The 144,179-nt window shown below is 36.9% G+C and overlaps 8 protein-coding genes and 1 non-coding gene across 9 annotated transcripts in view; 5 read left to right on the forward strand and 4 right to left on the reverse strand.

The window, feature by feature from the left end:
- Smp_150420 (hypothetical protein) overlaps nucleotides 1-5,911 on the reverse strand; it is a gene marked incomplete at both ends in the record, with an annotated part of 6,184 nt that extends 273 nt beyond the window's left edge. Inside the window, 2 exons of the mRNA XM_018793911.1 lie at nucleotides 1-517; nucleotides 5,601-5,911. The exon at nucleotides 1-517 is cut by the window's left edge and continues 273 nt beyond it. Of these exons, the coding sequence (XP_018648376.1) occupies nucleotides 1-517; nucleotides 5,601-5,911 (828 nt within the window). The remainder of the gene's footprint in view (nucleotides 518-5,600) is intronic.
- Nucleotides 5,912-24,069: 18,158 nt separating this feature from the next.
- Smp_052810 (glucose-6-phosphate 1-dehydrogenase) lies at nucleotides 24,070-45,306 on the forward strand (the record flags this gene model as incomplete). Its single annotated transcript, XM_018793912.1, has 9 exons — nucleotides 24,070-24,230; nucleotides 26,733-26,897; nucleotides 28,627-28,752; nucleotides 31,234-31,327; nucleotides 38,589-38,718; nucleotides 41,400-41,489; nucleotides 43,114-43,325; nucleotides 43,374-43,543; nucleotides 44,908-45,306. The coding sequence occupies 9 exons, from the start codon at nucleotides 24,070-24,072 to the stop codon at nucleotides 44,990-44,992; spliced, it is 1,233 nt and encodes a 410-aa protein (XP_018648377.1). The 3' UTR covers nucleotides 44,993-45,306.
- On the forward strand, nucleotides 31,554-31,625 carry Smp_tRNA_01631_Pseudo_CGA.1.1. The gene has a single exon. It is a non-coding gene (tRNA).
- Nucleotides 45,307-51,256: 5,950 nt separating the features above from the next.
- Nucleotides 51,257-62,734, forward strand: Smp_052800.1 (putative poly(p)/ATP NAD kinase; the record flags this gene model as incomplete). Its single annotated transcript, XM_018793913.1, has 9 exons — nucleotides 51,257-51,460; nucleotides 53,516-53,600; nucleotides 53,640-53,741; nucleotides 53,774-53,827; nucleotides 53,862-53,952; nucleotides 53,995-54,116; nucleotides 54,152-54,596; nucleotides 58,182-58,236; nucleotides 62,238-62,734. The coding sequence occupies exons 2-9, from the start codon at nucleotides 53,548-53,550 to the stop codon at nucleotides 62,732-62,734; spliced, it is 1,419 nt and encodes a 472-aa protein (XP_018648378.1). The 5' UTR covers nucleotides 51,257-51,460; nucleotides 53,516-53,547.
- Nucleotides 62,735-84,751: 22,017 nt separating this feature from the next.
- Nucleotides 84,752-86,243, forward strand: Smp_150410 (hypothetical protein; the record flags this gene model as incomplete). The annotated part of the gene is made up of 5 exons (XM_018793914.1): nucleotides 84,752-84,974; nucleotides 85,006-85,076; nucleotides 85,125-85,278; nucleotides 85,986-86,021; nucleotides 86,071-86,243. The coding sequence occupies 5 exons, from the start codon at nucleotides 84,752-84,754 to the stop codon at nucleotides 86,154-86,156; spliced, it is 570 nt and encodes a 189-aa protein (XP_018648379.1). The 3' UTR covers nucleotides 86,157-86,243.
- An 814-nt stretch (nucleotides 86,244-87,057) lies between these two features.
- On the reverse strand, nucleotides 87,058-112,753 carry Smp_052790 (hypothetical protein; the record flags this gene model as incomplete). Its single annotated transcript, XM_018793915.1, has 20 exons — nucleotides 87,058-87,215; nucleotides 88,237-88,666; nucleotides 89,901-90,177; nucleotides 91,236-91,411; nucleotides 92,406-92,605; nucleotides 92,799-93,001; nucleotides 96,828-96,916; nucleotides 98,093-98,156; nucleotides 98,972-99,088; nucleotides 99,172-99,332; nucleotides 99,936-99,983; nucleotides 100,903-100,980; nucleotides 102,216-102,278; nucleotides 102,699-102,774; nucleotides 105,399-105,645; nucleotides 105,682-105,961; nucleotides 112,210-112,335; nucleotides 112,445-112,553; nucleotides 112,590-112,658; nucleotides 112,695-112,753. The coding sequence occupies 20 exons, from the start codon at nucleotides 112,751-112,753 to the stop codon at nucleotides 87,058-87,060; spliced, it is 3,030 nt and encodes a 1,009-aa protein (XP_018648380.1).
- Nucleotides 112,754-117,775: 5,022 nt separating this feature from the next.
- Nucleotides 117,776-118,072, reverse strand: Smp_117880 (hypothetical protein; the record flags this gene model as incomplete). The annotated part of the gene is made up of 1 exon (XM_018793916.1): nucleotides 117,776-118,072. A coding segment is annotated over one exon (297 nt), but the record flags the coding sequence as incomplete, so codon positions are not given.
- A 12,937-nt stretch (nucleotides 118,073-131,009) lies between these two features.
- Smp_052780 (hypothetical protein) lies at nucleotides 131,010-132,581 on the forward strand (the record flags this gene model as incomplete). The annotated part of the gene is made up of 2 exons (XM_018793917.1): nucleotides 131,010-131,165; nucleotides 132,324-132,581. 2 exons carry the CDS (start codon nucleotides 131,010-131,012, stop codon nucleotides 132,579-132,581), a joined length of 414 nt encoding a protein of 137 aa, XP_018648382.1.
- A 9,572-nt stretch (nucleotides 132,582-142,153) lies between these two features.
- Smp_172340 (hypothetical protein) lies at nucleotides 142,154-144,010 on the reverse strand (the record flags this gene model as incomplete). Its single annotated transcript, XM_018793918.1, has 1 exon — nucleotides 142,154-144,010. The coding sequence occupies one exon, from the start codon at nucleotides 144,008-144,010 to the stop codon at nucleotides 142,154-142,156; it is 1,857 nt and encodes a 618-aa protein (XP_018648383.1).
- Between the last annotated feature and the right edge of the window lie 169 nt (nucleotides 144,011-144,179).

A 144,179-nucleotide genomic window follows, 5' to 3' on the forward strand; every position in this document is an offset into this window, starting at 1 on the left:
ATCGGAATCCATTTCATTGTAAACTTGATGACGCTCAGATAAGGAAGGACTTTTTACAACTGATCGTGAACTTGGAGATCTAGAGGTGCGAATATCATTCAGTGGAGCAAGCAATCTCGAATTATTGAGCTTTTTCGAACTGGAATTCTGATTTACCTTTATACTCCCTGGTTCTGGAGAACTAGATGAATAATAACCATTGGCAGGGGAACGGGAAGACCGTAAGACTGAAGAATGAGGTGAACAAGTATTTGAACGATTAAATCCATAAGTACAACTTGATGAATGACGAATTCTGTTATATTTAGTATCGATTTTAGGATATGGTTTTCTAGTAGTACACTCCAAACCAGATTCACATGAAGAAAAAGCAGGTGAGGTAGCTCCAGAAGTACGAGTAACTTGAATAGAGCTGATGTTTTTCGCATTGGAATTATATCGATGATCTGCACACGATGAGGATCTAGTTCGTTGATATAAAATTGCACCATCTAATGATTGCCGTTGGGCTAACTTGCTATATACAGAGCACAGAAATGAAAAATAAAGTAAGAGTAAAACAATGAAGTTTCAGGCTCTTAAAATCAAACTGTGAAATAAATATATCCTTTAAAGATTCACAACAAATGATTCAACATCAAGACACCTATGTTCATCAACTATTACTAATGAACGAAACAATACAGATGTGTGTAATTTCTTACAGTTATACTAGTCTCAGCATTTCAACATTCAAACATATTAATATATCTCAAGTTACATAGAAATGCAAACCTCAGAATTCGGTTACGATTAATAAATTTTGGCAATATTTAAAAATATAAGTGTAGTTGGAGCATGGATATTTATAGCCTCATTTCTACGTTTGGTGCAACGTAATTAGTCACAGATATCGTAAGACGTGTATCAGCTCAAGGCACTATAAATTAAATCAACACACACACACAGAGTAGAGAGGAAGAGATAATATTGAACTCAACGACAACCAAACGTAAGAGATCTTATTCAGAATAAACGAATAAGACAGAAATATACAAAGCGTGGAATGACACTAAGCTTAAAATTTACATGAAAATAAAGAAAAAACGATAATATTTAGATTGAAGCCGATGTCGGACTGTCATTCAACGTCTATAACCGCATATCATGATTTGTTTACTGATTTCATTATGAAAGCATGCATCTATTGACGCGACTTAAACCAATAGTCGATGACTTCGTGATCTGTTTTCAAGTTTTCGTTTAGCTGTTGCCGGCTTTCTTGCAACCTGCATATACAACACAACGTTGCTCGTCAGAGTGGGACTATGGGACTCACCACTAAAAGTCTCTTAATATGATTAATTTGAAAATATTTTAAATACTGCTACCAATGTTACGAGATAAATAATACGGTTATTCTTGACAGTGTCAATGCAATTTGTTGAACAAGCGTAAACAATATAATGAAACAGAATATTAGAAAGTATAAATAAAATTATTTTACCGTTTCAGCGCATTCTCTTCCCGTTTCTTCTCTCTCTCTTGAATGTAAGCCGTTGGGTTAAATCGTCGATTACCTTTTAAGCATGGAAAATGCAAGAAAAAGTAAGAACAGGACCAATCACGGTTATATATATATATATATATATATTCTGCTCGTTTCTCCAGTCGATTGTAATGTATAGTCAGTCGGACAAACGCAACGTAGAACCTGGTACGCGTATACATTGGTTCAAGTTGTCGCGCCTTATTAGCACAAAGAGATGAAATTTTCAAGACAAATCCCAGAGTAGTAGAGATAGTAACATTATCAGTGATCATAGAAAAGATTAGGCATCGAAGCTACGATTAAAAAATAATAAATTAGTGAAATAAAAAAATCATGAGGAATTCAGAAGCTTAGAGTTTGGAATAAAACAGTTAATAAGTGTGCCTGCGCCATTGCAAACAATTTTGAGCCATGTCACTCAGTCTCTAACCACTAGTTCAGATAATCACGCACACCACAACCAAGTGTTCTACACCTGTTAACATGGCTCAGTCCAATTGTCAATGACTCCATGGACTAATGCCATATTTTGGTTTGCTTGCCCCCAGCTCCCTTTCAGTATGTTCAACATCGCCAACCGAGGCAGGCGGTGGTCGGGCATACATAACGTGTCAACCACCTCAGTTGATGAAAATTTAATACCCCAACAACCGATTTACCGTCCTTACCTAGTACCCTATTCCTAACCCAAGCATTGCTTACTCCGTGATTCTAAAATGCACGGGCAATGCTTCAAAGTTATCTATCATCGAAAAATAGCCACCTGCAAACATCCTCTATTTTGATCGCTATGTTTCATATCCATAAAGTAGAATAATGCAAACTGTTGCACAGTAAACTCGTCCTTTGGTTGGCAGACGCATATTTTGCCTGTACCAGAAGTGACGCAAGTTGGCAAAAGACAGTCGAGCTTTCTGAATCTGTGCCGAGATTTCGTCAGCCAACAGACTATTAGGACTGACGAAACTCCTAAGATAAGTAAAGCGGTTGATACATTCAACTACTTCACTATCTACTGTAAATTCAGGCGCTGATGCACGCCAATCCTGAAGCAACATTTCGCATTCAGAGGGAGAGGATTGTATCACAAGCATGCTTGCATCGATGCTTAAGGCGTTCGGGAGACTCTGCATTTTATCAGTGCTTCCATTAAACAGAACAATATCATCTTCGTACTTTAGCCCAACAAGTGAATGTCATGGTAGAAGATTAACCTGTGAAAGGTCAGAAGAGTGCTATCTTTGGAAAACCTAAATAAACGTGAGAAAAGCGGACAACTGCAATGATGGGTTGCTGTCTAGCAATAAAAAATTATGATAAGAGTATCGGCAAGTGCTACCACTGCAATCAATTAAGTCGAAAATTTTGGTACTTTATGATTTCAAGTAATTAATGACAATTTATTTGTATTTTCTAAAATAAAGGCTCCTTAGAAAAATAAATGTAAGAGTGTGTCCCATAGCAGATAGTTAAAGAATAACAGTAAGCTGCTCTAAGTCAAAATATAAGTTTTTTTAGAAACACGTTTCCCGTTCTATATTGTATCCACATCCTTGTGGTCATTATGATTTGCATATCATTATTGACTTAGTTGGATCCACACGTTAAAGTTCTCCATATGAGTTTCAGGAATTTAATTTCTGAGGTGAGCCAAAAACTATCAGTAGAATTGTCCTTCTATTTTTGATGGTTTCCAGATGATGGCTTCCCACTATAATTGTTGTGACTTCAGTATCGCTTATTGACTTATGTAAACACCAAAGCGTTCATTTAGAAACCTAAGGGTCCCATAGCTGACGTCTGTACAAATCAAGAGGCTATATTTTGAGAAGTTTCTTGGTATCAATATATGAAAAAGAAGTATATTTTGGCTCCAGTATTTCTCGAAAGAACATAAATTAACACCAAATATTATCTTAAACTTAAACCCAAAAGCTATTGCCAAAAATTATTCCACCACACTTTAGAAATTAAGCAAACATTCAGGAAATATGTAGGCTGGTAAAAATAACGTACCAAAATGAAGATATGAGTCCTGATAACTTTAACCATAACAAGGTAGTAGTTAGGAAAAAAGTACCTGATAACGCTCGATCTAGAGAGTTTGTTCGCTGTCTATAAGAATTAAGACGTTTATTCAATGAAATAGGGCAGATGTTGCTAATATTACTAGATTCACGTGAAAGTGATCGATTAATTGTTGGACTTGCACTACCCACTCTACGCGCGCCTATGTTCGTCTTGGAATTCAAAAGTGTGAAGACTGGTTCTTGGCTTTTCCGACGTGATAAGACATTCGATCGGTTGGCACGACTCACTTGGTCCGATTCGTTTACTTTATGAATGATTGACACTGAACTGTCAGGCTTTCTGTGTAATGAGCTTTGAAATAAAGAGGTAAAATAAAAATAAAAAACAAATAATGATTACACAAGAAAAACTGGAGGTCTGGTGTGACAATGTAAGAAATCTGTAAGTCCTTTGTTGTAACTAGATTATAATGCCTAATTTATGAAACAACAAGTCCTACACTCAGTGCAGTTATATTCACGTTGTGATCAGGTTTATGACCGAAATAAGGGAGAACAAAAACTATATACAAATAAGTAATCTATTTACTGTAGATAAATCGTGTTGTGATATATCCAAGATGTGTTTTTAAGTACCTCAAATGAATTAACAATTAGTTTCACACAGGGCAAACAAATTTTTTTTGATTTGTTAACTCCAAAGGCCTCTATTAGTCTTTTGAAGAATTAAAAATGCAGAAATTCCAGGGAACTAAACCAACTCAATACTACTAAAAAGATAAAATAGTGCTCCAAACTGGAAAAGGCTACAACATTGATAGAAAAACACAAGTCATATAGAGCCAAGTTACTTTATTCCCAACTTGGTAGAACTTATCCTTGACATATTTCTCAAAGCTAGAAGTCTTGAAAAATGCAAATTGTGCTCTTTACGCAATGTGAGTCTAGTTAATTAAAATAGTATTCCCCCAACTGTTCCCATTGATAGCCAAGACTAAATGAGTGAGTTTTGTAACTTTTTGGTTGATTGTTTGACAATTAACGTTGAATAAACTGAACACAAGTTGGAAATCCACCCTAATGTTTTGTCATAAATAATAACGACGAAGGAATTTGTTTGCGTTAATTTAAGACATATAGCACAAATAGTAACATATTTTACCAAAAAATAACTTGATGACTATTTACTTCTATTGTCCAACTCTACATCATACATGCCTCATGGAACTCCTTTTAGTTTAAATGAATTTATAGATCAATTTTTATTCACCTCTTGATATATATTTGGTCATACTCCCTTCGCTGGTATTGAAGTAACCCGAGGGATCTTGGACGAAATATTTGTACCAGCACCGAGAAAATACTACCTGCCAATTCATCAATATTGATGAAACTCCCAAAGTAAATAAAATAGCCAAGCCATACATCAATTTCAATTCCTAATGATATACCAGATGTTAATAGAGATCAGTTCTCTATACACGCAAAGATTGGAAATTATTTTAAACACTCATTTGTTTAATTAAACTCTGATTTTACATTAACTGGGTTACTTTACAAATCACTGAGATTACAGTCATCATCATCATCATTTATACTCGTTAAGAGTATCACTAGCCATAATCCTCTTAAAATCAGTTCAGACGAAACACTCAGACGAATATTGACCACTAACTACCATCAGCACGTTTTAGTTCGTTGTTGAAACACAGAGCGTAAGTTGGATGCAATTCCCCGATCATGTCATTTCATTTCAAATTTGCTGACGATGGTGATGGTATACATAATACATGGAGGAAGGATTTTTGAGCAGTGTGTAAATTATATTATCTTACTGTACAATGTTGTGTAACGCAACTAAATCAGTTAGCAGTGTCCAAAGGTGCAACATTTGTTCGGTCGGAGTTTCTGTTCCATTAATTTCGCTTTCGTGAGAAGTCCTTAATCGGTCACATTTATTATTAGTAGAAACTAGACACCTAATGACATTCAAATTTACAATATATTTTTCTTATATAAGAGGAGAAATTTCAACTCACCCACCCTTCAGAAAGTATAGTTCTTCAGACAACTGGTCGATTTTACGACGCATTCCCCTTTGATTTATTGCTGCAACTTCTAAGTCTGAGTGCAGTCGAGCTATTTTGCGGGTGTATTCAACCATCTGGCGCGAAGCTTTAGATCTCACTTCATAGAGCTCTGTTTCTAAATTGTGTACGAATTTCTTAAGTCCTATATGTTTTGCCTTGTCAAAAAACCCACATGAATTATTGCCAAGGTGGGTTTGATGACAGGATTTCACTTCACTTAAAGACTCTTTGACCCGAAGAAGCTCCTGTCTTAAAGCCATATTTTCTGATTGTAGCCTGGATATTCTGAAACCAGTAATCAGAAAACTAGTGTTTGAGAAACTTGTTGGTTGAAAATAACCTCAAATAATAAATGCTCAATTTAAATCTCGGGGTATAAAAGACTTTTGAAAACAAACCTTAAACACACTTTGGAAGGAATTAACCAGATTTTATAGAGCCATTAAAAGAATAAAGGTTTTTATTCTAGAGACATGCTGAATGATAGAAAATAAACAAAAGTCAACAAGTCGACTGGATTTTAGAAAATTTACGAATTAGCTTCTGGAAAACAGAATGTACTATAAAAAATATCGAGGTAGAATACCGTTAAACCTTGTGAAAGGATGAAGCATAAAGCTGAAGACTAACACAACGTCGAAAAACAAGTGGATATATGACCAGGCAAAGGGAAACTAAAGAACAATAAATCAAGTCAGTTGTAGTACTGAATAAGATCACAGAAAAAGCAATATGCTCAACTCATAAGAAAGCCTCATTATTGGGATCTAACCGCAATAACTTAGTGAGGTGAAAAACAAGTTGGAAGACATTAGCAGTTACTTTCAGAGGTTTAAAATAAAATAAATCTGCAAAGGGCAATTATTATTGACAACTGAAAATTAACACTACTGTTTACAATAATTATCCATCAGTAATCTTAAAATCTCAATCGAACACTTAAAAAACTAAAGGATATTTGAAAAACATTTTTCGACAAATATTTCCTGGACATCTACCGCTGTAAGCCTGTAAATATTGTGCTACATTAGACGATATAATAGGATATTCATATAAACGATAGAGTTAAAGGGTACAAACAATTATTCTGCACTCGCTCAAAATGCCAACTTTTTCTTTATAATCCTTATATTCGAATGAAGACTACAGAAACGGTAACTTTCAGAACTAATTTATGGACTAATACTATACATATTCCTTTAGCATTTGCTTATGATTGACCCACTAACTAATATTATACGATTCACTATTCTTAATTTATTCTCAACCCATTATTCAGTCCCCATACTCTCAGCCACTTTTTGTCTTAATCATGTATAATTTTTACTCTTTATTTCATGGTGCACTGCCTCATTATTAAGTCCAGTTTCCCTGGGAGCAATTATCTCCTCTTCCACAGCAAGAGAGCTTGAAGACGAAGACGACTAAAGCCAGAGTGTAAGCTTGCTTTTTCCATAGATTGAGTCTCTACAGGCACCCCTTACTAAGACAAGTGGCATCAGCTTTATTGATGAACACATTCAATTGGAAACTATATATTCCCATAGATAATTAGTGCAAGCAAAAGTCACCTGGATTACCATTTCATCACTATTAACTCAACACAAAATTTCTTACTTTGAAATTGCTTCGCAAGATTCGCTCGTATCAAGCTGCTGCTCAGAAAAGCTCTTTAACTGTAAGATTTAATACTTTAAGTTACCATAGTTGATTGGACACTAAATAACTTGGCTCGTAATTTATGTATCGTGTTTCTATAGACATCAGGGGTTGGACAACCAACAAATAACATCGGTATAGGGTAATGAATTTTGTCGAATTCAGTGGTATAAGATAGGATTAAATACCGCCTATTACCACTCACTGTGACAGGACACCGTGGAGAAAGACAATCATTTAGTATCTTCATCTTTCTAATTTCATTCAGATCCTCATAATTTAGGAGATCTAGTTTGAGGAAACTCGAACGCTAAAGCTAGGTTATGGGAAGATACACGAACCTTAGATAAAGCTGATTGCATCATGGAGCAGAATATGTTAAACCTCTTGAAATTTCCAGTTTTCCTGGTTAGTTCTTCGACAACTAAAGGGTAGAATGTCAGAAATTCACATGTAAATACATGATTCAGTAAGAGTACTGTGCCACTCCTCGTTTGTTATGCGGTCCGCCAACTCTAGTTTTAATTGGGTGGAATTTTCCAAATAAAAAGATGCATCATATATTTTGCCACCAAATTCGCATTCACAATACAGATAAGAAGGGAATTCATAAACCATTCTACGTATTATACCAAATGTGCACCAGCCAACTTAATTTGTAATCCCGCGACTAGTCTTAGCAACCAATCATATTATCACGGAGGATTATCCCAGTCCAAACAGAAATAAATGTTGTTTGACTTTATCCATTCACTATGGTCTGTCATTGTCTTGAACAAATCAGTAATAGGTTTAACCTCTTCATTCTTTGTGGAAACCATCTGCTTGGGTTACTTAATTTTGACGCTTAAATTTCGAACGCTACTTACCTAAATTAGGTTATCATTTGTCCCTAAGGGTCTGCATCTGGATGCTAGATGAACACTTTTACCTATGTAAGTGCATGTCCTTTGTGATATACCTTGTGGAACTGAAGGGTAAGACAAGCTAGTTAGTGAAAATAGGAGTGGAAAGATGCCACGGGTATTCTGTGTTTAACAACGCCTTTTCAGGTAACACCTTTATACTGAGGATACGACTGCTATTCTAGTTTTACAACTAGCGGCCAGTAGTACCTTCTATATTCGAAACCTTCTTACGCCCGATAGAAATCAGAAGTCAGACGAGAAGAGGTGGGAAAGATATATTTGATTCGTTACCAATATATCGAGAGGCATTCGTTCTTAGCTAACTATTGAAACGTAGGAGCTGTGTCCCACGCCGAGTTGAAACGTGATCTGGTACGAATGCATGACCGAAAGCCTTCAGCTAAACAAGTCCACTTAAACAACGTGGTCAGCATCCAATGTCGAACACTTAGAAAGCTATTGATTTTGGGGAATTATTTACAGCTACAATATCAACCCAGTCAAATCAGAAGTCATAAATAAAGAGGTTGGAAAATAGATTTGGAAAGCTACTGATATATCAAGAAGCGTTTGGCTTAAGCGGGCTAGCAGTTGCAAAGTATGAGTAGCGCAGTGTACCCACCCGGGATCTAGTGCGGATGCGTGGACGAGCGCCTTCAGCTGGGGTGTGTCTAGTAAAACTTATGATGCCAGCAACAATGTCAGAGGCTTACAGAACTATTTATCTTGAGGATTTATCTACCTCTACAACTCACTCTCACTCATTGTGAGGTAGTGATGACAGTAAGTCGTGGTCAGTCAGAAGTTTGAACTTAACGAGCTTGTCGTTGATAAACATTTTCTGATAAATTGCCATTTTCAGCAACATTTGGTCGCCTTTTCATAGTATAAGAGGCAATGTGACACAATATAGCAGTGGTAAAAATGTACGATGAAAATCTCTATTCATCTTATTCTTCGTCAGTTTATCATCTTTTCCAGCCGTCCTGAAAAAGAAAAAATGAGATTGTAATTGCAAATCGGAGTACACGCCTACCTGCGTAAAGACACAAGATGGGCAAAAAACGAAAAAGTGGTATACATGAGTATCGATAACATGCGCTAGCGTAAATGTTTTACACAATGAATTTTTTCGGACATTTTTTTAGGAAAACGAAGAAACTACATATATATATACCAGATACAAGTCCTTTGTTTTTTTTGATACAGCAATACAAACAAACAAGACAAAACGAAACTTTATGGAGTGTCCTACTCACAGTAGTGGTTTCAGTGTTCTGATAACCCTACTCTTCTTATAGAGCGCGTCGTTTTGGTACACATGTCAGATAACAGCGATGTTTCGTCGTGATTGTTGGTTATCGGATGGGGTATCGTGGTTTTAAGGCTATGTCGTCCGAGTTTTCAGTAGGTAAATCAACATTGTTTGGTTTTATTTCTAAATGCGCGGCTTTACGACGATAAATACTGACGTTATCCGTTCTTATCGATGATATAGTATTTCGGTTCATGCGTAAGGGCTTTGAAGGGTTCTTCGTGTGCCATTTCGTCTGGTCGTCGAAATGAGTCCTGACGTACAAGAACGTGTGTACTATATCGTAAGTCAGGTTAAATGAAAACATTAGTTGATTGCGGTAGAGCGGAAACAGGTTTAACTGAACGTATTGCGTTTGTATACCAGCTCGTGTGTGAATTAGCATTCATATTCATTGTGGAAGTGAAAGGTCTACAAGTGTGTTGCTCCGCAAGCAAGTCGTGCTGAAGTGTATTCAGTGTTAGCTTTTATTGCATTGCGAACACCGGGTGAAACGAGTAGAAGAGCGTTGGTTCACTATGAAATAATTGCATCTGAGAGTGAAGCTTTAAGTTGTCCGTGAAAACATTCTACCTACCCGTTTGCTTGTGGAAGGTAGGTGGTCGTTCGGAATCGCATTATTTCAAAGAGTATAATTAGGCAACGAAAAAATCCAAAAACTAACTGGCGTCCACTGTCTGTAGTAATAGTTGAGAGGAAGAAAAAGTTCACTACCCACTGTTAGACAAAGGCGTAGGCCACTGCTTCAGCAATAATGTCCTTGATGGGTGCTGCTTCTGACCATCGAGTGAAACGGTCTACACAGGTTAAGAAATTGGGGTACCCATTTCAATCTGGTAACGATAATGCCTAATCCAAATGAACATGATCGAAACGAGCATCGGGAGTTGTGAAAGAGCTTAGGCGACATCTGTTGTGTCGAATCACCTTAGATTCCTGACATCTTACACAGAAGCGTGCTCATTCCTTCACTTTTTTATTCATACCATGCCAGCAACACCGTTCTGCTATGAGCTTAATAGTCGCACAAACACATGGATGAGAAAGCTTGTGAGAAATGTTGAAGATATTGCTCCAATAATATTTCGGCAAAATTAGACGATCCATACCTGTGGATGTATCGCACAGCAAAGTTGCCTTACACGCTCGCAACTGTTCAAATCTTAGTTTAAGCGTGGTCGTTGATAAACCATGATAAAGAAAAGTGTCTTTGTTTTGAAGCTGAGCGAGTTTAAGAAAGTCGATATATTGTTAACTGTCCGAGAAAGTTGTACGAAACGAGGCGTCTGTGACTATTTTGTTAATTTGAGAAATATATTCTATAACAGAAGTAAACTGAGAGATGTAGTTAAGTTTTCGAGACTATCAAAAACAATTCTTGTCCAAAGACGAGGTTCATGGTTTGTGAACTGAGTAAGTTCTCAACCTTCCATGGAGTTTTGGAAGTGTCGTACAAAACAACGCATGGCTAGGAGTTCCCTGTCTAGAATGCTTAAACTCTGCTCAGAGACTTACAACCACCTGGGGAAGAATTTCAGAGGTAACCAAGACTCGTTTGCCGATTGCTGTGGGACTCTTCCGACTAATAAGTCGGATGAGCTCGCAGCTCCTGAAATAGTTGCCTTGATGTCGATGTGTGTAAGAATAACTGACTTGATAATAATGTTTTTCACCGTTGTAAATATCATTTTTTCTGGTAATTGTATCGAAAAGCCCAACTATGCGTGAAGCTGAAGCTCGGAAGCGACGGTTTTTCTAAAGGGTGGTTCTATTATTAAGAAATATACTTTGATTGATTACACACCCCAACTCTTGAGGCATCTGCCGCGATTAACCCGTATGTATGTCTGGAAAGAGGAAGGTTTTCTATGATAATAATATAAAGTATTCCCGGTAGCTGTGTCCAATGTCAGCAAATGTCTATGTTAGTTATGTCCATAACTAACCAATCAAATCGTTGCTTAAGCTCTCGCCACGTCAATCTGATCTGATGTGTCTGCAAACTATCCCTGTTGCATGTGACATATCAATTGAAAGACATTGTTATCCTATTATATTGATGTGACTCATAATTTTTATCCATTCGATAAGACACGCAATACCGGTCGATATGTTTGTGCGTTTCACTTAATGACTGTATTTTTTTAATTATTGTACTAATCTAATTGTTTTTATGTTTAGAAACAGATAAAGTTTAAATCAAAGTTGTCCTTGTTCTGACTATAGCTTTCACATAGACTCTGGGATCGCCAGTATCGCGTTTACAGTTTTAATAGTATATCTGTAAAACAAAATAAATCCTACAGTCTATCAGCAACCGAAATGAGAATAATGGACATATATGTATGGGAACTGTTGCGTATAAACAATAATTCATTGATAATACAAAACTGGGGATAGGTGTTTAGGGGTTGGGACAAAGTAATCATAGTAGTAAATACAGTAAATGCTTTCAATTTGTGTAAATACTTCAGGATATTACACATTCAATAAACTTGCATGCCACCATACGCATAGAAATCACAAAAAGTACAACTATGTACAGGATGTCAACAAGCCCTATACAACAAAACACAAAGGACGAGTTGGATGAGAATAAGAACAGCAGATGCAAACGAACCTGATGTTCTAACTGTAGAATCAAAGCCAAGGTCTGGAATAAGGAATATCTGTCTAGCTAGTTTAGATACGCGCTACTGCCCCAGTTGAAACCGAAACGAGGTGATTGGTTAAATGGCAGTTGTAAAGAAATATTACCACTCAGTTATTCAACCAAAAATTTTTCACTCAGTAATCGATGGATTGCACTTAAATAAATTTTATTCTATCCTTTCTGGATAGATCGCGTAAAAATTCGTTCAAAAGATAATATTTGGTTGCTTTATAACACAGAGTGTTTCCAATTCTGGAAAAGTGCTTCAATTCACATTCAAAAATACACAATCACAGTTAATGCAAGCAACAAAATCAGGGGAGGAACAAATCAATGTGGCTGCCGCCAAGACTATGTATCAACTAAAACAACATAGATGCAGATCAGGAAGGGACATGGAGACTCAGTAAACGTGTAAGGAAAATAAAAACTGTAAGAAGATACAAATACTATCATCTCAAATGGATTCAAAAAGACTAAAAAAATATACAACTGAAGGAATCAATAGGAATAAACTCCATGTGTAAATATGGAGGGATTTTTACGCACAAAACCTTCAAAATAGACTTTACACTAACTGTCCTTCAGTCTGACGATTTTCTCATTAGTACAAAGCTGGCAAGTCACGGGTCACACGACAGAGGAACAGTTTTTCATAAATCCTCCACAAAAGCTTGCCAGTTCATCGAATCTCATCAGTTACTTGGTTGCGGCTGATCCTGAGTAGTTCAAAATAACCACAACTTTATTTTCCAGAGAGCGAACATGCCAAATTTCGATGGTATGCCGAAAAAGTCCAAGTATATCGGTTTCAGTTTAACATTTTTGAATATTCACAACAATGGTGTGCTCCTAAATCCTTGGAAGGCATGATCCAGGAAGTGGAAATGAGATTATCTTCTTAGACATGCAGTCAGGCATTCGTAGACATATGTGTGCACAAAATCTCAAATTTTGAATATGTCAACGATAAATTGTTGAAAAATTTGGACATGATTTCGTAGACCAGAGAGATGCGCAAAAATTCGTGGAGTTCAAGGTCAGTAATGGCCGAAGTTTTAAAAATTTCATTTGCAGCGTTAAGTACTTATCATACGCTTTAACTGAGTCGATTTTTGGAGAGGTATCCGCATCTTATAAGGTAGTTGTCAGGTTATGGATATGTGGCAGTGGTTATCGTATTGAGTAGTCGATAATCACGATTCAGTCATCAGTCATAGATCCTTGTTACTGATCATATGCTTAGGAGATGACCATGGGCTGTTTGATAGTCGTATTATCCTAAAATATATCAAGTAATGGAATTCGCTTCTATCCAACCCAAGTTTCTTAGAAGCAAGTTGGCGCTTTTTCGAGAATACAGGTGATTATGTAGTAGTGATGTGGTGTGTAACTCTTCTGGTTACAAACGGTCATTGAGGCCGTGTTTTGCAAAGTTCAGAATGTTTACGGAGGATTGATTAGAAGTATAGGCTGATCATACTATTAATTCCGATCGATGATAACCTATATCCAGAAAATGCAGTTCCATAAACATATGATTTAGTATTTCCGTCCTCCAACTTTCATCTGCCTGGATCAACGAATAGGTTGTGGAAGGGCTATGTTAATGGTTGAGTTTGAAACGTCTGCAACAACAGGAATCCAGTGAATGGGTTGATGTATGCTCACGTTCGTGCAGATGCCTTTTTTATCTTAGGTGGAGGCTAGTTTTCAGTTCGCCATCTGCAAACTGAAAACTGTACCTTGTAGATAATAATATTTGCGTGATAGATGCTAAATTCCGCTTTAGTGATGACGTTGTAGCGAGCATTCATTATCACTTCAGTGATACATAATAGATGTCTGTATACGCTAGCTACAGCTATCGGTAATGCATGTCAGTGGGAAGTCTTCCTGAAGATTTGTTACGGTACAAAGTTTCAGGTTAGGTGTGTAAGTAACTGACGTAGAAGATTTGTGTCGATTGACTGTGGGCCTAATTCAAGATAGACCGGAATGCTGTGATCATCAGTTAACTCCAAGGTCACACCTCGCAGTCAACACCTAACGTGGGCTACCCTTTCGTCACATCAAGGTACTACGGCTGCGTAAAGACCGTATAACACAAAGAACGTCATGGCGGAAATACATTAGTAAAAAGCTGCATGGGCTAGTTCATGGAGTGCAGTTAGTTGATGTGTGTTGGTCGTCACTAAACTTGATGAGGGCCGGTGAACGATTCAACGTTCAGTGATCTGACTGACGAATGATTTGGTTAGGGCCCAGAGACATTTCACTGGCTCTACAGGTGTACTGAGGCGTTTCCAACAACTCCTCGAAGACTCATCATGGATGCAGCGGAAAGAACAGGCTGAAAAACTCTCCAGAGCATTTCGGTGGACAGTATTACCATTTATTTGTTTCTTCTCCCCGTCTCGTGTTCTAATCTTTAACGAGGTCTCTTTTAGCCACATATTATGTTTCTCAGCCTTCCTTGTCTGAGCTTTCATTGCTTGACATTTGTCACTTGACTTTACTGTTGCATGTTTCCGGAACATTGTCATTAAAGTCGTGTTTGAACAAACCCAAGTGACAAACATCATCCCGCTGATTGTCATGATACGATGAGTTAGTGTAGACAATGATGTGACTTCTACGTAAGACCTTATATATGAGGTAGTCACACAATGGCAAGTCAAAAATTTTGGGAGTGGGTCTATTATTATAATAGCACAATAATAGTACCAATAACTGATTATAGATTTGCCGTTATGTGACCGCCTAATCTATAAGATCTTACGTGGAAGTCACATCGTTGTCTACACTAATTCTTTGCATCATGAAAATCAGCAATATTATGTTTGTCACTTGGGGAAAACACATTTTAGTCACGGATAGGATGATACATTTAATGTGGAAAGGTATGGGTTATACAAGAATGACCACGAATACAAGACTGAGCCACACCATGCTGATTGGGCGGATTGAATGTTTCCGCATACACCGTTGTTGAACTTCTGTTCGTGTTATTTGCCGGATAAAAATCTTTTCAGCAATTATATGCTCGGCTTCAAGGGTCGTGTGGTTGGGAAACAGTGTCACTACAGGCTAATAAACACGTGAAAGGGGCAGTAATTCGGAAGCACTGTATATCTGAGCATTCTTTTGGGACTATGCGTTGAGGTCCATCTAATTCAACTGGTTTATGTGAATTCAAGCGCCGCATGATCTTATCGATTTCAGAAGGCTCAAACTCTGCAATGATCGGGTCACAGTGGAAAAGGATAGAGAAACAATCAGTGCCCAGAGATGCAAAGGATTGGATGAAGTTGGAACAACACGTCTCAGATGAGAGCTCAGCAACATTCCAATGAGAGTTGTGTACTTTTAAGAAATCCTAGTCCAGGTTATCTTACATTATTAGTATTCTGTTCCTCACATGATCACCTTGCATATACTTTAGTTGATAAAGTTGATGAGTTATTCCGGCTGATTATCTGGGTCCAATTATTGAGTATCGTACGGTATCTATGATAATTCTCGCCCGACTATCTCCAAAGTGAGCAATCTAGGATTATTAACAACGATGAGCCTAGATACCAGCTCGAACCACTTTGAAGATGGGGCCAAAGGAAATTCAACTCTTCACTTTATACAAAGGCATCCTGGTGCTGCCACTATAAGATTGTTCCTCTTCTATACAGATACAAACCTCTTGGATCAAGTACAAAAACGGGTGAAAAATTAAACGATCGGGATGCAAAACAAAGCTTACTTGGTCAGACTTTGGAATAAGATATCCAGCGGGGACACAGAATAAACTGTTATCTTATAAAAGGGCTGAATAAACCAAGTACTCCAATTTGTGCAAAATAATACAACTAAACCCTGCGAGGTTACTCTGTAAAGTTGATATCGAAGTGTAAAAACGCAGACAGGATCCTACTTGTTTTTTTAAGAATGAGCTACATTTGGAATACGCTCCTAGCCGAAGTGACAACGACCTCCTCAGTAGTTTGTTATGGAGAAAGACTTGACCGCTGGTTTCAGAAGCCTCATTATCTAGTGAAAAACACGTTTGGTGACAACACACAGACCTACAAACAACTGCCAAATTAACCGGATCTAGTTTAGCCGAGTATTGAAACCACTTTCCACCAGAGATTCTCAGGGACGATGGGCCGTACCACAATAAAAAGAAGTGGGCGCAATTAAATTGGATGTCCAACACTCCGTAGTATGGCCAATTTCATGCGTCATCGGAGCTTCATCAATTGTTTCAAGTGACGCATTTATTTTTGATGAGATTGCAGATGCTAGAATTTAGTCAGGAGAACAAGTTCAAGAGGGGTTTGTCAATCAAATTACTAGGGCAGGATGAAATCTTGAGGACTTGTTCGCATCATCAGAGTCTTTTTCGTTCGGCCAGGATATTTATCTAAGATCTGCCCTCATAGACGTTAGCGATATCTGTTGATAAGCCTTACCATTCTCATACAGACAATTACTGAAACTATAAGAAAAATATTGATCACTTCTAGTTTCAGCCTGTAAAAGGAGATAGCTCACATTTGATATGCGCATAATGTGTACATGCTGAGATAATCATGTGTTCAAGGCAATGGATTTAGAATCCACTGAGGTGTTTACTCACACGAATTCGAACTCCAACCACAGTAACGAGATTTCAGGCAACTCGAACAAGCAAAGGACCAGAGCACGGGGGAGATAAAACGAGATCGACTCCAGTGACAGAGAGAGCTAATCGATAAATTCGTTTCCAGTCCGTAACGCTTATTTCACCATTTAGCCTCTCTTCGGCAAGCCAAAACCGGAATTTCCTAGTTTTTAGGTACTAATGTTGGAATCAACAACGAAGAGGATGCCGACGGGCATCTGGCTGAAGACTGTTTCCAAACACTTCAACAGTCGCATACAAACTCCATCGACGGGAGCTTCACCCACAACACAACAGGACCTTCAGTAGTGAAAACGAGTGCTTAGTGTATCGAAAGCTGCCACATCTAGATAAGGACACTTCTCCTTACTCGAACACGGTTCATTTTACTATTCAGAGAGAGGCGACTTAAATCGCAGCAAAACTACTCAGTGTGATGATTTAACACTCGCTAAGGAGAAACACAATTCCATAAAATTGGAAACTGGAGTACATTAAATCAATTTTCAAGGGAGGCCGACGTAGTTAGCCTTAAAACAACCCTCCAGTAGCACGAATAATTATCTTACAAATTCTATAGTCCTTGAAAAAGAACGGCCTACTTGACTAATTGTTATCCATAAACTTCTTTTCACTCCAACAGTATGGTTTCAGGAAGGGTCATTCTTGTATGGCCAACCTGCTGGTAAAGGTGGACAGATGGACAACCATGCTTGACCTCAAGAGAGAGGACAATGTCATATACGTTGACTTCTCAAAAGCTTTTATTGGTTCAGCCATATATATCTCACCAATAAGCTCAAATCGTTAGCTATCAAGTCACCGGTGATGGCTTGATTTACTTCGTATCTAATAACTTGGTTTCCTGAAGATGGGATAAGCTTCACTTTTTCTCAAGCTACGGAGGTCCCTCACGGTTCCACACTAAGAACTCTTCTCTACGTAATTTATAGGAACGACCTTTTCAGCGAGTAGAATCTGGCCAATTACTTTTCGTTGTTGATGTGAAACTTTGGAGAGACGTTTGCAATCAAGAACGATATCACTCGAATCAAAGTTGAGTGGCTAATAACTAACTTGCCTTCAACACTTCAAACCACGAAATATTCAATCTGAAGCGTGTTGCAGACCGTGAATAGAGTCGAGGTAATTTCATTCTTGAGATATCTCATGTTGAAAAAGATCTAGGAGTCTTGGTGCTCTATGATCTAAAGTTTTATTTTTTTACGCTAACTGCAACAAAAGTGACTTTCGAGAAAACCTTGTACTGCTAACGTCGAAGCATATCATTGACCATTTTGAAGGTGGAACCTTCCTCTCAGAATCTGGCAGTTTTGTCCGACCTGACTTAGCAAACGAAAAGTTGGTGTTTGCTCAATCACTCCAAAAGCATATGAATACACTGGAAAGTATTTAAAGATGACTTACGAAATCAACTTAAGGACTCAAATTCAAAACTTACAAAGAATGCCTCAAATCATTGAGTTTCGACCCACTTGAGTATAAGCGTTTCAGAGTTGAAATTCTAATGACTTAGTGCATCTTGAATGATCGTTGACATTCTTAAATACCTACTTAAGCTTTGTCCCAGCACCAGACATAGGGCTAACACATAGAAGTTGGAGACATGACAAAATGGGCTGTAGGTTCATCTTTTAATCAGACCAAGATCAGATGGAGATTCGCGTAGTAAGTACAGAAGGACTATGGCCGTTTTCTAGTGTGGTTCTTTGAGTGTTTAGTCTTTTGAATGAGTCGTCTGCGTCGGGTGAAAGGTTCAAATATTTATTGTCAAAACCTGTGTGCCAAGTAATTTTAGTGCGTTCATGGCTTTTGTGGTATTTATACGAACTAATGATTCGTCTGTACATGCTTACCCTCTGATTACGAATTACAGTACGATAAGTTCATTTGTGCTCATTTAGTTCTCTCTGGCTTAAACTGAACTGTTTCACTAATTCCTAGTTATTATATTTTTCTACTTGCTTAATATATCCTCCGAGTTCTTTCGATCCGATAAGAACAAAATGAGAGGATATATCGATTCCAAAATCATTTCTCAGTATTCTTTACATCAAAATCGGATCACCTCTTGATCTGAGATAGCACACGTGAAAGAGGTCTAGCTTTTCAAGCCACTCTGTGTATGGTAAACTCCAGAATTCAAAAATTGCACGGGTAGCCTCTCTATGTACTTCTTCCAGGATGTCCGAGTCACCTTTTAAACAGGGACGTGCAGCGTCAACGCAGTTTTCGGGTTTGGATCTCACTAAGATTGTGTATACTGTAATGGACATAGTAATATCTAACTTGGTAAGTGTCCGTCTTGAAGCGTATAGGGTTATGAGCGCCTCAGCTGCATCCTCCCGGCAGTGGGTCGTGGTCTTAAGATTATGACTCAATGTCACCTAGAGATCCTAGTGAGACTGGACCATGGGTACAGGTACTTCCCCAGTGCTGTACCTACTTATATTTGCATCCCCAAAGTGCATGTAGACTCAATTTACCACGTTGACAGGCGTCGACCATCTTTTGAACCGGCTAATCAGAATATTTAGGTCTGTCTGAATTGGGCACGCATATGCGTCTTCTGTTACTTCTCGCCAAAAGTTTTACATTATCAACGTATAATAACATTAGAAATTCAACTATGCTTGGGAGTTCATTTACATACAGCATAAAAAGTAAAGGACTCAAGACAGAGCGTTGCGATAATCAACTAAGTATTGGTCCGTAGGAAGAGCAACTGGAATCTGCATTTACTTTCTGTCCACGACTTACCAGGAAATCCTTAAGCCATTTTTGCAGAAACATGACAATGCTTACATTTTGCAGCTTCAAGAGTAGTTTATTTGTTGCCACCTTATAAATGCTTTCCTGAAGTCTACGTAGAAAACATCCACTGATTTCCCATTGTTTGGAGCCTCAATCCATCGCTCCCTTGCAATAAGGTTTGTTGTGCAAGACAAACCTTTCCTGAAACCATGTTGTTCACTGTTTAACCAGTTGTTGGTTTCCACGAATGTCATTATTGTCTTCTTAATTATTCTTCCCAGCATTTTAACTACGACATTGGAAAGGCTGGCAGGTCCGCAGATTGATGGAAGTTGTCTTGGTCCTGTTTTATGTATTGCAGTACCAGTTGCATCCTTTCAGTCCATAGGCTACTCATGTTAACCAAGTAACATATTGAATATTGCAATCAACTGGGCTGCGATCTATTGAACAGTTTGTCTCAAGATTTTCTGATGTGGTTCACCCGGTCCTGTTGAATTTTCCGTTACTGAAAGCTATGGACCTTAAGTACAACGTCTCGATCGAAGTCCATAGTGAGCAGACGGCTCATTGACACTGTTATTGAGTAAAGCTCATCATCTAAAAGAAGTTTCTGAGCGAAACTTGACCCAATATACTTTGCCACAGCCTCTGCTTTTTCTGGCCATCCTCCATCATTTCACATCCACTCATTTCCGTAACTAGGTTGAGAATCTGATGCTGATTCCTTGTTCTGTGATTTCTGTACGAGAATAGTCTCTTAGGGTAACGGATTATAAATTGAGCCAACTGCTCTTCATATTTTTCTTTGCTTCCTGGGTTGTAATTATAAATTAATTTCCTACCGACCTGTAGCGTTCCGTCGTATTTGCTGTGCCAAGACTGATGACAACGGTCCAACATTTCTTCTTACATCTTATTAAACTTCGAATATCCCGGACTATCAAGGGATGGCTGTCCTTCTTCTTTTTTGGGACTGTTCAGGGTATATATGGTTGAGTTAGCTAATAGCAAAACTGTCTGAAATGAGTATATACCCCTACTACTGATACCCCTTAGTCAGTTAATCAGTTCTCAGCTGGTGCTGAGTGATTGAAATCTGTAAGTCACTGCCAGTTCAATGCAAGAGGCTTTTCAGGAGTCATTCAAGAGGAAGTTTGACCTATCCTTACGGACACACTGGGATATTTTGCTACAGTTTACTAATATTCCTCTTTTTATCATTGAATGCACCTAGTTTCTCACTTGGAGACATCAGTTGCCCACTCCAACTAGATACGAAAGATGATTAGGTGAAAATGTGTTTTATTCGGTTCACAACCATTTGAATCATTTGAATTTTTGTTTGACCTACGAAATCGGAGCGCATTTCGTTCTACCTTTTCCCGTAGTAGGTTTGTAAGGTTGTGTTTCTGCGGTTACTTATTGACATGTTTTATCATTCTCCATATTCTACAGCTGAGGTTTATATTTATCAAAGCCAGTTTCACACTTATAGATTTAGAATGACCAATTTTACTGGGACATATTTTATTTTGTTACTGGTAAAACCAAGTAAATATTAGTTAAGTGTTATGTTAAATATGTTTTTGAAATATATGTAGCAATTTTTTATTTTGTGGTGTTCCGCACCTTTTATGGGGGCATATGTCATATGTAAACACTGTAAATAATGTAATATTTATAATCCAAGTAACAAATATTTGTTATTCTCTAGATATCTACAGAATAACAAATTACAGTAGTTTAAATACGGATAAATTTAATAATTTTAATTCACCAAAACTAGTCTCTAATCACCAATTACATGGATTTTGCACGATAAGGTCATTTGAGCCTGTCTAAACCAGAGCGTAGTGAATAGACTCCATTAATCTGAGTGCAAGAAATCTTAAGCTGCTTAAAATAACTTATCAAGTTTCATTATCTTAGCTCATGTTGTTTTATGAAATTCTCAGTTTTTTATTGTTTGTGTAGCTGCGAATTGTCATAATACACAGGGGATTCCTTCGTTATTCATTCTTAGTGATCCCAGATTAACCACTCCTTTTTGAAAGGTTCTGAATTCCTAATTGGAATGTCAGAATTATTATCTATATACTTAGGAAGTCAAAACATCAGAAGTTTGTTTTGGTAATGTTCATATGTGAATAACATTGCATATATTACCGTATACAAGTTACTGTAATCTCAGTGACTTGAGCTTGTATCACTGGATTTTTCATCAATGAAACTCAGCTTTCGACATTGCTCTTTAAGCACTGTTCTTTCATGTTCCAGATATTTCTGTTGTTGTCACTTTCGCTCAAGATTTTGTGCATATCGTAAAAAGAGGTCACAATTCTTTTACCATAGGTTGTTTTGGTGTTTGTTAACGAGATATCATTTGGAGTTGTTTAGGCAGATGATCGAAAATATTGTAGATTACTTGCATCAAAACCCAAGAAGCAACGTTATTTATCTGAATGCAACAGTATTTTTGAACATCCTAGAAGCAGATACACTAGTGTCAATCCACGAAAGGCTGGTTGTCCATGTGAGCAATGTCATTGTGTTCTGACATTTTGGTTGACCAATTTAGAATACTGAGATGTCCTTTTAGTTTGTCTGGTGACATAGATCGGTATTCCTTTTTAAGAGCCTTATATATGTGTATAAAATGTTTATTGGCAAAGTATACCATTCAGTCATAGTCAACGTAGAATCTAGTGTATATCTGGCAGAACATTTAAATTAACCAATATTTTATTGTCCTTGTTTGCAACCTCACATTAAATTCCACGGTCATTGACATATTAATACCCTCTCTTCCATACTCACTCTAAAATTCAAATATGTTGAACGGACTTTGTATTTTACACCGTTTATAAATAACTGAGATTTTCATAACAGAATTTTAATTATTGTAAATAATCCCCTATTGTACTTTGATAATAAATAAAGCATGTTCGAATTTTTACCAGGTTATTAAGAAATGTCAGAAGTAAACGAATGCGAATGTGAAGAATTCTTGAACATTGTTAAGTTGTCTTTGGAGGAAGATAAAAGTCATGTTCATGTTCTTGTGATCATCGGAGCTTCTGTAAGAAATACTAGAACGTCTATTTATAATATATTATAGGGTGAGGAAACCCTTCAATTCTCACTACGCGAACTGAGAACATCAATACTGGCATAAATAAGAATGTATTAACCCCGAAACACGACGACGACCCTAATAGGAAATACACTCATTATATATTGAATGTACACCCATTTTGATTGTTAACCAGAATTAAGTCACGTACATGAAAAATACCCAGAGTTGTACTTAAGTCACATGCTGCACATCATTCTGAGCGTATTTCACGTTAATTTAATACAAGAATATCATGACTTTTACTTCCACCCAAATTTTTGAAATAACTATCAAGCTCCAGGGTTTAATTCACCTAAATTTAGGTATGTAATTTTTTCTATCTATTAAGTGTTACTTATTGAGGTTGGTGTACCGAAGCTAGTATCTTCTGTTCTATGTTCTACTAAAACTCATTGCAACATCTTTCTGAAATATGAGGTCGCTCCGTAATTGCGACTTTGATTTATATTTTCCATATTTATATATCGGTTTTTTCCCCACTCTATACTTCTCATCTCATTGACGTGAGATGTGGCAACTTGGACCCACCCACATTCATGCTAGATTCTACATAGATTACTGAATGGTGTATTAGACTTTCCTGTTTAATCTTTAGCTTAAAAGTATATATACTGGCCATACTTTTCTAGTTCTTCCTAATGTTACGATACTTTCAACTCTGTTCATCACATAAATTATTGATAAATTCTCCGGAGCTTTTTTTAAATGGACAGTCTTTGTTATTTGGCTGTAAGCCATTCAGTTTTATTCCAAACTCGTCTCACTTCTTTTACAATAGTTAGGTAGTATGGTTAGTCAACACTAAGATGTATCCCTTGGTTTGTCGTTCACTTGTGTATTTAGCTATTGAGACTAATGGTTTCTTGTTGTTTGGGGGTAAATATTTTTTCACATTATACCTTACCTGGCACATCACTATGACATTTTCATATCCGCAAAATAAGAAAAGGTGGAAGTTTTCAATTCCTACCTAAAAATGAGTACGTCCTACGTGTTAGCTTGTAACATGTGAATCATTGATCAATATTAATGGATTCATTTGTAAAATATTTTTTGTGGGAATGGATCATTTTAAGTTCCTTTAAAAAATGTGAAAAAAAGGAACTAGATAGATCTTATTCTTTCTTAAATTCTCAGTGAATTAGAATATTTTTTCAATCCACAACATTTATTATACACATTGTCGTTTCAACTCAATTAATTAGTTTTTCATAGTACTCTACTTCATAAACAACTTTCATTTGGTTCCTATTAGCTCTCATCACATCCATGTCAAAAATATGAAGAATTTTGGAACTGTAATTTTTACATGAGAGGAGACTACACGAATCCCAAAACATTTGAATTATTAAATGAGTTTATAGAATCTAAGTGGGGACAAGCTGTTAATCGCATATTTTATTATGCTATACCACCATCAGTTTATAAACCTGTTTCGTCATCTATCAAAGAATATTGTACTAACAAAAAGTAAGCAATATTTCACTCAGTTATAATTCTCGAAGTAACTATTATCCGTTGAGTTGTTCTGCGGTCTTTTTTTCTTCTACAAACAGTGTATGTGTACAAGAATAATTATTAACTTTTAAAATAAATGAACAAACAGATTATTTTATGATCAAATTGTATTAATGACCCTTCAAATTACTATTTGAAGCTCTGTTGAATGATATTTTCATGTTAATGGTAGTTTGGCTTTCAATTTATTCCGTTCATCGATATGACTATGAAATAAGTTCACATTTGATTTTTATACTAAACTGTTATTAATCTGAATTTCGTATTTCCAACAATCGAAGTTACTGTATTCATATGATCGTCGAAAGCCCAATTCATTAATAATTAACATTATCTTTCTAATGTCATATTTAGTCAGAATGTTACCATTCCAAAACCAACTAGGCCTTAACACATTGTTTGCATTTTGTTTCATGAAAAAACTTATAAATTGAGGTTATTATTAAATTTTATTTATATATCTTGTGATTACATCCTGAATTGATCCCATTATGAATGATTCAGTTTCTAAACTTAGATTTTTGGCTAAGGGACAAGAGTCTGAAGATGTGTTTCCCAAATAACTTTTGATCCTAAAACACTTTAAATACATTGGTCTTTCAGAAAATAAAACGATACCTCCAAATAGGTCTGACAGTCAAGCCTTAATCGAATGACCTACAAGCTTATTTCCTCTAATCGGCTGAAATGTTTTGTCATGTTTATTTTGTACTCATATGTTGTACACAAACTTATTATCTGGTTATCTGATGAAACTATTCATGTAGCTAGTGGTATTGTTTCTGATTTCTAGTTACTCAGGGGCCTAAGTCAATTATACGGTCTCGTGAGTAGCCATCACTCGATCACATTATATTATTGCGTTCATCTATGGGCTGACACTGTATTCATCGATATTAATTGTTGAAATTTCGTCTAATCAGATCACGGAAAACTCTTCTATGACATCAAGTTTAGGAGAAATGTGTATTTAAGCATGTTGACATCAACTTTTTAATATTTCAGCTAGAAGTTCCGAGAGTTCGCAACATCGAAAATGATCATTAATAGATTATCGTGTAGCAAATTATCATTGGTTTTGCTAATAAAATGCTCAAGTATATATATTAATGTATAATACTCTGGCATTTTAGAAGTCATTATAGTCATATCCTATCAATAACAACAATGGATAATAAAAATGTTCAACTGATTTTTTCTGCTGACATCGGCGATTAATATCTGTGCTTCAGTTAACTGCATCACCCAGTCACTATGATGTGTGTCGATGGTGAAAAATTTGTCTGTTTCAGAAGAACAAGACTCTTTATTTTAAGCAACTGTAAAATATCTTACAATAAGTGGCACTTTAAACTGAATTTATTTATTTATTTAAACACATAAATATTGGTACAAGGGGGACACCAGATATATATGCTCCACTGAACTCCATTTCGATACCACACTCCGAATTTTATGCACTTTTAAGAGTCTAGATCGAATTTCTAACTTACGCGTGAAATCTTAAATTCCGTTCTTAATGTTCGTTCCAAGTAAATCATAATCCTGAAATGACACAATACTCATAGATTATCTGGATTACTGGTACGCTGTAGCACAAAGACACAACAGCACTTTGAATCTTGGCAATTACATTTTGAGGTTACTTGATAATTTTAATTTTTTTGTAGCCAACTAGTTTCATTGATTGATGTATTTTGTCTACTACAATAATACTTTTCCTAAGTGTACATATCTTACTCCGAATTAGTTGTGTAAGTTATGTAGGGTGAACCGTTGTGAGGGACCCGTTAGCTAATTTAATTATTGATAAATTTATATTTAATTCATTTAGTAAATTTCTTTTTTACACCTCTTTGTATTACGTTATACTCGTAAATGACAAAATGACGCTTGGTATTATACTTATTTTTATTGGTTAATTTAGTAGTTCAGGTTGCTTTGTTTTCTGTTTTGTAAAATAATTACCATAAAGAATCAGTGAATATGCCTCATTTTTTGTAGAGGTAGCATCGGTTTTCTCTTTAAACCTATCATCTGTTCTTTTTCTCAAAATATTTTTATGGTTCTCTCGGAGTATTTTTGTGTTGTTTGTCGTTCTCTTTGTCCTTATACCTAATCATTACGTAACAGTTTATAACAGACTGCACTTTTAAAACGTAGTTAACTGCTAAAAGACAGTGGTTCATATGTTTTCGTTTCTTTTAATAAACTTCACTCTCATCCTTTGATCGTTATGATCCCAGAATACAGTTTTTGTACAAAGGATATGACATTATGACTGTTCTCTGAGTCTTTTTAAAAAAAATACTATCTTCATCTTGATCAGGTTATCAAAGTATCCTGTGTCAATATTCACTTTTTATTTAGAAAGTAACCGACAACGAATATATTGAAACACTGAAACTTGTGATTTTCATGAATATTCATTTTATGTTGGTATAATTTTCGTAGCCCTGATACGTGGACTCGATTGATCATTGAAAAACCGTTTGGACGAGATTTAGAGTCATTCAATGAATTGAATTGTGAATTAACTAAACTGTTTACAGAAGAACAGATTTATCGAATCGATCATTATTTGGGCAAAGAAATGGTTCAAAATCTATTAATTTTACGGTAAAGTCCTTCCTATAGTACTTTATATTATCATTAACTCCCCTGTATGTTGATTATTTTTTGGGATCGTAAATGAATGAGCAATAATGGTAACACATTTTGCCAGTTGTACGGTTATCCAAAAGAAGAAAAATTAATCTGGAGTGTAAAATAATTCAAAAAATTCTGACATATACTTATTTGCACCCGTTTATTTTTAATCGGTAAAGAGATTTTATTGAAATATATCTTAAGAGCTAACATAACAATATGAAAATTATATACCTTATATCAACGTATCTTGTAAATCTGAAGCAAATTCGATCAACACAAATATGAAGTCAGAATTTGTTTTCAATCGAATTCTGTCGATGTCAATAAATCATCACTCTATATTATATGTATATAAATACTAAAATATACCACTAATTAATGCAATAGATACCTATATCGTGAAACTCAATCAATGAAGTAAACATTACAATATTGTTAGAATGCGTTTGATTTATGGGAATCATTTAATAGAGTGTCTAGCTAATAAACCAGGTAGTTGTTTATTCACATTCTATTATATTGTTGGATTTTTTTCAAGTCTCAATAATGATTAAAATTGATAAAAACTATCTAAACCAATGCTTTATTATCTGTATTCTGTATTCAGTTTAATTACACATGCATAGTTCATATCGTTGAAACTTAACAAATTTATTACATAAAACTTTTCTGTGCGGTCAAAACATTTAATGTTTAGAATATATGGACAAGTTTATTTATTAATGTCTCATGTTTAAACGGTTGCATATTTGTATTATAATCTATATGAATAACCTTCTCAAAACTCTTAATAAATATTTGTTCTACTGTTTATCATCGACAATTATTCGTTAAAAATATTTCCGTGACAAACTTGCCCAATTTAAAAACAAGTTTTACAAAATATACCTAGAATAAATGAAATCTAAACATAAGTCTCTTACTAGAAAATATGTTGTATAATCCGTAGGTTCGATCCAGTTACGACATACACACTCTTTCTAATCACTTAGTTCAATTGCTAAGAAGATGAAAAGATTGAAAATTGATCTAGGAGCTTTGATTTTCAAAGTCAAATGGTACTGTACACAATTCATGGGTATTTTTACATTTGTCCGACCTGATCAAGATAACGACTAGTAGGCTAAATGCATAACCCACTTCCTCCAACAGCATGCCTCTTTTGTAAACTCTCACCTGCCGTTGAGTTTTTAGACGTCTCGTAAATTGTTTGACTTTCATAGAAGAACGTGTCTCCTATTCCCTGGTCTAGCACTACCCCATCTTCCTAAAATGACTTTCATCCTGTCATTCACTTAAAGTGAAGACAAACCATTTTAGGAGATATGAGACAAGAGAGAAATAGTTAAATTCATATGAAGTAAATTTACAAGAAAGGCTGTTAAAGGTTGCTAAATAAAAAAACAATAAAACGAACGGACAATTGTAAGCAGCTATTGGGATGAATCAGAAAGTTGTGCGATTGGTTAAACAATGATTTTCGTCACAGAAGCCATCAGCATAACTACAAAAAGGGTGAAGTAATGTTTTCAGTGTTCAATAAGTTACTTGGGTTAACTTAGTTGTTAAGGTACTTCTCGATAATTTTCCAGTAAGATTTCGATTTAACCGGTTGCAATCACTATGTTTATTGTGCAAAACATTTTCCTTGCTTGATTCAATTTGCTTTTTTTGCAAAAAAATAATCACTTTTCAGATTCTGTAATCAGGTCTTCAGTCCACTGTGGAATCGTGAAAATATTGATAATATTACAATATCATTTAAAGAACCATTCGGAACCGAAGGACGTGGTGGATATTTTGATCAATTTGGAATTATTCGGTAGGTAGAAATTCCATCCTGCTTTAAAACAATGTATTTAAACGTGTCAAATTACGAGAGTACGAATGACAGCTCATTGTTATGCAGTAAAGATATTTGGTTGGTTCAGTGGAGATTTGTTCAATTTTTGGCTTTGGTTATATCGTGCACAATGTTACTTCTGTATTTCATGGGTTCGACTATATGTATAGGGTTGTGGATACGCACTGCTGACGAGTCCCAGGTTGAGACAAAACAATTAATCGGTTATCCTTGGTTTTCAATGATTCTGCAGCTGTTGTAAGTTTGTGAATAGAATTATCTCGGGATCATCGTTTGACATCATAATTTTCACATATCGGTTATTTTTACAACAATTGCGATCATAAATTGAAGTCAGTTGAATAACTAATAAAATCAATGCTGGTACGAACAGTAGTATTTTTGTGTTCATCATCGGTAGAGTACACCTTCAATGATAAACTCTATTCATCTTTAAGTTTATGATGTACTATGAAGTCGTTATTGAATAAGTTGTATTGAACTTAAGCTAATTCACATTCTCAGCAAATTCACGAAAATTATCGTCTGACTACTGACAGTAAACATGAACTAATATGTCGGTTACTCGGAGTAAAAGTGGAGCTTCAATGACAAAACTGTGAAGTGTATATGTTTATATGAACAAGCTGACTGTTTGGATGAATGGATGGGTAATATTATAATTCGAAACAATAACACATTCACAAGATTCAAGTGCTTGAAGTAATTAACTAAAAAGACAGTCATCTAAAGTGTCCCTATTTAAATGAAAAAGACCCGTTCCCATTCAATTTATGAAAGTTGCTTGATCGAACCAAAAAGATTTTGGTGGTAGATGCCAAGAAATTTTGGATTTGTTAGGAATGATTTACGTAATTATCTGTTAGTTGTATTCGCTGACAGACATGAGAAAATGCTAGATCTAGCTCAATTCAAACGGGGTGCACTTCAAATCAATGTTATTAGGATGAATTGATTCTAAGAGGATCAAAAGAATCGAAATAATGATACCAGTAATAGGTGACAGTCTAAACTGTAGAAAAAAACTTAAAAAATCAAACGAGTAACATCAAATAATGAGAAGTGTATTTTAATACCAATGTTCAATGAATTGAAGCAAAATAACCAATGAATAGTGTATCATATATCACATTAGTTTTAAGTCACTTCATGTCGTTTTCTCAATCATTAATTATTAATGATATTGTTAGATTTGAACTTGGTAAAATTTATATCCAGTAGTTCGGTATACTCTGTCATTATAAATTCACTTTCAATGTAAATAATTCATGTAAGTTGATAAAAGAATTCTCAAATAACACTTTGTTCATTTTTAAATGATATCGAAGTCTACCGATTAATTAGGACGTTACATAATATTATCAAATGCAATTCCATTCGTGACATCATATATTTAACATTGTTTCTATTTATTTACTTGAACACATAAACATTGGTACAAGGGGGTATCAAATACTGTAAGGACGGCTCGTCGGTAGACTCTAGGAAGCCTTAAGAAGTCCAGGAAGAGCCACAGACATTCCATCCAATCACGGCTAGGGGAATGTTCTAGAATGTCGACGTGTAGCTTCCCCATTGGATGGATTAGCATGACCCCTATGTGCCTATTGGTTGACCGAAATGATGATTTACATTCAGCCAAAAAACTATAAATACACGAGATTTCTGTACTATATTTTGACACTGATTTGGGGAATAAGCTTCCTACTTACCAGTCTTTGTCTTCTCTCTTTTTGCGACGTTGCGGGTTCTATCGTTCAAGTAGTCTAGTAGTTCGCGGCATATTAAGAATCAAGGCTCTAGATATAACAAATACATATACGCCACACAATAACAATGAGACCAGTAGCAGTTATCATTGATTTTTGTGAGGGCTGCGATATTGCCCATGTGCCCAAACCGAAACAGGTGGTTCTCTTAGGGGGTCATACCCGGAGCCTTTGACCTAGAGTTCTCATTCATAAGACAGTGGAATAACTTTAGGAGATGTGGTCCCATGTTGGCCGGTGACAAACAACTGGTCTGTACGCCTTTTGTTCCTTCAGGATACTGAAGACCATTTGCACCATTGGTTTTAAATCAGGGTTTTCCAACCCCCCTAGGTAAGTCCTCCGTATCTACTGACCCGGTTAAGGCCCTAGACATTCGCTTTTAGTTCTATCAATTTCGTGAACAACAGTAATGCCACGAGATGGCAGTGAATAGGACTTCCCTGGAAGTGGCTATATACTTGTGGCCATTTGAGAAAAGCGGACTCTCCCCACCCTCGGCCGTACTAGGGCATTTGGGGGTTTCTATGCATTAAGGGGAACATTTACATTTTCAAATGATTTGTTAATTTTAAAATATTGCATTTCATTGTATTTATTCATTTAAATAGACAACATATATCATCGTGAATACATCTTTCTACTTTTTTCTTACTATTTCCATCGCTAGCGATGTCGTTCAAAATCACCTTATTCAGATTCTTTCATTAGTAGCAATGGAAAAACCTGTTTCAGTTAATGCAGATGATATACGTGATGAGAAGGTATATTGTAATCATCTTTGTTTGAAATTTCATCTTGATGTTATTACTACCGATATTGATGCTTAATTTAATACTAAATTTGTAGGGTTGTATTTATTACCGATTAATCTCAGTTGGACTACAATTAAAAACTAAGAAGCGAAACCGTTGTCACCGGTGGCATTGAGCAATCATTGTACTATATTATCACTAATCGATTAAAGCTAGAATTGTACCACTGGATGCAGACCTAATGGTTCCAGTGGTTAGACGTTTATTGCGAGAACTGAAGGCCCTGGGTTCAATCCCTGGCAAGGTCATTGACATGAGCTGACGAGGAGTTCTATACAAAGATAAAACTGCTGTCCAGTGACCCATGAGATTTAGTCGTACCTAGACTGAGTTCAGTATAAGCAATACAACCTGCAAATTAGACCAATCTTTGCAAATTCCTTTCAACCAAACTAATGATGATCTATTTTACTTCACAAAATGTAGACTTAAAATGTTAATAATATTACAAGAATATGTGTGAGAAACTTAGTGAAAAGCACTATTTATTACATTATAGTTATGTATGCACATATCTATGATACACTAAGCTTATATTGACTGGATTGTGTATTTTTGAAGTAGTTCAGTACGTCTGACAGGATATTTAAGCAATGAAATATTCCTTTACGAAGTCTTATTGAGGGATGAGGCTATTTTATTTAATGAATACTGTCCTTCGTCCTATTTGACTCGTCTCTATCTAAATGACTTTACCTCGTTGTAAGAATTATTTGCTTTAATCATAAAATTTTTTTAAGTTGCTGTGCTAAATATACCAAGTCTCTTTGTCTTCTATCCTAATAGCCATGTAACGACGTAAGTTCCAGCAAGATAGTATAGTTCTGATGACAACAACTATATACAATCTAAAAGAAGGCAGCATAACTACTATTGATTGTCACATATAGTTTCCTAGTGAGATACAGATCCCAAGATAGCTCAAATCTTTGTACTCACTACGAGTATGAAAACGGTAATATTAAATGACCTGTTCGTTGGTCGAAATCTGCAGATCAAACCATGCAACAGCAAACTGCACACTGTTCAACGTTACATGTTTCAAGTCAAATAATTAGAAACCTTGATTCTGCTTTTAATATCGTTTAATATTTGTCTGCAAGAGGTGTATACATTTCACATAAAACTATTGGGTTGTCGAAAATTAAAACCTGTATCTTTTCCCCATGTAGTATAGGAAATATTTGGATCATCATTAGCTCAATGTTCAAGCGGACTATTAAAAAACATCAGTCCATAAACGTTGATCTTAATTGTTAGTCAAAGTTGGTCAATTATTAAATGCAGCGAACATTCTTACTGATACGGATCTGCTATAAACTTTGCCTCATATATGTATATTGATGCGAAAAGAATGGCACTGACATTGTTGCCATAATTTATTTTGAGAAGGATTGATCTATAACCCCTAACTATATTTCCTTTGAAAATAATATTGTCAATAGTTTCTGTCTTGAACTGCAAATCCAAATATTACCGATTAATCAGAAATCTCAACAGAATTTTATTAGTTAAGTTGTCTTTAGCAATTGACAGATAGTCCTGAATGTTGTAGTCTTCAAGCTATTTGGGACTCATTAGCTAGGCATATCTATAATCTATAAAATATTGAGTTTATCCGTGGTACTCGAACACGTGTCACAGTCAGAGATAATAATACCAAACTATTCAAGCAATGAGTAACCTCTTATTCCACCAAAATGTTTACGCTTATTAATCACTCAGTAGTAACTAACGTCATACTGTTCACTTCTCATTCGTAATCCATTCCTATTGATCTTATCTCAGAGTGACTACTAGTCTAAGCGGTTTAACATCAAGATGCACTCTGTTTGAATCGGATCAACACTAATAACTAGATAACGTTTAATTGGTTATTACGAATTGATCAATTGGTGCAAAAGTATTTTTCGTGCTTATTTCACTGTTCACAGTTGGTTTTTGTCGCACTTCAATAAAGCCTTTGATTTACTTGAAAGTAAAAATCAATAGTGAAATTTATTGAATAATTCCTCACGTGGTTTTTTTCATATAAGTTCACTTAAAATTTGAATATGAAACACGTATAAAGTTAATTATAGTGAAAATGCAATCAAACTCTAGCACAGTAACAATATTTTTAATTAAGTTAAAACAGATTGTTGTGAAACCGATAGGTTGCACAATGATTAGTAACAAAGTTCAAAGTCATATGTGGTCAGCAGTTAACAATAGCTACATAGAACTAGAAAGCAATCGAAAATGGCAACATTATGCTGAAATGAGATTTTGTGTATGATAAATCCTTCTGAGTAAGGTACTACACAATAGTTTAAAATGTAAGATGCCAGTTGAGTCGCCAAGAGCTCTTGTATACATTTCTCGTGAATACGAAGAGTTGATCTGATAAAATTGATGTCGATATTTTCAGCTGTTGCCAGTCAACTTATGTGTAAACATTGAAACGAACTGGATGATAAGCGATGAGTAAATTGAAAAGCTTTATTCAGTTTAAATTGATTTCTAGTGCATATCAAGTCAGCAGTCCCTGCATCAGTAGGCCTCAACATACACAAAGGAAAAAGCAAGATTCTCAAATACAACAGGGAGAACACCAACGCAATTACACTTGATGGCGAAACTCTGGAAGATGTGGAATCTTTCATGTACCTGGGAAGCATCATTGATGAACAAGGAGGATCTGATGCAGATATAGACGCGAGGATTGGAAAAGCAAGGACAGCATTTCTACAATCGAAGAACATATGGAACTCAAAACAACTGTCAACTGACTTCAAAGTGAGAATCTTCAATACGAACGTCAAGATAGTCCTACTGTACGGAGCTGAAACGTGGAGAACTACTACATCCATCGTCGAAAGGTGCAAGTATTTATAAACAGTTGTTTACGCAAAATACTCAACATTTACTGGCCGGATACTATCAGCAACAGCGTTTTATGGGAGAGGACAAACCATCTTCCAGCTGAAGAGGAAATTAGGAAAAAACGTTGGAAGTGGATAGGATATATATTGAGGAAATCACCAAACTGCATCACGAGGCAAGCCCTAACTTGGGATCCGGAAGGGAAGCGGAAAATAGAAATGCCAAAGAACAATAAGTGTTATTGGAATGGGTTTTTGCACGGTGTTACAATCTCGTTGACATTGTATCTATATTTATATATAACTAAAATCGATGCTTACAGATTGGTAGGTAGTTTGTATACTCTACAATAGACTATGTATCTGGTCTTTCTTATTCCTTGAGCAATATTTCTCAGAATATTTCTGTGAAATATAACTGAGAGAATTTGTAGGTTATTCGAATAACTTTTAATAACAGAAAGGTTTTTTGTCGATCCCCTTTACAAAGCACGTGGATTCATTCAATTAAAGAGACATTCAATGTCTCCTGTTTTTATATCAGTTTCATTGTCGTCAAAATACTTTCTACTTACCTCTAATCAATCTAACCGCTTGCTCATGAATTTTTGACAATAAATACTATACTCCGTCAGTCACAACGTAGAACTTCGTACGTACGTACATCAGTTCGAGTTGCCATACCACATTAACACAGAGATGCAGTTGTCAATTCAAATCCCATAGTGGTAGAAGTAGTAAGAGTATAAGTATTATGTGAAAGATAAGGGTTTGAAGATGTTATTCAAGGAGTATAATACGGTGAAGTAAATTTGGAAAGAGAAAAAGGATAGGGCCATGAGGAATTTAGAGAATTAGAATTTGGTAGAACACAAAGAGTGGATGCACCTGCACCATTGCAAACGATTTTGAGCCATGTCATTCAGGGTCTCTAACCATCGATTGCTATCATCTCGCGAATCCCAACCAGGTAATCTACACCTACCATCATGGCTCAGTCCACTTGTCAGTGACTTCATGGATTTGTGCCACGTTTTGGTCTGGCCTCCCCTAGCTTTCTTCCATAAAACATCACAGTTCGGGGCAGACGGTGGTTGGGCGTACGTAACACATGTCCTAGCCATCTCAACTGATGAAGTTTCACTACTTCATCAATCGATTTGCCATCCTTACCTAGTACCCGTTTCCTAACAAGTGCATTACGTACTCGGTGGTCCCAGGATATACGAGCAATTACTCGAAGACACCTATGATCGAATACTAGGGGCCATGTTTCACTGTCATAAAGTAGGATGGAACGAACTACTGCACATAACAATTTGTTTATTCTTTAGAACGTTTTGATTTATTCTTCAAATGGTATTAGTTTGTGATAGTAATAAAAATACTTGGAACTTTTAAATTAGCTAAACTTCTACAAAATCACTCTAACTTTAATAAACCAGTCTCTAACTCACTAGTTATGAACTCAAATTTTCGCATATTTTTCTAATAATTTAGTTTTATCAAAATAATTTGTCTTTTAAGTTTTTTCCTTTATTCAGATAATATTTCTACTTTATAATTTAGAATACAGTTGACCAATGTTAAAATGTCATTTGAGAATTCAGTGCCTGTTTCTAAAAGTGAAAAACACTTTTCATTTAGAATTTGCTTTATCTATATGAATCTAGTTTTTCTTTTTTCAAATATATTCTATAGCGTAATGTATAATCTAATCTTTATTTAAAATACCTTGATCACTAATTGTAAACTGTAATAAACCCTATAATTAGCTTTCTTTTTTCATTTTGGGGACTACTCTATTCATTTGTAGGATAATCTGTAATCAAAATTTGTTTACTTTTGGGTGGTACCAGTACATAGTAAAAAATAAAAGTAATGAAGGAAAATAATTTACTTTGACTAAACTATAATTTTCATTTCAATCTTACATTTCTAAATGGTCTGTTGAACAACAAATAAAAAGCTACAATTTTAATTCACTATATATATAACCTTCTTTGATGGTATCTTTCGATACTTCTATACATGTGCACATTTTGATAGAACCATATTATAGATAATTCGGTGAGACTATAATTTATGGACGACCTTTAAGCGACGCTAATATAGCTTTAAGAATGTCCACCTAATTATTAGGGCTAAATGAGTTATAAATCTGTGTGAAGAATAAGGATTATGATTCACAGTTGATGGTTAAAGTTAGGAATTAGATTTAGGGTTTTCATCACTAACTGATATCAGTTAACATGACAAAATACTCTTTAATCAAATGTATGAATGAATTCCGCGCCAAAATTCAAGACCTGTTATCCTAAACTTGATTGGTTGGTCCATAAATTATAGTATTGCCAATAATTCTTATTATAAGCTAAAAAAGTAAATATCAGTCTATGAAAAAACAGTGTGACATCCAGTAAGCCATTTTAACTGAATTACAAACTTTCTCTGAACCATAAAATAAAAACGATTGGTGAATCGCTACTATTCTTTAGAATTTTGTCTTGTTAATTCTACTCTGTGACATATCATTTCTTAGCACAATTTCAGTAACATGATAAATACTCAGTGATTCTAATTATGGTCTCTTATTTGTGAATATGTACATTCATTTAAGTAAATTAAATACTTTATTAGTATAGTTCTGTTTATATGATAATGTTATGTATTCAGAGACTCACTTAAATTTGCATTTTTGTTTGTCTTTACTTATATCGAAATGAAAAAAATTCAAATATGGTTACATTAATAGGCATAAAATGTAAACAAACGGTATAACATAATTTGATAATGAGCTGTTTTATTGTTCCGAAATTATTAGTACTTATCTTTTCACTTCTATCGTATACGAAGTATTTTTTTGTCGATAAGAAACGTGAGATGTGAAATATTAGGTATTATAATCATTATAAAAGTTTTATTGTATTCATCCTAGTTTATTTGCATCTGTAACATCAGAGATATCAAATATTTCATATTTGTATATTCCAGGTGTATGATGAAACAAACTAGTGAATTTCATCGTCATTTTTTATTTGTCAAATTTTTTTGTCGACTATTGCTTCATATCTATTTCAGTCAGTCAGTTACAACGTAAAACTTCGTACATACGTACATCAGTTTGAGTTGTCATATGACATTAGCACTGAGATGCAGTTGTCGATTCAAATCCCATAGTGGTAGGAAAAATCTGTTTGCGATAAAAAAAGTAGAATTTTTAGTCGCAATGATAAGATTTTAAACTTTATTCACAGTCACGATTTCTTGAACAGCAATATGTCATTCTAACATGAATCATAAAACATAGAGTAGATTTATCACCTTTGTTTGAAACTTGTCGACAGTGCTCTCTCATGAGATTGGACTTGTGACTTTCGGACCGCTTGACGAACACGTCATTCAGTTGATGGCACAAAATTTAACAGTCCATACATTAAAAATTAGTCAATCCACAATATAGCGCAACCCGCACTCAATATTATCAAAGGGTTACTGCCTGATTTCCTATTTCGTCAACTTCACATGGTACGACTTCCCAACAGAACTTCGATAAAGATCCATGTTGAGCATATTGTTGTTGTATATTGTGGAGTGACTGAAACGGGAAATTTGAATCATCTGGTTTCCACCCTGCTGTTTAACTGTAACTTACTTGTTCCAAGATGCAGTTGTAGTTATTTATTTCTCGTTATATAATGAGTGGCTTCCACTGAATACTCCTAAATCTAAAATAAAAGTGTTGTTTTTTGGTGTTCCTTTGTTTTTTGATAATTACTCAGTAAATAAACTGAAATTATACGGCTAGATAATCTCAACCGATGCAAACAATTAAATGTTAGATATTCTATCGCTAGGAAGCATTTTCATCGTGCTTCAAAGTAAAATGTCAAACTACTGACATAAAACCATACGGTGGTTATTTCGTAACGAGGACGTAATATACACAAACACCTGTCTCTCTCTCTCTGGTTAGCTGTTATTAGGTTGCAATGACCATTCACTCAATATATATTAAATATGTTTGATGATATCGACGTATGCTCGTAACTGCGCCTAAAATATCTGATCATTTTGTAAGTATATGATCATCACTATAGTTTTTACGTATGCTAACAATATTTCGTGATTTAATTATGTCAAATTCTAAACTAAAGCTTTATACCGTTTAATTTATAAACTGTAAATTATTTTTATAGTTCGTTCGTGTTTAGTTATTAACAAGATTATATTAAACATAAAAACATGTGAAATTATGTTATGATTGTAGTGTGTGTATGTGGATGTAGAAAACAGTGAAGTGTTTTAACAATACATACTTTTGACCTTTATCGTATTCTTTGCAGGTTCGTGTGCTTCGAAGCATTGAACCTTTAACAATAGACGACATTGTAATTGGACAATACGTTGCAGATCCAAATGCAACAAATCCACCTGCTTCGTTATCTTACACAGATGATCCGTCAGTTCCTAAAGGTAGTCCAACTTTTTCTCATTTTTCAATCTAAAACCTTTTTACAGTTTTCAATAACTGCGAGATTTGTTTATTAGTATTCGAATAATGTATGTGTTTTTGATTAACTTCATATAATTGGTGTGGTTTTCTGAAGGGTCTCATGACTCACAAATGTGATGCAATCAGCGTTCTTGTGAAATTTCAACAACTGACCTTGACAAGTCTACAAATACATTCAACGAGACAATCTACGGATAGAAGAATCAAATGACCATAAGATCTCATTTAGATCGTTACTAGGATGTTGGCTCATGGCTAGTCTTGTAAATGAATAATTAAAGCTGATAATCAACAATTTTTATTTGTATAAAGGATATGCAAGTAATAATTTTGCTATCTCCTATAAGTTGTATGGTAAATTTACCACACAACTATAAATACGAATGTACAGTCTAAGTAAATAATCTCGTCTAAAAGAAAAATTTCTTCATTTGATAATCGGAATCTCGAATCACTTTGTTACGCAACAACTTTTTATACACTTCATTTTGTTACTATGTTCAATTAACCATTAAAAACACACGTATATACTCGATTGTACAGCTTTGAGAAAGAAGTTTCTGAGAAGCAATCTTTTTGTTCAGTCATTTTCTTGTTTTCACAAAATTAGTCTGCATTTAGCAAGAACATGCATTTCTATTCAAATTTGGAGTATTTGGAGAGTGTACTCTTCTCATGATGAAACTTCTCAATACTTTACTACAATTTTAGGCAACTTAAAATGACGTTTGTTTTTTGGTCTTACTTTGACACAAATCTTGAACTTTACTTATCAAAAGTACTTTGTGTTGAGTATGTGAGTAATCACCTATTCTTATTAATGAATATTTATTAGTAGTTACCTTTTGATTACTAGCCCCCAAATGCCCTGGTACGGCCGAGAGTGGGGAGAGTCCGATCTCCCTCTCGAAATGCTCTTATATGGCCAGCGAATATATAGCCTCTGCCAGGGAAGTCCTACTCACTGCCTTCTCGTGGCGGGGGTGTTGTTCACAAAAGTGAGAGGACGAAAAGCGAATGTCCGGCGCTTTAGCCGGGTTGGTAGACAAGGCGAGTCCACCTAGGGGAGTTGGAAAACCCTGATTCCAAACCAATGGTGCACATGGGCTCCAGTATCCTGATGGAACGAATGGCGTATGAACCAACTGTTGGTCACCGGCTACCATGGGACTGCATCTCCTTACGATGCTCCACTGTCTTGTGGACTAGACCTTTAGGTCAAAAGCTCCCGGTATGGGCCCCTAAGAAAACCACCTGCTTCAGTCTGGGCACCTGGGCAGTATCACAGCCCTCACACAAATCGAATGAGATTTGTGAGGCGCATATGTATCTGGTGCTTTCTTGTACCAATATTTATGTGTTTAAATAATAAAAAACAAAATTTTGATTACTAACAATGAGATATTCAAACATTTTATGCTGTGTTTGTGTGTGTGTGCTGGAGTGTTGTCTTCATTTGATTACTTTTGATTCTAAGAGTTTCATGATCATTGTTTGGTTTGATAATGCATTCTGGTTATCTAAAGAACTTCAACTCAAACAATACATGCTTAGTGTGCTAAATCAATCATGCAGATTATATACTCAACTGTTATTCGCTCTGTTATTCACCAAAAGTATATAACATGATCACTTCTGTCACTAAATATGGTAATATTCACTTGTAATTAATTGCTCAAGAAATACCAGTTGTATATTGTAAAGCCATCAAACTAAAGACGTACACAACACAAGTTTTTTAAGCTGCGAATCATGATTCACTCATTAAGACTAAGAACTTCAGTAGGTCTGAATGAGTGTGGTCGTTGTTATGGTTACTTCATGAGTTACTTTATTAAAAATATGAACTTGATGTTAGTTAGTTGGAAGTAGTGATTAAAAAACTGTGGACCTGGTTTACTTACTACTTTACCTGTCAACAAGGCGTACCTTCAATCTTAGGGGGACTGATGCTCCCTATCAGGTTCGAACCTGCGTCACTCAGCTCTACAGTTTAAGTCGTTTTTGTTTGGAATTTAACAGATATGGTATAATGTAGATGGCCAGTATTATAAGATGGATTGTAATAACACAATGAATAGGTGAAATATCGGGGCAGTTAATGTAACCAAGTATTTAATTTGTTCATACAACCAACCCTCTAATCCTAATTGAAAAATTCTTTCAATAACTGAACTGCTAAGCAACTGGCCAATTATTTTAGGTAACTAAACATGTCATGCATAACGTACAAAATATTTAACGAATGTGGTCCGATCTTAAGTTACATATATGGCAAAATTATTTTTAAAAGAACACTAAGTAATTCGGGGTATTATGAAAAGCAATAAGATTACATTTCTAATATCTGCATGAATCTATTTGTATCAGTTGATGATCTTATTTATTTGCAATATTCTCATTTTCCGTTGTTTCAGTTCAGGAATTTCCGAAAATACTTCACTGTACTATATGTGGATATATTTTCACTGTGATTACTATAAAGTTTGTAAAATATTAATTATGTATATATATATATATATATATATATATATATATATTAATTATATATAACCGATAATCGTAAATTTGATATCAACTAAGCATTATTGTACAGCCAAATGATGAGTTTCTATTTTTTGAATTTTCTGAACAATTTCAGATTCCATAACACCTACTTATGTATGTGCTGTGTTATATGTGAAAAGTGATCGTTGGAAAGGTGTTCCATTTATTCTCCGGGCAGGGAAAGGTTTGTTAACATGTTGTTTGTGTATTCTCACCCTTTCATTTACTTATTCTTGATTGAGTTTGTTAGAAAAATGTGTACTATCAAAATTCTCCAGCAATTTTCCAATCAATTCGTTTAACTGGTGTAACATTTGGAAAATAAAACGACAAAATATGGAACTTATTCAACCTTTTAGTTATCTTTGATAGATTTGGAAATAACAATATAAGCCTTACTGATTGAGGTCGAACACGTTTTAAAAGTATATATACACACACACACATCTTTTACGCCAGCTTGTGATCTTATCTGCATTTATATGAAGTAAACATGTAATGTAAACTACTTGCTTAATGGTTTATACATGTTTCTTTATGTTTTTAATTTGTACCCTTTTTGCTTTAATGATGTAAATAATGATGCTAAATCTCAACTTTTTTTAATGATTACATACTTGTAATAAGTTTGCATTTAAACTATTATGGTAAATTATGTTCTCCAAAAAATATATCATACCATAACATTAATTGACGATTGAAGGAAATCTACTTCCTGTTATATTTAATGATTATTTAGTGTAATGTATATGGATAGAGTCCTGCAGACTTAAAATACCATTATCTATATGCTATACCAAAAACCTAAGGACATTTCACGTACATTTGTGTTTACGAGTTCTAAAGTAGCTTTGATTAATAGATCTTCACTAACAATATGTTTATCTGTAAAAAAAAAACAAAATCCACCATAGTGGATATGAAACATTCTTCTCACTATGTTATAGACATTTTAGATGTCATAGAACTTTTATTTAGAATACAAAATACTCTGTTAAAACTTCAATCTTTGATATTAATGCGACTTTTCGAGAAAACTTAAGACAAATATGGCTACCAAAACTGTCTATTCAGTAATGCTATTCTGGTTATGGGATATGATCACAAAATGAAAGACAAAAAACTTTCAGTGTTTTGCTTTTCGATATTAAGCTTAAGAATTTAATAAATATGGTGAACAGTTCAATGTTTGAGACTATCAGACAGTATGTGTCATCACCGTGAATTTCGATACGTTCTCATGTATTTGAACAGCTAGACAGTGATTTAATCTCAGCACAAGAGTCATACCGTACTTCAGTCGACCGTCTTCTTAACAGAAATTTAATAAATATTACTAAATATGGTGAATGGTATGGAAATTCATCTTCCGATCAGTGTTGTACCGAGTATACACCTTTCTTTAATTATCAAAATAGCGATTGTCTCATATTAGACGTTAGTTAGTTTACTTCGGTTAATCAGCAGAAAAAAGATGAGAGAATTATCACTTTTTATTCATGAGTCAGCATCCAGAACTCATAAATTTAATGGACAATACTGTTGGAGTTTCAGTGTCGTTCATGGATAGAATTTCGGGTTACTGCTATTCCATGGAAGTATCATGATGTTTCTTAAATGATTCTTATTTTTCAGATATATTCATTACTAGTGTCGTTATTTTCTGGGAAGCACATTATTTAATAAAATGATAAGTATACTAAATTACCTGACTATTATAAAAATACCTTTATATTTTTTAGATTATAATTTGTAAACGTTTTGTTTTGCCTTTACATCTGTTTTTTTTTCAAATTTTTGGTATGCAGCACTAAATGAACGTAAAGCAGAAGTCAGAGTTCAATTTAAAGAACCTCATATTCATCTTTTCGGTTCAAAAGAAGGTCTACCGCGTAATGAATTAGTTATACGTGTACAACCGGACGAAGCAGTTTATATTAAATTGAATGTGAAATCTCCTGGTATGAAATTTCAAACAGAAGAAACTGAATTAGACTTAACTTATGCTCATCGATATAAAGTATAGTTCCATTTTCTCTTCTATTAATGTATTTTTAAATATTTTCAGGCCATAAAACTACCTGACGCTTATGAACGATTGATTCTCGATGTATTCTGTGGAGTTCAGACAAATTTTGTGCGTTCGGATGAACTACACGAAGCTTGGCGTATTTTAACACCAGTATTAAAATACTTGGAAGACAATAAAGTCAAACCATATCCATACATTTATGGGAGGTAATTGAAATACATTTTTCTTTTCATTTAACAAATTATGGTTAGATTCACTTACTGTTTTGGAACTTTCATTAATAGTTCATAAGTTGAACTGGCTATCTCAATCAAGTACTTATTAATGGATTCAGTCTAGATTCATCAGAGCGTCATACGTTTGTGTTTGAAACTTTGCTTGTTGTAGAAGCATCGTGCTTAAAAACTAAAATACTTTTTCGCTTACCGAATCTAAAAGGATACTTCTATAAATGTGTTCACACTAGTATATAAACAGTTAATTATCTTTCCATAACGGATGGTAGATCCGTTTAGATGGATGGAATAGACTTATCCTATCAGCTGTCAAATATTTATTTAAAAGACACTAACCATAGCTATTACATGTATCCATGTTTAGCTAAAAAAAGATTTCTGGAATACTTTTGAAAATAAATGTTCTCTCCGGAAATTAAATTAGAATGTGTGCATGACAGTCAAAATAAGATATAAGCCTAAATCCATTGCCTACTAGTCTTGTTTATGTTAGAAAATGTCTATTAACTTAATTACCGCCCTTATCAACTCAACGGCTACGTACTCACAACAATTCTGAAAAATCTTCAGTTTACAGAATAAATGGTGTACACTACTGAAAAAACGAAATCAGGGTTAAATATTTATCTAATACCTCGAGTTTTTAGTTATTAGATTTAGATCAGTACTGAAATAAACCCAAGAACATCTTTAACAGAGTTGCTATTGATATAATGTTCAGTGACTAAATCGATTAGAGTGTTAATGACAAATGAAACCGATTCTGGTCAATCGTTTATACCATGTAATCACATCTTGAGAAGGAGTCCATTAGCTCTATATGTTGATTATAAAGGGTTAATTGTATGATACTGTAAATATGTCCTCACATAGTAAGTTACTGACTAATTGATATTGGATATTACTCAGTTTAAGTTATACAAATCTGACTATAAGTAAATCATATAAAAATTGATATATTCATGTATTAAATTATTTCCGGGGTCATATTAAATTCATATAAGCACTCTTTATGTTTTAACTACGCGTCATCGGATTTTCGGGTTTCGTAATAAGAATAAATCATTTAAGTACTCAATAGTCATAACACTTATGTACCGTCAGTTACGGAAGCCACGGAATATTGTTCGGCTTGTTTTATTGCATCATAAATCGGACTGAATCTGTAATTTCAACCACATCTATTAACATCTGAGTAGACTTGGCACTTAAAATCTGTAATGAATAGTGCCGGACGATTTATAATTAAAAGAAAAGCAAGTACACATATGAAAATTACTATTTATATCCGTAAACCGAATGTCCATTAATTCATTTCCATATTTCTATTTCAGTCGTAATGGACCGAAAGAAGCAGATATTTTGTGTAAAAAAGCAGGTTTTCAATACTCTGGTACATATGTTTGGAAATCAGGTTAAAGGATATTCATTCCATCAATTTCCGATAACTCAATCGATTATATAAAAGATCCACATGCTGTAACTTATTTGAATGCCTTGATAATTATGAACAGAACATTCGACTTATTTGTTTCTTTATAGCCAACTTGCTTTAAGATTTTATCGTAATAGCACTTTTGTAATAATACTGTCAAAACAAGCGATATACAAATATATAAATCTGTTTAAAAAAGATATATAACTCGAATACGATAGTAATTGGTGTTGTTCGGTGTCAGTTGGTTTTATAATGCACATGGTTTTGACCCAATAAATAGCACTTTCAGTCATTATTCTACTACCAGTGTTCTTGTTTGTCACCGCAACTTTTTCAACTTATAAACACCTTAATGAGGGTAATAAAGTACCCAAGTTAAAGTACTTTTATCAATAATCTTTGGGTCCTTATTGTGTAAGAATAATTCATATTTGTCTTGCACTACTGTTTATAAATTAGACATTTCCCACAGTACTTGGAATCATCAGAGTTTAGAAACTAGACAAAAGAACAAAAGAACGTTAATTCATGTTCACGGGGTCAGTGAGAACCATATCATAATGTTCCAAACTTGAATCGTTTAACTCCGAAACGAAATACGCGGCTGATAAGTTTTCGAAGCGTGTCAATTCATTCTTCAAAGAACACTGAAATAGATGAATAAGCTAGTACTGCAGTCACCTCAACTCTTAGTACCTGGTTAGTGTACAAACTAGAGACACATCATAGACAAATGCGTAACTTTAAGAATTGTGAGAGTATACTTGTTAGACTATAATCTATGGTTGACCTTTGAGCGACGCCAAAATGATCTTGATAGAATTCACTACCCTACTAGGGTTATAGATGGTGGTGAGAAATCAGGATGGAGGTTTAGAGTTTTTTATCATAAACTACCATGAGGTATAATGCCATTCAGCCGTACGAGTGAGTGATTTTTACTCCAAAATCCGGGACTCACCATCTTAAGTCTGAATGGTTCATTCACAAACTATGGTCTTTTCCAAAAATTTCAATCATCTAGCACAAAGAACACCCTGTCAGAATGTTTTTGTCTGATTGACGGAATACCATCTAAGTACGAAAGGGCTATTTTCTCCTCGTTCACTTCAGTGCAGAGAAAATCCAAGTAGCTCCTGATTTTATCTTCCCTTGATATACTAGATGTAACTGGTGATTCATGGATGTTTGTTTTAGCTTAGACATTCGTCTGTTGATAAGTTAGTCGTTTGAAAACAAATATGGTATGCCTGGGAAGTTGTACATTTTTCCTCTTATGAGCGCTCAACACACAGCTATCATGATAATACTTGTTATATTTGATTCTTGGTGTATGGATTTTATTACCTTTATATAGTTAACTTCCTGTGTTACAAGTGCATAAACTTGAGTGAATTCAACAGCACGAAGTTCATCGTCTTTATTTTTGTTTCTCTGTTACAGAAAAATCCCATTTTCATGCTTTCCCAATACAGTATGCATAAATCAAGAGGAGAGTTCGTGTACATACCCGTTATTAAAGTACCCATCGTTTAGAAGCTAGTAAACTACCATCTTCATACATAACCAAAACATGATGCTACTCTAACATTCTGTTTTCATTTAATCCAATTCACTTCAGCAGTGAGTATGGGCTGATTTTCACAGCTGTTTCATATCTATTATATGGTAAACGATAATATAAGCCGGTTGTTCATGTATGTCATCAGAGCGTAATTAACACCTAAGGCTTAAAGATGCCACATGTACTCTGAGTTTGACAACGCCTTTACACGTAACAACTTCATATTCGGAGTATGACAACCCAGTCAAATCAGAAGTCAGGAATGAAGAGGTTCAAGGATATATTCGGAAAGCTATCGATATATCAAGAATTGTTTGGTCTATGCGGGCTAGAAGTTGCAAGGGGGGCGTGACACGTCGTACCCACTCGTGATCTGGTGCAGATGTGTGAGCGAGTGCCTTTAGATAGGTTGTGTCCGTCAAAACTAATGATGTCAGAATCAGTGTCGAAGACTAAGCAAGAGTGAACAAGGCTATTCTCAGACCCAAATGGAGGCTTTAGCTGTGGTATGGATAGTAAAAGACTGAACAAATACTTGTTTCGTGTTAAACTCTATCTGATAATCAGACGTCAAAGTTTATTTACAATAAAACTAAGTCACTTCACCGGTCATCTGCTGTCATGGTCCAGAAATAGAAGTTACAGTTGAGTGCTTATTATTTCATCATTGAGCAACAAGTAGCTAAAAGCATACCATATGCAGATTTCTTATCACGCTTTTAATAGCTATCACGCACTGACCGCCTTAAAGCTGAGTATTTAGAAGGAATTCTTAGAAATGTTGATTTTTCTATTGTACACTCAAACTACCAGAGCCTCACATTTATGATACCGTACTGATATTCAAAACGTTTCAAGAAACAGATGGAGCTACTAACACCATTACAATCGTTCGCAACTACTTAACCTCATACGGAGATTTTGCGGAAAATATAACATAATTTGTGAAGTAAATCGTTCCCCAGTCCATTTGATCTCCTAATGGTTCAAATATTTCTGGGAGAAATGAAAGTTTTTTCCTACCGGGCTTCCATGGCTAGTTTTAGTGGATTAATGATGTCTTCAGGTAGGAAACTGTTTAATAACGATAACGGAAAAGATATTCGTGAATTATAATGAGATACTATTCTTAATCCTTTCCAAATGGTCAAGCTTCCTCCTGATTGACTACTGGAGAGTTGCTTTGACTACCTCAACCGGCAGTGATTTCCAGAATTTGACTACTTGTCAAGGGTCAAAGGAGTGCTTACAGTCCGTTGTGTTACCCTCGTGGTTTGTGTCAAGACTGAGCTTTAGTAGCTATTTAAGAGGGTGTTAACAAGTGTTTTGGATGCTATAATTCATCAAAAGGTCACCTCTGAAACGCCTATACTATAGTAAAGCTGCTTAACAGAATAAACTTACCGAAATGGAGAAAAATCTATCGATACTGAAACCTATCTTTCTTGATTGCTTTTGAGCATTAGTTCCTTGGTTGCTTCATTAGATCGTTTGTATTCAGACTAGTAGTACCTTTTGAGTATCAGTATTCAAACAGTGCGGCCTCCTATGACTGTATGTTACTTGTAATTCTCGGAAACCGTTCACGCGACAAGCTGGTTTACAGAATGTAAGATTGCATGTAGTGTGTGTTTAAGTAAAGTTATGAGTGGGCTTCCCTGTTCACCTACTATAGGTTTCTCTGTAAAGCTGACACATTCAAACTTTTGAAATTCCAACGTCTTTTGTGAGCAGGATGTCTCAGCTCAGTTTTCTGTGATGTTTAGAAGTATTATTATACGAACTAGGAATCCCAGAAATAACGCAGGTAATGTCAAATAGAACTAAGTGAGCACAAATAAATGTTTTGTTTTTGGAATTTGAAATCAGAAATACACCAAGTTCAAAGGATGCATTATTTCACAGAAGCATTACATTTTGCTGATAAAATTAGAGGCTAAGACGGCGTCATCTTGGGAGCCATTATTGAGAGTCTGCCAGTTAGGAATTCCTCACTTGTAAATGCGCAATCAAAGCACTATGGCGTCTTCTCATTCTCCATTGAGTCGCTATCTTCATATTTAAGAATTATCATAAATCTTCATTGAGGTTGAAGAACCGAGCTTCGGTAGAATTGTCACCTTCAATTTGCGTGTGTCCTGTGAAACCGATTCTGTGAAGATTAAAGTCTCCTAGAATCAGGATGTGAGTGCATTTAAGACGAACAGAGTGAAATGATTCCTCCAGCATATGATCGTCCTACTCACTGTTAGCTGTGGACTTACTGAAAGTGGTTCCAACCAGAAGTCCCAAGGTGTTGAACAACCTAACGGAGTCTAATACTGACTCATTAAGTTTGGTATACTCTTAAGTTTACACTTGGCGTGCCACCGAGAGAGATCGTAGGCACAAGTCTGCTTTGCCTCTTATTCCTGTTTCTTGTAGTCGCGGAACGAAAACATACCGGGTATCGCCTAGTCAGTAATCCTAGAGGAAGGATATGTTTATGGTGGTCCCCCCAGATTCGTATTATTATCGTTGACCGGTTCACGCAACTCATTCATATTTTTTGACAAACTCGCAGCGTTCGTTTGATGCTTTCTGTTTGAAACATGTGAGGCTGCTCATCCTGTTTGTCTGGATGAGCTTAATGTGAACAGACAGGTAACCTACCTAGACAAACTTTTCCGGGTGGTTGGTGTTTGTCCCTTCTACACTTTTCCCTGTTCTTGTCAGTCCACAAGTGGAATAGTCAATGCAGGTTTTCTTCAGTATACAATCCTTTTATATCCTAGTGGAGATTAAAGTACGGGTAACTTCTGAGATATATTAATGGACTAATATTCTATGAATATTCTTATTGTATAACTATTGTGTAATTAGATTGTGTATATCTATATTCATCCTAATATAAGCTTAATTTTACTTGTAAATTATTGTTATATGATTTACTGTTCCCAAATTATGTTCAGTTTATTCATTACTGCCTCCCACACTCAGCCACATTTTAGGTTGATCTCATACAGATGTTATTTTTATTATTTTATAGTGTGATGAGGTATGTTTTGTCTGGTATATAAATTAAGTATGCTTGAAATAAATGATTCACATAACAGAAGCTGTTATTAATGTTCCGGACTCAACTGAAAAGGCTAGGCGGACAAAGGACCAATTAGGACGCTAAGCTGCTCATACCGGTCGAACGTCATTGGTTTGGCACAGTGATAAAATTGGATAAGTCGTATTTCGATTAGTGAACAAATTAGTGAATAAAAAGCGGTCTTAAATTCACAACCAATCCTTGAATCATGCCGATTGTCCAGATGCATGTGGATTCCGGTATGTAATCGGCATTTGTTTGTATGAAATACTTCGAGAGTGGTTACCGCCACTTGGGAGGATGGAAAGGTTAGTTTTATAATCTGAGTTCTAAAATCTCCACGCTCTTTGGTTAATTTCACCCTTTTCTGGTCATTATATTCTTAAGGTTCAACGACCACCTTGTAAACTTCCAATCCGGAATGTCATAGTCTGCACAATCAAGGTGTGTGACTTCTGGAACTCCTTGTACAATGATGTTTATCGAGCCAAAGACTGTCTTGCGAGATTTCTTCGAGGTATTCCTGATGATATTGAGCTCAGGATATGGTCTATGAGGCACTATCCTCACATCCCTTTCTGATTTCAGCTAGTGACTGGTCAACTGAACATCCTATACGTCAGCAGTGTTAGTGAACTTTGCACGAAAGAGTCTGAGATGATTTTGGTGTTCGGTATCCCTGTTCTGAGTATGGAAGATTAATAAGCTGATTTTTATGCAAGACTTGGACTGTTCAACTTCTTCGATGGTGATATATGATCTCTTGTAATATTGTTGACAGGGATCCAGTCTTCTGTAGTAGACGTTTTAAGGACCACAGCTGCATTTGAGTAGTTTGCACTGAGGAAATCAAGTTAATTGAGAGACACTAACGCCGTCGATGTTATGAAGGTGATGAACTTCAGTAGATCCGCACTAGTTTTGATACATGTTTCATCAATATTAATGTTATATAAGACCCTCTTATTAACCTCGCTGGACGTCACTTTTTACCAGTTTCATGACTACTTTTTTCAGAGCTGGTGATGATTTTTTTATTTGCCCTGTCAGGAGAATAATGATATTGATCGGCAAATCCCCAGCACTTATGTTGCATGAGACATACGCCCATTGACGGTCAGAATTACTAAGACTATTGTAAGCAGCTGCAGCAAGGTTCGACGTACTCGAAGAAAACAACCATTTCACTTGTAACATGTCATACTACAGGTGACAGCAAAACGGCGTTGAGGTCTTTCACAAGTGATCTTAGTGATCATGGGGAAATATAAGTTCTTTTACAGATTCTTGCGAATGTTTACGACTGTGACTTGACAACAACATACTCGAAATGGACAGAACGAATAAAAACGGGTAGCGTAGAAAATCGGAAACGTTAGAACTAGCCTTGACGTTAAAGGCTGTGATGCTTCTATCGCGTTAAAACACAGGAAAAGTTTGAGGAACGAAAATTACGTTCGTAAAGCGCGCGTACATATTCGTTAGAAAAACTGTAGACACTACTACAGCGATTCTATTACAATTTATTTGCAACAAAGTAATCCTCGTTCTTAAGATGTAATATCACCGATAATTTCATTGAATATCATGATTTCGTCACGTACAACATGAATTCTTGCGTCACTCGTCTGGCCTTTGGTGTAGGCCGTCACCTTGGGAAGCTTAGTATATAATACCAAGAGGACGTAGTTCTACAACATTCATGTTTGAAAATCCAGAGCACAGTATCGTTTGTAAGTTCGTTCGAATGTCTGCTACTGGCCAATCTCAGTCGGAAAAACTTATCCTGAGTCAGTAACTCCTCAAGTAATCTAAGTAACTTTTATGGGCTACACAGTTTCGTATATACATCTGAATATGTATAACATGTATCTAGAGTCGCACAAATAAGACAAATATTCTGCTTTACTTCTTGCAATCAAATTAAGAGACCTTTGTTTTTCAAATTCCGTAGTCTCAACAGTCTCGCTATCCTGCTCCTTTCCTGTTCGAAAACACCCACTATCCAATACACATCTCAGTTTGCGTTTTGAGAATTAAGAACAGCGTTTTCACGTCTGACATCCAGATCCGGGTACAACGTTTCGAGTTTTGGTTCTTCGGTGAAATAGATTGTAATTTTTCGTGACTACTTTATTGTGGCGTTTTCCTGTTTGCTTTTTAGACTAAAAAATTCGCGTTTCGGCAAAATCTCTAATGGCAGCAACTTATTTTAACTTGACATCAACAAGCGTGGATCTTATGTACATGTATATATAGAATCTGTCTGATGTGTCCTTACACTGCGTAAACAGGCGTCCTAATTTTCTTACCACGTAAATACCGTCTAACATGGAAACAAAGTGATTTAGTGTCTGCGTACGTCTGAATGAATACAATTTAGTTTTTTGTTAGTTATGCTAATTAGGGTCTTCCTTCGAACAGCTACATAACACCACTGTCCTGTCATCCTGGAATAAAGTGGTTGTGGTTCCTATCTTAAGAAGTTTCACGTCTAAAAATTGTGTCTACATCTTTAATCAATCTAGTCTATGATTTTTTCCTTTCGAATGTTTCCCGAATTGTGCAAACTATTAAAACAGGTCGGATTGTGTTCAAGTAACAAATATGTTGAACACATCCTCCCAAATATTTGACCGAAATCACATTTCAGGTCAACTCCCTGGGTCTGAGATTTTTTGTTTAGAAGTCTTTACGTGAGGAAACTAAGTAAATCTGTGAAGCCTTACACGAACAGATCTCAAACTGGTTGAAGTCACCTCTCTGTTCTCCACCTTTTGCCTTTTTAGTCGAGATTTTAACCTCGTATGTGAATACTAGTGTACTTTATGTCGATGTACAGGCTGTCCAAATGTCATTTAATCAGCAAGTAACCAGCGTAAACGAAACGATATGTGGTTTATAATTTTTATTGTTTCACATTTTGTCAGATCATTTGCTGTCTGTGACGAACAATGTACTCTCCCCTGCAAAAGCTCCAAGTACTTCTGTAAAACTCCTGTTATCCCATACTGTCGAAAATTTTTAGTAGTGAGCGATTGAAAATGGACACAAAGTTTATTTACCAGGTGCCTATATAATACTTGTAATAGTTTTAAGAAAATTAACCTATGTTTGGTAAGAATTAGTGACTTATTTAGTGATACCACTGTTATTGTAGTCATTGAGGATCTGGTGTGAAATTCACCAATTCAAGTAGTTTCCTCTGATTGTAGCGACTGAGCGCTTTGGGTAACATATGTCATTTTTGAAGGATATGTCGCACCCAGTGGCAACACTACGTGCTCATATACGGTGATGATAGTCCTCTAAGAGCTGTTACTAGCTCTAATACTCTGAGATTCACTCTGACAACTTAAACTGGCATACTCACATGCTAGATTCAACATGGCACCTAATTATAGGGCTGTTGTATGAAAAAATCTGCATTTGTGGTTCAGTGGACCCTTTCGCTTTTCTGTTATCGACTCCCTCTTGCTATTATACTGTAAAGTGTTATATGTTGGGCTGATGCATATTCGATCAATTTCCCACTCTGTTAACAACTGCCTACCCTTTAATAGTCTCATAGTTAACTTCATTGTGGAATATCTATGTAAAACCTGTTTGTTCGAAAATTTCCGCACTATGTTTAAAAGACCTGCTTCCCCTAAAGTAAGGGTTCCCACTTGCATTTTTGTATTTGCCTAAGACCATCTCGTAAGACTTTTTGCCTTCAGTCATGGTAACTGAAATTTATTGTGTCTTTAAGCGAATTATTGATGCAAAAGTCACCTTTTTGCTCTTAAACCTTATTGCATTTATCCTTACAGTATTATACATCCTACTTATCAGTGTTTCTTTCTCTTAAACTATACCCAGCCTAAAAACCTGTCTTTTGTTGTGTCAAAATCATGCCGAAAGTATTCAGACCATCGATAAAACAAGTCAAGACACATATAAAAACGTACGTTTTCGTTTTTACTAAAGCAACGTTTTTTAATAGAAATGAAGTTGAAACTCAAGAAATCAGACCTAATCAGGTGTCCGACCCCCAGCCGTCTAAGGAGTCATCATCCTGCATCATTACTAGTGAACCTAAGCCAAGGTAGCAAAATCCGATAAGCCTTATTTTCTCAGTTCACCACTTCCTTCACAGAATCCGTGTGAAACTCCTAAAACAGCTACTCCGAGGTAACATTTTTTGTAAATTCACGTTTATTTTTAGATTGACCGACCCTGACCTAGATGTTCGTGTTGATTCTGAAAGGTCTCAACAGGTATCCGAAGAAATAGTAAACCTATTTGTCTCTAAGAAGGTAGTTGTCTAATATTTAATAATTGGTTTTCAAAATTTACAGCCTCGCAAGATTAAAGTGAAGACAACAGAAGTACTACCTCCTGTAGATCAACCTCTTGATCGAGCTTCTGTCACTCTTCGTTCCTTACTGCATTGGGTCCCTACAAATAAACCGCCTCCAACGTAAGTTCTGTTTATACAATTTACTACTAGACAAGTTATCGACAGGAGCGTCTTAACTCCACTACTTGTTCACTAAGTAGTGACGTGGAAGCAAGTGATCATGACCTCAAATCACATGACAATAACACTGAAACTCCTGATTTGAAGGAAAACTCCGCAAAGTGTTCATCGAGTGATGTTTATTCGGATCCATTAGCTCCTCAACTGCGAATTGATGCCAATGGAAATATTGTGTTGGATGAAACCAGTTTATTAGTTGAAAAACGGGATAATTTCGATGCGAAAACTTTACGCCATATTAGTGAAGAAACTGGCATACTCAGTGTTGACTATAGGAGTTTCCGACCTCCTCGGGATGGTCATGGAAGGAAATGGACGGAGCGTGAGACTACACGATTCTACAGAGCATTGAGTACCATTGGAACTGATTTTTACGTGATGGAAAAAATGTTTCCTCGCCGCAAGCGATCAGAACTTGTTGTAAGTTGTCCATCCCCGTTGGTTTTTATTCCATTCACCTTCATTCTCCTAGTTTTTTATTTATTTTCTAGTGTCCTATCTCCGTATTATTGTGTTTTTCTTAATTCCTTTCCGTTTTGTCATTATCGTGATAAATAATTGTTCACATATATATCAAACTTCTTTAACATTAATTAACTTTGATAAGTACACTTTTGTGTTCGTCAGTCATATACGACGTACAACTTAACTCGAACCAGTACAGAAAAAGGTTAGTCATTTAAACGCAACATAAAACCTACCACATGTGTATATCGGTTCAATTTACCGCAGTCCATTTGCATAGCTAAATGAAATAGTCAGCGAAAATTCAAAAGTAGTAGACTTTGCAACACTATTAGTGGTAATGTACAAGATTAGGCATCATAGATAAGATTCGAAAAAGTTTAAATTAACGAAACGAAAAAAACTACAAAGAACCTAGAAATTTGGGGTCCGATAAAAGACAAAGAGTAAATAAACCTAGGTAATTAATCAATAATGGTATCAGTGAAAGAGAATTTGAAGAATATAACTCGGAACACAAATGAAGTAAAATAACAAAAGCATAATAAAACACTGAAACCCAAGATTCATAAGCAGATAAAAAGCAGACACACTTGCCTCACTACAACTACGTTCGAACTATATCGCTTTAGGTTTCTAACCCTACATTACGCATATCCCACTGGTCCTAACCATGAGGTTTTCATCCCCTCCTGTTATCTCTCAGTCTAACGATCGGTAACTTCAAGAACTCGTAACGTGTCCTCACTTGGCCACCCATAACATTCCTCTAATGTGCTCCTACGACCACATATTCACATTGGTCAAGTTTTAGAGCACAGACATGCTTATCGGCGTCCGACAATGATAGTTTTTCTTGACTTGAAAGCAGCATTTGACTCTGTAGACCGAGAGGTTCTGTGGCAGTGTCTGTCATTGAAAGGTGTACCTGAGAAGTACATAAAGCTTCTGAAGGCTCTTTACTCGAACACTACCAGTGGAGTGAGAGCTTATGGCGAACTGTCATCTGATTTTACAACCTCAAGTGGTGTCCGTCAAGGTTGTCCACTATCCCCATTTTTGTTTAACTTCATTATAGACCTGTTGCTGGAAATAACACTCTCGTCGACTGAATTTTCAGGAGTTGATCTTCTACCAGGAGGTTCACTTATCGACTTAGAATACGCAGATGACATAGTCCTGTTTAGTGAAGACACTGACAAAATGCAGAGTCTTCTGTTGGAACTCAGTAATAATGCCAGGATGTTTGGGATGCGTTTCTCCCCATCCAAATGTAAATTGTTACTCCAGGACTGGCCTGCGTCAACACCCGAACTAAGGATAGGGAGTGAAGTAGTCGAACGCGTGGACAACTTCACTTATCTTGGAAGTCTGGTCAGTCCTAATGGGTTGGTGTCTGACGAAATCTCAACACGGATTCAAAAAGCTCGTTTGGCTTTTGCCAACTTACGTCACCTATGGCGAAGACGAGATATCCGTCTATCAATTAAGGGACGAGTATACTGCGCATCAGTTCTCTCTGTTCTACTTTACGGCTGTGAAACATGGCCATTAAGAGTAGAAGATACTCGTAGGTTACTAGTATTTGACCACAGATACCTTAGAAATATTTCTCGCATCTGCTGGGATAACCGGGTAAGTAATGGTGAGGTTAGACGCAGGGTATTAGGGAATGATGGTAAGTCAGTTGATGAGGTGATGAATCTTCATCGACTGAGATGGTTGGGCCACGTGTTACGTATGCCTGAACATCGATTACCACGACGCTCTATGATGACTAGTATTGGGGATGGTTGGAAGAAAGCTGGGGGGGGGGCCAAACCAAAACGTGGCATGAATGCTTGAAGTCACCAACTTCTAGTCTGAGTCATGTTGGTAGATGCAGACTACTTGGTTGGGATCCGCGTGACTATCGTAGGCAATGGTTAGAGACTGTGTGACATGGCTCAGAATCGATCACAATGGCGTAGGTGTATACACTCTTTGTCTTACCTTAAATCTTGAGATTAAAATTGCTTCATAACGTTCTTCCTTCCTATACTATATCCTTATATACAACCTTTCTTTATATACTACCACCATTAAATCAACTATTTCTATGAATCCGGTGTTCATCTTGTTGTGCTAACGAAGTATGGCAACTTGGACCGATGCATATATGTGCCTGGTCCTACGTTGTCGACTGACTGACTCCTACGTTAGCTGACATTACCTATCTAAGTAGGAAAAGACATGGTACACGTTACAAATATCCAAGTCACTTCAGGTAAGTAGAGTTCAGAACTTCATCAACCTGATTTACACTGTAGTTTGCGCTTTAGTTATGCATTGCTCACCTGCTAGCTTTTTCAAGTGGAACAATGCTTCGAAAATATTCTAGTCAAACACTATCAACCATCGTATAAATCCAGTAAAATAATACAAAGCGAATAACTGCGCAATGTAGTCACTCTTGGACAGGCATATAAACGTCTCACTTGTCCCATATAAGTTGTAAGTTTCCAAAGTCGTTTATGTATCTTGTATTTATGTCGGCGTTTCGTTAGCCACTAATCCACCAGCGGCAATCAGACTGAGGATAAATAAAGTGGTTAATGCGCTTAATTTATCCACCTTGTGTGATCAGAGTAGATGTTGGCCTAGATCAGTGCTTTACCTTATTCTAGGATTTCTTTCGTTGTCCCTCAAAGCACTGAAAAGGTTGTTCAGTCATCGTCTTCAGTTATTGTGTATCTCATTCGTATACTCTAAATCAGTTGCATAACCCAAAGGTTTTAAGTCATTTGTGTCGAGAAAACAATATATACTTATCGGTTCCCTAAATCCACGTGTAAGAAGCTAAGTTAAAACCATTGATTCCAAATCATATGACTCACCTCATTTTTAAAAATCTCTTGACTTAAATCCTAATGCGATAAGATTTTACTATGGTTTATAGATATAGTCTTCAGACAAATTACACTGTTTCTTCCGACCTTTAAAAGTAAACCAGGAGGATTTATAATCGCAATGATTCTTCCTAATGATCAGGACATTTTTGCGAAGTTCACTAACCTAGCACTGAACTGTAGCTGATCAATAGTGGATCAAAAAAGCGGATTGTTTTCCGTGTTTACTGAAGCAAATGAGGTCACTGAATATGCTGAGATAGCAAACCACATTTCTTGTAATTCAATATTGCCCTTTGTTCTTAAAGTCTTCAAAATATTATTTATTGTCGGCACTCGCAATGTAAATAATTTCTAAACTCCACAGCTTTCACTTCCCTCTTTTCCTTCGAAAAATATTGCTTATTATTACTGTTCACTGCTCCAATTCATTTTTGTTTTTTTCACACTGTTATTTCACGTAGTAGTGGTTTTTGTCACACCAAAAGTTGTGGTAACTTTCCGAAACTTCAAGAATAGTACGTTTAAACTATATTCTACAGTTTTTATAACATCACGTGGGACTATCTTACCAGTGTTATCGATTTCTAGAAGTCGATTTTATATCAAACATTTAAAAGTTCCTCTTTTTTGAACCTACCTTTTTCAAAAGAGTAAATTTAAACGAGAAGAAAAACGCAATCCTTATTTGGTCAACCAAGCATTACGTAAGTCGAATTCATATTAGAAGTCAATTTCCTGCTTACAGGTAACCGTCGAACCTACGATCTTATTAATCTGTTCCCGTCAAGTGATGAAGAAGAAAATGCGAAACCGGATAAATCCTCAAAAAGTAATAGGAAAAAAGGTGAGTCTACTGTTTGTCTCATTAGGACTGTTTATTCCACCCATTGTTACTGAGTTCTTGGAAAGTTCGGCTGTCATTTTGCCGTTTACTTCACGAAGTGTTAGTTGCACCACGTTATTAAGGTGTAGGGATTAAAGATTTAACCAAGATCTCTAATCACATCTAGGTTAGTTATTGACTATTTCAAAACTTTACCCATTAAATATATATATATATATATATATATTACTAATTTACTTATTTACTTACTTACTTACTCCTGTTCCTCCTCGTGGAGGTGCATATGCTGCCCACCGGCGCTCTCCATCCAACCCTGTCCTGGGCAATCTTTTTCAGTTGTTATTCATCCTTTTCATATCTGCTTCTATCTCCCCACGTAAAGTGTTCTTCGACCTTCCACTTTTCCGCTTCCCTACCAGATTCCAAGTTAAGGCTTGCCTCGTGATGCAGTTTAGTGATTTCCCTAATGTATTTCCTATCCACTTCCAACATCTTTTCCTAATTTCCACTTCAGCTGGAAGCTGGTTTGTCATCTCTCACAGAAGGCTATTTCTGATAGTATCCGGTCAGTGAATGTTGAGTATTTTGTGTAAACAACTGTATATAAATACTTGTATCTTCTTGCTGATGGTTGTAGTAGTTCTCCACGTTTCAGCTCCGTATAGTAGAACTGTCTTACGTACGTATTGAAGATTGTGACTTTGATGTTGGTTGATAGTTGTTTTGAGTTCCATATGTTCTTCAATTGTAGAAATGCGGTCCTTTCTTTGCCAATCCTCGTCTTTACGTCTGCATCCGGTCCTCCTTGTTCATCGATGATGTTTCCACATCTTCCAGAGTTTCGCCATCCAGTGTGATTGTGTTTGTGTTCTCCGTGTTGTATTTGAGGATCTCGCTTTTTTCGTGTATGTTGGGGCCTACTGATGCAGAGACTGCTTTCACATTTGCTGTCTTCGTCTGTATTTGTTCGTGTGTACGTGATAGGAGGGCTAGGTCATCTGCGAGGTCCAAATCGTCTAATTAATTCTGAGATGTTCATTGTATTCCGTGCTTCACCTCAGTTGTCGAGGTCTTCATAATCCAGTCAATCACCAGAAGAAAGAGGAAAGGGGAGAGTCCTTACTTGGAAGGCATCTGTCAACTGTCCTTCATGCACAAATTTGCACTGTAGCCCGTCATATTTGTTCCGGATAATGTTGTCAATCTTCTCAAGATTTCCATAGTGTCGAAGAAGTTTCCGTAATTTTCTCCCATCCAAACTGTCAACCGCCGTCTCATAGTCAATGAAGTTGATATATAGTGGCGAGTTCGATTCAATTAACTGTTCAACAATGATCCGCAGTGTCGCGATTTGGTCTGTGCACGACCGTATCTACTGCGTCTTTCAACCGGTTCAGCATTACTGTGTTGATGACTTTTCCTGGTACTGACAGTAGTGTGGTGCCTCTATAGTTGTCATATTTGTTCAGATCTTTCTTTGGTATCTTGATGAGGTGTCTTTTCCAGTCCGTCGGCACTTGTTCTTCCTCGCAAATCTCGAATGAAGGTGAAGCATGTTTGCAGTTAATTCAATGTCTGATCAGTGCTTCAGCTGGTATATTGTCAGGTTCTACTGCCTTCCCACTCTTGATTTGCCTGACTGACATCCTGATTTCTTCGATCGTTGGTGGATTGACAGATATAGGAATGTCTGTGTGTGGTTCTTCGATGTTGCTAGCTCTTCCACGTGTTTCTACTTGTCGGTTCTAATGCTCCTCCTCACCCACTTGTTTGCTTCATGTATTCAGCTTTTGCCTTGACTTTCTCTGTTCTTCTTCGGCTGTTATTCATTACTGTCTTCTTGTTCTTCCTTTCTTAAATATTGTCTAGGGTGTCGATAGAGATCCATTCCTTATGATGATGCTTCCTGAGACCCAGAACCTCCTGACACGTTGAAGTTAATGCTTCTTTGATACCGTTCTAGTTGTCCTCCAAGGTAGTTTCTTCTTTGAGTAGATCTTGTAAGGCCTGGAACCTGTTGTTGAGAGTTATCTTGAATTGGTTGAGTTTGTCAGTATCTTGAAGGAAGGCTGTATTGAACCTTTGTAATACTGTTTCCCCAGCTGTTCAGTGCTTCTTTAGCTTCGTTTTCATCTTGGCAACCACCAGCTAGTGGTGGTCTGAATCTATGTCATCTCTGCTGGTTCTCACATCCTCCATTGTTCTTCGGAGTTTTTTTTTATACAAATATGATCTACCTGGTTCTCTGTGGTGTGGTCCGGCGATATTCACGTAGCTTTGTGTATGCATTTATGTGGAAATATCGTGCCGCCTATAACCAATTTGTTGAATGCACATAAATCTGCGAAGCTCTCGCCATTCTCATTCCTTTCTCCTAGCCTATGTCGTCCCATATATATATTGACTGAGTCTTCTGTGTAACTTGGTTTGATTTCTTAATGTTTATTAGTTTTACCTCCATAGTCATGTACTGCGTGATTTGTTTTCGTAATCCGTCTAGATGTGTTCAGTCTCATTGAAACAAAGTGTCACTTCTCGAACCTGCTTTTCTTGTTATCCAACTTGTTTATCTTACGTATGATTAGTTAAGCAAGACAAATAAACGGTTTTGGTGACTTATAATACATATAGTTTGGAATTAAAAGTGCGACTCTTCATTCTCAATAACCAAACTCGGATTTCCAACCTTGTGTTTGTACGCTACAAAAATCTCATCTATTTTTTTCATAGCATATCACAAATCTACCCTTATTTTCTTTAAAACCAAGTTTTTTTCTGTTTGTATGTATGTAAAGTTGCTCGCTTTCAACATACCGAAAAGGACTACACTATTTTGTACATTTGTTCCGTATATGTAATAGATGAAATAAGTAGATGGTTTAAGTTCTAAGTTTCCAGTTCCTATATGTGAACTGAATTCGCTAACTCGGGTTAAAATAGAATAACAAATCATTATCCTATCTGATTTTTCAAAACAAATAAAACTGGCTACAAAATAATCAATCTCCATTCCTTTATTTTTATCAAAGATACTATGTTGTCCAGTTAATTTCACATGTTTAGAATAAGTATTGTGTCCATATTTCTGATTTCTATCAATCTATACATTTTTTATATTCTCTTTCATTGTTTACGAAGACTCTATAGGCATACAGTTACAGTCTATAAAAAGTTTGATGATAATATAAATTACAAACTAGTGATTTAATCACATCGTTTGATTCTTTTATTCTTACAACCTAGAGTCTCATTAGATTTGTTTAAGCGTTTTCAAAACTTTGATAAATATTTGTACATATTTCATAAAAATAGGTTACCGATCTTTGAACAGTCCTTTAAAAGTTAAATCATTTTGCTCGTAACCATTGATTTGCATTTAAAAACACACTTCACTTTCTTTGTTCTATCCATCTTGGCAATATCACCAACCTTCACACAATAGTTGTAGTTCGAAGCCGAATATAGGAGCCTGTATTCAGTTGCGTAGTTTGCAAAGTCTGTTTAAGTGATTGATTCGTAATTTAAAGCAGTTTTTGTTACTCTCAGCGGAATAGATGCAGAATTTTTTTCAATGCTGAATAATTACTACTTGTTAAACAAGAATAAACTTATTCCCAGTTTATGCCATCCAAAAGCATTGATGTCAGGTTCACCGAATATTTACATTGAAATCTAAAAAATCGATTCTCAGTAAATTATACCAATTCTATGTAGAAATAGACATTATCAATATTACTCGATTCCATAAAATATCTTTTGGAAAGTCTTTTCTAACAGGGATCTTGTAAAGTAGACAGCTCAACTACAAATAAAGTCATTGTTTCCCAGTTTCTATTGTTCACTCTTTTAAAAATTAAACAGCTAAATGTGACCAAGACTCAATCGAATGCAACGAACAGTCATGTAATCAAAATCCTGATGCAACAAGTAAACCGAAATCACGAAGAAAAAGCGTACTTCGTAGAGATCCGGATTTTGAGCTCCACCTTTCAGAAACAATCGACTGTGTTTTATCTCAATTTACGAATTCCGATGCCGGTGACCGTAAGTGCCAGTCGATTCAGGATACTGGGAGTGACCAACAGTTTAAACGAAATACTAATCACCGGTATGAGTTTAGGCATTCCTCGCGCAGTACTCCGTCTTTACAAGAAATGATTTCAATAAAGAAAGCAGAGCTTGATGCGTCTAAAAAAAATAACCTTGAAAGTGATATGGATTCTCCCCAACTTTCTACAACTTCAGAAAGCAACCCTGTAGATACTTCAAAAGAAAAAGCTTCTAAACGTCCCAAGTCGTACTATCGCCCGAAAATTGATCTTTTCAAACTCAGCGAAACTATTTTGGGTGAATATTAATAATTTTCTTTCTGTATATTTGTGTACATAAAATTTATTCTCAGTCGTTTACTTTTTATGGGTCAGTGATACTTAGCTTTTGCTAGGTGTCTTGTCTAGGCTAGCTAGTTAGATTAGATACCGACTTAAAAGCATGTAAATACATTGGTTTTCTTTTATTAAACTTAGACTTGAACATATGACCACGTACACCTTGACGTCTATGCTGTCATGAAATCACTGACACATATAATCATCAGTATTTTAAACATCTTTCCGCACTTTTTTAGTGAGATTGCTAGACTTTCGTCCGCAATATACTAACATTCTGACTGTTTAGTCTATTGTAAATAACTGGCGATTGTATACGAAAAGTATATATATATCCCGGTGTTTAATTCTAGTCATGTAGTGTTGTTGATTCCTCTGCATCTTTGATTCGAAGTCAGGTACATTAAGAGAATGAAGCTATTTACTGCATGTGATACTCTAGGTGTTATGAAGTTTAAAATTGATATTAGCTTCTTATCTTGTAAATGCAGGCATGTTTAGTCACTCATATTTTAGTTTAACGTTGATCTGACCCCGTATATGTATCGGTCAGAATTATCTTCAATTCTAGGTAACCCGAAGACTGCAGAACCAACACTTTCGTAGCGGAGAGAAAATTTGTACAAGTAACAAGTTAGAGATTATAGTTTTCTGTAAATTCTTGTGGTTATGCGGATGTACACTGTCTAATGGTACGGAAGTGTTCAACAAAAAATAATAGATTTAAAGCTTTTTTATTCAAGAACTTCAAGTGGTAAGTCCTCACTAGGATCAGTGCATTGCTCTGATATTCCTATCCAATCACAAGTTTTACTAACTTTGATTGTCGGTGGAATTCAGGACCCATATTTCGTGTTATTCGAAATATATTGAAAACGATATAATAAAATCTATTAAACAAGTCGGTGATTATCCAAACTTGGTAGCTCAGTGCATAATGCGTTGTGAGGCGATGGACGTGTGTTTTATACATCAGTTTGGAGACCCTCATTGAAATGTAGACACATCCAACTGACGAGCCCAAAACGTTTTAACTGCAAGCCACAATTCTACTTTACTGTGAATAGCATATATTAATGACCTTATAACATTTTGCAAAAACTCGGTAAATGAAAAATAGGTCGGATGTAACCACTTACATATCACGTTTCATATAATTTAAAATAATTGACTTAAAACTGTGATTCTGGTAGAAGTATACACTTGAACTTTCACACTAGATGCATCATAACTGAACAAAAGTGCCTCGTCAACATATGATCCTAATAAAATTGGAAGGGTTTCATCTCAAAATGTCGAAATGAAAATAGAATAGGTAGTTTGTTAGTAAGCAATGGTACAAGACCCTGGAAAATATTTTTTGGTTAAGCAAGTAATGTCTAAAATCTGTCGTATGTTTGCGTGTTTATCGATAAATTCACCACATTGTATTTGGCATCGCAAAATAAAGTCTTAGATCCTTCATTCAGGTTTAATTAGTTCTGTTTGACTCCCTCAATAAAAAGCTGTTAGAATAAAAGCACAGTTTTGGCCCAATCTGGAGTATGATTAGGAAAGATGTCAAGGATGATGAAATTACGGCTCATTTACTTACATTCGTCGCGAAGGATGCCTACGGTTTACTGAATGTTCGTCATTATTAGATAGGCTTTATTCACTTTCCTTACTCAACTCTCAAAGAACAACTAAATCATGCGAAATGTCCAAACTTCGAATGTCGTGATAGAGCGAAATCTCATAAAATGACTCGCTAGAAAATTGGAGAGTTTATCATCAGGTTTCAGAAACAAGCCACCGAGCGTAATTTTGGTGTTCAACGTCATGTGCTACTGCGCGATCGGTTAATTGAAGGCATTAACATATCAAATCTGGAGATAGAGCTTATACAATAGCTGAAGTGTTCTCTGAATCCGAAACAATAAAACGAAATAGAACTAATCCCAATAGCCCTAGAATGTCAACCAGACACAGTGGTGAATTTGAAGTACACAGTATGAAGTTGTATTATTATGATAGGTTTAGACATAGCGTAAAATATTCGACCACAGCAAGTGTATCGTCTACTTATCACGACTTGTTGGTTCTCCGTCTATAGTGTGGTCTAGGTTTATTTGAAATTCTGTTAGGTCTTAATTGGTCGGCAATCTGACTTTTACATTCCTCGTCTATCTAAAATTCTGAATTATCTACATAATTGGGGTTGGTCAGAGACAGATCAGAACCAAAATTGTAGTCACCTACTTCAATGGTATCCATTTGGTCTACACGTCTGCAGTGAACTGAATGGGTTCGAAGTATGCGAGATCTAAAGAGTTTGGCCGGACTATCATGAGATTTCGAGTGTTCTGCATTACTATAATGAAGCAAGAAATTATCGATGCATTTTCCTAGGTCTTTTAGATTACTTGGACTCACTGGTGTGATAGGACTCTTTACAGTTTGAACGAAATTTTCTGCTAGACTGAGGATGTCGTGAGGCTGTAGATGGGTGTGTAGCTGCAAATAACTCCCCAAAATCAATAGCTCATTAAGTGTTCGACATTGGATGCTGACCACATTGTTTTAAGTGGACTTGTTTAACTGAAGGCTTTCGGTCATGCATCCGCACCAGATCACGTTACGAACCAGCGTGGGACACAGCTCCTACGTTCACTGGCCAGATTAGACCAAACGCTTCTCGATATATTGATAACGTATCAAATATATCTTTCCGATCTCTTCGCATCTGATTTCGATTGGTTGGGGAAAGTTTCGAATATAGAAGGTGTTACTGGTTTATAGTTGCAAAACTAGAAGACCAGTCGTATCTTCAGGTGACAGCATCCAATATCAGCAAGTCTGTTGTCACCATTATCAGTTACTAACATATCATGTATGCCTTCACGACCAGATGTCTTTTTCAATACTCTTTGAGCTAAGTTTCGAGTAGGAGTGTTCTTTAGTATCACTTCTGGCCGTTTGCAATAATAACCAAACCATCACATGAGTTTAAAGAGTGGGCCACAGGAAATTGTGTGAGTACACTGCCGCGATTCATAAAATGCATAATAAGAATTTCAAGTAGGGTTTTTTATACGATAGCTTATGTAAACGAGCGGGACAGTTTTTCAACTAATATCGGCTCCAATCTCAGGCCACTGACGAGCTAGTGACTTCATTTTCTCTACTCTCAGACGAGCTGAATGAAGGTTTAACACTGTAAAGAGGATGATTATACTACTAAGGAAGCATTAAAAGCCTTCAGAACGCAATGATAAATCTGCCTTTGTAGAACTCAGGAAACTCACGCTTGCACTAAATATTGCAAAATCTTTTCATTGCACTTATGACGGTTAGAAGGTATTCATTTTCAAATTGGAAAGGGCAGGAGGCTAGTTGGCCTATGTTAGTCCAAACAATTATGGCCTCCCAGTTGATCCAGCACTTTTTTGAAAGAGTCGACAGATGGGGCTTCGAACACGTGTTGTGGTTATGAATTCCAGTAATTGAATCCATGAGGAAGTCGATATTCAGCTGATAGGAAATTTGTCCCGGGCTGGTGAACTTTTCTGAATTGTCCTCGTAAATTCTCAATGTACAATTATGGTCTACTTCGTTATTAGTACTATTATAATAGTAGGCCTAATCCTTAAATTGTAGATATGTCATGATGTGGAAACCTAATCTATAATATCTTACGTGGAAGTCACATTATTGTCTATTCTGACTCGTCATATCGCAACAGTCCCTGACATAACGTTTAACGTTTGTAAAGAACACATTTAGGCTAAAGACAGAATGAAATATTTGATGTGAGTAAAGACTTCATACAAAATGACCATGTCTGCAAAGCCGAGTCACCTGTGATTATCCTCCACAAGTTCTGCTACATCAACAGATAATGGCCGAACCAACATATAATCACCTACAGTACATGTGTAGTATGATAGGAAAGCTTCATGTGTTTTGCGCGATTACTACGATTCCCAAATATTATTAGCGTCAGCTTTATTCAACAATAATATTGTATCAAGAATATGACTTAATTTTTGCTTCAATATGGAATTCTCAGTATGTCAACATGATTCGGCGAGAATACAATTTATGGACGACCTTCGAACGAATCTTAAGTGACCTAGAGAAATGTTAGCCAATCAGCAAACAGTCAGCATAGAGTAAAAATATACAGTATAAAACCATATAATTAAAGTGGATACACTTCTTTTATATGGTCCAAAAACTTGTCAAGGTTAGAAAAAGGTTCACAGGTTTCAAAATCGTAATGCATAAGGTAGAGGAACTCATCCATATGGCTCCATAATAGTTGGTCTCTGGAGCCATGATAAGGCCATAAAAACCCTCTTAGCCTCGACCATATAGCTTCATTATTGTTTGTGTGTACTCCGGCTGTGTAAGTTTATTATTTTTATCATAGATATGTCCTCACAATACTCATACTACTGCACAGTCGAAGCTTCAGTAACATCTGCGATTATTGCAGCCAATGTTACTGGTGCTTTTATAATAAAGTTGGCGGCAAATATTATAATATGCCTTAGTCTCAATCTGGATAGAGCGATAAAGGTTCTTATTCTAGCAAACATCTTCCTTCAGCACATAATACATCGAAGGACAACATCACGGTAGTCCGCACAAGGTCTACAAGTCATTTAATACTCATAATTACAAATACAGCAACTTCTCAGTAGTTTCATTTGTTGTAGCCGCTTAATTGTCAAGTCTATTAAATTCGCTGTGAACCGATCGTACATGAGCATCAGGCACTGAAATAGGCGCCGTGACCTTGAAACTCCTCAAATGCTTCTAATTGGCTCGTCCATAAATTATAGTCTCGCCACTTGTACAGCGAAAGGTTCTAAACTTTTCATAGAAGCACCTGAATAGGATAACTGATAAGCAAACATATTGGCGTGTTAAAACAAAAACAACTTGTCGTAATATGTAGATGGTAGGGACAGGTAGCCCAGATACTCAAGCAAGCAGTCAATATTGGGCCTAAAGAATTTAGAAGTAGGATAAGATCATTTATTAGCAAATTGTTAGAAACCACAATCTCTATAGGTTTATTGAGGCACACTAGAGATCACACTAGGTATGAATTACAAAACTTATCATATTTTCGGACCTGATCTTCATACACGGTGATGCAGTCAGTCACTCCGAGCGGGGGTTCCAAAAAAGGCAATGATTTAGTACGGCTGGATTTAAACTCAACTTTGTCACGTCAACTTAATGCATCGTCAGCCGTAATAATGGTCATATTTATATTCATATAGTCATTTAATTTGTCATATTATGTTTTTTTTATCAACGAACTAGATTATGCTTCTTTGGTCTTTACTTTTGTACACCTGTTGCGTCAAGAATCATCTTTGGTCTACATCAACTCAAAGTATTTCGATTTAGCTTAGAAGTATTGCTAAACTTTGTCTTGTGGTACTTTCTTTCCTACTGACTCTGACACTTGTGTTCATATTGTGATCATATTGTGTTCCAAACTTCCTAAACCGATTACAATTGTTGGCAGTATTTACAAATGTGAACAGGCTAATTGCTTATGTAAGACCCATTTTGAACGTTTTGTGCGTGAAAATCTATCCATGCATGCATTTGTAATTTGTTCACATTTATTTCTTTAGTTGTACACTTTCTTAGTCTTTTTGATGCCGTTTGAGATGGTAATGTCTTAATTTATTATAGTTTTCTCATTTTTCTTTCACCTTCATTGAGTTTCTATGTTTCTCAATGAACTGTATTTATGTTGTTTTAGTTTATACTTAATCTTGGCGGCAGCCATATTGATGTTTCCCTCTTTGATTGTGTTGCTTGAGTTGACTGGGATCGTGCATTTTGATTGTGAATTGAGGCACTTTTCAAGAACTGTAAGCACTTTGTGTTATGAAGCAACCAAATAATATCTTTTGAACGGATGTTTACGTAACCTTTCCAGAAAGGACAGAATGACACGTATTTTTTGGTGCGCTCAATCGATTATTGAGGGAAAAGTTATTGGTTGAATAAGTGAGAGACAATATTTGTTTAGAACAGTTATTTTCCCAATCACCTTGTTTTGATTTCAACTGGTAAATAGCGCATGTCTAAACCACCAATACAGTTATTCTTCAGTCCGAACCTTTGTTTGGATATTACAGTTTATTCCCCGTAGAGGAAAGAATGCAAAGTGACGAGTGTAAAAGGTTTTGCCATAAGATGTGTACCCGTTCAAATCTCACCACATACAAATGACGCCCAAAGTCTAACTCACATTGGTTTTGTATGTTTTGCTGCCTCTCATACCCCTACTCGCCCTAGATAACCAGGACATATCTGATGGGGACTCTAATGTCATTCTTTCCAGTGTAATATCGGAAGCCCAAAATCAAACACCTGATTCTATTGTGAAGGCTCATAAAAACACTGCTAAACCTAAAAAGAATATACCAATTAAGAAGAAAGTAAATAAAAAACCTTCTAGTTCTAAACCGATTACCAAAAATATTTCAACTGCTTTACCAAACAAAAGTATAATTTCTGAAACTATGCTTAACCCTACTCATCGTAAGGGAGGTTATAAGGACACATTTCGTTCAAACGTTACACGAGACGGCCACTACAACCATCATGTAAGCAGGCCTACTATTAGACAGACGGCAATAAACCAACGTGCCCCATGGTTTCCCCCATATGTAATAAATAATAAACCTGCAAGATGTAACTCTTATCATCACTCTCGCAGTAGAGAAGATGGTATACTAGGTTATGCACCATCAACGCAACCCCAACATGCAGGCACCTGTCTTAATTGTCCACCAAAACAAGTACAACAAATTATTCAACCTTACCAAAATAAGGATTTTTTTCGGCCTCCAGAGATCCCTTGTTCCACTAGCACTACAGTTCGCTCATGCTATAGCCCATGCGATCCGGAAAACACATTAAACCATAGTCCAGGCATAGCTAGAACTCATACCATCGATAAGGATGCTCTCGGTTTTTTTACACTACACACTCCCTTTTTAAACTTATTACTCATTAACGCACGTTCACTTCTGAACAAAATCTCAGCCTTGAGAACCTTAGCCTTTCTAGCCAAGCCTTCTTTTATACTTATCACTGAAACGTGGTGTTATCCAGCAGTGGCCGATCCCGAATTAAATATCCAAAACTATCGACTATATCGCTGTGACAGAGAAACTAAGCGAGGAGGCGGTTGTCTTATATTTGCTTTGGATACCTTAACAACTAATAAAGTTGAAGATAGTATCTTGAATAGTTTACCAGAATCGATCTGGATATCAATCAACACCCTAAACCATAGTCTACTCCTAGGTTGTATATATAGAGCTCCTGATAGTACTGATAATTTGAATGATAGTATAATCAATGTATTTATACACGCATCTACTCTTAACTTCAGCGCTAAGATTATCACTGGTGATTTCAATTATCCTGGGATTAACTGGAGTACCGGTAGCTGCCAGTCTAGCAATGATGAATTTTTATCAATCCTTAATCTGTACTGCTGGTCACAGTGGGTTCGTACCCCAACAAGGGGTGATAATATACTTGATCTAATATTTAGTAGAGATATCATTCCCCTATCTGTACAAGTATACAACGAGTTTGAAAGCAGTGATCATAGGATAGTAGCTTGTGCTCTCCCCATCTATCCCTCCTACAACCGACCAATTCAAAGAACCTGCAATTATAGAGACTATAAGCATGCAGACTGGGACCTCTTGCGCTCACTGATCAAACTCTCAGACTGGGATGAATTCTTCTCATGTAATAGTCTGACAGATGCCATCAACATATTCTATTTGATTGTTAACTCTTGTCTAGACTCCTGTGCACCAATTAAGACTTACAGGATTAGTAAACATCACGAATTATATATACCAGCTAAATATCGTAATAAACTAAGACGCCTAAAGAAACGTTATTTTAAATCTAACGACTTCACGGCAGTCACACAAATAACAATAATTTTTAACCAAATTAAAGAGAAACATAGGTTAAAAGCCATCAATGAAGAGCTATTAGCACTACGTACTAGCTCAAAAGTGCAAAACCTAATCCACATTTACAATAAACGTGCTAAATCAACTCAAAATGTTGATATACCTTGCATCCTGCATAATAATAGTTTTATATATGACCCAAAAACTATAGCAGACCTTTTCAGTGGTAATTTTGCAAATGGCAAAGAATCCTTAAATGGCTCTGTTTCTAGAGTTATATGCTTGACTGGTAACTCAATTAAATCTATCTCCACATGTCTGAAAATTAGTAAGGTTATAAATAAGCTCAAGGTTTCGAAAGGTCACGGTGCAGACGGGATTTCATCATTTCTCTACAAATATGGTGGTCCAGATATCCAACTTCTCCTTAAGCTGTTTACTCTCTCTATGGAATCAGGCTCTTATCCTGACCGTTGGAAAACCGCGTACATCATACCACGTTACAAATCTGGAGATAAGACTGACATGAACAACTATCGGCCAATAAATATTACTCCAGTTATCTCTAGGATTATGGAAAAAATTATTAGTGACGAACTATCCAACTATTTATTGACTGAACAATTTATTGATGATTCGCAACATGGATTTCTTAAAAATCGATCCTGTATGACATGTCATTTTGACTTCTTTAATTTAGTCTATTCGCTTCGTAGCCAAGGATATCTAGTATTAGTGCTATACCTGGACATTTCTAAGGCCTTTGACATGGTCAACCACCAACTTCTCATAGGTAAACTCGCATCTTATGGGGTCCAAAACCCATTACTAGCCTGGTTTGATTCCTTCCTCAGCAATCGACATCAAATAGTTAAAATCAACTCTTCATTGTCGAACTCAGTCCCTGTTAGAAGTGGGGTAATTCAGGGTAGTGTCTTAGGTCCTTTGCTCTTTTTAGTTTTCATTAATGATATTTGTGAGTGTTTTAGTGTGGGTAAGTCCCTTTTGTTTGCAGACGATCTTAAGGTGGTGTACTCATTTTCTCCACATGAGCTGAGCAATATTCAAAATTGTATCAGCACGGAGCTTAACAAGGTAGCACAGTGGTGCTCGAAATGGCAACTGGAGCTCAATACAGCTAAATGTGGTTGGTTATGCTTCGATGATACATCACTCAAACTCAATCTTACCATAAATGGGGAAATGTTATCTAGGTTACACACAGTAGTAGATCTAGGACTTAGGTACTCCGACGACTTGTCGTTTACTGAACAGATAATGAAACAAACGTCCAAGTCTCAACGCCTTATAGGTTTCATAACTCGAAACCTTCATAACAGCGAATCTCGTATATTAATGTACAAAGTCTGTGTTCGACCACTTCTCGAATACTGCGCGTTTCTCCTTAGTAGCACGCGCATAAAGGATAAATTAAGACTGGAATCAGTACAGAGACGATTTACATTTCGTACTCTTGGAACTGATAGTGTCTTGACATATAATTCGAGGTGTAGTAAACTAGGGCTTGACCCTTTATGGATGAGGAGACTCAAACTTAACCTTATCTTCTTTTTCAAAATACTTAACAAATTCTCCTTCACATCCAGTCAGGCGATTCAATATGCTAAAGCCCCACACTACGACATTCGTAACTCCTTGTCTTTAGCGAAACAAACATATTCTAGATCTTCTCTCTATATTATTTACTTTACCTGTAAGTTTTCTAGGCTCTGGAATAATTTACCCCAAACTATCAGTATGTTAAACTCTCTCCCATTGTTTGTTCGCTCAATTAATGCCTTTTGCTCCTCTGAAAATGCATTAAATGCTCTAGCGCCTGCAAGTGTATCTTACTCCACAAGTGAGATTATAGGAACTTTAAATGTTTAACCTCTTACTTGCTATCATTGTTTTGTTGTTCCGTGCTCTTTGCTTTAATCTTACTTTCTCTAGTTGTAGATAATTAATAATAACTCGCTCTGGCACTGGAAATAACCTTACAGAACAATGTTGATCAATCATCAGGCTATCCACTTGATGAAAAAAGACAAGTTCCCTGGTGTTGCATTGGCTTGCCGTGACATATGCCATATTTAAACTATTTATCAATTACTAAACCAGCAAACATAAAACTTTCTTATATTTCATGTTTGTTCTCTACATTAAATGTTGATTTTTATAACAATCTGATCATGCCTGTAAACTGGTGTGAATTCTGTAAATATTATTTTCAGAATATATTATTATTATTATTATTAAAAATAAGACGAACCTTTTCGCTTTGTTCTGTAAGAAGAAAGATGGTTGTTGCTCTGGTGAAACGAGTACTGACAGTGAAGAATGTGTCATTGCAGTACGTTCTGTTACGAGGCGCATTAAACACCCTACTGTGATTGATGGAAAAGCGAAATCTCCGTCGAAACTAACGAGGAGTGAAGTTTCACTTGATATTGATATGAGTGGTCAAGAATTAGATAAAACCGTCACCGTTTCAAATAGTCCTGGTGTGGCTGTCCTGAGTGATAAAGATGGACGGCAGTTTGGAGAAAAGGAAGTAAAAGGAAAAAAGCTATAAGCGGTACTCACTTGGTTGGCTAGTCATTGGTGAACCCCCAGCCTGAGTCACAAATACACTACCGGTGTCTGGTAGCAAGACAGAATTTCACTCTGGCGTGGCTCAGAAAAATTTGATCTCATCGAATATTGAGTAATTTGCTGGAGTCGAACGATCCTGATCCCAAAATTAGACACGCGCATTATTTGGGAAAGCTCAGAGCGTTTATCTGTAGCATCTCACCAGATAACTCTAAAGGAGTTAAAGTCGAAAAATTGATTAGAATAAGTAAGAGGACCGACACTAGTGTTGAACCCCAGCCATACAGACTACTTAACGTAATCCTAAGGTTGGAGAAGCAACGTGGTCTGCTGCGTAGCGCTCGCAGTTACGACAGCACCGACATCCGAATGGAACCTGATATGCATATTGAAGATAAAATAAAAAAGAAGTCCGCACACTAGCTGAACTAGAAACCCGTCGACCAAATTGTGCGGAAAATCTCCATTTAGTAGGTTTTCGAATAGTCAGGTTGTCGAAGCTAATGCTCCCAAGGCCTGTGTGGATAGGCCGTTCTCCCTAAGAGTTTCATATACAAATGCTCGTAGTCTAAGAAATGCATTCCATAAACTAGGATGATTAGTGCACAAATTAAGGCCGCTCATTGTAGCTGCGACGAAAACTTGGTTAGTCCATGACTTCGACGTTACTTCAGGATTGTCGTAATACCACTAACTAAGAAGTGATAGACATAGATTAAGGACAGGGAGTAGCTTCCTTTCATGCACAGCCATTATTGTAAATATCAGCTCCTTTGTTTGCGAATCCCACGATAGTGCAACTTGTGAAGTCATTAGCTTTGAGCTGACAATCGGGTATTGTACATTTATACTCGGTTTCATCTACCTCAGCTCAATCTGCTTACCTGGTGACTATATTTTAGAGCACATTCAGCTATGGAATGCAAATAAGAGTTTCTTGATATCAGTAGACCCTAACGCATCTGATAATAGTTGGACTGAGATGGCCACGGTAGAATCTATAAACTCCCTTAATATTAGGTTCCTGGTAATAGTAGTGGAGCATGCATTAGTACAGCATGTATTCAAACCCACAAGTTTTTGTGAAAACCAAGGTTTTTCTTTGTTAGACTTGTTAATCATTCATGTGACTGAGGATATTGCCAACCTAAATATTCTATCACCATCAGTGAATAGAGATCACGCTGTTCTGTCATTCACGTTTAGAACTGCTGACATGATATACGATCAGGTTAATCGTCGCCCAACTGTATGAAGAGCAAACATATCAGCCATTCAGGAGTGCGCTGCCAAGACATATTGGTCAGTAGATATTATCTCACCAGTTGAAGAAGAATGGTGCATATTTAAAAACATGTTTAGTTCAGTTACGTCCCCGTCTATACAATACCTGGTACCGCGCAGACCGAATAACTGTCTACCATGGATAGCTAAACAAGACAAGAAACTTCTTAGGCATAGGAAAAAGCATTTGAATATATTCATCTCTGTAGGCTTAGAACAGTACATATCCGGTTATTTTAAGACTAGGAATGATAATAGAAAGCTAATAAGTGGGAATTGACAGTCGTATCAAAAACAAATGGTTAGGGATCGTAAAAATAGTCTGAAGCCTATTTTCTTGTACATCAAAGGGCGAATTAGAAGTGATGGAATTAGATCACATTTGATAGAAGAAAATTCGTTAATATTCGCAGGAGATAATGCCGAAAACGCTCAATATTTATCGAAATATTTCAGTAGATAGTTTCTTTTCAGCGATGAGGAACGATCAACGATTAATTGTGATTGTGGTGGCTTGTTGATGGACCCTGTAGTTGTCGAGAAAGATATTGTCTTAAGACTACTTCAGAATCTCAAACGTGACAAGTCCAGTGGTCCTGCTGATGTTCATCCTAGGATCATGAAAGCTCTTTTGGATGTAATTGCTGAACCTATAAACATACACTTTGATGTGTCTGTGCGGTAGTCCAGACTACCAAGAGACTGAAAAGACGCGAAAATTTGTCCGATACGTAAGGCAGAGGGTAGGGATTCAGTTAGTAACTACCGACCTGTTAGTGTAACCAGTGCAGTCGTAATAGTGATGGAAAAGTTCATACGTATATTTAACTTTGTAGGAAAGAATATTCTTTTAACCATGAAACAACATGGTTTCTGGAAAGGTCTGTCACGTTTGACAAATCTGCTCATTGCAAGAGAAGATTAGGGTGTGGCAAAAGATCGAAATATTCCTGTGAAGGTAATTTTAATATATCTAAGTGAAGTCCTTAATAAGATCTCCCATTCGGGTCTGAAATTAAAACTGGAGAGTTTTGGAATCGTTTGTAAGGTTATAGACTGGACAAGTGAATTTCTCCATGATAGGGCACGGGGGTAGGGGTAAATGTAGCTCTCTCATTGTGAGAACCTGTAAAACGTGGAGTTACTCAGGGAGAAACCCTCGGTCCTCTTCTATCTTTACTTTATGTAAGTGAATTGCCAACTGTAGCAAAGTCATCTGTTCTACACTTCGCCGATGACATAAACATTTGAGACCTGTACACAGTATGTGAAATTGAAAATTATTACAGGATGATCTCAACTCATTGATGTAAAGGGTGGGGTGATGCAATTAACTAACTATGATGATTCGTATCACTACATAATATATGGATTCGTGATAAACCAAAGGATTGAACTACAAAGATTCAAGAGTCATAATAAGCAGAGATCACATAAATACTAGTAAGACTGCTGCTGTAAAAGGTTATAGGGTATCATGGTCTATTCGTAAGTCTTTTCAGTATTTGGATGAAAAATGTCTAGATTATTATGCCCGACTTTAGTGAGACCGCATTTGGTATATGGGATTCATGCAGCGAGCCCCTGTTTCGAGTAGGAGGCCTATTTGCTGTAACGAATCTACGAACGACGGGCTAAAATGGTAAAAGTTCTACCTGGCCTATCTTAGGAAGACAGACTGAGACACTTCAAATTATTTTCGCTATTTCAAAGCAGAATACGAGGTGAAATAATAGTGGCTTATCGTATACTGAACGATAACCTTGGTATTCATATGTCATATCTCCTGCTTTTATCTAGGAATGACCATTTCAGAGGACATACGTAGGAAGTTCAACATCTGAGATCAAATCGTCTACGTCTGGAGTTTCGTCTCTCGAACCCAGTAGTGGATTACTAGAATTCTCTACCAGAGCACGTAATATCAGCACCTCCTGTTAATACATTCAAAACGAGGTTGGGTCTCCACGGCGTTACAAGCTGCAATGATTATTATAGGTCAACGGACCTCCTATCTTGAAAACTGAAGAGTGAAATAACTTTCCTCCCACTCTTAGGTAGAAGTGATCATGCAGTTATCTCACTTACTTAAAGCTCAGCAAAAATATGAAGACCAGTTGGCTCAATTTATAATCCGTTACCCTAAGAGACTATTCTCGTACAGAAATCACAGAACAAGGAATCAGCATCAGATCCTCAACCTAGTTACGGAAATGAGTGGATGTGAAATGATGGAGGATGGCCAGAAAAAGCAGAGGCTGTGGCAAAGTATTTCGGGACAGTTTTCACTCAGAAACCTATTCTGGATGATGAACTTTACTCAATAACAGTGTCAATGAGCCGTCTGCTCACTATGGACTTCGATCGAGACGTTGTACTTAAGGTCCATAGCTTTCAGTAACGGAAAATTCAACAGGAACGGGTGAAACCCATCAGAAAATCTTGAGACAAATTGTTCAATACATTGCAGCCCAGTTGATTACGATATTCAATATGTCCCTTGGCTGGGGTGAGTAGCCTATGGACTGAAAGGATGCAACTGATACTGCAATACATAAAACAGGACCAAGACAACTTTCATCAATCTGCGGGCCTGCCAGCCTTTCCAATGTCGTAGTTAAAATGCTGGGAAGAATAATTAAGAAGACAATAATGACATTCGTGGAAACCAACAACTGCTTAAACAGTGAACAACATGGTTTCAGGAAAGGTTTGTCTTGCACAACAAACCTTATTGCAAGGGAGCGATGGATTGAGGCTCCAAACAATGGGAAATCAGTGGATGTTTTCTACGTAGACTTCAGGAAAGCATTTATAAGGTGGCAACAAATAAACTACTCTTGAAGCAGCAAAATGTAAGCATTGTCATGTTTCTGCAAAAATGGCTTAAGGATTTCCTGGTAAGTCGTGGACAGAAAGTAACAATAGATTCCAGTTGCCCCTCTTACGAACCAATACTTAGTTGGTTATCGCAATGCTGTCTTAGGTAGCATTTGGGTGCCGACTTCAGACAGACCTGGATATTCTGATTAGCCGGCCCCAAAGGTGGCTGACGCCTATCAACGTGGTAAAGTGAGTCTACATGCACTTTGGGGATGCAAATATAAGTAGGTACAGCACTGGGGAAGTACCTGTACCCATGGTCCAGTCTCACTAGGATCTCTAGGTGACATTGAGTCATGATCTTAAGACCACGACCCACTGCCGGGAGGATGCAGCTGAGGCGCTCATAACCCTTTACGCTCCGAGATGGACATTCACCTAGTTAGATGTTACTATGTTCACTACAGTATACATAATCTTAGTGAGATTCAAACCTGAAAACTGCGTTTAAGCTGCACTTTCCAGTCTAAAAGGTGGCTTGGATATCCTGGAAGAAGTACATAGAGCAGCTATCCATTCAATTTCAGAATTCTAGAGTTTACCCTTCATAGAGTGGCTTGAAACCTAGACCTCTTTCACGTGTGCTATCTCAGATTAACAGGTGATCTGATTTCGATGTATAGAATACTGAGAAATGATTTTGGAATTGATATATCTTCTCATTTTGTTCTTATCGGATCGAAACAACTCGTAGGATACAGCAGGCGAGTAGAATGACATTAACTGGCCAGCGATTGCACGAGTAATTGAGCATGGCGTTCCCAATTTTGATCTGTTACGGATGTATGGCCGAGCGCTTTCAGCTAGGTGAGTCCATCAAAACTAACGTCATCAGCATCCAATGTCAAGAACGTACAAAATTCTATTGATTTTGAGCATTTATTTTCCGCTACAGATCACCTCCCCTAGTGAAGTGGTGATGACCCTCAGACGTGGCCAGCCAGAACTTTATACCCAACAAGTTTGTCGTTGGTAAATACCCTTCCGATAGCTTGCTACGTTTAACAGCGTCTGGTCAAGAATCCATGCTGTACAACCTAGTAATAAGAAAACAAAGTACAATCAAAATTTCGGTTCCTCGTAAACTGCATGGTTCTTTTTACCACATTTTCCAGCCGTCCTGGAAAATGAAAAAAGAAAATGTAAGTGCATATCCAAATACACTCGTACGTGCGTAAAGACACAAAGCGAGCAAAATATAAGTATAAGCATATTAAATTTTTTTATTATGTATAATACAAAGGAAAATCGAGATAAAACAAAATGTTAACTTGTGTCCTACGAGCTTTAGTCGTTTGAATGTTCTGGAAATCTAACTCTTCTCCCAGAATGCGTTGCTTTAAGTTTATTTTCAGATGCTGCCGAAGTATCAACGTGCGTGTTGGATGTCGGTTGGGGTACCATAAGTGTAGGAACTGAGTCGTTCGATTGTACGGAAGGAAAGTCGACGTGGATAGAATTTCCTTTGATTCGATCAATGCTGATGCTATTGTTAACTCTGTTCTTATCGATCATATAGTACTTGGGTTCACGTTAAGGAAGTTTGAAGGGTCCTTCGTATGCTGATTCGAGAGGTCGTCGGTGTGAGTCTCGACGAACGAAGACGTGTGTACTATGTCGTAAGTCAGGTTGAATGAAAACATCAGTTGATTTTGGTCGAACGGAAACAGGTTTAACTGAATGCATTTCGTTTGTAAGCCTGCTCACGTAGGAATTTAGATCCATGTTCAATGAAGAAGACGAAGGATCCACGAATTCTCCGGGAAGTTGAAACGTCATTCCACAAAACGAGTTGGGCTGCAGTATATTCAGCGTCAGCTTTCACTACATTGCGAATATCTAGTGAAACGAGTGGAAGAGCGTCTGTTCACTGTGAAACGTTTGCAGCTGATAGGCTCTTAGTTGTCTGTGAAAGCGTTCTACCAACTTGTTTGCTTGTGGGTGTTAGGCGGTCGTTCGGAGGCGAGTGATTCCTAGTAGTGTGGTCAGACAGCGAAAAAGTCCAGATTCGAACTGGCGTCCGCGGTCTGTAGTGCTGGTTGAAGGGCAGCCGAAATTCGCTACCCATCGTTCGACGATGGCGCGGTTCACTGCTTCGGAAGTAATGTCCTTAATGGGTACTGCTTCTGACCGTTGAGTGAAACAGTCTATACAGGTTAAGAAATAGGAGTATCCATTTGAATCCGGTCAATATCATAGGGGACATTTGTTGTGTCTATTCACTTCAGGTTTTTGGCAGCTTACACAGGAGCGTGCCCACTCCCTCACGTCTTTATTCATACCAGGCCAGCAAAACCGTTCTCCTATGAGCTTGATGGATGCACGAACACCTGTATGAGAAAGATTGTGCAACGTATCGAAGACGTTGCGCTGATAATGTTTCGGTACGATTGGACGATCCCTACCTGTAGATGTGTCGCATAGTAAGGTTCCTTTAAGTGTTCCCATCTGTTTACTACGCAGTTTTAAGGTTGTTGAGGATAACTCGTGCTGATGATCAGTGTCTTCTTTTCGAAGACGGGCGTGTTTGAGAAGGTTGATTGCTTAGTAACTGTTCAAGGAAGTTATACGAGACAAGGCATCTGCAACTACATTGTTTGCTCCAAAAATGTGTTGTTTGTATGAAGTGGACTGCGAAATATAGTCCAGTTGTCGAGACTCTCGAGGAGAGTACTTGTCTGAAGATGAGCTTAAAGAGAAAGTAATAGGTTTATGATCAGTAAAAAGGGTGAATTCTTGGCCTCCGATAGAGTGTTAAAAATGCCGTGCAGCATGACACATAGTTAGGATTTCCCTACCAAAATTGCTAAACCTCAATTCGGTGTCTAGTAACCGTCTTGGGAAGAATGCCAAGGTTTCCAGAAGTGGTCAACACATTGTTGTGTAACTCCTCCGATTGCTGAGTCGGACGAGTGCTTTTGTGTCCTGGTGTACAGGCATGGTCGCCTTTGCGATAATTTCCTTGACCGCAGAGAATGCTTTTTTCGCGGTATTGTTCAAATTGATGGGTTTCGAATTTCCGCGAAGTTGGTTGGTTAGCGGTTTGGTATGAACCGTCAATAGAAAGTTACAAGGCCGTCAAATGTGCACCATTGCTTGATGGTGGTCGGTTCTTGGTATTCTAGAATTGCCACCATCTTGATCCTAAGAGGTCTGATGCCTTGAGCATCATTAGTGCGTCCTAGGAAACCTAAGGAGTTTGGTCCGATTTGGCATTTCTGAATGTTTACAGTAATGCTTTGCTTTTGAAGTCCTTCGGAAACGAGGTCCAGATGATTGAGGTGAGATTCTCTATCCGAACTTGCTATCAATCATTGGTCACAATATACTGGTACGATGTTGAGACCTCGAAAAACGTCATCTATGAACCTATATAAGGTTTGAGAAGCATGTCTTAGGCCGAAAGGCATCCGTAAATTCATGGACAGTTATGGTAGCAGTTTTTAGAAAATCGTCAGTAGCCAAAGAGGTTCGGTTATAGGCTTTAATAAAGTCGATTTTCGATAGTTGTATCATTTAGGATAGCTGTCAAATCATGAATGTGAGGTAACAGGTAACGATCGAGAATGGTTTTTGCATTCAAACGCCCATAGTCACCAGTTGGACGCCAATCGTTGCTAACCTTTCAGGGACCATGCGCAAGGGAGATGTCCAAGGACTGTTAGACGGCCGAATGATTCCTAACTCTATCAAGTGGTCGGATGAACTTCTGGCCAACCTCGACTTTTTGGGAGCCAGTTGGCATGCTTTTAAGAATACAGGTGGTCCTGTAGTAGTGATGTGAAGTGTAACACAGAAATGTAACACACAAATTAGTGTTTCTGTCTACTAGCCCCCGTTTGCGCGTATCGATGAGTAAATTGCGGTGTTGTGGCAGCTCTATACCTATAATTGACATAGTAACTGTTATATCTATAACTTTGGATTGTTACTATGCTGCGTACTACTTAACTACTTGAACGATCGAACCCTCAACGTCGTAAAAGAGAAGACAGAAGACTGGTAAGTATGAATGTTATTCCCAAAACAGTGTCAAAATATAGTACGAAAATCTCATGTATTTATAGATTTTGACTGAAAGCAAATCATCATCTCGGACAGTCAATAGGAACATAGGGGATCCTTCTTATTCATCCAATAGGGAGGCTACATTCTAGAATGTCTCTCCAGCGGTGATTGGATGGTATGTCTTCGACTCTTTCTGGGCTTCTCGAGGCTTACTTGAGTTTGCCAACGAGTCATCCTTACAGAAACAGCTGCAACAACGAAGATCCACTAAATGGGTTTGCGTAAATACACGTTAGGGTAAACGCATCCTTTACTGTATGTGGCGACAGGCTTTCTGTTTGCTGTCTGAAGGTTGTCCCGTAGTCGTGATGTGACGTGTAACATTGCTGGTTACACATGGCAATTTCGGTTTCGGTTGATATATTCCAGAGTACTTATCGAGTAGTGGTTGATAGAATAAATCTGTCGTGTGCCTAACTGTTACTGGACATAATCTGCAGCTGGAAAAAGTCACATGAGCAGATAACTTAGTGTTTCCGTCTACTAACCTCCGTTTGTGCGTATCGATGGGTAGATGTGTAGTTGTAGGAGCTCCAAATCAATGTCTTCGACTTTTTCTGGGCTTCTTGAGGCTTGCTTGAGTTTACCAACGAGCCATCCTTACAGAAACATCTGCAACAACAAATATCCATTAAATGGGTTTGCGTAAATACACGTTAGGGTAAACATATCTTTTACTGTATGTGGCGACAGGCTTTCTGTTTGCTGTCCGTAAGTTTAAAACACATTGGTGAACCCGGTCGTTAGAATTTGCAGGAAGAACGCTAAATTCTGCACCAGTACCGATGAGGTGGCGAACTTTCATGATCACATCTGTGACGCATAACAGACGGCTGTGTTGGGCGGCTACAGTTGCCGACAACGCGCGGCTGGGAAGTTTCCCGAAATGTTTTTCCTCCCAGTCGATTTTGTTTTCGGATAACTGCAAGGTTTTCTGCAATTTCTAGAAGATTTTCCGTACTGGTTATGACACCAGCACAGTCGGAGTTATCCGTCTGCTTCTTCTCAGGGCATGTGACTGTTTATGGTCATTACGAAATCTAGGAATACGTATAAGTGCATGACACGGTTCTGTGATGTCATCCCGAGTCACTTGAGGTTTTTCTTTGATTGAAAATACCTCGACGTCAGAAGATTTGGTGATCTCTAAAATGTGACCTGCAGATGCAGCTAGCTAGTCTACGGCCTTGTTTTGAAACGAGACAAGAACTGTTTACAACTGTTGAAGAAGGTTAGATAAGAAAAGTTGTCTAAACAATCCACCATCGAAAGTTTTTTGGCCTATTACTTCTCTCATTCTTGGCAACATATCTGTCGCAAGTTTGTGTACCAGATCACGTCGGGTTCATCAATGAAGATGCCACATTTACTTGAAGTTTGACAACGTCTTAACCGGCAACACCTAATTTGAATCGTACCCACCAAGTGAAATTAAAATTCACAATCGAGGGTGGTCGAAGATATATATTATAGGCTCTCAATATATCTAGAATCGACTGATCCGGGCTGGCTAGTAATTGTAGGGGATGTCGAGCACGGCGTTCTTACTCGTGATCTGTTGCGGATGTATGACCGAGCGCCTTCAGCTAGGTGAGTCCATCAAAACTTATGTGGTCAGCATCCAATGTCAAGAACTTATAAATTGATTTATTTTACTGGATTTGTTTACCGATACAACTTGTATCGTCACGATGTAATTGTACTAGTTCTCCAAGTTTCATCTCCGTTCAGTAGAACTGTGTTGACGTTCGTACTGAAGATTGTGATTGAGCTCCATATGTTCTTAAATTGTAGGTATTCTGTACTTGTTTTATCAATCTCTGCATTTACATCTGCATCGGATCCTCCATATTCATTGATGATGCTACACAGATACGTGAAAGTAACCGACTCTTTGACGGCTTCTCCATCAAGTGAGATTGGGTTGGTTCTCTTCCACTTGTATTTCAGGATATTGGATCTTCTCTTGTGTATGTTTGTGTCTTCTGATGCAGAGGCTGCAGCTACACTGTTTCTCTTGACCTGCACTTGTGGTTATGTATGGGTTAGATGGGCTAGGTCATCTACGAAGTCCAAATCACCTAGTTTCATTGAAGACGTCAACCTAATTTCTTGAATCCCCTAGGATGTGGAGGTCTTCATAATCCAATCAACCATTAGAAGAAAAAACCATGCTAACGAAGTTTGTTAAAGTTTATTTCGATATATGCTGTTATTCGAACTCACAATCCCTGTGTACATTGTGTACTTCTTCTCGATATACCCCATGTGAGTAATTGCGAGCTTTCTGTGTAGAAAAACAGGCCAGCAATCTGCCTTTCACGCAAACCGAAGATTTCAATGTTGTTGTGTTCCCTACTCAAAAGAGACTCTAATCTCCTAGAACAAATTCAGAAACGAGAGACCAAGTGGGTGATGGGGTGAGAAAGAAATTTAACGGAAATGAGCTTCAATATTTCAGATTATTCCCGTGTGACTATCAGACAGTAAGAGGTGGCCTGATAATGGAGCACAACATACTAATCACGTCAAGTCACTCTCATATGAGCACCCCAACAGAACCCAGCCTTCGCGCTCCGCAATTCAGAGTCCAGAAAACCATACATTGAGACGCGAAAACTCAGATACTAACTCACTTTTTTATCGCAACTCCTTCTCATCTTCAGTGCTCTCCCAGACAAAGTGACCACCGGGCTCCATAGTTGATTGCTCCGAGTGGAGGCCTAACCCATGAATTACCATCTTTCACTTAAACTATTTGTGGCTGATCCATATCTCACAAATTATTTACCATCATTACTACCACATAACACTGGCCTATTCCAATCTTGAATATTGTCACATTCGTTTACCTGTTATTCGTACACTCCGATATTTTCATATTGTTTAGATGACTATTGAATTAACTTATTTACTCCCTGGAGCGGTTGCTTTATCTTGACGTTTGAATACAGATCCTTCAGTGATAAAGAAATTGACTATAATTTATACAATAGATTGCCTCATTCATTACTATGTCACTTCCGAAAACCTTGGATCTCACAGAAAGAGTTGGAAGTAGAAGAAGAGAAAAACTCAATTTTTCTATAATAGCTTGTGGCAAGAATATCAGTCTAATTAATGTATCATTCCAGGATAACATCAGATCAATATTGTTAGTAATGTTACCATGTCAACAGTATAGTCGTAAATTTAAATGTTGAGGTCAAGCGATAGCCTGACACCGGAAAATCCATTGAATGCTTTTGAAAGAGAAGAGATACTTCAAGCTTTAGCAATTGCCGGACTACTGAGTCAAGAGAAGGTTTATCTAGAGCTTACAAATGAAGCCGTAAATTTCGCGAGAAAAGAAAACTTTAGTTTTTCGCAATTATGCGCACTCGTTTCGGTAACTAATAGAGTGTTGAAAGAACTTTCAAGTAAGTTTGGTGATAACAAACAAAATTCTAGGTTCTCCATTCGATGACATACAGAATGTCCTTAATGTATCGGACAAAATTATGATGAGTTACTCTATCCAGGTAATGTGACGTAACTCTAAGTCTCACTGTAGAGGACTATCTCAACAGAGGCCACCTCACTGCACTGAGTTATTTTCAATCGCTGATTCTTTAAAATGCGTTGAATTTCTTGTGGACTCGTTGTTTAGACACTGGAGACTTTACAAGTTCGCTTTAGCTCCAACAGCACGCCTCGTACCTCAGCTCATTTACGATACGAAAGGTGAGTCAGGGCTTAATAACTGACAGTCAAAGTCTTAACATCCAATCCGCAAATAATTCAGATACTTTCTATAACCAAGGTTTAGTTGTTTGCCTGAAGATCTGTTAGTTGTGTCCCATGTATAGAAATCCTGGAAGGGATCGACGTGAACATTAAACGACCTCGAATACCTAAAGAACAGAATTTCAGCTAGCTATTAACTTATATTTCACTCATCAGGTAATTTGTATCACTGAGGATCGTCTAGTGCATGACAATAAAACATTTGTAGGCAGAAAAGGAAGAGCCCAATCCCAGTGAACATCCTGACATTCATCACTGAAACACAACAGTTAGAAAAACAAACCCTCTATTAAGGTTATAAACTTTATTAGTGTATATCATTACTGTACTTAACCTTTACACAGTTTACAATTCGAACTTCAGTCACCGATTTTGAAACGACTGTAGGCTTCCAAACTCGTTGGAAGTGAATTTCGCGATTGTAGAATTACCTCATGTGACATCAGGTTTATGGACTTATTTTGGTCAGAAATTGTAAATGTCCTCAGATTAGAGATATGGTGGACCAATGAGTTTTAATAGGCTGTCACTGAGATAATAGACTCGTAGTCAAAAATGACCCACTGAGTATAAAACATACTAAAATATATTGTTATTCTAGCTTTCACTTAAATTTTTTTCAATTGTTAAAAACTTTTTAACAGATTATGACTCGGAAATTGTCGACTTGAAACCATCAGGTAAAATAAAAAAAGTGGTGAACCAAGTTAACATCATTTTACTTTCTAGGAACTGATTTACTATACTCAATTTTAAAATATGCACTCGACGATCAAATTGAAGGCATTAAACAAGAAAATCAAATCAGTGATTGATTTGTAGCAAATTCTGTTCTAAAAGCTAACTTCTTAATTCTTACATCTGATACATTACAATTACTGTTAATAAATGACTACATATACATCGAGCCTACTTCTTTGGAATTGATTGGGTATACTGGTATAAGTCCCAAACGTACGTAGAAAATATGTAGAAAATGAAACCACGTTGTATGTCATGAAAAAATGTCTATTACTATTATGATTAAGAAGCTAAAACAACAAGTATACATTGCCCTAAACGAGAATGGTTTGCTTTGCTCCTAAAAGCCGGTCGAAATCATCTGGTAAAATAGTTCAGTATACTTGATGACATCAGTTACTACTAGTTGGTTAATACACGAAATACAGTTTAACAAAGCAACGACGACTATAACAGCTTAGCAACAATACCCCTACCAATAGCGTCTAGATGTATGTTTAAATATTCCTTGGAAAGTGAGTTTACTGATGCCTTGGAAAAAGCAAAAAATCAAGTTTAAAATTTTTATTTACAGCCTTTGAACATGAATTACGTCCATGTGAAGTTGTAAGAATACTAAGTTGAGGGGTTCAAGGACTTAAAAAGACGTCGTTATGTGTAATTCTAATCTTTGTATAATCGTGATTGTTTATCAGTTAGTTCGTGACAAAATTGCAGCTACCAAAAACGTTGAACAGATTAACAACTGTTTATTCTTGATTGAAGAAGACTTAACCACAAGTGCAAATATTCATACATTTTGGGAAAATAGGAAAGCTTTCTGGTAAGACTTTTCAAAAACACTTGGAAGTCAAGGAGGAAAGTAATGGTAGTCACAAGCAATATCTTGTTCAGTGTGGTTAAGAATATCAGGTAGTAAGTTGGGTTTAAGAAAAATCACAATTGGACTTTAAAAAAATGATGAGAAAGTAAGTCTTATTTTTTTCGTGAGGGCTTAACTTGAGATAACGTTAACTTTACACATCCTGGAAAATTACGCGATACTTCTTCATCTTTCATTGCACGTATTAATTCTCGTTCTCTGTTGGTTGTGGATTTGTCCGACGTAAACTGGAACAACGCCATCTTGGATGCTAATTTTAGGCAAACCGAATAAATAAAAAATTCTATACTAGTTATAAACTTGAAACCATAAAAATTGTCAGTCAGCTGCTCAACTAAATGAAATTTATCAAATCATTTTTCCTTGTAGTAGCTTAATTCCATGTTCCCTTAGATATTTAACTGAACTCGACGAATGTACATTTTTGTTTTGCTTGTCCGTGAATAGAGCGATTAGACACGTTGTTCCTGCTTTGAGTATACTGTGTGTGATGTAATTGCTGTCTCAAGTTTTGCTAATTATGTGAAATACGATGTCTTATAAACCGTTGTAGTTGGCTTCTGATTTTACACTTCCTGACAGAAGTTGGATCAGTAGTGTCTAGGACATACGATGTTATGGAGTAACTCCAAACAGTAACAATTAGTTAACAGATTCCTCAACCAAATCGATAAATTATAAGTCACCAAATAGGAATACCGTTAGTAAACTACCAACAGAGGCTATTCTGATTTTTTTCCTTACACGAAAATGATACTCAGTAAACAAGCATATGCACACGCCATCATGAAATTGTTGACAGTGCATGAAGCATTACGTTGTATCAACTGAGAAGCACACTAGTTAAAATGATAGTTAACACACAGTAGCGTTTACATATTGAGTAGCAAGTAGAAAATAATTTGCACGGTTTAAACAGTATATACTCTGATCATTGCATCAAACTAGCATCAACGTCCAAGAATATCATGGACTCTATGTTGGATATGCCAGGCTGTACAAAACAGAAATTAACTATGACTTTTGTAAACCAGTAACAGTAATCGAATACGAAATTAAATTACGCTAGAGAATTTGTACAGCATAATTTTGAAAATATTTTGGCGCACTAAGAGAAGACAAGCCGAAATTATTGGTCGAAATTTCAATTTCTTAATTATTTCCAAGCTGAGAAAATGATTAATTTAGTTGAGGATTGATAACCATTCTTCCTAACAGAAAATGATGACAAAATAATTTATAAAGCAATGAACAGATGTTGTTTATCATACCTTTTCCTCGTTTTGTAGTTCCTGGGTTCAGTTTTACTCTGAACTTATACTTTAATAGAACTGAATAAGGGGCACAGACTGGAATAGCATACAATAGTAAATCATCATCATTAGGCTGACCAGTCAGAGAATTTAATAATGAAGTTAAATCATCTTTCGACTCAACTGGCATATCTTCGTTATCATCATTATCATTACTTTTTACATGATTAACTTCTTCACTTTCATCTGATTTGACAGAATTATTCTCGATTTCACTGTTCGAATCATTGAATGACTCATTGTTATCACAGTCAGGTTGATTATTCTGTATACTATCTGAATTGTAAACAACTTGAGTATCCAGTACACATTGTGGGATTTTAATTAGATTTGACAAGTTGTCGCGTTCCAGAATTTGGTGATACTGACTTGGTTTAGCGTCGTCTCCCTGTGATAAATAAAATGGAATTTGATGAGATGGACACTGCTGACATAATCATTATTATAACCAATAACAAGAAGGTTGAATTGTTTAAAATTTCTACTGATTTACAAGAAAATTCTGTGATGAATTAGAGGACTAAACTGACAAGACGGTGTAGAACCTCGCACAAAAGTACTGAAGTTCAAGATGCTGGCAATGAGTAGGGTTAAAATGAGAGGGAAATAAGGCAAACGAATAAATAAATCATTCAAAATTAAAAAAGTGAATAACGAACACGCCCCTCCTGTAGTGATGAATTTTGTGAGCCACCACAGATCTTTCTTACTCTGAAGGATCTCAGGCGGAAAGTATACGTAATTGATTTGTTAGGTCCTATGTTGTTTTTGATTGGCTAACTGATGTGCACAGATACCATGAAATGATTTGACCACTATTTCTTTTTCAACCTACTAATATCAGTGGTTGTTGAACATGTGTAATACATATCATAGCCAGCACAGTTGGCACAATGGTGCATTAGTGACTGATTTGGCTTATGTACCTAGAATTCTGAATTTTGCCTCGACACTGAATATTCAGTTCAACTTGTAGCAGTAATGTTTGGAACATATTTATGACCGAATACCTATAACTCTGCCGTCACATGTCTTCAATAAGGTAAATATCATACAACATTAGGGAAGAACAGATTACGTTCCCATGTAATAAACTTATGTTTCTTGACGATCTCAAAGATTAAGATGTTAGCAGGCGCGAGTAATTTTTGTCTTATATGTGTCTGTTACAGTGTTTAAGTGTAACTGAACAATCTGTAACAAAGCTCGTTGGGTACTCAGAATAACAGGGGAAAATATATATTGGTGCAAGAAATTATACTTTAGTGTTTCGAATAATAATTTTCAAATTAATTTACAGATAGTAGGACGACGGTGAATCGACATGAAAACAGTAGCAAAGGGGTTAAAGAAAATTGATTTGAAGTGAATATTGTTAAGATATTAACGAAAAGATAAACAACAACGTAACGATTTGATAGTGTAATTAATGAAATGCCTTAAATGTTCTTATGACTTATAATTTAATGGAATGTACTTGATAACCATAAATATAAATAAAACAGTAGTTGTGAATAAAGCATTCACAAGAGGTGTTAAAAACGTATCAGTACTGTAATAAAAACACCGAATGATATTTAAGGGAGATTTTATGAAAATTCTATGTGATATGACCTTTTTACCTGAAGTATTTTCATACGAAGATTTCTTTCTTCGTCATCTTGTTCTTTGTACTTTTGTTTAATTTTTTTTATTTTAGCTTTCTGACCACGTTTTAAAATCGGTTGACCAGCTGATGGTAGTAATGGCTCATTGACTTTCTCCTTTGCTTCAATGGTTTCTCTATTTAAATTTGCTGTTTTCTTAGCTGGTTTCAATTTATCAACCTTTTGACTTTTTGTCTTAACTTTTTTAAAAGGATTTTCTGACAAAATTTCCGATACATCAGGATCTTTATGTCTAAGGTAAAATATAACAATCAAGGTTATTTTTAAATACGATTTAAAGAAAACAAAATTTTAAGAAGTAGTGGCATGAAAAAAGGAGATTTCAGTTCATATATTAAAAATGTTATGAGTATGAACTAATTTTCCAGTTACTAGAAACCTATCAGGAACCACATACATATTTGTGTACCATGTTATAAATGTTACTCATTGGATAGTAGTAAATCATGTTGCTAATGCGCCAGACTGCCCAGTTACCGAGAAAAGTGACTGTCTAATTTATCACCAGTTAATTTGGAAGAAATGCTAGTTTTAGTGAGTTTTATATATCGAGAACAATTTTTTACTTATTAAGTAGACAACTAAGAGAATCATGGACAGATTGATTATCAAAGAATACTACATGACAAAGTTGTAGCCGACGTTAAATAGACCACATACAAAAGGGAATGTACAGAGACAAATCGAACAATGAAAATAATAAGGACGTGAATATGAACGGCAAATAGTGAAATATTTTCGAGGTATAAAGAGAGCTTTTCGCGGTTAGCTACTAGGTAAGTGAAACACTCAGATTATACCAACACAAGACATCCAACCAGAAATTTCATACAGATCAAAAGGATACCACCATTGATCAATCTTCTACATCAATCCAAACTACCTTATTCCTTGGTGCAACACTAATCAACTGTGCAACTTAGTCCTTAAAGCGCTAGTACCCACTTAGTCAAATGAAAAACACATATCAAACATTTTTAGTTTTCTTTCTCCAAGTCATTTTGGAAAGTTATCCATAAGCGTTTTTGTCAATTAAGAGTAGATTACTCATGTACAGTAATTTGATATGAGAACCTATAATATATGTCTCAAGGAAAAAATGAAGTTGGGAACAAAATCGAGAAGTTTAAGATCGAAAGCAACAATTAATACAAAGTATAATAACCATAAATACGAAAAAAAGATAAACATTGAAGATATTATTAGTAACGAAATAAGTTTAGCTGGTAAGAATATAACACTTGGACACCATAAAAGATTAGCGAAAACAGCCACGCTCATTTTGAATACCTGGGAAGATCATTTGCTAAATCAAGTTGAAGAAGGGCATCGGGAAATTCTGCAGTTTCTTCATTATTTTGGATAGTTAATGGATCGATTTGATTAACGGGCACTTCATAAGATGGTGTGTCTATAATGATGATGCGACGCTCTCCTTTATGTTTAGCTATAGAATCCTCATGTAACTGAAGTCGTAAAACGAATGGAGAAAAGAATTACAATAAGTTTCAACAAAGCATAAATTATCTGGCCCATTTAGACTATTTTACAGTTAAAAAAGATAAAATTACGAAGACTACAAACTCTTGATATGGAATAGATGAAATGTGACTAACGATGGAATCTAGGATGCACGTTTTGTCCTATTTGGGACTCGTCAACTGTGTGTACTTACCTGGATTCTAAAGTTGATGTTCACTTCAAGACTAGAACCCAGTACCATTCACATCAATCACCATCACGTTATCCATTAAGCTACTGAGTTCAGATAGCCGAACACTTGTCTAGAAGATATGAGTTTTAATTCGAGTTACCAACATAACGCTACATTTCCCGTATATATATATATATATATATATAACACCAAAATTAGTAAAATCACAATTTTTTAAACTTGTAACAATATTAGACTATTTTGTGGGTTTAATTCAGTCACACATTGAGTTAGTCTTGATCTGTAAAGCTCAAGGAAATTAAAGAGTGTAGTGCTGAAACAGGAAGTAATAATTTTACGTGGGATTCCTGGGATTGGTAAGAATTATAAACAAAACGAGAACTTTCTTCAGAACTGTCAAAACGCCTCGAAAAATAAAGAGGTTAAATTTATTTCATGTATTGGATTAGTTTCACTCTAATTATGTTATTTTACGATGTAATAATTAGATTTATTATTATTCCTGACCCGAAACACCTTAACTTCATAAAGACAGACATTTCACAAAAGAAATAGACATATTCATGTTGAATTAAATAGTGTCACTTTTGTGTGTTTTGTTTTTTGACTATAGTTGTAACCTTAATGGTAACAGTGCATCAAACTTTCATGTTCAACCCTATTTATGGCTGTAAACTTAAAGTTGCCTTTAAATCTAGTAGGCACCCTTCAAATAAAATGAATTCCTACTGTTCTACAAGTTTTTTTATTCTCGCTATTTTAAGTACTGAAACGTAAACTTCTACCTTAAACATAATTCCAAATCCATAATCGAAGGGGCATGGCGGTAAATAGTTTTTCTTTCCACGTATCATAAATGCACCAGATGTAAGGTATTCACCACTTGGAGCTGTTTTTGAAACTTGGTCATGATGGACCCACCAAGCTCTTGTTAAAACATGACTTTGCCATGCAGAACTTAATACTACTGCCATATTTCCAGCTTCTGACAGGGTTTTTGGAGGAGGTAATGGTAAACTGTGTTGATGCAATAGGTCTACATAAAAAAAATGAGAAAAAGAGTTTGATTAACTGTTTTAGTTAGTAGAAAGAAATAAGTATACTGATGAAGTGTTATATGGTAAGGGTAAAATGAAATTATAGTAATAATATTTGTGTGTTTGAAATGAATAGCTTACCCTGATGGTTCGGAGAATCTACCTCTTCAGAAGTTAAATGTCGGGCCTTTATTATCACAGTGCTAGCACCATGTATATCTGCATGAACAAATAAATCGCCTGGTTTTAAGTAACGTTTTACCAATACTTCATTTTGTTGTGAATCATGACCAGCAACGACCAAATAATTTTCCGAACTGATAAACCAGAAGAATTTTTCAAACCTTGTAAAATAGACAAAACTTTGGTGAAATATATGAATGCATATCAAAAATATAACAATTTTCCCATAAATTGAAGTCAATAAAAAGTGAAAACACCTGATAAGTTGTACTAGACGTCAAGCTCTAAATTTCAGGATTGAATCAGCAGTCTGGACACTTGATTATTAACTTCCTCCATCTTAGCTTGAACAACCGTACTGGCTTACTATACTTTTTAATTGGTGTCAAGTGAATGAATACTCTTGAAATTTTTATGTGGGTCTCGAAGACACAGCATTCTGATAGAAAGCGATCAAAAGTGAGTACAATAGTCGTTCAGTTTAACATATGATTATATTTTGAGAAACTAAGTTGTTAATTACTTCAGTATGCTATTACACTATATTATTATTATTATTAATGGCTTTATTCAATATTATATTTTTGGTACAATATAAAATTCTCAGCACAAGGTATTTCAACAAGTTTCTTTTGCAAAAAAAAGAAAAAAAAGGCGAAAGAAACCGATAACTGTATACATATATACATAAGTTAAGTACACTAACTACCTAGAATTAAATGACATGTTTTTTAAGAAGATTTGAACCTATACAATTTTTTGAAAATTCGAAACATGTCTAGGAATACAAGTTATTGACTAGGTCGATTCTAACAACCTGTTCGTCATGATGAATGTCCACTTCCGATTTGACATAACATATATGCTAGATAAGGTATTGTAGAGCTTTTACACCTGTGCTTGAGTGCATGGATTTTAATGTATTGACGTCTCGTTATACCAGAAGATATACAAGGAGAAAGATATGAATGAAGTGGATGATTAGTACCTAATAAGATAACGCCTGCCAGGAGTTTGCAAAACTTAAGATGTCTATCCACAACCACAGTAATAATGACCTCAAAAGATTAACCACACACACTGCTAACTGCTTTCAGCACTCCGATTAATGCAGCAAAGTCTTTTCTCAAAAGCCCGGGAAAGAATAATGAAGAACAGTAAAGAATAATAGATAACATGCAAGAATTGACAAATCGTAAGAGTAAATGTTGAGTAGTCCCAAAAGCATGTAGTCTCTTCATGTAGTAAGTCAGACGGAAAGTTTTGTTCGATAACAATAAAACATAAGACCAAGAGAGATCAGAAGAGAAAATCACACGAAGATAAATGACTTTCGACACTTTTTATCAAAGAATCTCCAATAGTACAAAGTTTACGGGACTCTAACGGGGTGTTTAGGTGCTTTTATGTCTCAGGCTACAGCTAACAGTTTTATATTTAGGTGAATTAAGTGCGAGGCTATTAACAACAGACCATAGTTCAATACTAGACAAGAACTCATTCATTTTAATGGGACGTGAAGAGGTAGAAATCGGTATAAATACGGTGAGATCGTCCACATATCTCACAAAAGTGTTTTTTGTGGAAGATGGTAGATCACGCAGAAAAAAAGAAGAGGGGGAAAGAACAGCTTCTTGTGGCACATTTTGATGGGACAGTAAATACGTTGAACACTTTCCTCCAAGCACAATGTACTGTTCTCTTCAAGAGAGGCAGGATATAGCCAGTTGGTTATCCAGCTGTCAGTGTTGGCGTTATCTTTTCAAGTAAAAGTTTTCTTGGGATAGAATCAAAGGCAGTAGTCCAGAAAAGCGCATCGAACATACTTCTTACTCTTTTCCAAACTGAACACTATATTGTGATGCAAAACAACAACAGCATCTAAGGTGCTTCTTTTGCACATGTATGCAAACTGATACGGATCAATATGTTTTTTTAGTGCACGTTGAAGTGGAAGTAGCAATAATTTTTCCATTGTTTTGAGAAAAGGTGAAGTTATTGATATGGATCTGAATTTCATCTTCTTATCGCCAGATACGTTCTCAGGTATTGGGATTATCTTCTTCTTTTCTCCACATTTCGGAACGAGATTAGTTGAGAAGGATCTGTTAAAGATGCTTGCGAATCGATAACACAGAACATCAGCACACCTCTTAAAATAAGATTTGGAATTCATCCGGTCCTAAACATTGGGATGAGTTCTGTGATTGGAGAAATTTTCGGACATCCATTCCAGTGAAAACAGGAACATCACTATTTTTCGAACATGTGGGTATAGGGAGCATGACACCATATTAGCGACGTACAAAAAACTTCTTTAAGTAGCAAACATTCTACAAGTTGTCACTTCTAAGGTGTCCTTCACCTATAAGCTTTTTAGATAGTTTACACAGACTTGGAGAGTTTTTACAAGATAGGAATCTCCCAGTAAACATGGAGTTCAGAAGTATAATCTCTAGGTTTACTAGACTATTTGGCTTCCGAATTTCAACGGAGTTTTTCTTCGTGTGCATTTTTTCTTTTACCCACCGTTATCATTTTAGTTGTGATATGAGTTGATCAAAACTTTCAAAAACAGTTTCAGTGGAACAACAAATACCAAAACAGAATTTAAGATAACAAGCGATAACATCAGCGGTGTTTTTTAGTGAGTCATTTGTAAATAATCCCCAGTTAGTAGTACGAAACATTTTTTTCAGACTTTTGATATTTCCTTCTGAGTAGTCCCTGTATTTGACTTTCGTTGTAAGAGTTAGCTCTTTCCAAGTTTGCCATATACTTTAGGTAGAACACAAATTATACAATCAGAACTAGACGATGGAGCACGTTTACGAGTCACATATGTTCCCACATCAATAATGAAAACGTCATTTAAATGGGCATCCAAACAAGTGGGGAAATCTATTACATTTTGGCGACCTAGTGATGAAAGCTACAATCGCATAAATTAAAAACACCACATACGATTGAAAGTGAACCACTGAAAGTAGTAACAGCAAATTCAGTGAGTTCATCAACGAAAAACAGATAGTGAAGATGATGCGCAGTCCGGAGTCACGTAGATGTTGGTAACAATTGTATTTAATCAACTTTTAGATGACATCTTAAAGTTTAACCTACAAAAGTAGATCAACACCAGTTTACGATTACAAATGTAGCTGTTAATCACTCCCTCAGTATTGATATTTGTTCACTATGAAATCGACCCAAATTATAAATATATTAAAATGTAGTAACAAATCACTGAAAAAATCTGTGTATGAAGCACTATTTTTTTCATAAAATATATAATCTTCGCAGTTACAGGTTAGATTTCGTATTCCAATTAGTTGGGAGCAAGGTCAATAGTATTGAGGTTATAGTGTTGAAAATTAGCTGCGATTACCCTTGCATTTACTGTTATGTTGATATTTCGGATTGTGTAGCAAATAGAGGGTAATAACACATATTCAAAACAGAATTTCAGAGCTGTGACCGGAACAAGTATAATGTCGTAGGATAATTAAAAGCCTCAGTTAAAGAAGGAGTCATCTCTAGGTTTCCAGACAAACTGAAGTTTGGCATAAAAAAGGAGTCATCTGTCGTTCATCGTTCATGGTATTCAGAGTTATAGAAAGCTCCTAAATTTAATTATCGTGCCATATTGAAGGATGTAACAGATAAGGCACAACTTTGTCCCATAGTATCTTTGATTTCAAACATGTTATTATTAACTATAATTGACTGTCGTTATACAGAGACTCGTTATAAAATAATTCATGGTGTATGCGATCAATATTAACTTATAACCGAAAATGACTGTATTAAGAAGTGTTAGGTCCAAGGAGAATGGAACTAGTCGTGATAATTAACTACGAGCATCTTGAAAAAGATATTTCATTTGAGAAATATTAAGAACATCTTACAAAAATGAGTAAAACGAACATTTCTGTAGATATTAGGAGGGAAAGCACTAAACATATTGTCATTGCATACAGATAAACATACCACATTGGTTTACGAACTTCTGTAATTTGTGCAACAGTTTTAGCGGTTTTCATTTTTATTTCAGCGTTATGTATGGCTGATTTCAAAACCTGTTGAAGACAGTTTAGATAAAGGTACTTTATATCTGTTTAAATAATAATAAATAAATGGCTAATGGGTCGATCTGGGTACGGCGATCATACAGAGTAGTGCTCCGTAAACAAATTACAATTGAATTTTTAGTCTGTTGTGCATACGGTCAGACGAACATCTGATTTATAAAAATATATTGACATTAATAGCTATTTCACCGTATAATTAGAATGTATTTCTTTTTCTAGCTGCAGTCAAATCTGAAACAATTTAGATTCCATTTAGTCTAATTCTTATATTTACGCTAATACAAATGGATTGAGACGTTAAAGTATATTTGCCTAGAAATTCAAGGTAAAAATGAGGCCAAGCATAATAACTAATGACTAAAATGTCAAGGAATAATAAATATGGAAAAGATGATGAAATCAAAGTAAATTTAACTAATTAAATGAAGCCATTGTTTGGAACCAATATCAAAATTAGTTGTCTTGAACAGATTTATGTCAGGTTTTGAGCTACATTATATGCATGAAAGCTAATAACAATACCAAGCTGCTAAGAGCGGAGTGTTTTGAATCAACGACCTAATGACGGTAAGCAAAGCACTTTAAAGACAAAGCCACAATGGCTAGTACCTTTACTATGATTGTGAGTAATACCACTTATTTAATAACAAAATGATCGGAAACTTGGCACAAATATAAATCAATCTCAGTTGCTATATTTCAAAGGACCATAGGGAGAGAAAATTAATGGGTTGAAAAGCAAAAAATTAGAAGTAATAATATTGATAGTAACGGAAACTAAATACAGGGGATACAGTTCACAAGTCTATAGAGGAAGTCGGGAAATAAAAACAGAAAAGTACTAGTTTAAAGATGTATAAGAAAATAAAAAATGAATACATCTGTGACATTAAGTTTGATTATAATGCATACCCCAATTACAGTTTAAAATAATCGATTACAAGACTATTATCAACTGTTTATTGTTTACTAAATCTCCCTCTTTATTCATTGAAACCACTACTAAGACTATAAAACCAAAAAAATACTTCTCTCGACTAGAACTACACATGATAATTAACTCAAAGCATGATGTCATTATACTCCTAGAATTAGTTCACAGCTTAAGTTGCATAGTTGTTGACGATAAGATTAAAGAAGGAAATATTGGTAAAATTTTATTACTTTGCGCGAAACATTGATAGTTTTTTCTTCTTTTTTACTAGCAGCTCGTTTCTTATCATAATATCTGGAAAAAGGAAGAAATGCGGAAAGTATAGGAAATTGCAGTGATAACATTCACTAGCAAACGTATAAAAAATAGTAATATGTATATTAAGTGACTTTACGAACTGATACTGTGCATCTACTTGGCTACTTTTAGCTTTCTTCCATCATTCTCCTACGTTATTAACCAAATGCTCTGGTACGGCCGAGAGTAGGAAGAGTCCGCTCTCCCTCCCGAAATGCTCTCACATGTCCACGCGTATATAGCCTCTACCAGGGAAGTCCTACTAACTGCCTTCTTGCGGCATTATAGCTGTTTACGAAATTGGAAGGACGAAAAGCGAATGTCCGGCGCTTTAACCGGGTTGGTGGACACGGAAAGTCCACCTAGGAGAACTGGAAAACCCTGATTCCAAACCAATGGTGTAAATGGGCTCCAGTATCCTGACGGAACAAATGGCGTATGAATCAATCGTTGGTCACCGGCTACCATGGGACTGCATCTCCTCACGATGCTTCACTGCCTTGTGGATCAGACCTTTAGGTCAAACGCTCCGAGTGTGGGCCCCTAAGAAAACCACCTGCTTCAGTTTGGGTGCCTGAGCAGTATCACAGCCCTCTCACAAATCAAGTGAAATTTCTGAGGCACATATATATCTGGTTCCCCCTTGTACCAATATTTATGTGTACTGTTAATATTAAAAAGTCACGACTGAGCATGCGAAACTGTCCCACTAAAGAACACTTTTGGGAAGTATATGGGATGAACACTGTGTTTCACTACTTGTCTGAGATTAGGAAAAAACTGCCTACTCATCAAAAAACTAGTTTACTTACTTTCGTGCATTGGTCAGAGCGTTGACGTCTATATCTACAACTACTTCTGTATATTCATCTTTATTGCCTGATCTCACTAAGGTTTCGTCGACATCGCTTGAACTTTCGAAAGGATCTCTGAAATAAATAAGGTGAAATTTTTTGAGTATGAAAAGTTAAGTACAAACAATTGAAAAGAATAAAACGCAATCATAAACTACTTTAAACGTATGACAGCCTGACTTGTTTGTAATTTTAACTCGACGATATGACAGGCAAGTGGATCATCACGTTGTTTTGCGTCTTCAACGATTAATTCTAATTCTTTCCAATCTATTTGATTTGATAATGCATGATTGATCATGATAATAATATTGTCAACCTGAAGATAGAAAAGAAATACAATTGCGCTCAAAATCGGCATTACAATTATTTTATAAATCGAAGTGATATACAGCTAATTAGTTTTGCTTTGAATTTACTTGGTATTGTGTGTATTTTCATGTAAAATACAGAACCCACTTAAGTGGGCGAAAAACAATTCTTACTATATTATGTTGTGAGTACGATGTACAAACTTTGACATGAAGCTGTAGCCTGTAGGACTTAAACCAAACTAAAGGAGAAAAACATGTTGATTACACTGGAATACTGGGACCACAAATCCTTCAAAGTCGAAAAATCCCAACTACTGTTCATCATCTCTGTGGTCCTATGGGTGATAAGATCAGAGGCTTCAGACTTGGTGTAGGAGTTTATTGAGGATGGTACAATGCTCAGAAGTTTTAAAACAGGTAGAAAAGTAATTACTATCTTCTTAATTATAACAGATGATTGATTGCAGAATAAAAGCTTAAAATTAACGAGTTTTAAAAAGTCACCAAGCTGAATATGAATCTGGTATTTGTTGCTTCGCTTGCTAATCAAGCAATAACCTTATTATCTAAAAGAGAGATGGATTTTAAAAGCAAAAGAATAAACTTACAAGCCGACGATTAGCTTCAAGTAGGTAAGCCTTTCGCATATCCAACTCCTGAATAAGAAAGAAGAACGGGATACGAGATAAAGGTCATTAAAGGAACAAGCTATAGTGCACAATTCAAACACTGACTCCACAAAGTAAGGTTGTCATAACAAACTCAAAGCCACAGCTGGTAAAGAGGAGACTAGAATAACCTCTCATCATATATGTATGGTACAATCATGCCAAACAACCGTAGGAATAAAAGTTTCACAGTTACAGTAAACCACGTTAGTTTCAAAATTCATCGTAGTCAGAATTAGCATCACCAGAGTTTACAAAGAACAACTAGTATACAGGTGGGATCCTTTAACTAGAGAATAATATCACCAATACTTTTTAACGCCTTTTATCCATTGAACTATTAAGTATATGAAATAAAAAGATTAAACGAAGGATAACTTTAAGCAACTAATGACAATCACCAAAGAATATCTATCTGGATTTCAGGGAAATGAGACAGCAACTAAAAGTGATGAGTTAGGTCAGAGGAACTTCCTAATTTATATAAGCCAAAAAAAAGGAAAATGGACAGAATCTCCTTTACATTTTCGCACTAACAGTTGCATGAGAATCCAGTCTGAAACAGTGAAAAACAAAACATTAATGCATTTGTAAACATTAAAATTGTAACTGGATGAAGAAAACCTTTATGTTCTGCAATACATTGATGGTCAAGATTACTTGATAAATCCGTAAAATAATAATATCATCCTTAACGTTCTTTATGTAAATGGTTTATCCATAATAGTATATTTCTGAAGGCGATTTACCGAATCATTATACGGAGGGGAATTACGGATTTTTTATGGAAAATCAATCTATCTTATAACAACTTGAGGAAATTTCAACTCAGTAAGGATATCAAACTATAGTAAAAGTAATAATAAACCTGCAGTTTATTAGTCGCATCACTTAAATTTCCACTTACTTGTTCAGTTTTTAGTAACATCAAACGCCGTTCCTGATCTTTTTTAATATTTTCAACTTTTCTACTAGCCTTTTGTTCCTAAAAATAAAAAGACGAGCAGTTAAGAAACGGAAGTAATGCATTACAAGCAATAATGGATCAATTAATAAAGGAAAACATCAGAATATTTTTGTGGAGATATATACTACATATTGAGGAAGTGTAAGAAAATGTTATCTAATATAACTTGTTCTTTGAACAATATTTCGAAATTACGTCCTATGTCCAACTATCAGGTCCAAAAAGAAAATGGAAAAAATTAATTGGTGACACTATAATGAACAAAGACTTGCGTGGGGTGTTAGATCACACAATGCCTTTGTAAAATACGGAAATTACAAAAATAAATACATTATTTTCTCATCTTTCTTAAGTTGTCCTTTGCATTTTCCATCATTCTTCTAATCCTATTGTTATTCCGATTGCTCTCTTGTTTTCCTACCTCTTTTCTTCATTCTTCTGCTGGTAAGTATTCCACATTTAATTCCAGTTACCTACTACTTATATCTGTCCCTGTTAGTAGCGCACACCACAATTTTAGTACCACATACATATATTCGCCAGATATACCTTCCTGATAGGTCCCAACAAATTCGACACATTAGTTCAGGATACATTGCTGATTGCATCTACCTATACATCATTATACGACTTTTACGAAATTGAGAAGACGAAAAGCGAATGTCCGGCGCTTTAACCGGGTTGGTGGATACGGAGGATCCACCTAGGGGAGTTGGAAAACACTGATTCAGAATCAATAGTGCACATGGGCTCCAGTATCCTGAGGGAACAAAAGGCATAAGAACCAGTTGTTGGTCACCGGCCAACATGGGACTGCATCTCCTAACGTTGCTCCACTACCTTATGAATGAGACATCTAGGTCAGAGGCTCCGAGTGTGGCCCTTTAAGAAAACCACCTGCTTAAGGTTTGAGCGCCCGGGCAGTATTCCAGCTCTCACACAAAGCAAATGATTTGTGCCTCGTACCAATGTTTATTCAGGACAGAGTTGGATGGAGAATGCTGGTGAGCGGCCTATGCTCCTCGACGAGGGGTAACAGGCGTAAGTAAGTAAGTACCAATGTTTATGTGTTCAAATACATAACTCATGGTATAAAATATAAAACTTATTATTAATACTACAGGCCTGGGTGAGAATCAAAGAAATAATGAAGACAAGATAATGATATATATATATATATATATATATATATATAGAGAGAGAGAGAGAGAGAGAGAGAATGAAGAACTCCGTGAAGCAAAATAAAAACTTACATTTCGTGAAATTTGTTCCAATGTTTTCTGACTTTCGATTTTTGAAAAGTATGCGTCCACCGCCTATGCAAATTTTTAGTAATAAACAGAAAATAAAACTACCAGCTTTTAGTTTCTCATACATTTAAATATTGATATGAATGAATGGTACACATCATTTATATAAACAAGAACTAAACTTATTAGCTTATATGTGAATTATATCAACGCAGAACCTGGTATACACGCGGATTGATTGAAGTCGCTTGTGTGTAGCTGAGAACCAAGCAGCGAGATATAATGAATTCATCGTATTTCTCAAACATTGTCATTCTCTCTTTGTTTAAATTTACAAGGCATTTAGACAATAAAACTTCATACACAAACAAACCTAACAGACATATTATACATCCTTGGTGATGACCAGATATTTTGTCATGCAACGAAATAAACACAAGACAATTCATTGAAGTGAAAAAGTCACATTAGGAATTCTCAGCTCACCTTATTGAAACTATCGAATGCTAAGTGAGGTTTATCTCGATATTGTTCGAACATGAATGGGTGAAATTCTTCATAGCTGAAATAAACAAAAGATCTCTGAACAAATAAAGAAAAGCTTTACTGATTGACGTTGTTATCATCAAATGAATACATGAGACCGAATCTAATTTGGTACCACTCAAAAACCGAGTACAGATTCATGTAGTAGGATATTACAAAAGTGAAGGAACATGAGCCATAATGTGTCTGTTAAATGCTTGACTGACTTATTCTTGGTACTGAACCCTAAATCCGACGACGTGTAGTGAGACAACAAAGAGTGGTGATGAGGATTTATTTGACCCCCGGAAATGAATCAAAAAGTTGTATAGATACACTACGTTTTATATGTTTTATTCAGTCAAATTAACAAACACATATGTATAATTTGACTGGGTAGTATTTGACATCAATTATTCATTAACTTACTATGTGAACACATATTTGTAATATCATGCTGATCGATTTCTACACGAACTTGATTTTACTTGTTTGATCTTGTCATAACAAAAATAGGTTTGACCAAGTGTTGGAATGGAAACCAATTATCTCCCCCTCCTAAATAATAACGTAAACTCCTAACGGTGTTTGAATTCTCGTGGTTGACATCCTCTTGTAACTGCGCTCATCGATAGGATTCGATCCGTACTAAGAAGGACCCGACATACATGACATTAATCACCACCCAATTATCAATCAATTGGAAATATATCTCAGTCCTACAGGGAGTCAGTCTCGGCCTAGATAGCTCAGTGGTAACGTCTCTGACTGTGAAGCTGGGTGACACGGGATCGAATCCGTTAGGGAGCATCAGTTCCCTCAAGATTACAAGTACATCTTGCTGACGAGTGCCAAGTAGCACGAAACCTAGGTCCAGGGTTTCCTGTCGACCACCTCCAACCACCATCTTATCTCAACATAGTGCATGCAACGTCGAGTCACCTAGACTGGTGGCCACATTGCAGCTTCGATCTCCGCTAAGAAGGACCTGGCATACATGTCATTGATCACCACCCAGTGATCGACCAACTGTAGATTGTCATATCTGAAAGCTTACATCAATTAGGAAACGCTCTAGGCCCAACCATTGGACTACCTTGATGATACGGTCTGTTGGGAACAACCACATCCAGGCATCAGAAACAATAACCAGACCTCGAAAATATCATAAAAGAATATCTCCACCCCTAATATCTTCAGTTGATTCGGAGAAGTCGGATTGATCTTCAGGAAAGGAATGTGAGATAGCAGCGTCAAAACAGAAAAATCAAGCCCGCGTGGAAATCGATCAGAATGATATTACAAATATGTGTTCACATAGTAAGTTAATGAATAATTGATGTCAAATACTACCCAGTCAAATTATACATATGTGTTTGTTAATTTGACTGAATAAAACATATAAAACGTAGTGTATCTATACATCTTTTTGATTCATTTCCGGGGGTCAAATAAATCCTTATCACCACTCTTTGTTGTCTCACTACACGTCGTCGGATTTAGGGTTCAGTACCAAGCATGTCAGTTAAATACTCAGTAGACAACAATCATTTCCATAATAGTTTAGACATAATAATTCCATTATTGATGCCTTATCTTACATTTGTTAATTAAATTACTTCCGTAGGGCTAGTTACATAGGCTGTACTTAAAAATTCTTATCCTTGCACGCCCATGTGTCTACATACTAGTGTAGGCAAGATATCTGTTTGTCAAATAAGGAGTATAACACTCAGTGGTCCATTCTGTACTACTCTATGGGCGTCGAAAAGGCTGTGAAAGTAAATATGCACAGGATATACGTTTTTGATCACAGTTGTCTTTAAAGTATTTGTCAGAACGACTGAATGAGAAATACTCTAGGTAAGCATAAGGTAATTAGGAAAGATAGCAAATTGGTCAATGAGGCTGCGAGTCAGAATTAGCTATGGTGACTAGGATATATGTTACGCAAGCTCAGCCACCGCCCATCTCAATGTGCAAAAATAGCTGGAGTAGCAGTAGGTCCGAAGGTGTACTTCACATATAAACAGTCAAAACTGTTTTCAGTATTATTCACAATCAAAAATCATATGAGATTAGAGCTCTTTGAAAAAAGCCCCTAAATGCCCTGGTACGGCCGATAGTAGGGAGAGTCCGCTCTCCCTCCCGAAATGCTCTCACATGTCCACGCGTATATAGCCTCTACCAGGGAAGTCCTACTAACTGCCTTCTTGCGGCATTATAGCTGTTTACGAAATTGGAAGGACGAAAAGCGAATGTCCGGCGCTTTAACCGGGTTGGTGGACACGGAAAGTCCACCTAGGAGAACTGGAAAACCCTGATTCCAAACCAATGGTGTAAATGGGCTCCAGTATCCTGACGGAACAAATGGCGTATGAATCAATCGTTGGTCACCGGCTACCATGGGACTGCATCTCCTCACGATGCTTCACTGCCTTGTGGATCAGACCTTTAGGTCAAACGCTCCGAGTGTGGGCCCCTAAGAAAACCACCTGCTTCAGTTTGGGTGCCTGAGCAGTATCACAGCACTCACACAAATCAAATGAGATTTGTGCGGCGCATATGTATCTGGTGCTTTCTTGTACCAATATTTATGTGTTTAAATAAATAATAAATAAACGCAACGAATGACTAAAAGACTCCTTTAAAACAACTTACTTTCGCAAACCTTCGTCCGATGATTGATAGGATTTCCCAAATATATAACCATGTGGAGTCGCTTGACGGTCACATAAGAATGGTTCTAGTAAAATATCTCTCAAAACCACAGCGAAGTGTTCGACGTACAACTCTATCAAGTCTGTTTTTTCAGATTGTAGCTGGAAATCTTCTTTATGATTTCTCATCTGTTTGATTTTATTTTGGGCTACACGCATGCAGTGTTCTATGATGACGTTGCCATAAGCTAAATCCATTGGTAAATAAATTGTCATTTACTTACGTAGTTCCGAAGATAACGTTTTGTTTATGGAAGGGCTGTCACATGTTTGTGGATTGGATGTCCAAGGTCCCTTAGACGATTGGAATAATGGAATGAGGAAATTCTCAATATCCTTTAAAGATTTTTGGTCCTTTAGGTCGCGAAAACATTCCAAGATCTGGCGGCAGGAAGTTGTAGGATACTTTTCGTGGGCTGCAAATCGAATATTCTGATTTTTATCAGTTCGAGGACGCAGTAAGTGAAGGATCGTAAATGATTCATCAGTAAGAAGCATATTTCCCTAAAAAGGTAAAAATTACTTCATGAGAATAGTTGGGAGATAAACTTTAAGGAAAATGGCCGGGTGAATGGTGAAAACTTACAAAACAGAAGTTCTTAAGATATTCAGCATAAGACACACTTCGCCTTATCCCACGGACATCCGTCTCCCGCGGTAAAGTCCCAACAGGTACGGAGCTAACACAAAAAAAGTTCGTGTGTGACCGACCTCAAGCAGTTGTCCCTTGAGTGCTGTGGTCACACTCTCAAGTCACCAAGATCCCCTTAGTCCAATATCCTTTTCAGGTGCCTTTAGAAGAACCCATCCACAATGTGGGCAATAGGGCAGTGATAACCGCCTTCGTACCTCTGACAGCACTCAAGATCAATGTATTCATAATCAATCTCCCTCCTACCTCGACTTTCAACACTAAACTTCCTCTTTTGGCTTCCTCTTCGAGTGTCACCACGGCCGATTCTAGTGCGCAAAACACTGTCCCAGGTCTACTGAAACCTCGCTCAAAACTACACATTGGAGCCTTAAACGTACTCACCCTATGTCAAATTGGCCAGCAGGCCTCCTTGGCTAAAACCCTAGAATCTCGTAGCATTGATGTATGTTGTGTCTCCGAAACATGAGTACAGGATCTTAGTGCGGTCACTCATTTGACCTCACCTCACCAAAACGGCGAGCCGACAACATACACACTCCGTATAACTAGCGACCCGATGGCTAGTTCTCATGGACTTGCAGGTGTAGGCATAGCACTTAGTACAAGGGCAGAACAAGCACTATTAGAATGGATCCCCGTTAACAGTCGCCTGTGTGCTGTCTGGCTAAATGGCTCCGTAAGAACTCGGAAAGATGGGGACACAAGTCGTTGCCTTTTCGTCGTTTCTGCCTACGCTCCCACTGACTGCAGCCATGATGAAGTGAAAGATGACTTTAGCAGAAAGCTCTCTGAACTACTTCATAAAGCTAAACTCTCAAGCATAGTACTCGTCGCAGGTGACTTTAACGCCCAAGTATGTAGCTTAAACCAAACAGAAAGACATTTAGGTGGGTATTTTAGTATCCCGGCTCAACGAACAAATAATGGTGATCGTCTGTTGCAACTATGCTCAGACAATCGTTTATTTTTAGCAAACACTAATTTTAAGCATAAGGAGAGACATCTTCTAACACGGCGTCCAACCGCACCAAAACAACGATGGATTCAAATAGACCACATTGCCATCAGTCATCGTTGGAGAGGCTCGATAGAAGACTGTTGCTCGTTCTGGAATACATGTTTAGACTCTGACCATGCTTTAATACGAGCACGCATTTGTTTATGCCTCACTGGATGCAGAAAAACTGTACGAAGAAGACCCATTCGAACTGAACTGAGTGACGAGAAAGCCAAAAGTAGATTCCAGGAACAACTGAGTTCACATCTAGGCAGTTCTGTAAACGAGGCTGACCCAGATGTTGTTTGGTAAGATATACGAGCAACTGTGGAAATAGCAGTAACATCGATTAGTAATTTAAACCAAAGTGTTATAAAAAACCAATGGATTTCTTTTAAGTCTATTACACTAATTGATTCTTGTAAACTCATCCCATCAGGCTCTGAACACGATGAAGAGCGAAAGCAAATCAGATCTAGGTTAACCAAAAGTTTACGGGACGATCATGAGCAGTGGTGGGTAACGAAAGCAAAAGAGGTGGAAAAGGTAGCGACTGTAGGCAACACCAAACAACCCTTCAGACTAATAAAAGAAACTGGAATTAAGAAGTCAAGTGTTAGCGAGACTATCTCGGAAAAGACGACACACTTATTCTCTCTCAGTTCAGACGTTTAGAACGATGGGCGGAACACTTTAGAAAACAGTTTAACTGCCCTTCAGCTACTCTACAGTTACCCGCCATTCCCAGACGGTCTGAATAGAACATTGAAGTAGGTCCCCCGACTTTAGCTGAAGTTCAACAAGCTATGGCTAATCTGAAACGAGGAAGAGCAGCTGGTCCAGATGGATTGGCTCCAAAGGTCTTTAAGTATGGTGGTCCAGTTTTAGCGATTAGGTTGACTAGTATTTTATCTAAAATCTAGGAACTGGAAGTAACCCTATCTGATTAATTGCAATCACTGATCGTCCCAATATATAAGAAAGGATCCAAATCATCTTGCGATAACCATAGAGGGATAAGTTAAGCTAACATAGCATCTAAAATACTAGCCTCAAAAAGTATCGGACACCTAACAAAAACTCGTGAACTCTAAACATGAGAAAATCAGGCTGGTTTTAGATCTGGTCGTGACTGTATCGACCACATATTCACTATTCGGCAGATCTTAGAACACAGGCATGCTTATCGGCGTCCGACAATGATAGTTTTTCTTGACTTAAAATCAGCATTTGACTGTGTAGACCGAAAGGTTCTGTGGCAGTATCTGTCATTGAAAGGGGTACCTCAGAAGTACATAAAGCTTCTGAAGGCTCTTTACTCGAACACCATCAGTCAGGACAGAGTTTATGGAAAACTGTCATCTGACTTTACAACCTCGAGTGGTGTCCGACAAGGTTGCCCACTATCTCCATTTTTGTTTAACTTCATCATGGACCTACTGCTAAAAATAATGTTCTCGTCGTCTGAATTTTCAGGAATTGATCTCCTACCAGGAGGTCCACTTATCGACTTAGAATACACAGATGACATAGTCCTGTTTGGTGAAGACGCTGATAAAATGCAGCCTTTTGGTAGCACTGAGTAACAATCCAAAGATGTTTGGGATACGTTTCTCCTCCTCTAAATGTAAATTGTCGCTTCAGGACTGGCCTGAGTCGACACCTGAACTGAGGATAGAGAGTGAAGTAGTCGAACGTGTCGACAACTTCACTTACCTTAGATGTCTGATCAGCCATAATGGGTTGGTGTCTGACGAAATCTATGCACAGATTCAAATGAGTATTTGGCCTTTGCCAAATTACGTCACCTGTGGCGAAGACGAGATATCCAAATATCAATTAAGGGACGAGTATACTGCGCAGCAGTTCGCTCTGTTCTACTTTACGGCTGCAAAACGTAGCGATTAAGGGTAGAAGATACTTGTAAATTACTAGTATTTGACCACAGATGTCTTAGAAATATTCCCGGCATCTGCTGGGATCACCGGGTAAGTAATAGTGAGGCTAGACGTAGGGAATCAGGAAATGATGGTAAATCAGCTGATGAGGTTGTAAATCTTCATCGACTGAGATGGTTGGGCCACGTTTTACGTATCCCTGAACACCGATTACCATGACGTGCAATGCTGACTAGTATTGGGTATGGTTGGAAGAAAGTTAGGGGCGGCCACACCAAAACGTGGCATCAGTGCTTGAAGTCACAAACTTCTGTTCTGAGCCATGTTGGTAGATGCAGACTACCTGGTTGGGGTCCGCGTGACTATCGTAGCCAAATGTTGGAGACTCTGTGTGGCATGGCTCAGAATCGATCACAATGACGTAGGTGTATATACTATGAATTTGGTGTTCATTTTGTTGTGCTAATGAGGTATGGCAACCTGGACCGATGCATATATGTGCCTGATCCTACGTTGTAACTGACTGACTGACTCAGCATGAGAGCAGAATGACATGGGCAAATACGTATGTGCAATGAAATCCCGTGTGTTTCGGTAGATAGACTAGATATCAATGTTATAGAGTAGAGTTTTATGGTTTTATGAAACGAACCTTCAACTGCTGAAATGAAGAAACAATTCAATGATACTATATGGCTGCTCATGAGGTCGTATTATTCGGGCAGTCCTTCGAATGCTTTAAATTCAAATATCAGGTCACCAGCTACAAGACTGAGTTTTTGGGTAGTAAAGTGGCATGCTTATATGCAAAAGATTGAGAACAAACAGTATCAGAGCGAATGATCGTTTTCGATAAGTTCTGTACCAGGTTTTGGAATCGAAAATCTAAAATTATTATTGTGCTACAATAGATAGTGTTAAGGTTGTATTAATTACAGTTATAAGTCGTGAATGGCAAACTTCGCGTTGATTGAGCCTTAAATGCCACAAAATATTAACGCGAAATAGGAATGATACGTTAAGCGATTGGAGGAAGTTAGTTCGTATGCCACTAACTCTCGAATCAATTAGGGATTATTGTTAAGTTTAATTTTTGGGCACTATTAATTACAGGTCCAGTCGAATGCAACATAGAATTTGGCACGTGCACGCCGATTCAAGTTATCATAACCCTATTGGCATGGTGAGATTAGTTGTTTGAACACACAAATATTGGTACAAGGGGGCACCAAATGCATATGCGCTACACAATAAGAACGAGACAAGTTGCAGTTATCATTGATTTGTGTGGGGACTGTGATACTGCTCGGGTGCCAAAACCGAAACAGGTGGTTTTCTTAAAGGGCCACACCTTAAGGGTCTGATCCACAAGGCGGTGAAGCAACGTTCGGAGATGCAGTCCCATGTTGGTCGGTGACCAACAACTGGTTCTTACGCCTTTTGTTCCGTCAGGATACTGGAGCCCATGTGCACTATTGATTTTGAATCAGTGTTTTCCAACTCCCCTAGGTGGATCCTCCGTATCCACCAACCCGGTTAAAGCGCCGGACATTCGCTTTACGTCCTTCCAATTTCGTAAACAGTAATGCCGCAAGAAGACAGTGAGTGGGACTTCACTGGCAGTGGTTGTATACACGTGGTGATGTGAGAGCATTCTGAGAGGGAGAGTGGACTCAACCCACCCTCGGTAGTACCAGGGCACTTGGTGTGAGATGGAATTCAAGAGTATTAGACGTGGTAACAGTATTGGTGGTAATAGAATACAGTAAACAAGATCTAGCGGTAGGGCCTTTGAGAGCACGAAGCTAACACATCACAAACTTATTACAGAAAGGTCAGGTGTCACGAGCCACAAGCTTATCCTTTAGGGGCTTCAGACACGTCTCCAGATAGCTACAAACACCACCAATCCAGTTTCCTTTTTAGGTCCGCCGAGAGGAAATATCCCCTCATGGTGTGAGGAACCAGGAAGTGACAACAGCTCTCAAGTTCGACAGGGTTCGATATCCGCTTGTTTAAGATAAGATCTCTTCGTCACTTCTGAGTAATGGTTTCAAATTAATGGCTATGTCGACAAATGACCCATTAGTGGATTATCGACGGTTTAAATAACTTATCGAAGTGTTTAATGAAATTACTATCTAAACAGCGACTATGAAGAAAACGTTTGCTCGGAAAACTTCCTTACAAGCATTTAGAAGAAACGAAGTTTTAGATAACTTGACGGGCTATTGAAGTTTTGAATGGAAGACTATCATGAATGAAACAACCGTACTAACCACTTCAGAAAAGGATGTCAAGATTTACGAGATACTTGAGTAATCGATTTGAGTTACTAGCACAATAATTTTGTGCAACTCATGATCAACCAATGTGACCTTTAATAATCAATGTCCATTGGTGTAAAATCAGATTGAAAGATAGCTATGGTAGGTCAAATTAAGATGCAGCGACAGTCCATGCAGTTATTAAGTATTGGTCAAAAAGGGTCAAGAGATGCAGACTACTAGCTAAGATCCTGAGGGACAATCATGACCACTGTTTAGAAGCAATTCGCAACATCGTTTAAAATCAGTTGCGATGGAGCAGACAAAACACAACCCTGTCAAATTCTTTTTAATTTCTAGCTTTAATATTACTTAAGTTTATATACTTCTTTCTTTTCGGAGCATACTTTCTAAAACTGGTTGATTTTTAAAAATGCACTAATATCGTTTCAGTTTTTTCAATGTATTGTTTGGTTTCCTCTTTTTATACTGATTTGGTGCGGGAGTTTATGCCGTTGAACTGTGTCAAATTATATGGTCATCAATAAAACATGTTCAGCTTGTTTGTTGTTATCGAATGCTGTTACTGACTTGGTCTAGGTACTAAGATCACCTTTATTTTCTTCCAATCGAGTATATCTTTATTCGAGTGAGATGTGGGATTGCTGTATGAATTGTGTGCTGCATTATGACAGGTCATAATATACTTCAGAAAATTGACTTTAACAAAAACGTGGATTTTCAGTGCTACACGAACAGCCACAGTAAAACTTGGCACAATTCAAATAGCTGGGAGCATATATGAGAAATAAGAAATTTAACGTATACGTTGATTTATGCATTAACAATCTAAACTAACCGTATTGTCAGTAACCAAGTGTGTAATGGTGTCACAAGGCTACTTTCGAGGAAGCCTATATTCAGATCGCACTTACTCGATCGTACAACTCCACAATCAAATGATAAGCAGACGACTCATAACCAATATGGATATCAACAACGCGATCGGCTCCTATTTGGGATATATCAACGATCTTCTTGTTTCGTATGTGTTTACGTAGCTGTAATTAAAAAAATATAAGATAAAAATAAGTAAGGACCATTTAATTCATATAATTCGTTTTTACATAGGATATGCATTAATTTTAATAAGCGACTTAGTTTACTCACCTTCATGGAAAATCCTGATGGCATGATGTTTTTAGGCCAGTCAAAATCAGTAATATGTAAGCGTGAGCCAGATTCTAGAAGCAATATCGTCTTGTCGTCGGACTTCGTGCTGAAAGCGAAACATAGCTTCAAAATGAATAATTACCTGGCTAGTTTTAGAAGATATGTTTTATTGTCCACATCGTAAATATTATTGACTCTGTAACCCAGTATTCTTTACCAAGAGATTTGTTATTATGACTCAGCTTACCGATTTTTTATTTCTGAAACAGATACCATTACATCAAACGTTGTGTACAAAAGCTTCATCCTCGCACAAATGTAACGCAACAATTCGTTTATGCCAACGCTTATTCCTATTTGTCCTCGATCAGATTGAGGTACTCAGAGTCGAATTTGATTAGTAGTTACAGTAGACCTACGACCTATGTTAGTCTTTGCTAATAAGCTTTTGTGAGTGTTTAGCCTACTCTCGAATAAATCACATGAAGGTGCGGACAAGATTGTGCCGGGTAAAAGGTCCAAATATTTGATGACTCGGTATCAAAACCCGTATGCCGCGTATTTTTTTGTTCATGGCTTTTTGTGTTATTTATACGAACTAATGATTCGTTTGTACTTGCCTACCCTCTGATTACGAATTACAGTGCGATAAGTTCGTTTGTGTCCATCTAGTTCCGTCTGGCTTAAATTGCACTGAAGCGGTAAACAAATCCCCAAAATCAATAGCTTTGTAAGTGTTCGACATTGGATGCTAACCACATTAGTTTTAATGGACTCACTTAGCTGAAGGCACTCTGTCATGCATCCGTACCAGACCACGAGTAAGAACTCCATGATCAACTTCGCAGGCCAGTTTAGATCAGTCACTTCTCGATATATTGATAACCAATCAAATGTATCCTCGGACCTCCTCGCTTCTGACTTTTGATTTCACTGTGTGGGCAAGATTCAATTATGGAAGGTGTTTCTGGGTAGTGTTGTCAAACTACAATACCTATGGTATCTTCATTGGTGAGCCCTAAATGATCTGGCGCACCAAACGGTAAACTGTGAGTCCATTCATCTTCGGAACTTCATAAATCATTGCTTTACTTTACTTTTCACACATTGTGATATATTTTTTTCCTATTTTTGAATATTTTTCCCTCGTTCTTCCCTGTAATTTAAATTAGCTATGATAGAACAGACTCCTAAACTACTTAGGGTCAAGACTCTTACACCACCCTCGTTTCAGCTAATGCTCTTTTGACCGGACGATATTGAAGCTTGGTTCTGCCACGCAGAGGCCGACTTCTACGAACACGGCATAACCGATCCACGCGCACAACTCCTCACGGCAGTAAAGGCACTACCGCGCGAATTCAACAGGAACGTCACACTTAGAATGTTTATTAGTGATGTTTCCGAACCATACGAAACTCTAAAACGGCACATTTTGAAAAGCAGAAATCTGACCGATCGACAAAAGTTAGATCGACTGCTTGATAAAATCGATCTGAAACATGGCTCAGCAACGGAAATGTTGCCAAGAATGAGAGAAGTAATAGGCCAAAAAACTTTCGATGGTGGATTGTTTAGACAACTTTTCTTATCTAACCTTCTTCAACAGTTGTAAACAGTTCTTGTCTCGTTTCAAAACAAGGCCGTAGACTAGCTAGCTGCATCTGCAGGTCGCATTTTAGAGATCACCAAATCTGACGTCGAGGTATTTTCAATCAAAGAAAAACCTCAAGTGACTCAGGATGACATCACAGAACCGTGTCATGCACTTATACGTATTCCTAGATTTCGTAATGACCATAAACAGTCACATGCCCTGAGAAGAAGCAGACGGATAACTCCGACTGTGCTGGTGTCATAACCAGTACGGAAAATCTTCTAGAAATTGCAGAAAACCTTGCAGTTATCCGAAAACAAAATCGACTGGGAGGAAAAACATTTCGGGAAACTTCCCAGCCGCGCGTTGTCGGCAACTGTAGCCGCCCAACACAGCCGTCTGTTATGCGTCACAGATGTGATCATGAAAGTTCGCCACCTCATCGGTACTGGTGCAGAATTTAGCGTTCTTCCTGCAAATTCTAACGACCGGGTTCACCAATGTGTTTTAAACTTACGGACAGCAAACAGAAAGCCTGTCGCCACATACAGTAAAAGATATGTTTACCCTAACGTGTATTTACGCAAACCCATTTAATGGATATTTGTTGTTGCAGATGTTTCTGTAAGGATGGCTCGTTGGTAAACTCAAGCAAGCCTCAAGAAGCCCAGAAAAAGTCGAAGACATTGATTTGGAGCTCCTACAACTACACATCTACCCATCGATACGCACAAACGGAGGTTAGTAGACGGAAACACTAAGTTATCTGCTCATGTGACTTTTTCCAGCTGCAGATTATGTCCAGTAACAGTTAGGCACACGACAGATCCATTCTACTCTGGAATATAGAAACCGAAAACGAAATTGCCATATGTAACCAGCAATGTTACACGTCACATCACGACTACGGGACAACCTATGTTCTCCGAAGCGAGCCGACTGGCTGAGGTTGCGGCCACCAAGCTCATGGCAGAACGGTTTCGCTGGCCTGGTATGAATAAAGGCGTGAGGGAGTGTGCACGCTCCAGTGTAAGCTGCCAGAAACCTAGGGTGAATAGACGCAACAAATGCCCCCTAGGCTGTTTCACAACTCCCGATGTTCGTTTCGATCAAGTCCACCTAGATTTGACAGGCTATTTACCAGATTCGATGGGTGCTCTTATTTCTAAACCTGCGTAGACCGTTTCACTCGACAGTCGGAAGCAGTACCCATCAAGGACATTACTGCCGGAGCAGTGAACCACGCTTTCGTCGAACGATAGGTAGTAAATTTCGGCTGCCCTTCAACCAGCACTACAGACCGCGGATGCCAGTTCGAATCTGGACTTTTTCGCTATCTGACCACACTACTAGGAATCACTCGCCTCCGAACGACCGCCCAACACCCACAAGCAAACGGGTTGGCAGAACGCTTTCACGGACAACTAAAAGCTTCACTATCAGCTGCAAACGTTTCACAGTGGACCGATGCTCTTCCACTCGTCTCACTAGATATTCGCAATGTAGTGAAAGCTGACATTGATTATACTGCAGCCCAACTCGTTTATGGAATGACACTTCGACTTCCAGGAGAATTCGTGGATACTTCGTCTTCTTCAATGAACATGGTTTATAATCCAAAATAAGTTTGGCGGAACAATAGTCGTCTAGTTACGTATAGACGCGTGAATCTCAATCGAAATCAGAACAAGGTGATTGGGGAAACAATGTATCTCTACGTAACTAGACAGTCATTCTTCAGTCAAACTTAGTTTGGATTATTCAGTTCTAAACAAATAATACCACTCAGTTATTCAACCAATAATCGATCGAACGCACCAATAAATAAGTGTTATTCTATCCTTTCTGGATAGATCAAGTAAAAATCCGTTCAAAAGATAATAGTTTGTTGCTGACACAAAGTGTTTCCAATTCCGGAAAAGTGCTCCGATTCACAATCAAAACACACGATCCCTGTGTAAGATCCATTTTGAAGGTGAAAATCCCTCCATGTATACACTTGCATTTTCTTCTTACTGGTTTCTTTATTGTACATTATTGTTAATCTTTTTGTTGCCATTTGAGACTGTAATGTTTAATTTCATAATAGTTTTCTCAGTTTTCCTATCGCTTTCATTGGGTTTCTATGTTTCTTCTTGAACTGTATCTAATTTGCTTTAATTGATATTATTCTGGCGGCTACCATATTGATTGTTCCATCTTTGACCGTGTTGATTGATTGGACTGGGTGTTACGGGAGAACTGAAGACATTTGGCTGATTAAAACCCTTCTACGGTACATCAATTTTACTGTGTTTTTTGGATGTGTTTGTTTTACTTAACCTTTGGACTTGTTTGTTTATATCATTCTTTTCGGACATTTTGGTTTCTTTTGTCATTGGTTTGGTATTTGGGAGTTTTTGCTCCGGGAACCTACAAAATTGAAGGTTGTTTTGTAATTGTTATAATTGTTGTTGTTAGAACGACTTTGGTCGATTATTTGTGAATTGCGAATAAACTTGGTATCTAATTTGGAGTTTTAGTTCTCTTGCCTACTTGGGTTCGTGATTTGCGAATACCGACGGCCAGTACTTCAGTAGTTGGAACGGGCAAAAACTCATAATTGGACGTAACACTGGGATCGTGCATTTTGGTTGTTAATTGGAGCACTTTCCCAGAATTGGAAACACTTTGTGTTATAAAGCAACATTTGGAACGCATTTTTACTTGATCTATCCAAGAAGGGTAGAATAACACTTAATTTCTGGAGAGTTCGGAAATTTTCCTATATTTCTTATCACTTTGCTATTTATTGTAATTTAGATTGATTATTCTGGGAACAATTGTTTGGTTGAATAACTGTATGGTAATGTTTGTTTAGGTAAATTTGTATATTTGTATATATGATAAATTTTAGAACCGTTGTCACCCAAACACTTTGTTCTGATTTCGATTGCGGTGCGTGTGTGTCTTTAAATCCACAATCAGTTATTCATCAGCCAAACCTAGTTTGGATCTTGGGTTTGGATTTTACACCCTGTCAACTCAAGCAACACACTCAAAGAGATGAACAATCAATATGGTTGCCGCCAAGATTAAATGTCAACTAAAACAACATAGATACAGTTCAGGAAGAAACATAGAAATGGAACATAACAATCTCAAATGGCATCAAAAAGACTAAGAAAATGTACACCTAAAGAAACCAATGAGAAAAAGCTGCAAATGTATACATGGATGGATTTTCACATACGAAACCTTTAGAATGCATCTTGCACCGGCCCGCAAAATCCCTCTATACTACACAAGCCACTTCGATGCCTTTATTCATGGTTCATTCCATAGCATAATCCGCACTAGAGGAACGAGTAAGACTTACAACAGCACGCCTACCCGACCTGCCTATGTTGATACAAGTGACTAATTGAAACCTTACGTATATCCCTACTCACTAATACGTTATTCGCTCGAACGGTTACTGACCTAATCTTTCAGTTGTTGTCTGTTTTACATTCTTCAACTACTCCCAATGGCCACTTTTCACGGGTCGAAATGTCCGAAACCAGAATTACTATGTATCTCTTCTTGGCTATAAAAGATCCAAAGTAGTCTACTCTTCGTTGAAACAATCCCAGCTCAGCAATTTTGTCGGATAAATCGTTAGAAATTTCGTTAGCACGTTTGTAAGCTAGTAACAGCTCAGACCACCGGTGACTGGCATCTTCACCACAGAAGTTAGGTGATGACGTCAATCATTCCCGCTTGTTCCGAAAGATTCCTTCCACCTGTATTTTATACCCTTCTAATTCAGAAGCGCTTTGGTCTCTAATTGATCTAAGCTCCTCAGGTAATTGACTTTCATATTCAGCTTGTTTGCATCCTTCGACCGCTTTTTGAATATTAAAAGCGTGTTCAATTAACCTTTCACATTCATCGAACAATCGAGACTGGAAATCTAACTGCTCTTTAAGACTGAGGATTTCGTTTTCCAAATCAGTTCGAAGTAGTGGCTCGACCTCAAGGTCTCGTCTCCTATCTTGGAACCGTTCCTATAAAACATGGTAGTCACTAAGAAGCGTCTGGTAAGCATCATGACTTTGTTTGTACTTACTAAGTTCCGTTTCAAGAATTTCTGTCTCTCTGTAAATTACGATTCTCTATACCTCGCTTGTTAGCTTTCATCTTCGTGTCATTCGTTCCACCTCTAATATGCTTAAAAATCTAGCACGGTCGTGGTGTTGGGTCCTTGATAAATCATATCATATAGGCAGACCCCTGTAAACGTGGCGGCACAATCAAAAACCGCTCCATGTTTCTCTGGCTTTTTGAGGTTCGACACTGCATGACGAGAGCGATAACCTGACTTTAATTGCATTTCAGGGACCTTCTTCGCATAGCCCGCAGTGAAATAGCTTTCAATACCTTTGGTATATCTGGTGTGAAGATAGTTATCTTTCAACAACCTACGCGGCAATCTACTATCTGCTGCTTCATAGTTTCCGTCTCACATTTGAAATCTTTTTCCGCGGTAACGGGACTACAAAATGACCATTTTTGGAGCATGTGTTCATTTTCACGATCTGTGTATCCGCACTATCTCCTACTGATACTGATCCATGACTTGAATGGACATCGGCAAACTTCCCATCAAAAGGCTTGCGTACTTGGACTCTTAACTTATGTACCATATTGGTATTATTGAGGACTCTTTTTCTGAAGTGCATGTCCTAACACAGTCTACCAGAGCAACGCTTTCACGGCGTACAGGTTTTTCCTCCCACCCAGCCGTTGGTCAGGCACCCAATGGGCTTCCGGAACATCACAACCAATCAGCAATAGGACTTCCCCAGAATCTAGAATATCTAAGGGGACATCACCTAAATGCGGTCACTCGACTACGCTGCTCATTACTGACTTCGTCGACTTATGCCCTGGTATACGTGACACAACCAGAGCTCTTTCGATCGTAACATGCTCGGATTGATCCAAAGGATATACTTGAAAAGGCGCTTTTGTGGCCCTTGTTGTTCTCTTACCGCCTACGGTTTGAACTAGCACTGACGCCTGATCCTCCTTCAGTCTGAGCGCCCTCAAACAGTCTGGCCTGATCAATGTTACATCAGAGCCATTATCTAACAGTGCGTAGCCTACAGTTTCAGCATTCCCCAATCTCAACCGCATGGGGATCATTCCTAAACACATATGATCATTTAATGACTGAGTAAATCCACAACAGTTTTCCGCACCGGGTTTTTCCTCTGAGCTGCTGACTGTCGAATCATTGTGCAACAGTGGGTGATGTTTGTTCGTACATCCGTCGACGGTACAGCGCTTCCTCAATCTACATGTTCTCATGTCCTTGCTTAAGACACACGAAGTAGATACCCTTGCTCTTCACGTGAGACCATCGATTTCCCACTTTAAGCGCTAAAAAGCTTGGGCATTTACCAACAACGTGGTTGTCAGAACATATACTACACTTAGTGCTCACGGTTAAAGCATTACACTGCCCTGATAGTGAATGAAAATTCGTCCTCATGCTACATCTTTTTTTCGGACGATCCGCTAACCGTCCAAATCTACTTATAGCCACTCTTGCGCGGGCTGCTGCAAACTCAGTAAGCTCATCAAACGTAGGTTCTTTATCATCCTCAGTCAACCTAACTACCCGTTCTGCCCACTTCACTTGCATGGGTTGAGGCAAAAGCCTCACTAATCTTTCTAAGGTGACCAGAAAGTTTAGATCTGCAGTATAATCTATCTGTTCCAAACAATAGCGCAATTTTCCATTTTTATAGCCAAGTTCGACAGCTGTTCCGCGTTATTACCATCAAAGTTTACACAGTTGAATAGGTCCTCCAAAGTTTCACGGGCTGTTACATGGGCCTGTCCAAACAAACGTTTCAGGATTTCCTTGGCTCTCTTCTAACCAGCAGCATCCATCACGACACAACCTTCAATTGCTGCTTTCGCCTTGCCCTTAAAGTAGTGTGTCAAGTAGAGCAGACGCTGACTATCATCACTGACTTTCGGTGCGACATAGTTCTCGAACTGCCTTGTAAACTTCCAGCAGTGTTTTGGTTTTCCACAAAACATAACTTTGTAGCTGTAAATAATTCCCCAAAATCAATAGCTCATTAAGTGTTCGACATTGGATGCTGACCACATTGTTTAAGTGGACTTGTTTAGCTGAAGGCTTTCGGTCATGCATCCGCACCAGATCACGTTTCAACACGACGTGGGACACAGCTCCTACGTTTCATTAGCCAGCTCATAGAAAAGGTCCTCGATATATTGGTAACGAATCAAATATATCTTTCCTGCCTCTTCTCGTCTGACTTCTGATTTCTATCTGACTGGGAACGATCGAACATAGAAGGTGCTACTGGTATCCAGTTGTAAAACTAGAATATCCGTTGCATCATCATTGGTGAGACCGACGTGATCTGGTACACCAAGTCAATATACTGTGAGTCTGTTCCATTTTGGAATATTATTATTCATTGTTATTCTTTATTTGAATTTTATATATTGTGATATACTTTTTTCGCGAATTTTTTTTCTCGGATATATTTTAATTAGACATTTTTCGTTATCTATATTAATATGACGGAACACTCACCCAAGGTCTTTAAGTTAAAGTCTATTCCCCCTATTTCGATTCAGTTAACGCCATTTTGGCCCGACAATATCGAGTCCTGGTTCTGCTATGCAGAAGCGGATTTTTACATGCACGGAATCACGGACTCGCGCACACGTTTCCTCGCGGTAGTTAAGGCGTTACCGCGCGAGTTTAACAGGTACGTAACACCTAGTATGTTTACTAGTGATGTTTCCGAACCTTACGAATCGCTTAAGCTATTGATTTTAAAACGAGGAGACCTAACTGATCGACAACGGTTAGACCAACTCCTTAACAATATCGACTTGCAACATGGTTCTGCGACGGACATGTTGCTTAGAATGAGAGAAGTCATCGGCCAACGAACTTTCGATGATGGCCTATTTAGACAACTTTTCTTGTCTAAACTCCCTCAACAGGTGCAGGCAGTGCTTGTTTCATTTCAAAACAATGCCATAGATGAACTAGCTGCATCTGCCGATCGAATCTTGGAAATCACTAGATCTTCTAAGGCCGAGGTTTTTTCCGTCAAAGAAAAACCCCAATCGACCTCGACTGACATGGCCGAACTATGTCACACGCTTACACGATATCTTAGAGTTCGCAATGACCGTAGTCGGTCAAAAACCCCGCGTAGAAGTGCCTCACGTAAGCGATCTGGCTCTCGACCACGAGAGACAGACAATCCCGACTGGTGCTGGTATCATAACCAGTACGGTAAGTTTTCCAGAAACTGCAGGAGACCTTGCAATTATCCGACCCCAAAATCGAGTGACACGAAAAACAGTTCGGGAAACTTCCCAGCCGGCACGCGTTAACGGCAACCGTAGCCGGCGAACACAGCCGCCTCTTATATGTCACGGATGTGACTACGAAAGTTCGCTACCTCGTCGACACTGGCGCAGAAGTTAGCGTTCTTCCAGCAAATCCCGACGACAGACTTCGCGAGTCTGTTTTAAGTTTACAGGCGGCAAACGGAAAGCCGATCGCTACTTACGGTAAAAGGTACGTCTACCTTAACGTGGGTTTAAGCAAACCCATACACTGGATTTTCGTTGTTGCAGACGTCTCTATGCCAATCATTGGTATAGACCTGTTACAACACCACAATCTACTCATCGACACACGCGCACGAAGGTTAATAGACGGAAACACTAAGTTATCCGTCTGCGTAACTCCTTGTTCTGGTTGCAGGTTATCCCCAGTCACGATTAAGCACGCCATAGACCCCTTGTACCAAGCAGTACTCGACAAATACCCCGGGATATACCAATCGCAATCGAAATTAAGTTGTGTAACCAGCAATGTTACACATCACATCTCGACTACAGGACCACCTGTATTTTCGAAAGCCCGAAGACTCGCTCCCGAAAAGCTTAGGTTAGCTAAAAACGAATTCAACCACATGATGGACCTAGGGATAATTCGACCATCGAATAGTCCATGGGCATCCCCATTGCACATGGTCCCTAAAAAGGACAGCAATGATTGGCGGCCAACTGGTGATTATCGGCGTCTGAATGCTAAAACCATTCCCGATCGTTACCCGCTGCCTCATATTCACGATTTGACAGCTACCTTGAAAGGTACAACTGTCTTTTCGAAAATCGACTTGGTTAAAGCTTATAACCAAATCCCGATGGCACCTGACGACATTCCTAAAACCGCCATCATCACTCCCTTCGGTCTTTACGAATTTCTACGAATGCCTTTTGGTTTAAGAAATGCGGCTCAAACCTTCCAAAGGTTTATAGACGACGTCTTCCGAGGTCTCAACTTCGTACATGCGTATGTTGATGACTGTCTAATAGCAAGTCCGGACAGAGAATCACATCTCAAGCATCTGGACATTGTTTTCGATCGACTCCAAAGGCATGGCATTACTGTCAACATTCAGAAATGCCAAATCGCAACTAACTCCTTAGACTTCTTAGGACACACTATTGATGCCCAAGGCATCCGACCCCTTAGGAGCAAAGTGGCGGCCATTCTGGATTACCCAGAACCGACCACGATCAAGCACTTACGAACTTTTAACGGACTCGTAAGTTTCTATAGACGGTTCATACCTAAATGCGCATCCCTAATGAAACCGTTAACCGATCAACTTCGTGGAAATGCGAAATCAATTAGTTTAGACGACATAGCCCGTAAAGCATTCTCCACAGTTAAGGAACACATCGCTAAAGCAACCTTGCTTGCTCATCAGGACACTCAAGCACCCATTAGTATCGCAGTAGACGCATCTGACTCAGCAATCGGAGCAGTCTTACAACAATGGGTTAACAACTCGTGGCAACCTTTAGGATTTTTCTCGAGACGGTTGTTAGACACGGAATCTAGGTACAGTACGTTCGGTAGAGAACTCCTAGTTATGTATTGTGCTGTACGGCATTTTCAACATTCCATCGAAGGAAGAGAATTCACGCTTTTTACCGATCACAAACCTCTTACCTTCTCTTTAAATTCATCTTCAGACAAGTACTCACCGCGAGAGTCTCGACAACTCGACTACATTTCGCAGTTTACTTCAGACATACAACACATTTCTGGAGCAAACAATGTAGTCGCAGACGCCTTGTCTCGAATTAGCTCCTTGAACAGTTTCCAAGGAATCGACCTTCTTAAACTCGCTCAGCTTCAAAAAGAAGACATTGATCTTCAGCATGAGTTATCCTCGACAACTCTTAAACTAAGTATTAGGCAGATGGGAACAGGTAAGGAAACCTTACTCTGTGACACATCTACAGGTAGGGATCGTCCAATTGTACCAAAACATTATCGCCGCAACGTCTTCAATACGTTGCACAATCTTTCTCATCCAGGTGCTCGTGCAACAATCGAACTTATAGCCGAACGCTTTTGTTGGCCTGGCATGAATAAAGACGTGAGGGAGTGGGCACGCTCCTGTGTAAGCTGTCAGAAATCTAAGGTCATAAGACATAACAAATGTCCCTTAGGCTCTTTCAAACCCCTGACGCTCGTTTCGACCACGTCCATATAGATTTAGTAGGACCCTTACCCGACTCGAACGGATACTCATATCTCCTAACATGCGTAGACCGTTTCACTCGATGGCCAGAAGCAGTACCGATTAAGGACATTACTGCTGAAACCGTGGCCCGTGCTTTCGTCGAACGATGGGTAGCAAATTTCGGCTGCCCTTCCACAATCACTACAGACCGCGGACGCCAATTCGAATCTGGACTTTTCCGTTGTCTGACCTCACTATTAGGAATCACGCGCTTCCGAACGACCGCCTACCACCCACAAGCAAACGGGTTGGTAGAACGTTTTCATCGACAACTAAAAGCTTCATTATCAGCTTCAAACGTTTCACAGTGGACAGACGCTCTTCCACTCGTCTTGCTAGGTATCCGCAATGCAGTGAAAGCTGACATTGGATACACGGCATCTCAACTCGTTTACGGAACGACACTCCGACTCCCAGGAGAATTCGTGGATCCTTCAGCTTCTTCATTGAACATGGATCTAAACTCTTACACGAGTAGGCTTACAAACGCTATGCGTTCAGTTAAACCTGCTCACACTCGACCTCAATCAACTGATGTTTTCGTTCAACCCGAATTACGACATAGTACATACGTCTTCGTTCGTCGAGACTCACATCGACGACCCCTCGAATCAGCATACGAAGGACCCTTCAAAGTTCTTCAACGCGAACCTAAGTACTATGTAGTCGATAAGAACGGTACGAAAGATAGCATCAGTATCGATCGACTCAAAGCTGCGTACCTAGAAGGAAACCCTAGCTACGTCGATTTTCCTTAGGTACAAGCAAACGACACAGCTACTACACTCGTAGTACCCTACACGACAACCGACACACAACTTGATACTTCGTCAACGTCGATAGAAAAACCTAAAACAACGCGTTCTGGAAGACGAGTAAGATTTCCAGAACATCTTAACGAATATTGCACGTAGGACATAAGCTTTATCTTGAATTACCTTTTCATAGTTTATTATAAAATTTTTTTTTAATATGCTCATTTTTTTTATTTATATAAAAAAAACAAAAAAAAAACAAAACATTTTTTTGAGCGTATATATATATATTTATATATTGAAAAAAACCAAAAGAAAACCTTTTTTCCGATCGCTTTTACGCTGTTTGTAAGTGTATCAGTTTATTTTTTTCCGCTCATCTTGTGTCCTTACGCAAGTACGAGTGTATTTTCGACATGCACTCACACGTTTTATTTTTCCTCTTTTCCAGGACGGCTGGAAAAGAACGACGAAGTTTCGCAAGGAACCGAAATTTTCATTGTACTATATTTCTTTATTGCTACGTTGTACATTTTGGTCCCATAGTTTAAGGAAAGACGACCAGACGCTGCTAAACGAAGCAAGCTATCAGAAGAGTGTTTACCAACGACAAACTCGTTGGGTTTAAACTTCTGGCTGGTCACGTCTTAGGGGCATCACTACCTCACTAGGGGGGGAGTGATCTGTAGCTGTAAATAATTCCCCAAAATCAATAGCTCATTAAGTGTTCGACATTGGATGCTGACCACATTGTTTAAGTGGACTTGTTTAGCTGAAGGCTTTCGGTCATGCATCCGCACCAGATCACGTTTCAACACGACGTGGGACACAGCTCCTACGTTTCATTAGCCAGCTCATAGAAAAGGTCCTCGATATATTGGTAACGAATCAAATATATCTTTCCTGCCTCTTCTCGTCTGACTTCTGATTTCTATCTGACTGGGAACGATCGAACATAGAAGGTGCTACTGGTATCCAGTTGTAAAACTAGAATATCCGTTGCATCATCAACTTAATTCAACCTTTGGTAATTCTAGACCTACTAAGGGAAGTTTGAGCATAACACTCTGCTTTGATACCTCACGTCTTTGCTGATTATCTAGACTATGACTTTCTACTTCATCTGCCATTAAATCACAACTAGAGTCACTATCATGATAGTTATCCTTAGCTGTGTCTGAACCAGGAGACATAAAGACATTAGAAGGCACTTGCTTTGTATAAAGGGATTCGTTGCTTAATTTAGCTCCATCACAACCAACGACCTTGGAAATCATCTTCATTTGACGAAGTTTTATCATCTCGAACGAAGCGACCAAACTTCTTAAAACCAAGATTGAAATGTACGACACAATAGTCAAGCACCTTCAACCAACCGGTATTTGTTTAGAAATGTATAATCCAGACTAGTATTGGCTGAAGAATAACTGTCTAGTTATGTAGAGATGCGTTGTTTCCCCAATCACCTTGTTCTGATTTCGATTGAGATTCACCGCCTCTTGTCAAGCAGTTCAAGGTCGTGAAAACGAAACTGCGGGCAACCTTAAAATTGGCTGACTTTTTTAACGTGCCCATTTTCACCGCGCCAGAACCGAAGGGTGATAACCTATGTTAGCCCTTGTCTTGTAAGTTTCTGTGACTATATGTTGAGAATATAATTTATGGACGACCTTTGAGCGAAACTAAAATGACTCTGAAGATATCCACTTATTAATTAGGACTAAATGACGACAGTGTGAGGAATTAAAATAATGATTTACAGATGATGGTTAGGGTTAAGAATTAGATTTAGTTTCCATCACGAACTGACATCAGCAAAAATGCCAATACGCTTTTTTAGCCAGATGAATGGATGAATTTCGCGCCAAAATCCAACTCATGTTATCTTTTATCTGATTGCTTCCTCCATAATCAATAGTCTTGTCGAGTGCAGACATATAATACTTTCTACCTCACTACAAAAGGATAGGGACACTCTAGAGAGTATCCAGCGGCGAGCCACGAAATCAGTTCGGGGACTCAAAATTAAATCTTATGAAGAGCGCCATCAATCACTGAACCTTAACTCATTAAAGTACAGGCGTCTTAGAGGCGACCTTCTAATGATTTATAGTATACTGAAAATTTCTGGGCATCTGCTTAAATACCTACCTAAACTTGGTTCCAACACAAACCTTATGGGTAACACCCAGAAACTGGAGACAACACAGCAGAACGGACTGTAGACACGCCTACTCCTCAAGAGTAGTCAAATATTGGAATTCCCTGCCGGCTGAGCTGGTCCAAGCGAATCCTCAGGAGTCCCTTAAGAGGAAACTTGACATATTCTTAAGGATCAAGCACAGTATCTTCATGATTTTCTATTTCTTCTGTTTCCTCCTTTGTTGTCAATAAATCTAGGTTCTTATCTGGAGGCATCGGTGATCCACTGCTACTAGATACGGAAGCCCGTTAAGCGGAAACCTTTATTCTGCCCGCAGCTATTTGAATCTAGAGGAAACGGCTGAGTTGTCCTTATCTAATAAAAAAGAAAATAGGTGAATGACCACATCCAACATCATTTATCAGTATTCTATGCGTCAACATAGGAACACCACTTAATCTGCGATAAGACAGAGTAAATAGGTCTAATATATCTGGCTTGTGTATGGGGAGTCTCGGAATTCCTTAAATTTATGACTCTGTTGTTTGCACTGTTTCTAAGATACCCTAGCCATCTTCTAAATGAGCTTGCAGCCTAAACCCGGTCCTCGGGTTCGGATTTCAGTAAGATTGTGTATATTGTAATGAACACATTTGTATCCAGCTTGGCAAATATCAATATTGACGGTCATAGGTTCTAAACCGTTTGACTGAAACCTCTCGGCAGCGAGCCGTGATTCTAAGGTCGTGGCCCACCATTATCCTTAGACCATTGCGAAAATAGACTTATAATACAGACTTATTCGATGCTGTAGTTATTCGTCTGTATATGTCCAATATGTGTGCTGACACTTAGTCGCATTGGTAGGCACGGACCATAATTTTGATTAGCTAACTAGAGCATCTCGTTTGACCTGGAGTCCACATGCACCGTCATCCTTCATTAATTCTTTCCAGATTTTGATGCCATCAGCTCAAAGTAGCTTTAGAAACTTAATTATACTTGGGAGTTTATTCTCATGAAGTGTAGTAAGTTAAATACATGGTATCACACTGAGATACCAGCCATAGGATTTGTACATATGACTGAGGAAACTGTTCTTCCATTGATAACTAACTTCAAACCTTGTAAGATACCTGGCCCTGATGGGTTACATCCACGTTTGCCGTCATCGCTTGCGGACATTACTTCAAGACCGCTCGCGGCACTCTTCAATATGTTCCTTTCACTCGCTCAACTCCCTGGAGATTGGGAAGACGCTATAGTCAGTCCTATATTTAGGGATGGTCAGAGACGGATCGTATCTAACTACCGGCGTGTCAGCATAGTCGTTAAGTTACTTGAAAAGATAATTCGGGTTAAGTTACTAGGTCACATAGATTCATACAATCTGTTAACTCCCGAGCAACATGGGTTTCGTAACAAGCGTTCATGCCTGGCTAACTTATTGCGAGAGAGGATTGGACAGCAGCCCTAGATAACAGCCTGTCTGTCGATGTGGTATTCATAGATTTTAGCAAAGCGTTTGACAAGGTTTCACACGTAGGTCTTATGCAGAAGCTCTCGAGCTTTGGAATAACAGGTGTTGTACAGGAATGGATAGGAGACTTCTTATGTGACCGCAGACAGAGTGAGGGTCAATGGAACGCTATCCGAATGGAAGCCGGTCAAAAGTGGTGTACCCCAAGGCACCATCTTAGGCCCTTTACTTTTCCTTCTGTATATTAATGAACTACCTTTATTACTTAAGTCGTCGACATTATTGTTTGCGGATGATCTCGAAATCTGGGGAGCAGTAAGAAGTGTGGCTGATCATTTTCATCTCCAAGCTGGCTTTGACGAATTAGTTAGATGGACTCGTGATTGGGGCTTAGAATTTAATTCCAGGAAGAGCGTGCTCATGCACATCGGTCACGGTAAAAGTTACCATTATACTATTGGCGGTACACCTTTTCCGCGCGTTCAAGAACATAAAGACTTAGGAGTAATAATAAGTCATGACTTGAAAACAACTACACACTGCAGCGCAGCTGCTTCCAAAGGTTATCGTGCGTTATGATCACTTCCAGGAGCATTCAAATGCTTAGACGAGATGTTTCAAATTTTATATCCCACCTACGTAAGACCACACTTAGAGTACTGTATCTAAGCAGCTAGCCCATGTCTGATAAAGGATACTAACACACTTAAGCGTGTCCAGCGTGTGGGGATGAAATTAGTGAAGGGTCTTTCTAAACTCCCTTACGACGAGCGTTTAAAACGCCTAAACCTTTTCCTCTTGTCGTATCGTATGACGCGAGGTGACCTTATACTGGCATTTCATATCTTTGTGATTTGGGTGTTAATATGTATATGTTTTTGCTCTCTTCAGCACTAATAATCTCCGAGGTCATAACAAGAAGGTCCACAAACCGCCATCTAATAAACTTAAAGTGGAGTCCCGTTTTTCCCACCGAGTGGTCAATGACTGGAACGTCTTACCCGAACAAGTGGTATCAGCCCCATCAGTGAACATTTTCAAGGAGAAGCTGGATCTTCATGGAAGGCAATCTATCAGGATTAACACACGTTCACCAACCTACTATCCTTATTACTGAAAACTGGAGCCTTGAGCCACTCTACTAAGTATTGGTTTCTGTGAAGAACATTTGCGTCTTATTCTTGTAGTCGACAAACTACTAGGAAGACCTTAACCCAATTTATCAGGGCTGAGTTTTCCTAGTTTTAATAGAAGTCTGTTATGTGGTGCCTTATTAAATGGTATACTGAAGTTAACGTAAATACGACTCATTTATTTTCCATCATCAGATAACTCCGTCCATCTGTCTTACCATTAGGTTAGTCGTATGCGGTGTTCCTTTCTTGAGGCCATTTCATTCACTATGTAACAAGTATGTTGGTTTTCACTTAAGTCATCATCTTTTTGTTGATTCCTTATAATATTTTGACTACGACACCACTGAGGTTGATGAGTCTGCACTTCGAGAGTAATTGTCTTGATCCTGTCCTGTGAAATGGAGTGTTAGTTGGACTCTTTCAGTCCACAGGTAACTCTGGCTGAATGACGCTGAATATCGTAGTGAGCAGGGTAGCAATGTATGGTGCAATTAGTCCCATGATTCTAGTCCTGTTAACCTCTCCGTGCTTAGAGAGTCTAGTGCCCTTGGGACGTCGTCCTGGTTGAAGTCTGCAGCGAGTAGTCGATCTAGTAATATTGATTCTGGCTCTAGTCTTTCGTCAAATTCAGGCTCATGAATAAAGACCGTCCCAAAGTAATTGCCCTTGGCCTTTTCTTTGTCCTAGTCTTCCTCTATCATTTTAGACACTCATAATCAAATTGGAATTCCATGACTGAACTCTTGTTTTGTAGTTGTTATGTGCGGACAGTCGCTTAGACCTCTTAATTGAAGCTTAGTTATACCAGGATTCCCTTTCTTACAACTCAAGGTTTAAGAAAACTTATCGACCTTTACAATCAATTGAATTAAATTGGGGAACGATCGTGAAGTATATTTTATCCCCTGAGTTTTGGGAGAATTACACTAAGTAACAATTAACACAACAACCTGGTCAGTTTTCCAACTAGATGCTGATTATTTTTGGTGATTTTTGTAGTCTTTTGGTTATAATATGGAGTTACAAAGAGCTAAACATAATATATATTAACTTTGTACTCAAGGATAAGTTGAATATGGTTGCAAATCAATTTACTAGTCAGCCTTCTCCCATATTTCCTAATGAAAGGAGTGTTAAGGGTTTTGTTCGTGAGATACGCAGAAGCCCTGGACTATCTCCAAACCGAGATAGTTTAGGCTTGACCAATGTTTAAAAACTAGCCTTTAATCCTGAAATCTAGAAAAATATTTTGAATTTCTCGTTCTGACTTTCTTTTTGAATCCTGACGAAGTCTGTATCTGTGGTTAAATCTAACATAGTAAACTTTTAATAACTATAACCTAAGTTCGTCTTCTCTGTCTTTAATTAACCAGAAAATTTCGAGGATCAACTGTCTCCTCATTTGCATACGTACTATTTTAAAGACTCAGTTTTAGCACTAAAACGTGTGTATGCTACAATTGATAATCAGTTATTAAGGTGGTTTGATTCTACATGGTTCTTATGATCCTTAAAACACAGTATTCGAGGCGTCTTCGGCTTAATAGTGATCTTAGAAACGTTGTGTGGGATTCTAAACTTCATTTATGATCACATGCAAATTATCACAGGTTTCAAGCTCCTTTCATAATGGTGACTAATATACTTTATTGTGCAGGATCATATATTTGATGACTTGATTTGTATTTTCTTTACTCTCTCTCTCTCTCTCTCTCTCTCTCTCTCTATATATATATATATATATATATATATATATATATACCCTAGCCCACCTGGTAACGTTCATCTGTTAATAAAATGTTTTCAGACTAATTACATGGTACCCAAGTTTAAACAACGTTCTTACTTCGAAATTAAAGCTCAATTGGATGCCTATCGTCTAGCAAATCCAGTAACTCCAGACTTCAAACCTCCAATCGTAGATGTGCTTCAAAAACCTGTCAACAGTTCTGTGGTAAAAGAACCATCTACGGTAATATATTTCCGTCTAATTTATGTTCTGATTCATAACAGTATAAAAAAGATGCATTCAAGTAATCTTTTAGGCAAAAAGTGACTGATTTACTTACATTCTAATTATATTGTACTAGAATACCACTTTTACTTGTCTATGTATATTAATCCTATTTATATGTTTATATGACTCAGTGAAGCGTTATTATCAATTAATGTCAGCGTTTTAATATTAAAGTTATAACTAACAAAGCGTACTTACTTTTCTGCTTAATGAACGGATTATAAGCAACTGTAATGCTAGATATCTAGTTGGTGGTCAGTGGTAGAATCCATAGAAAATTTAAAACTGACAAATGTGTGTTGCTGTTGAAATATTGACGTATTAGATTACCATAAATTTTTACCATCACCATTTATTCAGTCAGTCACAACGTAGAACTTCGCACGTACATACATCAGTTCGAGTTGCCATACCACATTAGCACAGAAATGCAGTTGTCGATTCAAATCCCATAGTGGTAGAGGTAGTAAGAGTATAAACAGTAATCGGAAAGATTAAGGTTTGAAGATGTTATTCAAGGAATATAATCCAGTGAAATAAATTTGGAGAGAGAAAGTAGATAGAGACACGAAGAATTCAGAAGATTAAGATTTGGGATTACACAAAGAGTGTATGCACCTTCGCCATTGCAAACGATTTTGAGCCATGTCATTCAAGGTCTCTAACCATCGATTGCTATCATGTTGCGGATCCCAACCAGGTAGTCTGCACTTACGAACATGACTCAGTCCACTTGTCAATGACTTCATGGATTTGTGCCACGTTTTGGTCTGGCCGCCTGTAGCTTTCTTCCAACCTATTCCTATATCATAAAACATTGCACGTCGAGGCAGTTGGTGGTTGGGCATACGTAACACGTGTCCAAGTCACCATTCACTCACTCTGCCACGGTGTATTATGCTAGGTTTTATTTTTCAGTTACAATTAGTCACCTCTATCAAAATAAAGATCAGATAAATTATTCATCCGTCCATTTCTATTTTCAAAAAAATTTAACAACAGATTGGTAAACTCATTTTTCCCTCAATATTGTATTTTAATAAAATCCATAAATACTTTGACAATACATTCATCTACTTTAAAAATTTTTTGGTTGTACCTATTTTTATGTAGATTTTAGCTAGAATTACTGCCATTTGGAATTTATGGTATGTACAATTCATTATTACTCTGTTATTATGGTTAATAGCCATAAAAATTGAATTTGGCGCTGTATTTTTTATTATGGGAGCGTTATATTGGATTTGGGTATGGGGAACAATAAAAAATCCAAAACCTCGCATTTCCAATAATCCTGATGAACAAATTGTATCAGCTAGCTTCTTTTTCGATAATTCCCCTATTCCATCAAACATTATGTCTTCAAAATAATTGTAATAATTATAAGTAACAAGTCATTCCGAATTATTTCACATCCTTTTCTCTTCTGATCTATTAATAAATTTTATGATCCTTATATTTTGATTTTATTCAAGATATATTGTAGGTACTTGGCTATCATTATTTAAAATGAAATTTCTCAATAAACTGAGTTTACTAATGTTTATTTTTAAATACGTTTATTCCACTTTAGAGGGAACAAATCTAAAGTATTTAATAATTAGTTTCATTTTGGAAGCATTTAACTAGCTGACTAACTAAAAATTCAATATACTCGTGCGCCAAGCTACTGTTTGCAACCTCAACTTTAGTGAACGAGACTACTGGTATCCTCTTCTTCCTTATCCCGCAAACTAGAGTAAGAAGTTCAGTAGTTGTATAGAAGTCTTTTTAATCAAAGTCAGTAGGATAATCTCTGTATAGTAAAATAATATGCTTATAAACGGAATGGAAACAGAATAAACAATCAAATGTCACAGGCTTGTTGATCATTGATTGTCCAATTAAGACTTGACTGTTAGGCCTAGTTTTCAAGAATAGTATCAACAATCGACTTCAATAACATAGGTCCGAACATCGTTTAAATTGTTCTTGATTTTCCTATTATATCAAACAATACATGCAGAAAAAGTGTATTCTTCTATCTAGTACAAAAATATAGATGACCAGAGAGTTCTTTTTGTAAAGAAACTCGGTTGTGTAGTTTTAATAATGCGTAGTAATTACCTTGACCACAACAAATGCATCATTTCACTTTAGTTTTTGACAGTCTAAAAAAATTAGTTGATACGTCCTGGAGTTAGATTCACACTTTGATAATTCTCTTGCTATAACTCAGTTTAAGCAATCAAGAATTTAGATTCGTTACTCAGTCTATTCTCGCTTAAGGCTTAATAGGTTGTGACAATGGTGTGGTAAAATATCATATTAAGTGTAGGCAATTAACAACTCATAAAGTGGGCGAGTAGTTTCTTACTGGCTAATGAATCTTACCTTTCTATTTGTCCTAGGATGAGAGTACTCTTTTTACATGTTTCAAGCCGATGATGTGACACATAAGTCTGTTTTCCATCTAATCTTATGCTTCCGTGTAAATGGTCGTAACATCAACTTTCAAAATATTGCAGTTACTGTTTAGACATATCTAACTCCCAAAGTAAACCATAAAAATGGAGTCAAGAGAGTGATGTAAATGAAATAAATTCTGGTATTAACATACTGGATAGAAAGCGCCAGTTTCTGTTGATAATGGGAAGCATTTTACGAACAGACACCTAAAACAGGTTTATGTATTAACTTCTCAATTAGCTTTACTAAGTTGATAAACGGCGATAAATAAGAGCGAGAATGATATACAACTTCGAACACAAATTTGTTGTATCTGGCCACGTTTTTGTTAATTGTATACAAGATCATAAATTTATGTTGTAAAGAAAAGCTAATATTACTGTATGTGCCTCAAAGTCGAAAAAATTAAACGTCCAATGATTACATCTAGTTGTAGTACTTAAATAACGGTGAAGGATGTAAAGCATTTATAAAGCTTATGCTAAATTCATTGCATGTTAAATGTAGTAGAAGTAAAAAATATTTTAGGTGTTTGAAATATTAACTGAATTGTTGGTAACAGTATAAAATGAGCCATAACAAAGACAACTTGCGGAAAAAGAGTTTGTGGTGTTTAGACTCAATTCGATTGTACTGGAAAAGGCCAATTACTTTAAATAATAAAACTATACGTAGTAACTACCTATTTCATTGATCCTCAGCTTTCTTACTCATGTATCAATAGCTATGATTTAGATTTTTGGTTTGTTTTTATACTACTAGTGAGTAGTTCAAAATATAAACGTGAAATCCCTCGAGGTTTTAAATGCCTTATGTTTTGCGGCGTCGCTTACACATGAATGTTTTTGCACAATAACTGTAACGAATACATTCTGCTAAGTAAAGATTTGGATCAGGAAGTTTGTGCACATAGTAACACAACGACTACAAATCGTTTTGCAAATGGTAAATGATGTATTGACTAGCTATCTAAGGAAACTTTTTTACCCAATGATCTTTTAAGAACTAAGGAATGCGAGCTACTGATGTTAGAAACATTTCAGCAGGAATCTTAATTATATCGAATCTTTGTTTCTTCCCACAAAATATGCTTGTGATGTTGCTTTGGTGCATGAAATAAAACACGTGATCATCATGAATACTACTACCAGGATTGTATTGATAACGGTCCATCAAGTATAAGATCATCAAACGTTTATAACCTTTTCATATTTCCCAAATGGTAACTTGTACGGGAGTTTCAGTCTTCATCGAAATGTATCCAATGTTTATTAACGCTGTCCAGAACCTGACTTTTGTAAACATTTAGTGACAACAAGATCTACCCTTATATGAGATAAGTCTAGATTTTTTTAGTGGTTACTGTACATTATGACCCACAGTATAACAAGTGTGTAAAAAAGTCTAATAAGTTACTTAGATCCCCATGTGAAAAGAAATTCAGGGAGTCAATGCTTAGTAGAGATTTAGTTTGTACAATTTATTTATATCCGTATGTAAAGAAATGGATGACAAAATCGGCAGTTATTTAAAATGACGATTCATAATCCAAGTTCTTGCGTTGGCTTTTTCTTTCGGATCTAGTTTCATAGTATTCTGTCGCTTCCACACAGACATGAATCTCTTGAAAATTAATGTGTTTCGAAACTGTATCATCATTTCCATGCTTATTTGTCTGAATAATAGATATCTTCCATTATATTCGTAGCACAGTTACTATGGTTAAAAGTAAACTGATATAACTTTCTACTACTTAGCTCATTTTTAGTAGTTGAAGTGATTTTGTGAAATTTATTAAGTGATTGAGACAGTAAAATGGTCAGAAGTACTATTGGTTATCTATATATTCGTTATTAAAGCCGAAAATTATTGACCAGAAAACCTTACAAGGAAAAACTCCACTCACATTTGTAAATGTAGCTAAGGTATACAAAACCTAAGAAGTTGAACGATGTTTAGCTTATTATTATTATTGATATCATACTTCCACTCAAATTAAATTGGTCTATATGTATTGACCTGAATAATGACGGTTTATATGAGTCAGCTTTAACAAAAGACAAAAAATATGGAGAAAAATCTATTTTACTTATGCAAATGACCTTTGACCTGTTTATAACTGGAACGCAATTGTCAGAAAACCATTGTTATTAGTCTAGATCTCTACATTGATGATAAGAATTACAATTACAATAAAAATCAATGTAATATTTTATTGATCCAACTTTGTAATGTTATGAAATTATCAGAAAATAGGAAATTAATAGACTGCAATTTAAATAATTTGGCTTTAATATGATCCAGGTAAACCAAATGAACATAAAAAAGGTAGATCCTTAAGCAATGAGCATCCACAAGCCCGCACGCGGCCTCGCGCATGAACACCCAGTCTCTAGACCATTGAGTTATTATTATTACTAATGGCTTTATTCAATATTATATTCTGGTACAATATAGAATTCTCAGCACGAAGTATTTCAACAAGATTTTACGAAAAAAAATGAAAAAGATATGACTGTACAAATTATCAAATTTGAGACATGCTTAAGAATACAGGTTATTTACTAGGTCGATTCTAACAACCTATTCGTCATAGAGTATATTTGCTAGGTAAGGTATTACAGGACTTCTATAGATTTGCTTGCGTGCATGGATTTTAATGTATTTACGTCTCGTTATACCAGAAGATATGAATGAAGTGGATGGTTAGTACCTGATAAGATAACAACTGCTAGGAGTTTGTAAGACTTAAGATATCCATGCACAAACATATTAATAATGACCTCAAAAGATTCACCACACACCCTGCTAACTGCCTTCAGCACTCTCTCTAGTACAGTAAAGCCTTTTCCCAAAAACCTGAGAAAGAATAATGGGGAACAGTAAAGAACAATAGGTAATATGCAAGAACTGATAAATCGTAAGAGTAAATGTTGAGTAATCCCAAAAGTATGCAGCCTCTTCATGTAGTAAGTCAAACGGCATTTAATGGTGTTAATGGCTAACTTTAATCCACAAATGACATCGCTCGACCGCTCTCCACTTTCTTAGATGGGTAACTGCCTCACACTCGACACAGTTTAGTTCCAAAGGGGTCGATTCCCACGTGAAGAGTTTTTGATGCGCTCTGCCAGGAAGTTCATTACTAGAATGAAACTACAGGCTAGTCATTTCAGGCTTTCAATAGTGATTTAACCTGGATCGGTTCATGATTTCAATAAATCCAAAAATCTTCACAACCTCTTACTGATAAAAAAGATAATGGAATCAAGTAACCAAGTGGATGTTCATGTATTCATTCATTAAAGATTTGGAAACTTCATCAGATATGAAAGGACTGTATGGTACAACCAAAATACTTGACGAGAAATTTAGTAAACCAGAGCAATCAGTCAGAAGAAAAGTAAATGTAATCACTATGAATCAACAGTAGAGCATAATAGAAAACTGTGATGTTTAAATAAATCAATGACTTCTTGGTATTGATGACTGTTGTAAATTTTGAATTCCAAATACAATACATTCGTTCGGGCTCATCTACTACTTCTTGATTACATTGCGTTATTCCTGGGATTACTAGTTTATACTACAATTCAAATACTTCTGATTATCATAAAAACTCTACACAGATGAGAACCAAAAGTATGCGCAAAACACGGTTAAATGACACTATTTACAAAACAAAAAGATTAATTAGGGATTCATCGAGAATATTACTAGTCAGAAGGTACAGTCTGATTAAAGATAAAATCAAGAGATCTATTTTCGTTATGAATCTGTTCAAACACTACAATAGAATAGTCACTTCTTCGTATCCTAATCCAGGTCTGATAATGTAAACTGCCTCAATAAGTGAAATATGCCTGAAGTAAATGAACAGGATAATCTCTAGAACTCAACGCAGGGATATTTGTTGGGCCGATACATGCCAACTTAATAAAGGTATCTTTCATTCCACAGCGCTGAGATATTAACTAACCACACCTCCGTTTTTCCAATCCAGTATCAGCTCAGGCAAATAATTAGAGGTGTAGAAGTTACTGAATTACTATCTGTAAACCATGTCTTAACCAAGATCGTGAGAAATCCTCTGAAGACAATTCTTATCAAATATGATAAGTACCTGGATAATCTCAGATCAGAGTAAGATTTCACAAGAAGAAAGTGGAACTGCTTACATAGACGCACTATGTACCTGAACTTTTACAGCGAGATTAACATAATCAGATGAAACTCATCTTGAATCGAGTCACAGTTGCACAATGGATCATAATTAAATGAGATCAATCATGACGATTTCCTAAGTTTGAATATTGTTTTATTTTAGATACTTCGGAAACATGCAGACTGAAAAACTTAAATTTTACTGGTTCGATCTCGTATAAAATAGATAATGTGAAAAGAGATCAGTATGGTGATAATTCAGGTTCCAAAACAGTCAACTTATATTTCAAAATAGTATTCAGGACATTTCTGATTCATTTTATAACATGTAACCAATGGGAAATATTTTACTGTTTTTCTTCTAACTCCTTAATTCACACTGAAGGCATAATTTAGAAGTACCACAATATGGAGAAATCTGTTTTATCTTTGTTCATTTAGTAGTAAATGTGAATATTACTTCTGGTGTTATATACGTTTGACTGATGGATCAATATTATCATGTTAGTACATTCAATGTAATATACACACGTACTAGGATTATTGTTGCAATACATAAACTTTAGAGTGAAGACTGTAAATATCATCTCAATAATTTCAAAATATATGAGCAGTAAAGTAACTTAGGGTAGAAGATTTAACGCATTTTAATTTAGTTACCGAGTTTCAGATTCGAACCACGCCCAACTTTCTTCAGTCTTAACTACTGGATAGCCCTCACGTTAGAAATATAGTTTAACACAGTAAACCATAGATCTGCACCTGATTCGAATTGCATTTAAATATTCAGTCGATGTTATGGTATATAGAAATATCAGAATTTGTCCATTGAACACATTTCTACAGTATGTGCCGATAAAATTGAGTACAACCTAAGATAAAATTAGTCCAGAAATAGTTTATCAACGTTTACAGTGATTATAATTTATTACTTATAGTATTGCCTCCCAAAATACAGGCATTATTGGATGCCAGTCAGAATGTAAAAATGTGCCTAGTAAGCCTTGAACAAGTTTATTATCTGACCGTTGACTGACTTATATATTAAAAAAAGATAGAATAGAAAAATTGACATTACAACTTCGTTTACAACTGTTAACGTGTTACCAGCTAAAGAAGAAATGAGATCTACCAACTGCAGTAATTCTTTCCGTTTGCGAAACTTATAAATATCACCGTTAATAATCCAAATAGCGTGTGCATACACTAAGTTCTCATATCCAGGTTCATTAGCCAAGCTAATGAATATTTAACTCTTAGTTACTCAAGATGGCGAAAAACTAATTTGCTCATCCCAGTAACTCCTTATCTAGCAAACAGAGTAATGAGAATGCTTTGTAGATAGGTCAATTATCAAAACGGGACGTACAATGTACAAGAAACCACAAGTAAGCGCGAACAAAGTCTATAAAATACTGTGAGCTACTTCTATTGCGTAGACTACTAACACAACCCAGCTACTAAAAATGTGGTAATCAGAAATTGAACAGAAATTTACAGCACAGTGGTCAAAAGTTGTGTGTCCAAACTACTTAGATCACGTCGATATTGTATGCAAAACTGCAGTCACAAGAAAAAAGCTGATGTCTAGACTAGTGTATTGATACGAGGCTTAAGATCTCATTGACATTGAATCTGGAATATTCTCTCTCTATTATAGTCAATATATTTATTTCTCACTTTATTCGTAATTTTCATCTTAATAATTTGGTCATTAATTTTCTTTGGATTGACCATTTTTGAGGCTAACCAGAGCTGAGTTCCTCTAAATAGAGAGAGTTAATTTTACTAACGTTTCTTCAGAAAACATTTAATAAGAGATTTTATTGACCCTACAGCTCAAAATTAAACTTTGTATTCACCATAGAACAGTAAGTTATGTATACACGCTTAATGAATAAAATTTCTATTCCTTAACTGACAGTTGAAACCAAAACCAGTCACCGATATATTTTTAACACTAACGAAAAGATATGGTTTAATAAGTTTGATTCTAGTCAGACTTTGAACTGAGATAAAACATGAGTCACACTAATTTAATAAATATTAGTACAAAGTTGAACACAGGATAAATCATAGATCATATGAGCATGTAAGCCCACTCACATCATTTGAAAAAAATTGGCATGTTAATACAGTGCAGAAATGATCTCAAGGTCATGAAGTGTATATATGACCTAAATATGGACAAGTAAAATAGTTCAACCAATTACTGAATGTCTAGACAATACGATCTCTGAATTAATCATTCAACATGAAATTGTTGAACATCAGATATTTGCAATAAGATTAGCGACTACTTTTTAAACTGTTGAGATCAGTGATAGTTAAATGAAAATGAACAGATGAAACAAAAAAGAATAAATCAACTTTATTATTTGAAAAATTTGTTTTCATAATAAGGCATTATAACGTGGTATGAATAGTAAAATTAACAATAATAATATCATCACTAATGTTATTATACCACAGATAGTATCATTAAAACTGTAATGGTGTTAACAACAGTAAAAACAATGTTAACACTAATAATAAACATTCCATACTTCAAAAAATACAAGTAAATAAAAAAAGTATTTTGGAACAATTGTTTGATAGTGCTTGAAAATAAACCTTAAGGGCTAATAAATATTTTATATGCATTTCAAGTATAAACGTTTGATTCAATATTGAACTATTTCGTAAATGACTGCAGAATAAACTTGCAATTCGATAAGGACACATTGATCGAAGGGCTTTTAGTCCACAAGCTAAACATGCCAAATCAAAGGTCACTGTCGGCGGTTCACCCTCTGATGAAAGTATAGAAGCCTGAGTTCCATCTTTTAATAAATTAGCAACAGAATTCGACTGATCCGTTTTACCATTGCTATTATTACTATTGTTCATGCATCTTGAAGCACGGATGACATTTAAACCCAAAGTAGGCAAGGTATCCGGTTCATCAACTGTTTTCAAAAAAGTAGAGAATGAAAGGCAAAATAAAACTTCAAGAAGGTACCTATTACTAGACAGTAGTAAAAACTAACAAATAAAAAACACGATATAACTGTTCTGTTATTGTTTTAAAATACTCAATTGTTCAACCTCAAGTTTCTCCAAGTGCAAAAATATCACACCTAAATCATAAGGTTTTAATATCATTCGGAATGATTTACTTAATGAAATATAGCATTTATTTAGTGTGTCCAATAGCTTCTTGTTGAGTGATGCCTTAAGAATCAAAGCATTACACTTTCAACTACAGAGTTATAGGTTAGAACCTCGTTTTGCCAACTAGTTTGAGTGATCAAGTAGTATAATTAGCTTGTACATACACGAAGAGAACATAAATCAGTGCATGTTAAATGAGTTATATTGTCTCTTTAAAAATATTGCCAAGCACTGAAACTTGCTAAGTTATCCGAAGAAATGAATGCAATGCTACCCATCTTATCGTTGTTCTACGCCAATGCTTTAAAGATTTCGTAATCCATGTGAGGTATATGTATATATCCGTAATCTAAGCAGGAATTAAAATATCAGTCAACAGAAGTCGACAAACAGATAATTAATAAATACTTATCTACACATTAAGATCATGGTTATTTAAATATCACCTTAAAACACCAATTCCAAGCCTTGATTCGCATTTGAAAATTGCAAACTACCGCTTTCGAAAAATGATTAAAATCGGAAGAAGGTAAGTAATCTAGGAACATCGTATCAATGTATATCTATAGAAAAGGGATTTTAAAATAGCATTTTATGATATGTATGTCTGTGTGACGAATGCATTTTTATAAAATCGAATTATTATATAAGTGGCACTCTGAGACCGAAGTAAAATGCGCAAGGCTAATGTGATAGTAGACAAAGGAATCAGTATTTTTATGAATTGGTAAATAGATGATCACAACTTTTACAGAAAGATGTTCAAAATTGGCGAGAAATCTTACCACAAAAAGAAATAACTACATATAAGCTAGCGAACTTTGTCATTCTCTGAGTACTCATAAATTTCTATCTGAAAAGTGCTTTTATCGTACATTAGGGATTTTGTGCTGAATTTCAGTGCCGAGAATCAATGATAAATTGGTCGAGAAAGTTGTGGAAACTGTTAACGACTAAAGCTATTGAAGCTTACTCCGAGTAATATAAAGCCACTGATCAATCCAATGATATGTCTACTAAAGTATAAGTAGGTTAGAGAAAATCTTAAGATCAGCTGAAAAAGTAAAAGCTATTCAGATATTATTATAAGTCTTCTTATGTTTTTCATATTATGAGCCATGTATACAATAAATTCGTTTCAATCAATAAGACGTACACCAATATAATAGTACAACTTTTCAACTGACTAAATGTTTTAGGTACAGATAACTCAACAAAAACCCCGAAGAATCTGGTACACAAATGATACTGATTATTGAAGACATTCGAAACATACCAGTTAGAAGAACTACGTGACGTAATAAATAAAACTCCTGAGCACTCAGACCAGCTTGACGTATTTCTGATAAAAATTGAAGGAGTTCATTAGAAAACTTCCGATCTGGCCGTCTGTTTTTCGTTTCACCATATCTTTGTATATCTAGAAGCAGAGACCATGGAATTTCCAAGTTTACAGGATCCTGATATTGATGGTTTTCTTCATATGGTGATTTATCTTCAACAACAACAACATCTAAAGAATTCTCAACCATGCTTAAGGCTAACAGTTTTTGCCAGCATTGTGCAAGTAATGATAACCAAGGAAAAGCAACATTCTTGTTATTCAAATGATGTACTTGTTTAGACAAATCATTAAGAGTCCATAAATTAGGTTTCAAAGTAGAAACAAGAGGTGTAGACAGGGCCACAAACTCAGTAATCTGCCGTAACCACTCGGTAATTCGTGCTTGCACCGGACGAGCAGTTTTCTTAGCCAACTGTACATAAGGAAAATTCCCATTTTGAATATTATTAACACCGGGAGTAATAGTAGGTAAAGAAAATGTATTTGTTATTAGTGATATGGGTACAGAGTAGCCAGTGAGATCGATTGGCTCATCAGATCCTGAATCGTTTGAAAGTGAAGAGGTTTGAGGAGATTTTTGTAGGCCAGCTGAGCTAAATCCTGAACTCTGAGAATTGATATTGGGAGAGGGAGCCATCATTCTGGGATAAGCTGGAGAACTTTGGGGCGGAACACGGGGACTAGATACACCGGATGAGGATAAACTAGATTTATGAGGTAAGATAGCGCTTAAACTGTGCGAACGAGTGTCAATGTGTGAGACGTTCATTGCATTTTCATGTGACTTTGACAGTGCTCGATGATATAATGTATATTTTGGTTTTGAAAAGACTGAATCTGGTGTTGATCCTTCCATTTGACGACGATGTTGTAAACGTGCTTTGAGGCTAGGATAAACATCAGAAGTGGCACCAAAAGATGAAGCATGAGGTCGAGTATATGGGCGGTTATTGGAAAGTTTGCAACCAAGAGAGTTTGCTCGATGACGAAAATTAGAATAAACTGTGGAACTTTTAATTGAGGTAGGATAATTGTTTGTATCTGCATGATGAGAAGTCATGAACGCTGTTGAATCAGAAAGTGGCTTATCTGTTCGTACATCACTCATATCTTCATTAGTTTCCATTAATGACTGACCGGGAGAAGTAGAGACCGATGTTTTAGACGTAGAATTTTGTGATGAAGTTTCTTTGGAAATGAGCAAATTATATAATAATCCCTGATGTACCTGCTTAGAAGGATGGATACTATTACCATTTACCGGGTTCAATGAAGCAGATGGATAAGGGTTAATTTCTGAATTTCTCGACGGAATAAATTTCGTAGAAAAAGACAATGGACTAGGTATAGAAGAATCACCTGAAGAACTCAAGCGAATTCTGGATAACTTTTCACTTCCTTCAAACACCGGTTGATTACTTAAAGTAGAATCGGGGATGTGTGGTGAAGATAATGATCTGTTATCTTCTGAAGATTGTTCTTCTGAAAACTTATGAACATTTTGTGTGCATTCAGCAGTTTCATTTTCAGAAGCATTTGACAACGCCATATGAGACTCTTCACTTGTTACAAGAGCTTCTGCAATCCTAAAATCAAAAACAATAATGTTATTGTAATTTATATCGAGACCTTTTAAGACTAAAATAATGATCTGATCTATCATGAAGAAAAATTTGTCACGAAAATCCATAAATAAAAATGATATCAAACACTTTATTATTTTTAGAGTATACAGACAATCATACTAATTCTTAAGTGTTTTAGGTTTCAAACGTTTCAACAGGGTTCAAAAGACATTCAGTTTGCATTACTGATGAATAAGACAGTAATTCGAAGAACAACTCAAACAAAACTGATAA

Source organism: Schistosoma mansoni, chromosome 1 (genome assembly GCF_000237925.1).
Source record: "Schistosoma mansoni strain Puerto Rico chromosome 1, complete genome".
In the NCBI taxonomy this organism is placed as follows: Eukaryota; Metazoa; Platyhelminthes; class Trematoda; order Strigeidida; family Schistosomatidae; genus Schistosoma; species Schistosoma mansoni.